This window comes from Misgurnus anguillicaudatus, chromosome 6, assembly GCF_027580225.2.
Source record: "Misgurnus anguillicaudatus chromosome 6, ASM2758022v2, whole genome shotgun sequence".
Taxonomy (NCBI): Eukaryota; Metazoa; Chordata; class Actinopteri; order Cypriniformes; family Cobitidae; genus Misgurnus; species Misgurnus anguillicaudatus.
Genome location: NC_073342.2, coordinates 7,441,261 through 7,564,092, shown reverse-complemented (window position 1 = coordinate 7,564,092; position 122,832 = coordinate 7,441,261). Strand labels below are relative to the sequence as shown.

Below are 122,832 nucleotides of genomic sequence, written 5' to 3'. Positions count from 1 at the left end.
AGACTGTGTTTTTTCTCAAAGGTTGCTTATATTTACAGACAACACACTACACCTAAGTGTATCTTAACAATAGCAAACAGGAATACCAACGTTTGCAAACAAGTGTAGTTAAGCACTTTGATTTTTGACATGATTCACAGAAAGCAACAGTGAATCATCAAAACGTTGCTAGTTTTTTAGTTTCCGAAAGTTTACATTTTTACTTGCAAACAAACCAGGAACATTATTCATCTGAACACTTTCACCAAACCTATGTCTTTGTTGTTTTTATTTAGACAATCTTTTGTTTTCATAGTTTTGATCTGTTCATGTTAAATTTCTTCTGTATATCTTCTAAAGATAAATAAGGTCATTGTCCTTGGGTTTTCTCAGATTTCATAAACCTTTGAAACCTTCTTTGTCTTAATGCCATCAATGTATTTATTACTTATCCGTTATTTGCTATACTGTATGCCTGCCATCTTTTTTAGTTTACACAATTCATTTTTACAGAAAGTTTCAGAAACTCACATTTACATGGAATTATGATACATTTTACTTTTAATGATCTCCAGGAGTGAGTGGTGGTTTAACAGGGGTAAACTGTTATCATGCCACAATCCTGAAGGTTTATAAGCCAAACAAGAGTCCTTCAACACCTCACACCATACTGATTTCGTTTAACTGAAAAATGATGCACAGACAAGCCCAAATGGCAAAAACAGCAGCAAGAAAACTAACAATGTTCAACCAGCACAATCGTCACTTATAGTTTTGTCATATGATAATGATATGATGTTTTATCTGTCCGGTGGTTGCCGAAGTATTTTGGCACAACTGTTCACTCCAATCCCCAAACACCCATACATGACAAAAGTTTTTTTTTTTTTTTGTCTGAAGCGACATTAAGCATCTAATCTACAGCACCGCACTGTAAATGTTTAAAAAATTTATACAAAACCATCCTCACCACAATATACTGAAGATGCTGTAAAGTGTTTAAGCACATGGTACTGATGTCACATGATACATTTTCAAACAAATTCAAAATTACATTTCACTATGTTTGCATCACAATTTTTTAGCCAACTTAACAAACACTGTCTGGTTTAGTCTTATTTTTAAGCGCATTGATACCATTACACTTAGCATGCACTGCACTTAATGTTGAAAGATTACTCGGTACACGTTGTAATGTTTTTTCACTTGGTACTGATTTTACACATTTTACACTGTCATAAGAATTTATAAGCTACTTTTTGACATCTCCACTGTTTCACGATAACAGATTTAGTAAGTATATCTAAAATATACTTCACTATGTTGTGGAGTTGTTTTAGTGCCATTTTTAGAGGTAAGCTGCACATTAACTTGAGTACTGTACTTACTGCGAGTACCGGGTTTTGGTATCTGTACTTTACTTTATTATTTTCTAGAGAAAAAAATCCTTTAACAACGGTGTTGGTTAATGGTTGTAGGATTTTTGTACGTAGTTCTCTCAATACATTATGCCTCTGAAGCAACCTACTGAATACACTGACTAGTTTGTAGTATCTTTGGAATAACGAGCTTGATGAATGATACAGACCCTATAGAAATTAAACAAAAACAAGGTCATTAATAAAGGCATCTTTATTTAAAACTATAAAAGTTACAGGATTGAAAAAGTCTTAAACTCATTTACATTTGACTTCACAAAATGGTTACACTGTGACATAACGACCCAAAGAGTGCACATTGCACCTCTCCTTATCAGTTTACACTCACCAGCTATAGTTGCCTTCGTTAAATTCAAAACTCTGCTGTTAACCTAAGACAACCGCACCAAATACACTCACTATTCGATCATACGTGCCCCACCAGATGTCTGCGCCATAAGATCTCAGAGTCGTTTGCCGGCTTCAAAACCTGACTGAAGACACATCTCTCAATTACACGCGACCCTGGAATACTAAACACTTATTTCTCTTTCACCTCTTCTTTTCTGACCTATTCTTCCCTTTCAATAAATAAAAATAGTTTACAATATGTAAAGTTAAATGAGACTATAGTTTTCAGAACACTTTTGCTCTTTTGTTGATTTCATTGCTACTGTTGCTCCTGCTAAATAATGAAATATAAATGTAATGGTGGTTTACGACAATCAGCAATGCTCTATCCAACATGCAAGTATAGGACTAACTTGAGTTCATTTAAATACTTGTTTAATAGTAACAAACCTTTTTCAAAAAAAAAAAAAAAAAAAACATGACAAGATAAAGATTAAAACATGTATTAAAAGGCTTGACTTAATAAGCCGATCTATGTTTTGCGGGCTACTGTAACTATTGTGATTGTCGAACCTGACCTAAGCCACTTGTCAGGCAAAATAATAAAATCATTTCACCTAGAAAATTATAGAAACTTTAGCTAGCCTTTGAAACAATATCCAATTTAAGATTTTAGCAGAAATTAAAACTTAACATACCTAAATGCGTACACAGACCTAGCCAAGCTAATGGCTAGGTTTTAAAGGTTGTGATATAAACAAACATTTAGAATGAAACAAATGTTTAATCTTTTCAGAAAACTGCAGTAGACTTTATTAAGTATGACCATTGGAAAGCACTGTGCCAAATAATCACCTTTGCCTATTTCGGCACCACCGATTAGTGTTCGAACATCATCCGCTGACTTTCAAACCTCCTACAGAGTAACAACTTTCGACTCCCAAGTACCCTAATAGAAATATATTGACATGAAAAGTGAGATATTTGTCAAATGTAAATGAGTTTAAGACTTTTTCAATCCTGTAACTTTTATAGTTTTAAATAAAGATGCCTTTATTAATGACCTTGTTTTTGTTTAATTTCTATAGGGTCTGTATCATTCATCAAGCTCGTTATTCCAAAGATACTACAAACTAGTCAGTGTATTCAGTAGGTTGCTTCAGAGGCATAATGTATTGAGAGAACTACGTACAAAAATCCTACAACCATTAACCAACACCGTTGTTAAAGGATTTTTTTCTCTAGAAAATAATAAAGTAAAGTACAGATACCAAAACCCGGTACTCGCAGTAAGTACAGTACTCAAGTTAATGTGCAGCTTACCTCTAAAAATGGCACTAAAACAACTCCACAACATAGTGAAGTATATTTTAGATATACTTACTAAATCTGTTATCGTGAAACAGTGGAGATGTCAAAAAGTAGCTTATAAATTCTTATGACAGTGTAAAATGTGTAAAATCAGTACCAAGTGAAAAAACATTACAACGTGTACCGAGTAATCTTTCAACATTAAGTGCAGTGCATGCTAAGTGTAATGGTATCAATGCGCTTAAAAATAAGACTAAACCAGACAGTGTTTGTTAAGTTGGCTAAAAAATTGTGATGCAAACATAGTGAAATGTAATTTTGAATTTGTTTGAAAATGTATCATGTGACATCAGTACCATGTGCTTAAACACTTTACAGCATCTTCAGTATATTGTGGTGAGGATGGTTTTGTATAAATTTTTTAAACATTTACAGTGCGGTGCTGTAGATTAGATGCTTAATGTCGCTTCAGACAAAAAAAAAAAAAAAAACTTTTGTCATGTATGGGTGTTTAAAGATTGGAATAAACAGTTGTGCCAAAATACTTCGACAACCACCGGACAGATAAAACATCATATCATTATCATATGACAAAACTATAAGTGACGATTGTACTAGTTAAACATTATTAGTTTTCTTACTACTGTTTTTACCATTTGAACTTGTCTGTACATCATTTTTCAGTTAAACGAAATCAGTATGGTGTGAGGTGTTGAAGGACTCTTGTTTGGCTTATAAACCTTCAGGATTGTGGCATGATAACAGTTTACCCCTGTTAAACCACCACTCACTCCTGGAGATCATTAAAAGTAAAATGTATCATAATTCCATGTAAATGTGAGTTTCTGAAACTTTCTGTAAAAATGAATTGTGTAAACTAAAAAAGATGGCAGGCATACAGTATAGCAAATAACGGATAAGTAATAAATACATTGATGGCATTAAGACAAAGAAGGTTTCAAAGGTTTATGAAATCTGAGAAAACCCAAGGACAATGACCTTATTTATCTTTAGAAGATATACAGAAGAAATTTAACATGAACAGATCAAAACTATGAAAACAAAAGATTGTCTAAATAAAAACAACAAAGACATAGGTTTGGTGAAAGTGTTCAGATGAATAATGTTCCTGGTTTGTTTGCAAGTAAAAATGTAAACTTTCGGAAACTAAAAAACTAGCAACGTTTTGATGATTCACTGTTGCTTTCTGTGAATCATGTCAAAAATCAAAGTGCTTAACTACACTTGTTTGCAAACGTTGGTATTCCTGTTTGCTATTGTTAAGATACACTTAGGTGTAGTGTGTTGTCTGTAAATATAAGCAACCTTTGAGAAAAAACACAGTCTAGAAATGTAAAGTCTAACTGAATGGTAGTGTTGCAACTACGTATGTTTTACGAATGGTAAATAAATGATGGTATATTGTAATGTGCTTAAAATGGTCCTGATAAGTATTGAAATTCTTGAGTAAAAACGTTGGCATGATTCAGTTATTGAAGGACACGTTTCATAGAGTTATACAGGTTATGCAAAGTAACTGACGTGTCTATGTAAAAATCACTAAGTTACAAATCACCAAATTTGTATCAGGTCATGCATACGGATTTAGCTTTTCATACTGATGCAAGTCACTTTTATTTTTACATAACATAATAAGTGTCACACTCTGCATGAACAAGACGTCCACAAGTCCAAACGACCGAATGTAGTGGTAACATTTCACACAAACGTTTATCACGAACTTTCTAAGAGCTGAAACCAGAACTTATCAAATAAGCAGGCTATAGATGGAAAGAAGGTGAAGAAAATTTAAAAGACCATGTTCAAATGTTTAAAGGTAGGTCGTGAAAAAAGTGAATGTTTTTTCAGGTGTACGAGGTGTCCCAGGAACTCGCATTGTTTTCAATCATCACCAAAGGTTATGATGTTGTCTAGATACAATAGAAAGTGTAGGCATGTGCCAAGACTCTTGTCGATCAGAAAGTCAGCAGCAATTTCAACAATTTCACGCACATTGATTTGGTCCTTCTTTGTCGCTACGGCAACACATACATCTATTACATATGCAGACATGAGGAGGATGTTAGCAATGTCAAACTCCTCCTCATCATCACATTCATACATAGCATCTAGGGCTTTTTTGATGAACACATTGATCGGTTCATCGGCGTTAACAGACACTTGAACCATCTTATCAAAAGATTTGTCCAGACTTTTCACGACATCCGTTTTTTTCTTGAGGTTGGTTACTCGCACGGCATCAGTTTCGCAGTAATTTTGCGGCAAGCACACATCAGCATTTGCAGATATTACAGCAATAAAAATATTAACAAGCTCACTCCTGCAGTGTTCTGAAAGCATTTCTTTAAAAACTGGAGGACCGCACACGTACGGCATCTTGCGTTTGTGATCACGCTCAAGTGACATTTGTTCTCTCCTTTCAAGAATCTGCAGCGTAGTAGACAACTTTACACGATGTATGTCCACAAGTCTCTCCTTGATTTTGTTAAGCTTCCGGTCGTGCTTGCACCGTCCTCAAAAATATCGTCTGCAACTCCTTGAATCCTGCACAGTTGAGCTATGCTGTGTTAAAAACTTTGCTTTAAACAATTTAATGGAGAATTCCTGAAAGTAGCCTTCAAATTTGCCGCTAAATGAACATGCCAGAGCGTCGTATCTGAGGTGTGAGAGCTCTAAGTTTCGGGCTCTGATTTGTAACCTAAAAATCCTGACCCGTCCCCTCTAAACACAGCAATTCACACGCCCCTCATCACATAGTCATCGGTGCGAGTTATGAAGCCATAGAATATTAAAGTGTTAGTGGGAAAGGTCTTTCCCCGTATTTTCTATATCATCCTCTCCGCTCTATGCACCCGTAGGAAAAGGAATTCTTGCTTCTTATGTGGAGCTCTGAAATTTTTCTTAACTTGTAAAACAGGTGAAATAAAATCAGTTTGATAATGTACACAGCTAATATGAGGGTTTTTAGTTTCAGCCCTTATAGTTATCTTTAAGCTGTTATTTTTTTATAAATGAATAAGATCTTACACTTTACATTAAATTGTGTCAACAACAACAAATAAAATGGTAAATAATATGTCTCACTATGTACTCTCTCTCCCAGTGCGATGGCTTAGATCGTAATGCATCTTGGAAACAGTAGCCAGTTAAAGGTGGTGTGTGTAGAATTTAGCGGTATCTAGTGGTGAGATTGTGAATTGCCACAGACAACTCACTCTTCAATTTTAAAACGCACATGGTAGCTGTCGCACGACAAACATGTCATCGTCTGAGACAACGTAGGGAAGAAACGTGCTCTTTAGACCAGTTTGTACGTTTAGGGCTACTGTAGAGATATGACGGTGACTTCCGTATAAGGGGACCCGCGGTGTATGGAGATGAAAATGGCTCGTTCTTAGGTAATAGAAACACTTCAGTTCATTATGTAAGGTCCTTATACACCACTGATAATATAGTTATGTATATTATTTAGCATTTTTGTCTTTTTTTCAAGTAGCACAATGCACCTTTAACATATACAGCGTTCGATTCGCCTTGTGAAAATGACTACATTTCCCATAATGCCCCTAGTGCACTAAAGGACACGGAAGTCACAATAATCAAACTGCCGGTGTAACATGATGGACTACGTGAGATCTTTGTTTTGCCTTGTGGAGCTGTATATAATAAAGCAAGGTATTTTTAATCTTAACTAACACATAGATTTCACTCGTTGTTCTACAACACTCGATTTACCAGATGGTTTGTTACTGTTTTCTGTGATGACATTTTTTGTTTTTATGGGGTAAGTGCTATTATATTCTCTGTCATTTAAAGGTAAACATAACGGTAAGCATGCCGGGTTTACAGTGAGCCAAGCAACATGTATAGGTAAGGGTTAAAAATCAACTAGATGTTGGAATCTTTAAAAAGTAAATTAATGCTCAGCCCCCCAAAAAGCTGACTGAAGTTCAGATGTTTTGAGTACAACACAATAAATCAACATTAGTTGGAAATGATAGCAAAGTGAATCTTTATACTGATTTATTATTCTTATATTATGGTGTAATAAAACCAACGTCGCTTTAAGAATATACCTAGTTGATTTTGTGCGGGTATTTCATATGTAAGGATCCTCAGTTAGCCTATGTCTTACTATTTTATTTGACTATTTTACAATAAAAAGTTTACTTGTGTTTTTATAAATTGAAGAAATCATGTACCTCGCTTTGTCACCACGGAAGAAGTACATGTTATTCTGGGTAAAGAGTAGTGTGAGTTTAATACACTTTATAAAAAAAAAAAAACACCGTTTACATAGCCGACAACTGATAACTGAGAACAACAGAGACAGAGAAATGAGTGCATCAAAGCATGTGATGAAGTTAGACTTTGTATGTTGTGTTCATTGAATGTATATAATTTGATTGTCTTGTATGGAGTAATTTGTCAAATATTATTAAATATTATATTAAATACAAAAGCACTAAAAGTTTAAGTGTTTTGGCTAAGGAGTGTGAGCATGTCTCAGGTACTTGTATTTTAGGTGCAATAATAAATACTAGACGAAAACTTGAGTTTTTGAGATTAAAATAAATGTAATTGATAAGTGCTTTATTCTTTAAGTTGATGAGTTCTTTCTGAAAGTCTGAAAACTATACTAAACCTAATATACTAATAACCTAAAGTTAAAAGTCTCAGTTTTTAGACAGGTAATGTTTTGTAATATGTGTCTTTTTGTCTTTACTTATGCTGTACTTATTAGTATGATGAAAGCAATGCAAGCTGCATTAATGCAGGCCCCTTGTATAAACACTGTCCTGCTATCGCAGGAGGACTGGACATGCTTTACGAGTTAAAAAACAAAATATCTCGGTCCTCACACGGGCACTGCCAAAACGATTTACGATTCGGAGTGGAAGCATCTCTCAGGAATGGAACTTCAAGGAAAGGACTACGATCTGTGTAAGTGGCAGAAGACCATATCTTTGTATTGAACAGTTTATTTGTAAAAACATAATTTCTGTTTTAAAAAATCAGGTCGTCTATACAAAATGCAGAATAGGACATTTAAAAATTACACATCAATTTTTACTCTCTAGAGAAAATCCTCCAAAATGTTCATCTTGACAGAATTCATTGTTCTTTATTCTTTTAGATTGTATTTCATCTGCCGCTGTGAGAACCCTTTTTTATTATGTTGATACTTTTGAACATGTTTTTTAATCTGTCGTATCCATACATAGTGCTAAGATTATTAGAGAAAGTTCATTTTAAACATCTTTTCTAATCTAACTTTATATAATTACACCTTATTCTCACCATGAATATAGCCTTATAAGCCAGGATGACGTTTAAAAGAAAAGAAAGAACACTTAATTTATTTGATCATTTCACATAAAAAATTGTGTTTAATGAAGCTAATCAATGAGAGGATTTCACAATATTTCAATGCCAGCATGGCAGATTATAACAATGTCACGCATTCTAAAATGGTGCATGTTAAAATTTCAATGCATGTTAAAAGTTAAAATTTTTCGGCGCCATGGCGAGATGATTCATGTCAATATGCCAATCACTCGCCGGAGTACTGAGCGAGCTGCACGGTGTATCCATGGTATCCATGTTTGTGATTTTCGTAACTGTGATTTTCCCGGCTTTTATTAGACATATCGGGGGCCCACCTTATATAAATTATGATGGGAGCATGGAATGTGTTTTAATGAAGACCACTTGTGTAAACACTGTTTTTATTGTTTTATCGTAGGAGGACATGATTTAACACGCCCCGGAGATAACCCCGGTCGTAAACATTATCGTAGGAGGACATGATTTAACGCACCCGGAGATAACCCCGGACATAAACATGTCAACGTGACGTGGGCGTACCGGTTAAAAGTTCAACGCGGCGTGGGCGGTCCGGTTAAAAGTTCAGCGCAGCGTGGGCGGTCGGTTCAAAAGTTCACGACGTGGGAGGTTCGGTTCAAAAGTTCACGACGTGGGAGGTCCGGTCAAAGGTTCACGACGTGGGAGGTCCGGTCAAAGGTCAGCCCCTCCCCGGAGGTCGGGGGTTCACGGCGTGGGTGGTCCGGTCAAAGGTTAGCCCCTCCCCTAAGGTCAAAAGGTCACCCCCTCCCCTGAGGTCAAAAGGTCAGCCCCTCCCCTGAGGTCAAAAGGTCAGCCCCTCCCCTAAGGTCAAAGGGCACCATCGATCATTTTTGTGTGACAACATGTCCCTCATATTTACTACTGATACGATTTATAACTATAAAAAATATACATATTAAATCTGTAATGTTGTTATTTAAATATACTATAAGTAAGGAATAATTGACGACAGGCCATTGGATTATAAGAAAATAATGCACACCAAGGTGGTAATGCGGCACAACGCGAATCAATTATTCCACTTATACCACGGTTACCACAAACATTGCTCTGGTGCCTTTTTTTAAGACATTTGAAAAGTTAGGTGTGCGGTTTACAGAAAAATAATCAACACCCATAGAACATTTCTCAGGCAATCAGAATGCAGCATTCGACAGACCCGTGGTATAATACAAAATAAATCAGCTGTAAGTTAAATAAATTATGACCATCATCATCTGCAGTATTTGTCAGGTGTATGAGTGCAGTCACTGTGAGTCTGACTGTCAGAGGTTTTTGTATCACTCTTGATCACTGTGTCAACACATAAGTGCTACTTGGATTGTGAAAACTCTGACAGTAATAATCTCCTGAATCTTCAGTCTGAATGTCACACGCCAGGGGCTGGCTGCTAGTGGTTAAGCCACGCCCCTTCTCAATTTCCACCTCGAGGAGGTCCCCAAAACCAACCCAATGACCAAACAACAACGAGGAACAGGTAAGTATAAAAAATAGTCTGTATTTATTTAAATATTTAAAATGTCCTGGGAATTGGGGAAAGGGAAAATTAAAACTAATGTCCGGCTCTGCCCTCCAGGGGGGCCACGAACACGGGAGTGCCCGGGGGGGGGGGTAACGTCGGGGAACGGGCTCCCGCCTCTGATTCCCTCTGCCCGTGGCGCGCTCCTCTTCCTTCCTGGAGGCAGAAATAAATCAAAGTCAGTGTTGGTGTAGACTTGTTTGTATCCGTGTACCTGTGGCTAGCTCGAGGCGGTTCGCCGCCTGTCTCACACAGCTCCTCGCTGGTCGACTCACTTTCCTTCCCTGTTCTCTCTTTCTCCACAGATGACTGCTGGGACACAAAGGCACAATGAATCGGTCTCCAATGGTTCTCTCACCTCTGCGCTGACTACAGCGTTCGGTAGGTAAGGCTCTCTTCACAGTTCGGTATCTCAGCGCACACGCTGGTTCTCTCTCTCTCTCCACAGATGACTGCTGGGACACAAAGGCACAATGAATCGGTCTCCAATGGTTCTCTCACCTCTGCGCTGACTACAACGTTCGGTAGGTAATGCTTTCTTCACAGCGCGGTATCTCAGTGCTCACGCTGGTTCTCTCTCTCTCTCCACAGATGACTGCTGGGACACAAAGGCACAATGAATCGGTCTCCAATGGTTCTCTCACCTCTGCGCTGACTACAGCGTTCGGTAGGTAATGTTCTCTTCACAGCTCGGTATCTCAGTGCTCACGCTGGTTCTCTCTCTCTCTCTCCACAGATGACTGCTAGCTACCACTTCGAGGTAGGTGTGGCTCTCTGCACAGCTCTCACGGCACACTCCTCTTCCCTGTTGAGTTGGCAGGTTTTAACAGGTTATGCTTAATGTAACAGGGTGGCGGACTTACGATGGCTGGCTACGCGATGCGTCAACTGGACAGTGGTCTTTCCTAGGTGGCGCCGGGGGCCGAAACCCTCTCGGCAAGCTCGTTGGTCCACAGAGGGGCGAGAACGTCACGCCGGCACACCGGGTCGAGCGCTGCCCTTTCCTCGAGACCCGTTGGTCGATCGAAAACTGGACCGGGGCGCCCTCTCGTTGAGACCTCGGGGCGGCGGATCTCCTTCGCCTCAAGCTCTGCGATGATGAACAGAAGACACAGGTAAGGTAGCAATAATACAGATAATACTCACGCACCGTCAATAGCACAGTTCTTCACCGCCACTCATAAACTCAAGTCCGCCGAGCGCCTAGCTGGGAAAATACTTCGAGATGCCACTTCGTGATTTTTAAGACTGAAACACACTCACAGCATAATCATGTACAGGTCTTACTCTAGGACCATAGTTCCTCTTTACCGTCTCTGAAGCGAGTGACTGGAGGCGGGGGCTACGTCGGACAAGACAACAGCAATCCCACTGCAAGACACAGCATTACACAGCACCACTTCAAGTGAAAATTTCTACATCCAAGACTCACCCACCACTCAGTGCACACAATAGATGCCCGTCTTCCTTTCCTTCGCTCTGGACGGAAATATGGAGATGTTAACTCGGCCTAGTGTTTGTATTTCGTCACTAGAGCTGTTTCACACAAAGGCCCTTCGGCTCACCCACCGCGCTGGCTCAGGGGTAGGGCCGTCCGCTCTCTTTTGGAAACACTCAGAGATATACAAGTCAAATACATACACAATACTTCTGTAAGAAGATTTCGTTACTCACAACTGTTGTATTTTCTTTGTCCTAGATTGACTTCACGCTGTAATAGTTCCAAATGCACAGACAGGGCGTTTTCCAGCCGCCAACACTACTCTTCCATAAACGTATACTCACAACGGTGCGTCTTTTCTCCCTTCGTTGCTTTCCTCCAAGGTCAGTATTCGTTTACTTCGTTTACTTCGTTTACCTTTAAGGTCTTCGGTATTTTCCTTCACGTAAATCTATAATCCAGAACGAGAGAGAGAGCAATACAGCAGTCCAAAATAGTGTACCAGGTGAGCCCAACTCAGCGCTACGGTCCACACCAACAACAGGAATAATCGACCTCAAACTGTGTTTCAAACTGATCTAAAATACTCTCCTGAGTGTTGTTCTCGCCCAATCACCCGGCGCTCCTCTTGATAACTCTCAGCTGCATGTAATTCGGCTGATTACAGCGTTCGCGGCGCTACCGGATGTCCGGTGTTTTCTTTTACCGGTCCGGGCGGAAACATCCGGGCGGAACCAAACTTGCCCAATTTTTGGTTCCGCCTAAAAGATCGTCACTCCTGTGACATCCTCCCCCGCCAATGCATTCTAGTCCCTGGAATGCCTCGGCGTTGTCCACTCACCGTACCGGGCAGGGGGGCGTCCTCGGCTCTCCCGTTGGGAGCGTCTCACGGGTGAATCGGGTTCGACTGGTTCGGGTACTACCTCTGGTTGCATCTGCGCCGCCGGGGGTTCAACCGGCTCCGGTACCAACTCAGGCGGTATCTGGGCCACTGGGGGTTCAGCTGGCTCGGGTGCTATTTCTGGCTGCCTCTGGGCGGCCGGGGGTAGCGCCGCCACTGGTCGACCTGGTACCACAGCCCATCCTTCCATCCAGGGGGCCACCGGTACTGGCTCTGTGGGCCCTTCTCTCACAGCCTCAGGGTAATTCGGACAAGGGCGGAGCATGTTCCGATGTACTACACGTTCGGGGCCAGGTTTTCCCTCCGGCCGGATGGTGTACACCGGCTGTCCCGGTCTCTGCTGCTTGCAGACCACATACGGGATAGCCTCCCAGCGGTCACTTAACTTTCCCTTTCCTTGCCGCCGGTTATCTCTCGCCAGGACCCTCTCACCTGGTAACAGGGGGGCATCTCGAGCAGTCCGGTCATACAGACGTTTGTTCCTTTCTCCTGCCGTCTGTATCTTTCTAGACACTTGCTCGTACGCAAAGTGTAGGCGCTGGTGATGGCGCCCCACCCACTCCGTCACACTCACTTCTTCCCGGTCTGCTGCTACTCCCAGGACCAGGTCAGTGGGCATCCGTACGTGCCTGCCGAACATCAGGTAAGTAGGGGCATACCCCGTCGTACTATGAACACTGTTGTTATATGCTTGCAAAAGGTTTGGTAGCGCACTCACCCAATCGCTCTGCTGTCGTTGATCTAAGGTCCCCAGTAGCCCCAGTAGGGTCTGATTGAACCTCTCACAGCTTCCATTCCCCTGGGGGTGGTACGACGTGGTGTGGGTTTTGGTACATCCATACAACTGGCATAACTCACGGATTACCTTGGATTCAAAGTTTGCTCCCTGGTCGGAGTGCAGAAACTCGGGACATCCAAATGTCTGGAACACATTTCGCCATAGAGCTGTGGCGGTGGTGTTGGCAGTCTGGTCGAGCGTCGGGACTGCCCAGGCGTATTTAGTAAATAGGTCAGTAATTACCAGAATGTTTTGATAACGGTCCTGAGGGCGGCCTAGCGTCAGGAAGTCCATTGCCATTATGTGGAGGGGGGCTTTCGCGTGGATGGGTACCATCGGTGCTCGGGCCTCTCGTCGAGATTTAAACAGCGTGCATCGGGGGCACGCTTGAATTAAGTCGTGCACAGACGCCTCCATTCCCGGCCAGTAGAAGAATCTACGCAGTAGGGATACGGTTCTCTCCTGTCCCTGGTGTCCCAACTGGTCATGATAGGCCGAGACCAATGCGTTTACCTGGTTGGCCGGCACCACGATCTGACACACTTCCTCGCCCACTTTCGGATCGCAGGTCTTCCTGCAGAGCACTCCCTCCTGTAGCTCCAGCTTCTCCCACTGTCCCAACAACTTCTTCTCCGTCTCTGTCTGGGCTAGCCTTTCCGCTGGCGCGGGCCGTCGGCCCCGTTCTACCCATGTCTTCACCTGACACACGTCCCGGTCCTGGGCCTGTCTCTCTATCCAACGGCGGGGGTCCCACCCCCAGTTCCCTGGTGCAGCTTCCTGCTGGCCTCCTGGCGCCTCCACGGCCCCTATCATGTAGCCCTCCTCACGGCTATCCTCCCTTCGATACCCCTGGTGTCTGGGGCTCTTTCCCTCTGGCAGTCTTGAGAGGACGTCCGCGTTCGTATGTTCTCGTCCAGGCCGATACTGCAGCTTGTAATCGAAGTTGGCCAGCTGAGCCACCCATCGCTGTTCCACGGCCCCCAGCTTCGCCGTCTGTAAATGTACTAGAGGGTTGTTATCTGTAATGACTGTTACCTTAGCTCCCCAAAGGTAGTCTTTGAACTTTTCGCTCAAGGCCCACTTCAGGGCCAGCAGTTCCAGCTTGAAAGAGCTGTAGTTCGCGTCGTTCCTCTCTGCCGGATGGAGACTCCGGCTCGCATAAGCGATCACCCGCTCTGTACCTTCTTGCCGTTGGGCCAATACTGCCCCCAGTCCCAGGTTGCTCGCGTCTGTATATAAGACAAAAGGTTCAGAAAAATCAGCATACGCCAAGATGGGGGCCTGTAACAACTCCTGCTTCAACCTCTGAAAAGCCATCTCACAATCATTGTCCCAATTGATCGGGGGCGACCCACGGCCCCGGTTTCGTCCCGTGCCAACCAGCAACTGGTTAAGGGGCTTGGCAATCTTCGAGAAGTCTTTAATGAATCTCCTATAATATCCCACGAACCCCAGAAAGGATCGTACTTGCCTCACAGTCTTAGGCGCGTCCCAATCTTTCACTGCCGAGACTTTCTCGGGGTCCACGGCCACCCCTGCTGCGCTAACCACATGGCCCAGGAACTTCACTTCTCGCCGCAGCAGGTGGCACTTGTCCGGCTGCAGCTTCAGCCCGTACCTTTCCATGGCTCGGAAGACTTCCTCTAGGTGCCGGAGGTGGGAATCGAAATCTGGGGAATACACAATCACATCATCCAAATATACCAATACTGACTCCATCAACTGACCTCCAAGGCAGCGTTGCATCAAGCGTTGAAAGGTGGCCGGAGCGTTGCAGAGCCCGAAAGGCATCCGGTCCCACTCAAACAGTCCAAACGGGGTCGTGAAGGCGGTCTTCTCCCGGTCCGCCTCGGCTACTTGCACCTGCCAGTATCCACTGGCCAGATCTAAGGTGGAATACCAGGCCGACTGCGTGAGGCTAGCAAGGGAGTCTTCAATTCGTGGTAAGGGGAAGGCGTCTTTCTTAGTTACCAGGTTCAGCTTGCGATAGTCCACACAGAACCTCCAGGCTCCCGTCTTCTTTTGTACGAGCACGATGGGGGCCGCCCAGGGACTACTACTCTCTCGGACAATGCCCCGGCCCAACATGCCCTGCAGGAGTGTACGTACTTCCGCATACAAGGTAGGTGGGATCGGTCGTTATCTCTCCCGGCTTGGCCCTGCGTCCCCAGTGGGGATGTGATGTTCCACCACCCTGGTGCACCCGTAGTCCTCATCGTGCCTCGCAAACACATGTTGCCACTTCCGAAGGAGTGCCTGCAGTTTCTGTGTCTGTACCTGTCCCAGGTCGTCTCCTTGCAGTGACTCACCCGCTAGGTGTCTTGGCACACCTCTCCCCTGGTTACTCGCCGGGGCATCCATTTGGGTCAGGGCCACCTCGATCACAGTGGGGCACACCTGACGGAAACTGACGTCCCTCTCTTCCCTCACCTGGTGGGGTGTGACCATCGTCAGCCGGGCCAGTCGTTGATGCCGGTGTAACTGTACTGCATAGGGGTGCTCGTTTCGTACCCTCACTGGAACTCTCCCCCGGCGGACCGCCGCTAGTCCCCGTGCTACCTCCACTTGCGGGCAATCTGTATGTGGTTCTACCAACACCCACTCCTCTGGGCTCGCTTCCCGAAGGGGCACTCTCGCCCATACGATAGCCTCACTCCTAGGGGGAATAGACAAGGCAAAACGACACATTACTCTTCCCACTTCCTCCCGATTTCTACGAACCTGGTTCATTTGGACCCGGCGGCAATCGGCCACTACACGCTCCCACTTGGGTCTCTCAGTAGGTGAGATCCTCGGACCAGGCCTAGCCTGGAATATCTCCTCCCAGCATTCGGAGAGGACATTCATGCCCAATAAGGCTCGGTGGGCGCCCAAACACTTATCTTCGACAATGATCACACCTTTTTGGGGGACGACTACCCCATGTACCTCAAGATCCGTCAGGCGATAGCCAATGTAGGGGATTTCTAGGCCATTAGCGCCCTTCAACGTCAGCCAGGGGGCCTCCGCTCCTTTTGTTCCTCCCTGTCCGAATATCTCCTTGGAGAGGCTTTCTGCGAACATCGTTACCTGTGAGCCCGTGTCTACCAGGCACTGAATCCATTTGCCACACACTTTTACTTCTGCCACCGGGCTATGCCCGACCATCTGTTGCCTAGAGCTGTCCCTTCTTCCCGGGTCTTCTCGAGGGGTCCCGGCCACACGACCCACTGTGGCCGGTCGTCCTAAAAACCCCCCTCTGATGCCCTGCGGGGCCCACACTGACGGCTATAATGCCCTGGCTCACCACACCGGTTGCAGATCGGCCGTCCCTGCTCATCCCACTCGAAACGGGGCCGAACATAGCGGTTTGGGCGTCCAGGTGGCTCCCGGCTGCGTCCAGGTGGCTCTCGGCTCCTCTCCGAGTATACTCGCTCTCGGGGTGCCGGCCTTGGTTCCTCCCGCGCCTTACCTTGGCGCAGCTCTCCCAACAGAGCACTAGATAATTCTGACATCTGTTCCCGGACATCCTTCAAGAGTTCTGCTTTCAGAGCCTGCTTCCAATCCGCGCGTTCTGGTTGTGTTGGCACGCTCTCATTTACAGCCGCGCATACTGGGGTCTCACTCACCTCTACCTCATCGCCCTCCAGAGCTAGCGCCTCCTTCCTTAGATCTTCAAATGTGAGGCCGGGGTCCCTCCGAAACTGGACCCTCAGGCTCTGTCTCACGGGGCCCTCTTTCATCCCCAGAAGGAACTGGTCGCGCAACAAAGTTTCTCCGTCGCCCAGCCCATGATCGCGGCGGGTCTGTAGCCGGGTGAACTGTTCACGAAGTCTTAGGGCAAACGCTCTAATGGGTTGTCGGGGGCCTTGTTTAATATTAAAAAATTGGGAACGGAGGACGGCTACAGGGGTGTGGTCACCATATTGCTCGGTGAGAAACTGGAATATAGTTTGGGCACTGGTTCGGACAGCTTCAAAGGCGGCCTGTACTTCTCGCCGCGCTTCTCCCTCTAGGGAGTTCAGCACGAACTGTAGCCGCTGGGCTACACTAAGGCCTTGTAGGTCGGCTAAATACTCTAACTGAGCCTTCCATTCCGTTAGCCGTACTCCCGACTCTGTCCCTCCATACTTTTGGACCCAAGGGCTGCCCATAAAAACAGGCACGGCACGGGGTTGGGCTGCGGGCCCCGCGTTGTCGGTCATTGGGCTAGTCTGGTTACTCAACTCGAGGTGGAACCCTGCCGACTACGCCAAAATCTGTCACAAGCCAGGGGCTGGCTGCTAGTGGTTAAGCCACGCCCCTTCTCAATTTCCACCTCGAGGAGGTCCCCAAAACCAACCCAATGACCAAACAACAACGAGGAACAGGTAAGTATAAAAAATAGTCTTTATTTATTTAAATATTTAAAATGTACTGGGAATTGGGGAAAGGGAAAATTAAAACTAATGTCCGGCTCTGCCCTCCAGGGGGGCCACGAGCAAGTGAGTGACGGGGGGTGGGGATAACGTCGGGGAACGGGCTCCCGCCTCTGATTCCCTCTGCCCGTGGCGCGCTCCTCTTCCTTCCTGGAGGCAGAAATAAATCAAAGTCAGTGTTGGTGTAGACTTGTTTGTATCCGTGTACCTGTGGCTAGCTCGAGGCGGTTCGCCGCCTGTCTCACACAGCTCCTCGCTGGTCGACTCACTTTCCTTCCCTGTTCTCTCTTTCTCCACAGATGACTGCTGGGACACAAAAGCACAATGAATCGGTCTCCAATGGTTCTCTCACCTCTGCGCTGACTACAGCGTTCGGTAGGTAAGGCTCTCTTCACAGTTCGGTATCTCAGTGCTCACGCTGGTTCTCTCTCTCTCTCCACAGATAACTGCTGGGACACAAAGGCACAATGAATCGGTCTCCAATGGTTCTCTCACCTCTGCGCTGACTACAACGTTCGGTAGGTAATGCTTTCTTCACAGCGCGGTATCTCAGTGCTCACGCTGGTTCTCTCTCTCTCTCCACAGATGACTGCTGGGACACAAAGGCACAATGAATCGGTCTCCAATGGTTCTCTCACCTCTGCGCTGACTACAGCGTTCGGTAGGTAATGTTCTCTTCACAGCTCGGTATCTCAGTGCTCACGCTGGTTCTCTCTCTCTCTCTCCACAGATGACTGCTAGCTACCACTTCGAGGTAGGTGTGGCTCTCTGCACAGCTCTCACGGCACACTCCTCTTCCCTGTTGAGTTGGCAGGTTTTAACAGGTTATGCTTAATGTAACAGGGTGGCGGACTTACGATGGCTGGCTACGCGATGCGTCAACTGGACAGTGGTCTTTCCTAGGTGGCGCCGGGGGCCGAAACCCTCTCGGCGAGCTCGTTGGTCCACAGAGGGGCGAGAATGTCACGCCGGCACACCGGGTCGAGCGCTGCCCTTTCCTCGAGACCCGTTGGTCGATCGAAAACTGGACCGGGGCGCCCTCTCGTTGAGACCTCGGGGCGGCGGATCTCCTTCGCCTCAAGCTCTGCGATGATGAACAGAAGACACAGGTAAGGTAGCAATAATACAGATAATACTCACGCACCGTCAATAGCACAGTTCTTCACCGCCACTCATAAACTCAAGTCCGCCGAGCGCCTAGCTGGGAAAATACTTCGAGATGCCACTTCGTGATTTTTAAGACTGAAACACACTCACAGCATAATCATGTACAGGTCTTACTCTAGGACCATAGTTCCTCTTTACCGTCTCTGAAGCGAGTGACTGGAGGCGGGGGCTACGTCGGACAAGACAACAGCAATCCCACTGCAAGACACAGCATTACACAGCACCACTTCAAGTGAAAATTTCTACATCCAAGACTCACCCACCACTCAGTGCACACAATAGACGCCCGTCTTCCTTTCCTTCGCTCTGGACGGAAATATGGAGATGTTAACTCGGCCTAGTGTTTGTATTTCGTCACTAGAGCTGTTTCACAGAAAGGCCCTTCGGCTCACCCACCGCGCTGGCTCAGGGGTAGGGCCGTCCGCTCTCTTTTGGAAACACTCAGAGATATACAAGTCAAATACATACACAATACTTCTGTAAGAAGATTTCGTTACTCACAACTGTTGTATTTTCTTTGTCCTAGATTGACTTCACGCTGTAATAGTTCCAAATGCACAGACAGGGCGTTTTCCAGCCGCCAACACTACTCTTCCATAAACGTATACTCACAACGGTGCGTCTTTTCTCCCTTCGTTGCTTTCCTCCAAGGTCAGTATTCGTTTACTTCGTTTACTTCGTTTACCTTTAAGGTCTTCGGTATTTTCCTTCACGTAAATCTATAATCCAGAACGAGAGAGAGAGCAATACAGCAGTCCAAAATAGTGTACCAGGTGAGCCCAACTCAGCGCTACGGTCCACACCAACAACAGGAATAATCGACCTCAAACTGTGTTTCAAACTGATCTAAAATACTCTCCTGAGTGTTGTTCTCGCCCAATCACCCGGCGCTCCTCTTGATAACTCTCAGCTGCATGTAATTCGGCTGATTACAGCGTTCGCGGCGCTACCGGATGTCCGGTGTTTTCTTTTACCGGTCCGGGCGGAAACATCCGGGCGGAACCAAACTTGCCCAATTTTTGGTTCCGCCTAAAAGATCGTCACTCCTGTGACATGAACTCCACTGATGGTCAAAGTGAAATCTGTGTTTGATCCGCTGCCACTGAATCTTGGATGGAGTTCCTGACTGATGACTTGTTGCTCTATATATGAGGAGTTTAGGAGCTTCTCCAGGTTTCTGTAAGTACCAGGCTAAAAAATCACCATTATGTACTGCACTGCTGACTTTACAGTTTATTTGAACTTGTTGTCCTGGTTGAACTGTTATTGATGGACTCTGAGTAAGAGTGTACTGTCCTCTACACACTGAAAGAAACAATAAGAATAAAAAATATAAGACAACACTGAAACAAATCAATATTTCACTCTTCAATGAATTATGATAAAAATGTTACAACACAAACCTTGAGTAAAGACTGTGAGTGTCCAGATGAAGATGATGATGAAAGTCATTGTTGTTCTTTTGGTTTGTGTGATGATGAAGATTCTGTTCTGTTCTGATCTCAGTCATGAAGTGTTAAACTCACAGCACTATAAACACTCACACATCACTGAAGCATGACAACACAATGCAAAGAAGACGACAGGAAACTTCTGCTCATATACACTATCATTATTCAATGGACTTGCACACAATAAATATTCTGGTGAAATAAACATCAGAGATGCTTGTCACAAGCTACTACTACCGGAACCACACACTGGTGATGTAGATCTTCTTCCAAGCTGGTATTCCTTGGAGCATCCACATTGAATGGAACCCTTCTGCATCGTCAGCAGGGATCTCAGGGTCCCGGGTGTTGCGCCCCTTAACCTGAACACCTCACCTGAGTGGGGCAGCAAAGACTGACTAGCCTTCACCTGCAGAAGGGATCCAACTGTGGGCTATAATAAAGAAATAATAAAGTTTTGAATAAAAGTAAAACATTAATGTGCAAAATTAATTTGTGTAAAGTGCATGTGTAGGCAGGTTTAAGAGTTACAAAGTGTCCACAAAAACCGGAGAAAATACAATGATCAAGCAACAAATATGGAAAGATTTTGAAATAGTTTTTGTTTATTATTTCAATAAAAAACATTCAGAGACATTCTTCGCAATAGTTGTTTGTGTTGTGATGTTAGTGTTGTATATTCTGCTGTAGTTTGTGTTCAGTCAAGTGTGTAGAGGTTTTTGTACAGTCGCTCTATTAGTTTGTATCACTGTGGTTCACATTCGGCAGCGGCACCAGACTGGATGTTGGCAGTAAGTAAATAATCCAATAGTAATTTTAATACAGTAAATAACTGTTTCTAAATATATACATCAGGTATTAAACAATGAATGTAATTCACTTTATTTAAGTTTATTCCATGATCTGTGGGATTCTGATTGGCTGGAAATTATAAAATAAAATCGTTTAGTAACTGAAAATATTTTTAGCCATTCGGTCAAATACTGCACTGTAAAGAGAAATACTAGTTTTAACTTGACTTTAACTTGACAAATGAACCTGGAAGAAGCGGGATAATCAATGGCCTGCAATGTATTAAAGGATTTATTGCACCCCTCTTCACGTCGGGCGGTTGTGTCGTTAAAATCCTTTAATGCACAACAGGCTGTTGATTATCCCTTACGTATTACTATACAACAGTTCTTTCTGGTTCTCGAATCTGATTGGCTAAGACCTATGCGATATTGTGCTGATATCGGCACTGTAACCGCTTCACCTTTCGTATCATTCTGCCACCTAGTGAATGGAGGTCCTAAGCAGGATAATCTCTGAATGGAAAAACACAGACGCCCTGTTTTGAATCACTCTCCGTTTGTCTCATTAGTTTACTAGCTCATAAATCAGTCTGTGAATCCCCAATCGGAAGTTATTCCGTCAAAGATCAGCGCTCTTGGATGTTACGTTACAGTTAATGGGAGAAATGTCTTGTCACATCGTGTGGACGATTAACACTTGGAAAGAGGAATATAAACACTCGGTTTTTTTTCTGGAGCTATATTTCTTATCAGAACGCGAAAACACCGTGGAACTGCAGGTAAGCACCGCAGCTTTTAAATGTGGACATTGATCATTTACTTTATCGTGACCTGACTATTAAAACATGTTATGAGATATCGCCACTGGTATATTTATAAGCAGCATGCAAAAACATCTCTCTGACACTTATAAAAAAACGTTTTATATAGTACTGACAAGAACAAAGTTTACTAATAATAATCGAGTGCTCGTACCACGTTAAGAATAAATGAGAAAGCAATAGTAACGTTATACAAGTAGTTTTATTAACTTTTACCTCGCGCCAAAACAATCAACCCTATATCACAAAATTGCGTGACTATTTCACGCATGTGTTACGGATGACACAAGTCAGAAATCCCAGAGCAGAGGGTATTTTAATGATGTACAATATCAGTGGGTATGTGTAGAAAATAAACAAACAACAATGTCTTCATGTATAAGTGTGTGTGTGTATGTGTAAATGCAAAAGTCACAAAGTGGGAAACACTGAAGGACATCCACTTGAGATACTCTTGATGAAATCCTCGCAGGGCACAGAGAAGGAATCCTGGTGGGAGAGAGAGAGAGAGGCGGTCAGATCTTCAGCAGAGTCCGTGCTGGACAGCGCACTGCAGCGGTCCGAGGAAAGCGCAGAATTACGCGCCCGAAAGCGCACTGCGGCTGGACAGCGCAAGGTGTATAGCAGCGCTCGGAGAAACCACAGACTAAAAGTCCTTAGCTGGATGATAGTAGATATTCCAATCGGGAACAACTGATGACAGGACAGGGAAATCTAAGAGGCAAGGCAGCAGAGAGCTCGGTGAGTAATACAATACGGGAAACAGATAACAAACTCGACAAGACTGGAACTAGACTAGCTAGCGGGCAGGCACATACAAAGACGAACTTGCAAAGAACACAGGAAACGAGGGGAATTTAAATCAAACCGGATTGGACAATAATGAGAATCAGGTGCGGGTCGCAGGTGAGAGAAGTCAGAGGTAATGAGAACACCAGGTGGAAGACGCGCACGTGTGGAGCTGTCAAAACAAAAACACAACACATAGTGAAACAAAGACAAAGCAGCCAATAAGACCGAAATCATAACAGGACTCCCCCCCCACGACCGCCACCGGGCGGTCCATGAGGAGGCTCACCCCGTCGCCGGCGGAGATCCTCTATCAGCCCAGGGTCCAGGATGTCCCGGGCCGGTACCCAACACCTCTCCTCCGGACCATATCCTTCCCAGTCTACAAGATATTGAAATCCCCTACCCCGGCGACGCACATCCAGTAAAGACTTAACTGAATACACAGGGGCACCATCTATAAGCTGAGGGGTGGGAGGGGTGGGGGCAGAGGGAACAGGATTAAGGTGGGAAAAATACACAGGCTTCAGTTTAGACACATGAAAAACTGGGTGAACCCGACCGAGTGCTGGGGGCAATCTGAGCCTGACCGTCACGGGATTAATGACCTTAACAATGCTGTATGGCCCAAGGAATCGTGGAGCCAGCTTGCGAGAAGGCTCACGGAGAGGTAAATCCTTGGACGAAAGCCATACTTTCTGCCCACAGATAAAGCGGGGCGCGGTTCTACGGTGACGATCGGCCGCGGCTTTGGTTCGTCTGGAAACCTGACGCAACGTAAATCTAGCCTTTCTCCAGGTGCGTTTGCAACGACGGACAAAGGCTAGTGCAGACGGAACCACCGCATCAGGTTCTTGTGACGGGAATAAAGGGGGCTGAAACCCCATGGACGCTTCAAATGGGGACATGTTAAGGGAAGAAACAGGGAGAGAATTGTGGGCGTATTCAACCCAAGGTAACTGTTGGCACCAGGAGCTCGGATATTGCGATGTCAGACAGCGGAGAGCTCTACCTAAATCTTGGTTAGCCCGTTCACATTGCCCGTTGGTCTGAGGATGATACCCTGAAGACAAGCTAGCTGTGGAGCCTATTTGTCTACAAAATTCCTGCCAGAAACGCGAAATAAACTGAGGACCCCTATCTGAAACAACGTCTGTGGGCAGACCATGTAAGCGAAAGACGTGTTCGATCATTACCTGGGCAGTTTCCTTGGCAGTGGGCAATTTGGGCAAAGGGACAAAATGAACCGCCTTGGAGAAGCGATCCACAATGGTCAAAACAACAGTGTTTCCCTTAGAACTAGGCAAATTGGTTACAAAATCGATGGCGATATGTGACCAAGGACGAGAGGGGATAGGTAACGGTTTAAGCAGACCAATAGGGGCTTGATGAGAGGCCTTATTGCGGGCACAAACCTGACAGGCTAACACAAACTGTCTGACATCAGGACCCATAGAGGGCCACCAGAAACGCTGACGTACGGTAGCCAACGTTCTCCGAACTCCCGGATGGCAAACAAACTTGGACTCGTGACCCCACCGGATGACCTCGGAGCGAAGCGCATTCGGCACCCACAATCGACCCGCTGGGCACCCCTCTGGCACTTCCCCCTCCCGGCCGGCCCGTCTCACCCGTTGTTCTATTCCCCAGCGCAGGGTACCCACCACCCGCCCCTCAGGGAGGATGGTTTCGTCCCTATCAGAACCGGGACTTTCGAACAAACGAGAGAGAGCGTCGGGTTTGGTATTCTTTGAACCGGGCCGGTACGAGAGGGTGAAGTTAAATCTGTCAAAGAAGAGTGCCCAACGAGCCTGACGAGGAGATAACCTCCTGGCTGAACGGATGTATTCGAGATTCTTATGATCCGTCCAGACCAGGAAGGGCTCCGAGGTCCCCTCCAACCAGTGACGCCACTCACCCAAAGCCAGTCTGACCGCCAGCAGCTCCCGATTACCTATGTCATAATTTCGCTCTGCTGGGTTTAACCGATGGGAGAAAAAGGCACAGGGATGCACCTTGCCATCCTTAGCAGACCGCTGAGACAAAACGGCGCCTACCCCGACATCCGAAGCATCCACCTCCACAATAAATTGAGCAGCCGGATCTGGAATAGAGAGAACAGGAGCAGAGATAAACCGGGACTTTAAATTATCAAAGGCCTCCTGAGCACTAGAATTCCAGACAAACCTCTCCTTAGTGGAAGTGAGAGCAGTAAGAGGCTGAGCAACCTGACCATAATTTCTGATAAATCGCCGGTAAAAATTGGCGAAGCCCAGAAATCTTAATAAATCCTTACGGGATTCGGGGACTGGCCATTCGGCAACCGCTTTGATCTTGGCTGGGTCGGGACGGATCTCACCTGGGGCAACAACAAAACCCAAGAACGAAACTGACTTACGATGGAATTCGCACTTCTCCGCCTTAACAAACAACTTATTCTCTAACAACCGGCGTAAGACTCGGCGGACATGCTGAGTGTGTTCCTGCATAGAGGGGGAAAAGATGAGAATATCATCTATGTACACAAAGACAAACTTGTTAATCATGTCTCTCAGCACATCATTCACCAGAGTTTGGAAGACTGAGGGAGCGTTACAAAGCCCGAAAGGCAGAACGCAGTACTCAAAGTGTCCAGTAGGGGTATTAAATGCTGTCTTCCACTCATCTCCCTCTCTTATACGCACCAGATGATAGGCATTGCGTAGATCTAGTTTAGTAAAGACCTGCGCTCCCTGCAAAAGCTCAAACGCAGTAGACATTAAAGGAAGGGGGTACCTATTCTTAACAGTAATGTCATTTAATCCCCTATAATCAATACAAGGACGCAGGGAGCCGTCCTTCTTTTCAACAAAGAAAAACCCCGCCCCTGCGGGCGAGGTGGAGGGACGGATGAGACCGGCACGCAGAGCATCATTAATATACTGGTCCATAGCCTCTCTCTCAGGACTCGACAAAGAATAAAGTCTACCTTTAGGCGGAGAAGTGCCGGGGAGGAGATCAATAGCGCAATCATATGGCCGGTGAGGAGGAAGGGAGGTGGCCCGGGCTTTACTAAACACCTGAGCGATATCCGCATACTCCGCCGGGACCCCGGTCAAATCGACTGCCGGAACCTGAGGAAGAGAAAGAACAGAACCAGAAACAGCAGAACCAAGACATGACACATGACAAGACTGAGACCAAGACAAGATAACACTATGCTGCCAATCAACGTGAGGGTTGTGTTGCACTAACCATCCATGCCCTAAAACAATAGGAGATAGAGATGCATGAAGGATATGCAACACAATCTCCTCACGATGATTACCAGACACAGAGAGACTCACAGGAGAAGTGCAGTGTGTAATCCGCGCCATCTGCTGCCCCTTAAGGGACCAGACATCCAAAGGGGATTGGAGAGGGACAACCGGGATACCCCAGGCGCGAACCAGCGCTTCATCAATGAAGTTGCCCTCCGCGCCAGAATCGAGAAGGGCAGTGGACGGGTGATCACGCCCAGCGAAGGACACAATGACGGGGAGTTGGGTACTGGAAACAGGGGAGAGTTTTGAAGAAGTGCCCACCAGGACTCCCGTACTCACTGATGGGCAGCGGCTTTTAACGGGCAGACCCTTGCAAAGTGCCCGGGCTTCCCGCAATACAAGCACAGGGCCTTCTGTATACGCCTCTCTCTCTCTCTCTGTGACAGGCGCAAACGCCCCAGCTGCATGGGTTCAGGCTCGACTGCTGGCAGTGGTGAAGGGGAAGTGATGGTTTCCTCCGTAAACACTCGCTGACGAATGGAGCGTCGCTGATCACGAAGCAATCTCCTGGCCTCGATCCGGAGAGCGAGATCTATGATGGCATCAAGTGAAGGAGGAAGGTCTTGAAGAGCGATCTCGTCCTGAAGATCATCGGATAACCCCTCAACAAACTGGGCTCGGAGGGCCGCCTCATTCCAGTGACAGGCAGCCGCTAAGGTCTTGAACTCTATGGCATACTCTGTAACAGTGAGTCTGCCCTGAACGAAATGTGCCAAACGAGCTGCTGCGGCGTCCCCACGCACCGACCGGTCGAAAAGTTTCTCCATCTCCTCCCTAAACTCGTTAAAAGACCGACAGCAAGGATCATTGGCATCCCACACGGCCGTAGCCCACTCGCGCGCTTTGCCAACCAGAAGGGTAATCACATACGCAACCCGGGTGCGTTCCGAGGCATAGCGGCGGGGCTGGAGGGCAAAAACTAGAGAGCATTGTGAGAGGAAAGCCCGGCAGGAGGCGGGATCGCCATTATATGGAGGTGGAGGGGTAACGTGAGGTTCCGTCTGCAACGGCTGACTGGGCTGGGTGGCATCATGACTGACCTGATCAAGCCGAGCGGAAAGGTCATTCAAACGGGCAGACAAACCCTCAACCTCTTGAGAAGTGGTGGTGAGGCGAGTCGAGTGTTGTCCTAGCCATGAACCCTGCTGGGCGAGCGCCGCCCGGAGGGCATCAACCTCCGCGGGATCCATTGTGGCAAGTTCGTCCTGTTACGGATGACACAAGTCAGAAATCCCAGAGCAGAGGGTATTTTAATGATGTACAATATCAGTGGGTATGTGTAGAAAATAAACAAACAACAATGTCTTCATGTATAAGTGTGTGTGTGTATGTGTAAATGCAAAAGTCACAAAGTGGGAAACACTGAAGGACATCCACTTGAGATACTCTTGATGAAATCCTCGCAGGGCACAGAGAAGGAATCCTGGTGGGAGAGAGAGAGAGAGGCGGTCAGATCTTCAGCAGAGTCCGTGCTGGACAGCGCACTGCAGCGGTCCGAGGAAAGCGCAGAATTACGCGCCCGAAAGCGCACTGCGGCTGGACAGCGCAAGGAGTATAGCAGCGCTCGGAGAAACCACAGACTAAAAGTCCTTAGCTGGATGATAGTAGATATTCCAATCGGGAACAACTGATGACAGGACAGGGAAATCTAAGAGGCAAGGCAGCAGAGAGCTCGGTGAGTAATACAATACGGGAAACAGATAACAAACTCGACAAGACTGGAACTAGACTAGCTAGCGGGCAGGCACATACAAAGACGAACTTGCAAAGAACAAAGGAAACGAGGGGAATTTAAATCAAACCGGATTGGACAATAATGAGAATCAGGTGCGGGTCGCAGGTGAGAGAAGTCAGAGGTAATGAGAACACCAGGTGGAAGACGCGCACGTGTGGAGCTGTCAAAACAAAAACACAACACATAGTGAAACAAAGACAAAGCAGCCAATAAGACCGAAATCATAACAGCATGGACCAGTGTGACAATGTCACGCTTTGCCGCGTTTGAGCGTGAGCATGTCACGCTTTTCTGTTTGTGTCGCTGTCACGTATTGGTTACTCAACTTTTTTGTCCTATTTTCAAACCATTGTCGCTTCGGTTTAGGGTTAGATTTGGTGCTTGTGTTATATGTCACTTTAAGTATTTGTCACTTTAAGTATTGGTTTATAAAATAAAAAGATACAAGACTTATTCTTTTATATTTTCTAAACTTTAACCAATTGTCACCTGACGTTGGGGTTAGAGTTTGTTTAGGTAAGGGTGTCATTTTATGTAAATCTAACCCTAAACCGAAGCAACAATGGTAAGAAATTAGGACAAAAAAGTTGAGTAACCAATACGTGACAGCGACACAAACAGAAAGCGTGACATGCAAACGCGGCAAAGCGTGACATTGTCACGCTGGTCCATGCGTGAAATAGTCACGCAATTTCGTGATACTGGGTTGAAACAATAACAACACAAAATACACTAAATATGAATTAAAAAACAAGTAATAGTTTGATCATGACACCAAATACTGCTGATTTGATCTCATTTTGACGATCATAAACAAACAAGGCCAACATGAGAGCCAGGGTATCTCAGAGATGTAGCCCAGAGAGGGCGGGGGTCAGCGGGGCGAGTGAACACTGATGTCCGCTCATGCTTTGGTTCTCATTCGTACCGAATCTCACTAAGCAAACGTTCAAACAGGCGCTATCTTTACTAATCGACTGCAGATTTAAATATAATACATATACATTCTCGACTGAACTAATCTTAAAACTACACTTTGTGACCAAGAAACGGTAATATAAAGTAACGGCTTTTCCGTCCATTGAGTTGTTATGAGCTTCAAAGCAGCCGAAAGTTTTACCTGTCATTCTGGCTGCCCTCAAATCCGTGGCGGAAGAAGTAGTTCTCAAACAAAGAGGCTTTTAAAATAACTCCGTTGTTGTTTTCTAGTTTTCGTTTTTTCAAACGTGTGCCGTCGAACTGTTGTATAAAAGCTATATCACACTCCTATTCGAGCGATATTGCTTAAATAATATATTGTGATCACCTTATAATTTTGACTGTAGTGTTTTGGTATAATGTAATGTGTGACTAATATTCATTTGTTCATAAAGTTTGTCGAATTTTCCAAACTGTTTCCAAAAATTGTTGCAAAATTTGTTAATATTTATATGGACCTCGACAACTAATCTTATTCTGTTTAGACTCAATATTTTGTTAATAAAGTACAGCTTCAATTTATTATTCAATTTATTATGAGATTTTAACTAAAGGAAACAACAAATGGAAAAATTGAGATACAAAAACATTATTATTTATTAATAGTTTATTACTTTTTAAACTACACTTGTTTATAAATGTGTTCATGTGTATTTAATCAAATAAAAAAAAATGTTGGTTGTTTTATCTGTAATATGAATGAATTTATATTCACCTATAACTAAAATTTAAGTTAAAAAGTGTTTACAGAAGCACATGTCAAACTTATATTCTGTACAACATGTTTACATTATTTAGATGTTATATATTTATATTAATTACATATTACATATTATAATTAAACTGTAAATATGTTATAACTGCTGTTATTTGTACAATTTTACTTTATTTTACTGTGTCACTGTTACAGTGTAATTATACATTTAAGTACTGACTAATAATGATTAACAACATTTACTTAGTACAGGATTGGGGTTTGGTTTAGGGTTAGTTGAATGTAATTATGCATAATTTACTGTAAGAATTACATGTGTAAGGCACTGTAAAATATAGTGTTATCATTATTGTTTTTACAATAACCAATCATTTTCAACCTGACAAACAGTATTTCAATATAATAAAATACTTAACACCATAATGTGAATATGAACTTTCACCTTAAAAGAGAAAAATGATATTAGCCGTATAATTCAGCCATATATGATTAAATAACCTTAAAATTATTCAGGAGAACCAAATAGTTATTATTTATTATCAAGATATTTTATGTTTAACACAGATTCTTGTGTGAGTTATTGACTATTGATGTGATTGTCAGCCAACAGTCCCCCTAAAGTGAGCGTCCTGCCGCCGTCCAGTGAAGAGATTTCCACAAAGCAAACAGCAACATTGATGTGTGTGGCCAACAAGGGCTTCCCCTCAGACTGGAGTCTGAACTGGAAGGTGGACGGGATCAGCAGCAGGTCTCAGTACAGCAGTGTTGCTCTCCTGGAGAAGGACGGTCTGTACAGCTGGAGCAGCAGTCTGACTCTCTCTGAGCAGGAGTGGAGCTCAGTGATCTCAGTCAGCTGTGAGCTCACACAGAAAGACCAGCGTGATAAAGTCACTGGAGAATTGAGGAGAGATCAGTGTTCACAGTAGATCCACTCACTCTCTCCTCTGTCTCACATCAAGACTAACAGACTAACTGTGTTTCTCTCTCTCATCTCACATCTCTTTTCACAAACAACACAAGTCTATGTCTGCTTTATTCATTCACTCATGATTGTGTGACAATTCAGCAAATAAAATCATATTCTATCTTTATGTCTTTGACTCATTTTGTCTGTTTTGAATATGAAAGCTCACATTTTATAAATAAACCTGACTCAATGAAGCATGAAAACACCTGCAGATGAAGTAAATTTACATAACTGTCAGTCAAATGAAATGAAGAACCTTGAACATGAAGTGATTGGTGTGTTTAGTTTGATAGTTATTCTCATGTGACTCCTTCAGTATTTGTGTTACAGATGTTGACTAAATGATACTTACTGATGTTTCTCTATATGAGCGATTATCATCAGTTAAAATTTTATGAATTAAGCTGTAGTACAATAATAATAAAAACTAGATGAGGTTAAAGTTTGTGAACAAACTTTATGTTGGCTTGAGAAAGCCTAGTCTGAGAGTAATAGCTGGAGCTGCAGTTGGGGCAGTTAAGTTAGTTGGGGCAGATGGGGTAGTTGGGGCAGACTTGGGCAGTTGGGGCAGAATGGGGCATTTGGGGCAGATGGGGCATTTCGGGTTGTTGGGGCATTTGGGGCAGAATTGGATAATGGGGGCAGATGGGGCATTTAGGGCAGTTGGGGCATTTAGAGCAGTTGGGGCATTTAGGGCAGTTGGGGCAGAATGGGGCAGATGAGGCAGTTGGGGCATTTGAGGCATTTAGGGCAGTTGGGGCATTTAGGACAGAATGGGGCAGTTGGGGCATTTAGGGCAGATGGGGCATTTAGGGCAGATGGGGCATTTAGGGCAGATGGGGCATTTAGGGCAGTTGGGGCATTTAGGGCAGTTGGGGCATTTAGGGCAGTTGGGGCAGAATGGGGCAGATGAGGCAGTTGGGGCATTTGAGGCATTTAGGGCAGTTGGGGCATTTAGGGCAGAATGGGGCAGTTGGGGCATTTAGGGCAGATGGGGCATTTAGGGCAGATGGGGCATTTAGGGCAGATGGGGCATTTAGGGCAGTTGGGGCATTTAGGGCAGATGGGGCAGTTGGGGCATTTGGGGCAGAATTGAGTAGTTGGGGCAGACGGGGCATTTGGGGCAGATGGGGTATTTAGGGCAGTTGGGGCATTTAGAGCAGTTGGGGCATTTAAGGCAGTTGGGGCATTTAGGGTAGTTGGGGCATTTGGGGCAGAATTGGGTAGTTGGGGCAGATGGGGCATTTGGGGTAGATCGGGCATTTAGGGCAGAATGGGGCAGATCAGGCATTTGGGGCAAAATGGGGCGGTTGGGGCAGATGAGGCATTTGGGGCAGAATGGGGCATTTAGGGCAGTTGGGACATTTATGTGTGTGTTTGTGTGAGTATGATTGGGTGTGTAATACTGTGTTTGTGTGTGTAATTTTGTGGTTGTGTGTCTGTGTGTAGTTGTGTGTCTGTGTGTGTGTGTGTGTGTGTGTGTGTGTGTGTGTGTGTGTGTGTGTGTGTGTGTGTGTGTGTTTGAGTCTGTGTTTTTGTGACAGTATGTTATATATAATTTTGTGTTTGTGTGTGTAATTGTGTGTCTGTGTAGTTGTGTGTATGTGTGTAGTTGTGTGTGGTTGTGTCTGTGTGCATGTCTGTGTTTTTGTGGCAGTATGTTATATATAACTTTGTGTTTGTGTGTGTAATTGTGTGTCTGTGTGTAGTTGTGTGTCTGTGTGTGGTTGTGTGTCTGTGTGTGATTGTGTGTGTGTGTGTGTGTGTGTGTGTGTGTGCATGTTTGTGTTTTTGTGACAGTGTGTTATATATAATTTTGTGTTTGTGTGTGTAATTGTGTGTCTGTGTGAAGTTGTGTGTGGTTGTGTGTCTGTGTGGTTGTGTGTCTGTGTGTGTGTGTGTGTGTGTCTGTGTGTGTCTGTGTCTGTGTGTGTGTGTGTGTGTGTGTGTGTGTGTGTGTAGTTGTGTTTGTCTGTCCTATTGAGTGAGTTTTGTGAGACAGAGATAGACTGAGAGAGGTTGAGAGATGATGTAATGTATTTGTATGAATGAGAGTTGACAGTTAGAATTTGAAAATAAACACTCAGCCTAAACATTCTATGAATGTAAGTCTATGGGACTTTTTTGGGATGTTTGATCGGACGGTTTAGGAGAACCGTAAGTCCGATCCCTTAGAAAAGATATAGCACACCTCCTCAGATCAGACTGAAGGTCTGTGCAAAGTTTGGTGGCTGTAGCTTGAAAGCTCTAGGAGGAGTTAGAGTTAGAAATTTTTAGGTCAGAAGAAAAAGAATAATAATAATAAGTTTAAGTGCAACAACAGTATGTTGGCTTTCTCAAGCCAACATAATAAGTTTAAGTGCAACAACAGTATGTTGGCTTTCTCAAGCCAACATAACTAGATGAGGTTAAAGTTTGTGAACAAACTTTATGTTGGCTTGAGAAAGCCTAGTCTGAGAGTAATAGCTGGAGCTGCAGTTGGGGCAGTTAAGTTAGTTAGGGCAGATGGGTTAGTTGGGGCAGAATTGGGCAGTTGGGGCAGAATGGGGCATTTGTGGCAGATGGGGGATTTAGGGTAGTTGGGGCATTTGGGGTAGAATTGGATAATTGGGGCAGACGGGGCACTTGGGGCAGATGGGGCATTTAGAGCAGTTGGGGCATTTAGAGCAGTTGGGGCAGAATGGGGCAGATGAGGCAGTTGAGGCAGATGAGGCAGTTGAGGCATTTAGGGCAATTTGGGCAGAATGGGGCATTTAGGGCAGATGGGGCATTTATGGCAGAATGGGGCAGATGAGGCAGTTGGGGCATTTGAGGCATTTAGGGCAGTTTGGGCAGAATAGGGCAGATGGGGCATTTAGGGCAGATGGGGCATTTAGGGCAGTTGGGGCATTTAGGGCAGTTGGGGCATTTGGGGCAGAATGGGGCAGATGAGGCAGTTGGGGCATTTAGGGCAGTTGGGGCATTTAGGGCAGTTGGGGCATTTAGGGCAGAATGGGGCAGATGGGGCATTTAGGGCAGATGGGGCATTTAGGGCAGTTGGGGCAGAATGGGGCAGTTGGGCAGAATTGGGTAGTTGGGGCAGACGGGGCATTTGGGGCAGATGGGGCATTTAGGGCAGTTGGGGCATAATTGGGTGTTTGGGGCAGATGGGGCATTTAGGGTAGTTGGGGCATTTGGGGCAGAATTGGGTAGTTGGGGCAGACGGGGCATTTGGGGCAGATGGGGCATTTAGGGCAGATGAGGCATTTGGAGCAGAATTGGCCAGTTGGGGCAAATGGGGCAAAATGGGGCGGTTAGGTTATTTGAGGCATTTGGGGCAGAATGGGGCAGATGGGGCATTTAGGGCAGTTGGGACATTTATGTGTGTGTTTGTGTGAGTATGATTGGGTGTGTAATATTGTGTTTGTGTGTGTAATTTTGTGGTTGTGTGTCTGTGTGTGTGTGTGGTTGTTTGTAGTTGTGTGTCTGTGTGTGGTTGTGTGTGTGTGTGTGTGTGTGCGTGAGTGCGTGCGTGCGTGCGTGTGTGAGTCTGTGTTTTTGTGGACGTATGTTATATATAATTTTGTGTTTGTGTGTGTAATTGTGTGTCTGTGTGTATTTGTGTGTGGTTTTGTGTCTGTGTGTGATTGTGTGTGTGTGTGTGTGTGTGTGTGTGTGTGCATGTCTGTGTTTTTGTGACAGTATGTTATATATAATTTTGTGTTTGTGTGTGTAATTGTGTGTCTGTGTGTAGTTGTGTGTCTGTGTGTGGTTGTGTGTCTGTGTGTGATTGTGTGTGTGTGTGTATGTATGTGTGCATGTCTGTTTTTGTGACAGTATGTTATATATATAATTTTGTGTTTGTGTGTGTAATTGTGTGTCTGTGTGTAGTTGTGTGTCTGTGTGTAGTTGTGTGTGATTGTGTGTCTGTGTGGTTGTGTGTGTGTGTGTGTAGTTTTGTTTGTCTGTGCTATTGAGTGAGTTTTGTGAGACAGAGATAGACTCAGAGAGGTTGAGAGATGATGTAATGTATTTGTATGAGTGAGAGTTGACAGTTAGAATTTGAAAATAAACACTCAGCCTAAACATTCTATGAATGTAAGTCTATGGGACTTTTTTGGGATGTTTGATCGGACGGTTTAGGAGAACCGTAAGTCCGATCCCTTAGAAAAGATATAGCACACCTCCTCAGATCAGACTGAAGGTCTGTGCAAAGTTTGGTGGCTGTAGCTTAAAAGCTCTAGGAGGAGTTAGAGTTAGAAATTTTGGTCTCAGAAGAAAAAGAATAATAATAATAATAATAATAAGTTTAAGTGCAACAACAGTATGTTGGCTTTCTCAAGCCAACATAATCATCAATGTTGAGGTTGTTATAACACAGCAGAAATTAAAGATAGACAATAAATTAATGATACGATTTACAACTATCAAAGAATAAAATAAATAATTAATTAATTAATTAAATGTATCATTATCTATAAAGTTGTCATTTAAATAAACTATAGTAGGAAATAAATGAGCTGTAAGTTAAATAAACTATCAGCATAATCATCTGCAGTATCTGTCAGGTGTATGACTGAGAGGTTTTTGTATCACTCTTTATCACTGTGTCAACACATCACCACTACTGTGATAACTCTGACAGTAATAATCTCCTGAATCTTCAGTCTGAACTCCACTGATGGTCAAAGTGAAATCTTTTCCAGTGTTTGCTGTTCCACTGCCACTGAATCTTGATGGAGTTCCTGACTGACGGTTATTTATGAGATATATGAGGAGTTTAGGAGTTTCTCCAGGTCTCTGTAAGTACCAGTGTAAGTAGTTGCTATATATTCCTACATCTATATGACACTCTATTGTAGCTGTTTGTCCTTGTTGAACACTTTTTTCTTTAGGTTGAGTCAGAGTTACTCCTCTTGATTCTATAAAAGACAAAATACAAGCAATTAGTTTATAAAACATTACTATCACATAGTACTAAAAATGAACATAAAAACAACTACACCAGAAATAATAACAACTCTGTTCATTCTTTCATTTCTCACCCAGAATAAAAACTGTGAGTGTCCAGATGAAGATGATGATGAAAGTCATTGTTGTTCTTTTGGTTTGTGTGATGATGAAGATTCTGTTCTGTTCTGATCTCAGTCATGAAGTGTTAAACTCACAGCACTATAAACACTCACACATCACTGAAGCATGACAACACAATGCAAAGAAGTGGGCAGGATTTCAAGAAACTTGTGCCAATTATAAACATATTGTATTAAACCAAGTAAAAACTCATTAAACAGATGGCAGCAGGATGCACTATAGCAGGGGTATCAAATCTATTTAGGGTGAATGTCAGATCTGGAGCAAAACTTTTTTCCTCTTTCATATGTAAAGCGCTTTCAGTGCTGCAGAAAAGCGCTATATAAATGTAACAAATTATTATAATTATTATCCATCCTAAGCTGGTAGACTTGTTATGTGTATTTATAACTACACTTGTTCATAGAGACAATTAATGATGAACTCTTTAGCCACGGCCGAATATACCAGACTTCCACCGACTTCATAGAGAAATCTTCCTTTATCTCTTGAAATATCCACCTGTCAAGTCAAATGTTCCTTTCTTTTTGTTGTTCATAATTGAAATACGGAAATACAAAATTGTATGGAATTAGATTTGTGCCAAATAAACGAAAACAACAATTTTGCAAAAACGAACAAAAATATATATTGATAAGTGAGAAAAACACTCTGAATATAAAAACATCAACTAACTAGCAAAATAATAATAATAATAATAATAACATCATCTTCAAATATACTGCATTCTTTGTTTGAGGCTCATGGAGTGTCAACACCATCCTCCTCGGCTGGACAATCGAGGCAGAATGAGGTAAGTTTGTAATAACTAACAAAATAAATAGTAAAATTGCAATGTAAGTTTTATTCATGTGCAGATTGCAACAGTTGTGTTGAACTGTATATGAATGTATTGCTTTTCTCAAAAGCAGAGCAACAATCATTATGTTAGAGATCATGTTCAATAGTCTACTTCGGCATATATTTTATGCTTACAATGGATACGTAAAACGCAACAATAATCTTTCTTTAATTGTGGTTAAGAAAACAATTCTATATTTATAATTGTCCATACAAAAACAAATGTAAGATTTTCGTCTAACTCCACTTTTCTTTTTATATTACTTATCAGGACCAAATAGTGTCATTTCTCCAGGTAGGCACTGAAACAGTTCATGTTGTTCTCTGTGTATTAAATACTAATTTAAAGGGGCGTTTGTCTTTTTTTGTTGGTGTTTTTATTAGATTTAAATGTAACAAGTTTAGCATTGAATTAATGTTAGCTAACTATGCATTATACCAGAGGTGGGGACAAGTCACACATGGTCAAGTCCAAGCAAGTCTCAAGTCTTAAACCATCAAGTCCGAGTCAAGTCTCAAGTCACAGTTCAGATAAAACAAGCAAGTCAAGTCAAGGGTTCACCCTAAGCAAGTCAAGTCCTGATAAGTTTCAAGTTAAGTCAAGTCACAGTACTAAAATAAATAGGGGTAAATTTTTTCGATAGGTCTAAAATTAGCATTAGGTAAATAAATCAAATCAAATGAATAATAACTTTCTTTAAAAGTCTTTATTTATTATCTTTATTTATTTCTTTATTATTTTTATAGAGCTACAAAATTGATTTTGTTTGATTAACATAGTTCACCCAAAAATGATAGTTCTGTCATCATTTACTCACCCTTATGTTGTTAGAAACCCTCATAAATTTCATTGTTCTGATGAACACAAAGGAAGATATTTTGAGAAATGTTTGTAACCAAACCATTCGTGGACCCCGTTTACTTCCAAAGTATTATTTTTTCCTACAATGGAAGTGAATGGGGTCCACAAACATTTTCTCAATATATCTTCCTTTGTGTTCCTCACAACAATTAAATTTTTACAGGTTTGTAATAACATGAGGGTGAGTAAATGATGACAGAGTTTGGGTGAACTATTCCTTTAATGACACAGACTTAAGTAGGTTAATTGAGGTTTCTGTCTTTTTTAAACAGACTGGTTTCTGCCTCTAATCAATACATACATTTAAGAAATAAAGAAATGTTTTTATTAGAAAAAGAATACTGTGTGGAGATCATTTTATTTGTATGTGCCCTGTCAAGAACAGAAAGATTTTATGTTAGCTTGTTTTTGAAACGCGTCTCTCTTGTGTTTGCACTATTGAGGGCACTTAAACATGCGCACTCTCACAAACAGAGGTCGAATTGCAAACGGCGCAGCATAACAGTCGCTCTGCGTAAAAACTTGCCAAATGTATTTTAATGGACTACAGTGTGAGACACAGTAGCGCAACTCTCTCTATAGTCTACACATCAAGAGTTCTGATCTACAGATGTGGCCTTTAAAAATGCGCGTTTCTGAGAGCAGAATGCCGCGAGCACTTCCGAAATTCTGCGAGATCCCGCAGAAGGGGGGTTCGGTGGGGGATGCAGGAAATACAAAAACCTGTAGATGGCAGTCGTGTTTCATGTAGGCCATACTGACGACAATTTGTGTGCTTGACTTCATGCTGAGTGTATACTGTATGATATTGAAGTAACATGACACGGATTTTCTGTGTTTAGGCAATAGACTTTGATGTCATACAAATGCACCCTTTTTTGGCAAACATTTCGTTGGCGAAGTTTTCTTTTGCCAGTTACATAAACAGTCACATACTCTTCATCCGACTCAAACGCGCATCATTTGTCTTATTATTTTCCGTGTACTTAAAGTAGAAGAGACGTGATGTATGATAACTGAGTCTTATAACAAAATAACTGGCGAAGACCTTTGAAGAGACCGAGCGCATTTACGCAATATCATTAACTATCTAATTTTACATTTAGTTCATTTTTTGCATCTGAACGTTTTAATAGCTTTGTGTTGCGCTTTTCTGCATTACTGAACAGTAGGAATATAAGTAGAAATATAAGAAAATATAAGTTAAGCACGTTGTGTGTATTAATTATAAGCTTTTGGGAAATTGCACCAAAACTAAACGTGCACAAAAACATAAACAAGTAATTTAAATAAGCGAAAAATCTTTTTTATGAGCTCAAAATTTTGAATATAATGTGCTATTGCAAAAAAATTGCCCAACTCTAAAAAAGAATATTCATCTTTAAAGTTGAAGAAACAAAAAAGTAATGTACTGATAAGCATTCGTCAAATATATATATATAGGGCACGGATAATGGCTTTAAAACGAATAACGAATTAATCCGAATAACAGAAAAAATATTAGGCCAGACATAATCACGTGTTTACTGGAACAGCTAAATTATAAAGCCCTTAAAGCACATATAATATGTGTGTGAAGTGAATGAGTGTAATCTATAAAATTACATGAATGACATTTTCTGCGCGTCCCTTATTTGGAAACGCGAGATGTTTTGGAATTAGTTTTAAAACGCTGCTAATATCAAACTTCTTTTAATCGAACTGTAAAAAATTACCCTTTTAGTTTTTCATATTTTATTTAATTACACAAGACCAGAAAACCTTGATAAAATGCTGCACTCTGATAATAAAATATTCGTTAATAACTCCGTGTCTCCGTGACTTCGGTCACAGATGATCTTTTAACTAGTTCAAGTTAAAGCCAGCTTCATTGTCAATCTAGGTGAATATAAAATAAACAAGTAAATAGATAAAAATATGAAAATGTAACATTTTAAAAGCAAAATTTATACAGAAGATTATTATGACATGACTTGCAATTAACATAAAAATAAAGTTAGTAAATAACAACTGAAACATTTGAATTACATCTTTATAATTACCTTATTGTTTAAAATCATTTTGCTTGTTTTGAACCAAGTCAAATCTGACTTTTAAATAATAGAGCATACTGTTATTTAAAATATTAAACGAATATCTGATTATTTCTTTATTTAGATAAAGATTAATGAGAGAGTTTTTTTAAACAATTCGTTCTGTTCGCGCAAACGCTGTAGGCTATGGACATATTTAATAATGAGCTTAGCAAGTTTTTTGTAATGCTTAATAGGCTTTCGTAAATTCTTGCCAAAACAGATGTTTTTTAACTATTCTGTCAGTCAGGTACTTGCGTGTCTGTGCGTTGCGTTTCGGATCTGTCAGTCAGCGCGAATCTTGTTGATCTTAATAACTTTTTAACATAAATCAGTCCCGAACATGATCTCTCTTAATAACTATTTAAACATCAAGCAAGTCCTGCATTTTATTTTCAAATTCCTGCATGTTTTTAAACCGAAACCAAGATGTCAGACATGACACGCATCTTAGTATTAATCATTTCACTCTCAGAAAACGTATTAGATGTTTAATTAATAGAGTATTTGAAAACATCATTTAGACAGAATGGGTAACATACGTATGTAACACACATATGTGAAAGACACAATAAACGCTTAAAGCACTCTCAAGTTCAACGCACATAGGCACAAGCTGTACTAGGCTTTGAAAATGAGAAGTTTGTTTTCCATGCCTATTATTAATGAGAATCAAGTTATTTGTCTTTTTGATAAAAAAAAATGTGTATTATTTTTAATAAATATTTACAGTTATTTAAGTTATAATTATAATAAAAGCAAAAATGCATTTAAAATTGTAAAACATATTTAATGCTAACTTTACTTACAAATTCAGAAAATATGTTTTACAGTGTATAAATAAAATGACATGAAGGAAGTTAATTCCAAAATGTAATTAATTGCACATTGTTTAGCTGCTAGTTTTAGCAGCTACCAGTGACACAGACTAGAGTCAAGAAATTAAAAACCACCCACCCCCAGGTCTGCCAATTCTTTGACAACCCCCAATGCTAATCGATCACCTCTCAGGGAACCGGTTTTTCAAGTTTTCACCAGCGTGTGGCGTTTCAATTCCCACCCTTGCAGTTCCTTTGTTTAAATGCAAATCTAGGCCTACTACATACCCTGTAAGTTATTTTAAATGAATGTTTATAACTTTTAAAATTAAGTGGATATCGGGTAACATAATTTGACATATGTTGATATAACCTGGGCTCTCAAGTCCCACGCATTCGCCATCATGAGACACGCGCATTTCTGTGAGTTCACGGTCACACGCCAAACCGTGTAAGCTATTTTTTCACGCTGAGAAGTAAAATAGAACTTTTCCTGCTATACAATTAATAAAGGAGGTGCTGGTATACACAGAGCATTTCTGTCGAGTTTAGCAGTACGGTTTTTAGGTGTGGTCAACTTTACGCAGCCGACAAGCAGATAACATCAGAGTACCGCGAGAAATAAGGCGGATGAGGTTGGTTTCAATCGCTCTCGCGGTACTCTGATGTCATCCACTCATGTTTGAGTCTGTATCAGATGGAAATACAGATTTTGAGGAACAACTTATTGTTTGGAGAATGGACGTTTCTTAATGGTAAGTTTGTTTTTTCAGTATGGACCAAAACGCCAAATGCATAAAATAAAAATTTAGTAATACTGTAATGTCTTGGCATGATATGTTTTCAAAAATGTTTAAAAATAAACAAATCAGTTGTGCGAAACTACACAGAAATATATTTTTTAATGAAACATATTCAGTGGTTTCAGTGCCTCATGGTGGGGTTGAACCGCTGGTCCAGTTTGCCCCATCTGGTTCACTTTGCCCCACAGCCACCATTTTGGGAAAACTGCCTAGCTTAATAATTAAGGCTAATCTTTAGCTAAATCATTCACATGGTTTTATACATTAGCCTATCACCAATATTTATGGTATAAATATTTAGACATGGATAAATCTACTTTGACATAACAACCATTATACCTGGTATGTATAAATTTTACTTTGATGGGATAAAAACTATTTTTTTTTGTTTTTTTGTAAAAAAAAATACTTTAATCATAACTCTTTAATTTGTCCTTCTCTTTAACATAGCCAAATAGAAATTATGGTTGCTTATACCTGTATTGGTCACACGGCTACAAATCTGTATGGTTGCCTAGATAAAGGGGGTGGGTCAACTTACCCACTGGCTTATTTTGCCCCACTCTCCCCTACTTGGTATTGAGAAACGGCCATTGTTTACAGAAGCCGGAGCGCGAGCTACAAACTATGGTGAAAGAGCAACACACGATGTAAATAACTAAACCAGTGTTCGCAGTACAGACACTTTATATTTTAGCGTACTGGGTTCCTTCACTTTCTTTTGCGTGCCACCACTTCTCATGTTGCTGGTACTCTGCTGTAAAGAGTTAACAGGCGTTTCTATGTGGGGCTGCGCAGACAGTTCGGCACCGAAGACATCAAAGTACCGCGAGAGCAAGTCGAAATGTTACAAATGGTCCGACTTTACCTTTGCTCTCGCGGTACTCGGATGTCAAACGCCGACCAGTCAGCGCCGCACCATTTAAAGTCGAATACACAAAGCTTCAAGGCCTGGTCCCGGTTTCCCAAAAGCACTTATGAATGAACGATTACTCCAGAGCACTCGTAGATCTACGATGATTTTCAAGTGCAACTTAAGTTACGAAGCTTTTGGGAAACAGCTCGTAATTCTAAGATGATTCGTACGATCGTTTTTACTATCTACTAAGCCTTACGATGCTTTTGGGAAACCCGGCCATGGTCATGACTTGCACATTGTGTGTTGCTTTAGTTTAATATAAAGTGCTCATTTGGTTTGGTGTATTTTGAGTGTGGCAGTCATTCTATTAGCCCCAATCAATCACAAATCATCGCTTCTCCTATTTCTTAGTAGGTGAACTGAATCTAATCTGCTGTCATCTGCAGTTATATTTACAGAGACCAGTATTCATTAGATTTTAAGAACTTTTTTTTGCCACTTTTAAAACTGTAAAACTAAATAAAAAATATCATATGATATGCCGAATGAGCATATACAGTAAACATATGTTTTCTTGTTCGCTCCACGGGTTTAAACGCCGTTTTTTTCTAAAGAATAATGTTAAAACTTTATTGGTGGTGGTTGAGAATAATTTATATTGCAGAATAATTTATAAAGCATTTTAGCGCAATATAAATGTATCATATTGTTATTCTTTATATAAGAGAATACTCATATATTTTTACAACACGTTTAACTTTAAAACATACATATAAAGATGCTTAGTACAATAGCTTTGCTTCTGACAACAAGTTTCTGTAATAAATCAGTAAATCAATCACAAAATGTTTTGACAGTGCCAAATAAAATGCTTGTCAATTCAAACAAAGCTGAAAGGTGTATAAAACCGCTTGAATTAACAATATCTGAACTGTGCTCTTTTGCATACCTCTACTTTTCTCATGTCTTTCTTTATACCACCTTTATCTCTTTAAAAAATTGCTACTTTTAGAAATAATTTGTTTGCATTTTTTTGTATACTGCACACTTTATTTGCATCAACTATACCCATAATAACATTTTCTACGTTTTTCTTTCAAAAAAGATAAACATATTTATTATTGTCTTAACTTAAAACTTTGTTTTTTTAATTTATAAATTAGATTATATATAAATAAGTTTTGAAAACTGTTGAATGCGAATGTCTGAGATAAGATATCTGGAAGGAGACGCGGCGTGTTTGTCTATATAGCCACATGTTATTAAATGTATTATTTTACTCACACATTTCACAAAGTACAAATTGTAGGTGTAAATATTCATAAACTCAACACTTCGGAGGTGTTTTCCGTCCGTAAAAGGCGCAGTTTCTCTGTTCGCTATTTTATTAGATGTAGCATACGCTTATAATATAATATACATTTTAAATTAAAATGTCTGTTCTATTTCTAATAATTTATTTTGGTTTGACCAAATAAAAAATACATAAGTGACATTAGATTTTATTAAGTTAATTAATACACTTTTTATATAAATAAGTTTTGAAAAGTGTTGAATAGTTCTCACCAAAAAGCGTACAAATGACACGCAGTGTGATTATCCTGCAATAGATACGCCAAATTCCGATTTTGCGTGCATATGATACGCCAGTCCTTCCCATTCACTTATATGGCGAATCGTTTCGTGACGTTTTATTTATTGTTTTCTCATTTGTTTTCTGTTTTTTTTTTACCATTTTCGCTTGGGTTTAGGGTTAGAACATCTTTTTATTATATAAAAATGACATCCTAACCCAAACCCCAACTCTAACCCCAACTCCAAGCGACCATGGCTTAAATATAGATAAAAACATAGAGAAACCTGTATGTTAAATAACCTGCTTAAACAAATGTGAAATCTAACCCTAAACCCAAGCGAAAATTGTTTAAAAAAGATGGTTTTAAGATATCTGGAAGGAGACGCGGCGTGTTTGTTTATAAAGCCACATGTTATTAAATTGATTATTTTACACACACATTTCACAAAGTACATGTTGTAAGTGTAAATATTCATAAACTCAACACTCCGGGGGTGTTTTTTGTATGTAAAAGGCGCAGTTTCTCTGTTCGCTAATTTATCAGATGCAGTATCCTACATATAAAGTCAATTTGAAATAAAAATGTGACATTAAGAGATTTTATAAAGTTATTTTAATCCATTATTTTAATGATATTTACAAAGCTGGATATTTTTACAGATATGAATTACGGCTGAAAGGATTTAAAAAAATCACAACACTGCCTATATGCGCAAAAAAGGTATTATTAAAGGTATAAATATAAATATGTAAAACTAAATAAAGATATCATATGCCAACTGTACAGTATGTAAGCATAGGCCTATGTTTTCTTGTTCGCTCTGCGTGGGTTTAAACACTGTTTTTCTAAAGAATCATTTTTAAACTTTATTGGTGGTGGCTGAGAAGAATTCCTCTTTCCATATGTAAAGCATTTTAGCGCAATATACATGTGTCATATTATTGTTCTTAATATATAAGAATACTAATATATTTTTACAACACTTTTAACTGTAAAAAATGTATTTTTTATACCTAATTAATCTCTTTAAAATATTGATACTTTTAGAAAAATTGACATAATAATTATAAATATTATGAACAAAAAATGAAACGGTGTCAAAATTCGACAACACAAATAATTAAGATATTCATTGTAAATAGAGTTACGTGTATTAGGCTCACACTAAATTCTCCGTTGCACTTAGTATAAATGCATTGTACGATACAGTCATCGTTGTATGCGCTGTTATGCTGGCAAGAAGGGGTTGACGTCACTTTGCTGTTTTAATAGCAATGTTAAATATACGGCAATGCCCTTATTAACTTCTGGAAACAACCGCAATGACAAGTTTTTTATGCGCCACCTGGTGGATTTTCTGTGAAGCGAAAAACATTAAGGGAAAAGGCAAAGTAGCCCCCCCCCGAAAACACTTGCAGAATTCTGCGAGACTCCGCGAGACGATTTGGCGAATGCCGCGGGAGAAAACGCGCATTTTTAAAGGCCACATCTGTAGGGATGATCACGAGCTGGACCAGACACATTCAACCGCACATGCTTCTGCGCTTAGTTACAGAAAGCTACTCACTTTAGCGCCTTTTTGTGGTTAAAATCACTTGAATGTTAACATTTGCAAGCCCTTAAAACACGTGCAAATGATCAACTTTTCCTGTTTAAATTTGCGTATCAATCCGCGAATCAAATACATGTGAGCCGAACCGTGGGTCGTGACTCGTGACCACAGATCAACTACAAGCGCATTTTCCACAGTCCACACAAACACTTGAAAATGTTCCCCAATACATATTTACGTGTCAGTAATGATAATGGTCACATTTAAAGCATAATATGCAACCAAGGCCAAATTATGACAAACAGGAAAGATTAACGTTAATTTAATGCATAATCGTTATAGAGTAAAACTGACTATAAAGAGATGACTTTCTTACCTTATGGTTCTTGACGTTGTGGTTGTCCTATAGGATATTCTTGCGTAGCATATTTTGCATCTGGCAAATTTTTTTTTATTGGCACAGTCCAGTTCAGTCTTTATAGCCAAACGAGACTATTTGTGGAGCTCGACTAAGGCTATGTCCACACGAAGCCGGTGCATTCCCTATCCGATCATTTTTTTTCCTTGCTCTAAAAAAATAATCCGTAAACACGAAACCACTGAAACCGACTGAAAGCGGTGTAGTATATATGCCGGACCAGTATGGGGCGCTGTACTTCTGCCACAGATATACACTATACACGGAGAAGAAGACTTTGAGCATGCGCATAACCAACGTATGGTGTTGTCCATTATCGCTTGTTGGTCACCACAATTGCATAGAACGAATAGATTTTGCTGTAATAAAGCTAGTAGGCTTTAGTAGCTTCTGTAGCACGAACACAATCACGTAGTCCGCCGTTATTGTTGTTGCTGTTACGTGTGACGCTTCCGACACGTGATGTGATGACGTTTTCGCTTCACAAAATATACGGATTGGCTGTACAGACGAAACCGCAAGGGTGTCGGTTTCAGATTTATCCACTTTAGGACCCGGTTTCAAAAAATAGCGGATTCAGCCTCCCAAAACGCCGGATCCGTGTGGATGAAACGCCAATACGATAACAAATTTATGCGTATACAGTGATACGCGTCTCCGTGTGGACAGCCCCTAACGTTACTGTCTGCCATATTTGGCGCGGTTTGAATTGTGCAGCGTTAAAGGCACAGACGTTGATTAGTGGTGCTGGTGTCACAATAATATTTTTGATTTTAATGAATTTTATTGCTGTTTGTTTATTATTTATAAGTTCAAGTCATTGTCGAGTCTTCCCCTTCAAGTCAAGTCAAGTCTCAAGTAACTTGTTCTCAAGTCAAAGTAAAGTCAAGGCATTTTCATACTTTAATCAAGCAAGTCGCAAGTCCTGAAAATTTTGACTAGAGTCAGACTCGAGTTAAGTCATGTTAAGTCATGTGACCCACCTCTGCATTATACCTACAAGAACAAGAGGATTTAATGACCAACAGCTGATGGTTTCAATTTCAGAGACCCTCAACTGATTTCCTGAAGATTCTTTCAAACTTGGAGACATATTAATAAGGTTTATTAACTCCTGTAGACAATTTTTTCATATTCCTAGGATATCAACATGATTTGACGCAGTAATTGTCAATGTTCTTGTTGAGCATATTATGGCTGTCATCCGTATGTTGCTCAAAACCAATTAGTTGTTAATATTCAGAACACAAATGAAGTGCGTCTTGTTAGTTTTATTTGACACAAATCTACTTCCATAGTTTGTATGGGTCATAAAGTAAAATACCATAATTCATATATCAAAAGGTAGGACTTTTTAATTTCACTCAACAGTGTGTACCATGGCAAGATCAGTATGTGTAATGGAGAAACTGAAAACACTTCACTGTTAATGTCACGACGGGGAACAGAAGTAAGGACACAAGTGCAGAGTTCACAAAACATAAGGACATGTAATAATAAAACATGAAATAAAACACGGGAATCAAACAACGGGCAGGTAATGAACACAGGAACATCCAACGTGAACAGACATGGAAGAAATGACAATGAACCGGCAATCAGTATTGCACAAACACAAGTATAAATACACTAATGACAAACAGGTGGAATGAATCAGGTGATTAATCAATGAATGTCCAGGTGACAACGATCAGAACAGAAACAAAACATGACACGGATTTAACCGTGACATAACCCCTCCCTCTATGAGTGGCTACCAGACACTCACATAAAAACAAACAAAGTCTGGTAGCGAGAGTCCAAGAGAGGGGTGGAGGGCTTGGGGACCCTGGCGAAGCCGGCAGCCGCTGGGACGAAACCAACAGGACGGTGGGCCGGACAGCGCCAGGAGAACCGGAGCGATCGCTCCGAGAACCGAGGCAGACGAATTACCCCCCTTCTGGGAATCGTCGACGATGAGGTGCCCCCCGGAAATCATCTCCCGTCCCCTCGTGGAAATGGAGACCCTCACTCGGTAGCCACCCCGGGGAAATGATCGGGCGTGGTCCGTTCCGGATCCCCCTACGAGCGGGACGGTGGTCCTTCGAGGGACCGTCGACGACGACTCAACCGTTGGGGGACCGCCTGGGCCGATCCTCCTCCCGCAGGCCCGCAGGAGCGAGCGATCGCTCACGGTGGTCCCCAAGAGACATCAGGGCTGATGGGGAATGAACCCCGATGTCACTACTCCCCCTCGACGAAACTCCTGGGGGAGCCGCCCTCCGTGAACTTGCTGCGTCCTTGAATGGCCGGTTCATTCTGTCACGACTGGGAAACAGGAAGTAGGACGCATGTGCAGAGTTCACAAAACATAAGGACATGTAATAATAAAACATGAAATAAAACACGGGAATCAAACAACGGGCAGGTAATGAACACAGGAACATCCAACGTGAACAGACATGGAAGAAATGACAATGAACCGGCAATCAGTATTGCACAGACACAGGTATAAATACACAGACTAATGACAAACAGGTGGAATGAATCAGGTGATTAATCAATGAATGTCCAGGTGACAACGATCAGAAAAAAAACAAAACATGACACTGATTTAACCGTGACAGTCAATGTTTAATTTTGTTGCTAGCAACTATAAAACATTGTACAAACACTTTAAAATGTCAAACATTTTGAACAAGTGAATCTGAATAAAACTGTATAAAATTAACTGTATAACATTAAAATGATTTAAACAAACAAAAACAATGTTGTGGCAAATAAAATGAAACAAATCAAAAGTGAAGCATTCTGTGTTTCTTTACAGAAAAACTTCCTGCTATATATACGTATATACTTGCTGTATATTTTTTGTTTTTCAGTATCTGTATTGCTTACTCTAGTAGTAGAACTATATAATAACACACATATGTAAAGTGCTCACAGCACTTTTAAACAGCCCTGTAGCTAAAGTAATGGCAAATATTTTTTTAAAGCAACACTATGTCGTTTTTTTACCTTTAACTCTTTCACCGCCAGCGTTTTTAAAAAAGTTGCCAGCCAGCGCCAGCGTTTTTCATGATTTTCACCAAAGTTTAATGCCTTCCAGAAAATGTTCTTCTTTAAAACATACAATATAACAAATGAAAGAACAGACCCTCTGCTTTCAAAAAAAAAAAAAAAAAAAAAACGTTTCATCCTACCTTTAGTGGTTCTTTTGTAATCAGCTTTTGAATATGGGTAGGTTTCTGCAAAAACACCACATTTTGAGCAAAAAGCAGAGATAATTCCATTTTTGTGACGGACTTTTCATAGAGATCCCATTCAGAACGATCTTTAAAACAGACACGGACATGCAGCAGCTTGCCATAGGGCAATACTTCCGGGTTTAAAAAGTTGCGGAAGGGCACCACCTGGTGGATAATAGCGGTATTGCGGAAAGACGGAAAATCTCGTCATTGGCGGGGAAGCGTTTTCTCTTAATTGACGAGATATCAATGGCGGTGAAAGATTTAAATAATGTCTCTAAAATTATTTCAGTGATAGAACAACTTTGAATTGGACAAATTGTACTGTTGCTGCAACCTGAGCAGCCTCCTAGCTGCTACAAGCACACTCTGAAAGTGGCGGTGGAGGGTAGGAAACACAGCCCCGCCCCTCCCCCTACCTGCAGAAGAGTGTCTGATACCAGGCACTGTTGCGCTTTTCAACCACATGGGGGAGCTGTAAGTCATTTTTACATGGAAACTACATAGTGTTGCTTTAAGTTAATTAAAGCACTTGATTGCACCTTGTGTCACCTACCTGATGCATTAATGTCAATGATTTGCTCCTGAGAGAAAAAAAATTCTGCAAGCTCGTACGTTAACAAAAATCACACCGTCTACGCTTGCCTTAAGGCCAAAGTATGGTTGACTTTTTACACGTACACAAGGGTATGCGTACAGTGCACGTGATGGAATTTTCATCATCAGAAGAGTGTGAGCCTACTGTACACGCACTGCTGGTTAGGTCGCGTATGTCCCTACAGGAGAATGAAGTATGTACCTCAGGTGATGCACTGCATTTTTTTACAATGCACATGGGTCAAACGTCTGTGTAGATGGACAAGTCAAATAAACTATACTTTGCAAGGCTGTGCATTCGACTGTGTGTATACGTTCTCGTACATGTAAAATAACTTTAGACTGACACACAGCACACACTTGTTTTTTGAAATGTTTAACCTAATGATATTCTCCTGATATTCACGTGGTGATATTGATTAATGACTAATTATATGTTATTAATTTGTGCAATGTGAAATAAACTTTTCCATATTTGACTCAACCCATTGTGCAATGTATTCTGCATTTATATTATTACTTTATATTATAATCTAGCTTATTGTATTTCTAAGTACAAAAATATTTATTGTACACTTGCTATTCCAGCACTGTATGGGTGCACTGGTCTGTTCACTGTTTTATGCATGCATATTTATATCAGTGGTGAGGCATCATAAGGGTCAGGGTGGCACTGGCCCACTCCGATTGACAGCTCGGCCACCCAGCCAGAAGACACACAAAATATTTTTGTGGAAAAGCAGAAGAAATCATACATAAATTGTAATAATATTTTTAATAATAATTGCTAATAGGCATCTCTCAGAAATATTTAACTATTTATATAGAAAGTTTATCATTTGCATGTGTTTCGGTTTAAACCCTTTGACCACAATAAAGCTGCATACACATACTCAAATGGACACACACTTATAAGCGCTCACACGCGCGTTTACGAAAAGCATGTGAACACAGATTATCTCTGTGCTTGACAGGAAACATACACACAAAATTATCTTATAATATCACAGCCTTGGCAAGTATTCTTATAAAAAACAGTCAGTTTATGTCTTAAAGAATAGGAACAAACCTTTTAGGCTCTGCACTTGCTACACAGACCATTTTTCCCATCGTTAAATTATCAAAAGTGAATTTGGACACGCCCCTATAGCACATTGTGAAAAATGCACATAGATCATTAAAATAGAGCCCTCAGTCTCCTTAGCTCCTCAGCTTGGGTCAACAAGCTCTTGGACTAAATCTAAAACATCTTAAACTGTGTTCTGAAGATGAACGGAGGTCTTACGAGTTTTGACGAACTAAACAACTAAACAAGACAGCAAGGTGTTCATGTGAATGATTCAGTTTTGAAAACACATCCTTGATGCAGAAGAAGAGTTAAGGCAATTTGTCAACACTTTATATGAGTTTTTTAATTGGTCAGCAAAAAACCCTAAATATTTTATCTTAAATAGAGTCAGTAAAATACTATTGGGGCTTAAAACTAGACAAAAATTGACACCATGTTCACTCCAAGATGGCAGCATGTCTCTTGTCTCTACTCGTTCAAAACTTTTGTTTGTCTATGTGACGGTCATTTATATCATTAATGTCATTGTCTTTTGATGGTGCTGTCGCTGAAACATTGCACTTGCATCGCGTAATTTAGGTTACTGTTTTGATCTGGCGGGCGATTGTTGCAGGTGGTTTATAGACATTGTCGTGTTGGGTATCCTACACTGGCTGTTTTTCGTATTCATCGCTTATTTATAATAACGGTCTATAAAGGAAACAGCCAATTACTCATCTAGCTTGGACCAAACTGAAGTGTAACTTACTTCTTGCCGATTTGGATGACCTGGACTGCTCTGTCTATCCGGAACTTGGATCCCATTCAACGGACCCAAATCGCCGACTCGCCGTTTTGAGTCTTATGAGTCCAAACTTCTCATGAGCAAGGGAAGTGCTTTTTTCTTGCCTTTGTGATTGGAGTTCGAAATTGTGTCTTTGATGTTTTAAAACCCGGCTGGCTCTGATTTCGATCACTTCTTTCACAGCACTGCTTCACTGGGTTGTTTTCCTGTTTACATGTGACGCGACGTAACGTCATCGGGTTCAGGAGGTCGGAAAATCTGGACTGGATTACCAAGGCATCTGTTCGAAATGGATCGTGCAATGGCGCTGCCTTTTTTTGTAATGTGTTTACTATCCCTAAGCGGATTGTGTGGAAGCCTTCACAGGACCAATTACTCCCGTGCAGGTATTTTAAATTCAGTCAAACCACATTGGGGGACGTGCGCATTTGTTTGTGCGTTGCACACTAAAGCAATGCCCCTGCCTCTGTTCTTCTCTCCTGATGCTGCAAACCTGGTCCATCTGATCAGTGTCATGGCCTTACAAGACAATTTTACTATTACTGAAAGCTGCCTTCGTAGCTTTGTACTATCAATAAGTTCTAAGAATGAATCCTCTTATAACTCATTTAAAGGGCGTTTTGCAGGTAAAATTTTTCAACTAATTTGTGCAATTTGCTTGTTGATAATAAACATTTAGACTGTTATCCATTGTATTTTATGTTGTTGGGTATCACAAAACCCGAAAAAGTATGAAAAAGTACAGTGGTTTGCAATGATTCTCCTTTCCCTCACAACGCACTGTATGACGTCACGCTGGGGAGAGAATTTACCAAAGCCGCCTTGAGAGCATTGAGAATGACTATAGAAAGACGAGTAAAGTACAGTTCTGATAGCGCAGATTATAGATAAATACATACATACATACATACATACATACATACATAGATAGATAGATAGATAAGATAGACAGATAGATAGATAGATAGATAGATAGATAGATAGATAGATAGATAGATAGATACATAGATAGATAGATAGATAGATAGATAGATAGATAGATAAGATAGATAGACAGATAGATAGACAGACAGACAGATGGATAGGCTAGTATAGAGAGATAGGCAGACAGCCAGATAGCATAAGGTTAGCATATCTTCGTGTAGAAAGTAAACAAACAATTAACATACTCGTGCATGCTGGCTTGAGGGGGTCCATGATCCTGCCTGAAATGGGTGTAACTTTATGCGATCTTCAGCACAAACGGTTTTGGCAGCATGTCTCTAATCCTGGAAGGTGAGTGAAGCACGTCACGTCTGTTCGCGGGGACCAGCGACCCAAACGCGTCACGTCTGTTCGCGGGGACCAGCGACCCAAACGCACTCACTTTCTTACAGCCAGTAGCGGAATGGCAATCGAGAGAGTCGGGACTTTCCCGGGCCGATCTGATAATAGTTATACATTTCGAGTTATATTAGCAACACCGTCTGGCGGCGTGATGTGCGCCGGTTCCCGCTATGGCGTCATATCCCGCAGCCCGCTGGTCAAACTGTGCAGGCAGCCTCTCTGCTCAATAAAGTATATAAAAGTGGCAGGTCCAAACATGTACAGGATTTATAAAAATACGGTGATCAATGAGCGGTTCCTCCTCAAATGGCTTAGCCTGTCGTGATGTAAAAAGCCGCCGAACGCCTGTTTATTACAGTATGTATGCGGTCGGATCCGAGTGTTCTGCAGCTGCTGACTGCTGCTGCGTATAAAATGATCGTGTGATTCGTTATAATCGCATAAACAATATAACAAAGCATCCTTTTATTTCACAAAACAATATATTTGAGATATTATTTGATAGACTAGTAAGTGTGGATTAAGGATGTTTAAAAATCTATAGCCTGGTGGTCAGGACATGAATGGATCAAATCAGCAGATTTGCGAAGTTTTATTTATCTCCACATATATCATAAATAATAATTAGCAAGGTAACTTTGCAGTATAACACATTATATATTTCCTACGATGTATATATGATTTCTAAATTATATACGTAAGTATTAAACAGCAATAAATGTCTCATCTATCTCTATGGCTCTGGCTGAGTCTGTCTCCACTTCTCCCCAACGTGACGTCATCGCAGAATTGCGTTAAAAACCGTTAATACCAAAAACGTAAAAAAAGTGGTCTTTAAGACCATTTTTGAGACATTTTAAAAATTATACACATATCTTGAGTGATTTATGTACCCATTAATCGACAGTGGTGGTTAACCTGCAACATACACTTTAAATCACGTAAGTTGAGGTGTTTAATTGTTTTGCTGCTGTTGATTTCAGGAAATGTGCAACCCAATCCAGGCCCAGACTCTGTTGTAAGTTTTAATACTCCTGCTGATTTTAAATCTAGGGCTGGTCTTGGTTTTATTCACTTGAATGTTCGTAGTTTGATAGCTAAAATGGATATGATTCGTATTTGGGCACATTCAACTGATGCTGATGTAATTGTTCTATCAGAAACTTGGTTAAGCAAAACTGTTCTAAATAAGGATATTGTTATTGATGGTTACAATGTATATAGGACTGATCGCCCCAGAAGGGGTGGGGGTGTTGCAGTATATGTCAAAAATAAGTTTTGTGTAAATGTGCTTCTCTCTCATTCAGTAATTAAGCAATTTGAATTTTTAGCACTTGATCTTGAGGTCTCTAAGACTCTTCACTTTACGGTATTTTGTTGCTATAGGACATCTTCAGCTGACAGGGATGCACTGCCTTCGTTAATGCAGCTTATAGCAGGTCTGAATTCGAATGAAATTGTAATTATTGGAGATCTAAATTGGAACTGGTTACATCCAGTATCTGATGATCTTAAAGCTCACTGTGATTCGCTAAATCTCTTTCAGCTTGTTGATAGTCCCACTAGACCTAATTTGAAACATCCAGATAAATCATCTTTAATTGATCTTATCCTAACCAATGTTCCTTATAAATATTCAGCAACTTCCATTTTTGCAAACGACATTAGTGATCACTGTGTTGTTGCCACGGTCAGAAACACAAAAATTCCCAAAACCAAGCCACGCATCATTATTAAGCGTGACATGAAATATTTCACGGAACAAGGGTTTATGTATGACCTGTTTTATTTTGATTGGGACAAAATGTATCTTTTTGCTGATGTTGAAAATGCATGGAAATTCTTTTATGACGGTTTTAAGGAAATTGTTGACAAGCATGCTCCCTTTAGAAAGTACAGAGTAAAAGGACGAAATAATGCATGGTTCACAGCAGATCTAGCCAACTCCCTGCATGAGCGTAATAAGGCATGGGCAAAAGCCAGGAAAACGGGTCTGGACTCTGATTGGCTGCTCTTCAGGAGACTGCGCAATTTGTGCACATTGGCTATTAGGAAGTCCAAAGCAGTTCACTTCCTAACTGAAACATCAAATAATTTAAACAACCCTTTAAAATTTTGGAAGACGATAAAGTCACTGGCTGAAAATAAATCTGGCATCGAGCTGCCACCATGTATTCTTAAAGATTCACGTAAATTATCTGATAAGGCTGAAATGCTTGACTGTTTTAATGAGCATTTTATTGCATCTGGTTTTTTATTCGATTCCCTCAATATTTCGCATCAGAATCCCCCTAAAGTTCATACTGTTGGTCATGTTGGGGTCAGTAATTCTTTCAGTTTTAAGCCATTTCTAGTTTCGGATGTACATAAAACCCTTACATCTTTAGATATTAGAAAATCGGCTGGTCCCGATAATTTGGAGCCTTATTTTCTACAGTTGGCATCTGATTTTATTGCACCACCTTTGACATATCTTTTTAATCTTTCTCTGGCTACAAATGAAATTCCACTTATATGGAAATCCGTATTTGTTCTTCCTCTGTTAAAAGGGGGAGACCCGACTAATTTAAATAATTACAGACCCATCTCAAAGTTGTCTGTCCTTGCAAAGGTTATGGAAACTCTAGTGAATGAACAATTGAAAGAGTTTCTAAATGCCAACAATATTCTGTCTAATTTTCAGTCAGGTTTTCGGAAAAAACACAGCACAACTACCGCAGCCCTAAAAGTAGTAAATGATTTTATTGATTTTTTAGATAAGAGACAACATTGTGCAGCTCTTTTCGTTGATCTATCGAAGGCTTTTGATACTGTGGATCATGCAATATTGAAAGAAAGACTTCTCAATTGTGGGTTATCAGAACAAACAGTTTGCTGGTTTAATAATTATTTATCAGGTAGATCTCAGTGCGTAAAGGCAGATGGCTTCATTTCCAGCCCTCTTAGTATATCCAAGGGTGTGCCCCAGGGATCAGTGCTGGGACCACTTTTATTTATATTATATATCAACAGTCTTGATCAAAATGTTTCAAATGCGAATTTCCATTTCTATGCCGATGATACTGTGATTTACTGCTTTGCACCAACTCCTAATCAAGCTCTTTGTCAGTTACAACTTGCTTTTGATACTGTACAACGTACCTTGTTCGATTTAAAACTAGTCCTGAATGACGACAAAACAAAACTTATGTTGTTTTCCAGTGCAAAATCAAAGTTACGTAACCTTCAACCCATCACTACTTCTCAGGGCTTCGAAATTGAGTTAGTATCTCAATATAAGTATTTAGGTATCATAATTGATGACTCACTCTCATTCAAACCTCACATTCAGCAGCTGGTAAAAAAATTAAAATTGAAACTGGGTTTTTATTTTAGAAACAAGTCGTGTTTTTCTTTTGAGGCCAAAAGGAGACTTGTTGCTGCCACCTTCTTGTCAGTGCTAGACTATGGCGATATTATATACATGCATGCGTCCATAACAAGTTTGAAATTGTTGGATACTGTTTATCATGGAGCTCTTAGGTTCATCACGAATTTTAAAGCACTTACTCATCACTGTTCTTTGTATGAGAGGGTTGGTTGGTCTGCATTGTCTACACGTAGACTTACTCATTGGTTCATTTTTATCTATAAAGCTATTCTCGGTCTGCTTCCTCCATACCTTCAATCTTACATTAAAAAGAAAGGTACAGGATATTGTCTTCGTTCTGAGGACTTACTAGTTTTATCTGTCCCTCAAGTTCGGACTGAAATGGGAAAAGGGGCTTTTAAGTATGCGGCCCCCTGTGCTTGGAATCAGCTGCAAACAGTTTTGAATCTTAAGGAGCCAGTTTCTTTAGGTGTTTTTAAACTACTTTTAAATGACTTGGAGGCTACTCAAAATCGATGTAAATGCTTCGATTGATTATTGGAATGATCCTTGCTGTTGTTTATCGCATTAGATAATGTATATATGAAACTTTGGATATTTTATAACCTTGTAATTTACTATTTATTGTACTATGTTTTATGTTACATGTTTCATGTTGTTATGTCTGTAACCTTGTTAATTTGTGCTGCTGCCTGTCTTGGCCAGAACGCTCTTGGAAAAGAGATTTTTAATCTCAATGAGTTTTCTTTCTGGTTAAATAAAGGTAATATATATATATATATATATAAAAATACTAAATAAAATCTTAGAATAGAATGACTCTTAAACTGGATGTATAGTCAAAAGCAGTGGTTCTCAACTCCAGTCATCGGGACCCGCTGCTCTGCATATTGTGCATGTCTCCCTTATTTAACACACCTGATTCAGATCATCAGCTCTTTAGGATAGATTCCATGAACTGAACTGAGTGTGTCAGATATGAGAGACATCCAAAATGTGCAGAGTGGGTCCCGAGGACTGGAGTTGAGAACCACTGATCAAAAGCACAGCCTTGCAAAGTGTATTTTTTTTATCTCGCAGATGTACACAGGCATTCTACGCATATGCATTGCGACAAAATGCCCTGCATCTCCGCATGACATACACGTACAATGTACCCAGGGTTTAAAAAAAATCAGGCATTGCGAGTACCCCTGCAAGTAAGCCTACGATGGGCCTGTATGGGCATAGCCCAAGGGCCCCGCACAGGTTTGCTCACTGGCGAAACGTTGGCCCCTTAGCGCTGGCCCTGCATGGGCAGGCCTTACTTAGCCCCCAGGAAGCCCTCATACAGAAAAATCCCCAGAGTTAAATGAACACTGCTGGATGTATATTATGTCCCAATCTTACAGTGTGTTAAAAAGTAACAATGAAGCAGAATTAAAAGCTCTGTTATCCTCTGAAGCCTAAAATTGCATTTTTACATCTTACTTGTAGAGTCATTTTCTTACTTAAGGTTGAGATTTTGTTTCATTTAAAGTCACCATTATTGTGATCAGTGTTTGATTTAGACTCTTCTATGACTCTTGACTCTTACATTGTTCAGTCTTTTGACTGCTATAACTTTGTGTCTTTAAGACATGTTTGTTATGGCAGCATGAGATCCTTTGGTGGTGGTCAGTTCAGTAAATAAAGTCTAAACATCATCATTTGAAAACTTATGTATTAATTTATTGTTTGCACACTTATCAGAAGGATCTTTCTCTGACAATGTGATTCTATAGTATGAGATCCAGCTCTCTCATAGCAGTTTGTCTTTCTGAAGAATTTTGAAACACTGACACTTAAAATTAACCGCTCTACAATGTAGACACACAAATATCAAGAATCAGAGTATGAATCACAACAATGGTGACAATAAAATGAAAAGGTTAAATGCTGCAATGCATGCTGGGTATCAACAAACTACAAATCTCATCCAGGACTCCCAGAATGCACCGCGGCATGAATAAATAATGACATTTTTTACCATTTTCTTTGTCACCATTGTTGAGATTCATACTCTGATTCTTGATGTCTGTGCATCTATGTTGTGCAGTGGTTAATGTTTATGTGCAAACTATCAACTGTAGTATTTCATTATTAACAGCAAAGGATGCTTCTGATGAGGGGGGAAACTATATTAATAAATCTGTTCTGGGGGCTAAATGAGGGCTGCCCGTGCAGGGCCAGCGTTTACGAGCCAACGTTTTGCCAATGAGCAAACCTGCGCGGGGCCCTTAGACTAGCCCTAAGTGGGCCCATAAAGGGCCATCGTAGGCTTACTTGCAGGGACAGTACACACACTCTTTTAATGACGAAAACTGCATTACATGCATTGCACACAGACCCTTGCATATGTGTAAAAACTGGACTATACCTTTACACTTAGCAGAAGCAAAGGATTTCTTAAACATAAATAAACGAGTAATTTCTACTTCTAATCTAATGATTTCAGAACTTCAATCTCCCCAGAAGAGTTAAAAAGGTGTTTAGTGCCAAGAGAGATAACAGTATTGACTTTTGCGTGAAGTATTTTTTGTTATTTTTACATTTTGTGTACATATTTCCCATATTTTCTCTTTGTATCTTATTAAAGTGAGTGAAAAATAAATTATAATTGTCATTAAATGTTTATTCCCCTCCATAAACTTTACTCAGTCATAAAGACAGATGGCCTCTAATAGGGGACCACAGTTTGTCTCCCACTCCTGTCAAGAGTTGTGTTAACAGATCAAGGCCTCAATAGCCTGACGTTGCCATACTCAATTCTAGTCAGAATTTGAGTCTGATACCGCTCCATTGAGCTATAATTATGAGGCGTGTCTCAACCGAAAAATGCCTCTGCACTCAATTGGATAGACCTACGACCAATCAGAGCAACCGAGTGTGTAACGTATGTTGAAATTACTAACATTGTGATTATACCGAGTTAGCGAATGTACATCAACACCTATTATGTTTACAACATTTCGTTTATATCACAACATGAAGTATTTACTAAGTCATAGAGTAAGACTATCTCTTACCATTTGTACGTTAGGTGAACTTCATCCACGACGATACCCATTACGTTTGCTTGAAAATATTGGAGCCTAGCATGTCCCTTGACTTATTCAGCAACCACGATTCCGGGCTTCCGAAAAGAAGCTGGCAACGACCGCTAATTATATCCATCTCGTCGTGCACGCTGAGTTGCATCGCCGTGATAACGTTAGCCATTTCAGTTGCGACCAACTTTTGCCGAATAGGACATCAACAAATGCCCTGCTCGCGTTTCTCTGTTACTCTTTTAAAATCAATGCTCTGTCGATATCTTTTAGTACAGACTCAATGTCAGAATCCACACATCTGAACTCTACAGCGGCAGCCATTCAACACACGCGCTCTTTGGTGACGTGGTTCATTACGTTACTGTTGATTATCTGTCCATCATCGTATAAAGCCCGCCCTGACAATTTGATTGGTTCGAACAGCATTTGTCCTAAAATAGTAGCTCCTCAACGCAGAAACCCCAGACCCATCTTCCCGTTTACAAAATCTTGTGGGCGGGGCTAAGATGGGCTGGCACCCAGGCTAAGGCCTCAAGGTTTCACCCCCAAACTTATGGGCAGGATCTAAAGCACATTTGCTGCCTTAAATCTCCAGATGGAGTAGTTGTAGTGGATTGAGTACGGCTGTAACTCTGTGCCAGTCTCATCCACATGACAGTTCCTGTTTCATTGTTCTTTTGGTTTTCAAATCCAATGTTGCATTCGCTCTGTTTCCTGCACAGCTGGATTAAGCGTTCTTCTTCTCAGTGAAATGAATGCGGTTGTGTGATGTTGGATTCAGTGAAGGTGTGGTTTATGTCAGCGTTGCCGTACAAATGACCTGACAGTAATGGGTCTTGATTTTGCCTCATACCTGGAGGCTCTTGGTGGTGCCCGGCCCAGTTTAAGGCCTTGGCTCGCACTGGCCCAATAATGGAAATGTGATTAATGATAGTTTACAATTATGCATTCAGCTGATGCTTTAATACAAATTGACTTGTGTTCAAGATATTCATATTATCAGTATTTGTGTTCCTTGGAAATTGAACTCATGACCTTCTGGGCTGCTCACAATGCTTTACCAGTTGAGCTACAGGAACACGTAGTTGTACCGCACATGCAGCACTTTAAGTCATTTAAGACTCAATACTGAAAGAAAGCTCAAGTGTCATATCACTATTACATCTGTCAATGTGCTGTGTTTGGTGAAACAGTCAATAAATCTTCTGAAAACGTCTTCAGTCATCATAGAGAAAATGACATCAGTAGTATTTGTGCAGGATTGTCTTGTATCATGACCTTCAATAGTTTTAATAGTTGATGAAAAGGTTCATGTAGCAGTAAATGTAAAATCCGTCTCATGTGATGTGGAGATGATCTCTGGAGACAGAGCTGATCTATTCTGAGTCTCTTCATCCTGATAATGTAAATGTGATTTTCACTTCACACTCCCAGTCTCACTGTTTGATCAGTTAAATCATCTGAACTGAAACAAACCGGTTTCACTTCTGCTAAATGAAGGCATTAGTCAGTTATGAAGTTATTTACATATAATTGTATAATTCTAATAAAACATTTAACATTTTTCTAATACATTGTGCTAGCCAATTCATAACAAAGTATAAAGGTTTTCTGGAATAAACAGATTTTGTGAAAAATGTTCCTCTCTTTTATTCTCATTTGTAGTTGAGGAGTCTGAATATGGTTTGATGAAAAAGCAGTATGAACAGATGGATGTTAAAATAATCTGTGTTTATCTTATCATAAATACATACCTGTATAAACCTTAGCATGATTTCTGTTGATCATAAGATGATGTTGTGTTATTTGTGTGATCAGTGTTGTGTGTTATTGTGTTGTATGATCATCTGCAGTATCTGTCAGGTGTACGAGTGCAGTCACTGTGAGTCTGACTGAAAGAGGTTTTTGTATCACTCTTTATCACTGTGTCAACACATAAGTGCTACTTGGATAGTGAAAACTCTGACAGTAATAATCTCCTGAATCTTCAGTCTGAACTCCACTGATGGTCAAAGTGAAATCTGTTCTTGATCCGCTGCCACTGAATCTTGATGGAGTTCCTGACTGACGACTTGTTGCAAGATATATGAGGAGTTTAGGAGCTTCTCCAGGTTTCTGTAAGTACCAGCTGAGTCGAGGCCCATGGCTGTCTGAGTGGACATTACTGCTGACTTTACAGTTTATTTGAACTTGTTGTCCTTGTTGAACTGTTATTGATGGACTCTGAGTAAGAGTGTACTGTCCTCGACACACTGAAAGAAACAACAAGAATGAAATATAAGACAACACTGAAACAAATCAATATATCACTTTTCAATGAATTAATGATGATGATAAAAATGTTACAACACAAACCTTGAGTAAAGACTGTGAGTGTCCAAATGAAGATGATGATGAAAGTCATTGTTGTTCTTTTGGTTTGTGTGATGATGAAGATTCTGTTCTGTTCTGATCTCAGTCATAAAGTGTTAAACTCACAGCACTATAAACACTCACACATCACTGAAGCATGACAACACAATGCAAAGAAGTGGGCAGGATTTTAAGCAACTTGTGCTATTAAACTAATATACAGCCAATAATAAATATAATGTAGTAAACAGAGTAAAATTCATTGAGCAGATCACATTTTTAAAACAATTTGTGTAAAGCTGCAGTTTTTGTTTATTATGATCATATGAAGAACAGAAGAATAATTTTAAGTAGATAAAGATTGACTGGAACATGAGGATATAGAGAGTAACATTTCAAATCTGTGAACAATGATCATGACAAAGTTTTGAGATTTATTTTAATTGTGTGTATTACTGTGTGATTTACTTTTAGTAATAGATTTTTTGTCCATTATGCATTTTTCATCTATATGAAACTAATTTGTCTCTCCATTGACAGAATGATGATCTCTCTTCACTGCCAAAAGTGTCTGCAATGAGCACGTGAGCTTCAGAACTGGAGAATGGAGGATATGAAGAAGGTTGTCGAGTCTTTCATTTTTGATCAGGTAGATGGCCAGGTGCAACTGCATCGTATCATTTTCTGTATCCGTCCAAAATTGTCTGGTGGACTTATTATGTGTATTTATTGTATAACTGCATGCATCTCATAGTGATAATTAAAGATGAGCTCTTTAGCCACAGCCGAACATACCAGACATCCGCTGACTTCACAGAGAAATCTTCCTTTATCTCTTGAAATATCCACCTGTCAAGTTCATAAAGCTCCACTTTGTAGTTTCTACTCCCATCTAGCAGTGAAAGTCTATATGACAACCAACTGAATATTACTTTCTAGCCCCCCCATTTGGAGCACGTTTTAACTCGTACGGTGGCTGTGCTATGCCAAGGTTAACATGGCTTCCAGTACAAAGCAAAAGCAATGAAAAATAATGAACAATTTGCAATGTCCTTTGCCGGTGATCCGTCATAGCACACAGATTTATGTTAAACGTGGAAAAAGTCAGATTTTCATGATATGTACGCTTTAAATAACATACAAAATGCAACAATGAATGTAGCTTACACACTCATCGATGCAAGGAAAAATATCCCAGGGGCTGTTACACTTGGTATTAAGATGTGTTTTCGTCGATCGGATCACAAGTGGACGAGAGAGACACATCATGTTTACACTTGTTATTAAAATGCTTCTCTTTTGTCCACTTTCGACCGCTTCTCTCCAGATTACTGAGGGGAACTTTCACATGCTTGTTAAATGAAACTACGAAAGACGTGCAGATCAGCCGTGTTAGTTTTATCAATGAAACGCTAAAAATAGCGCTGTACACTGTGTGGTCAGAAAAGATGTAAAACATTTATCTCCGTACCTCAGATTACATAAATGGGCGGAGAGATGGGGTGTGACTGTTCAAACACATTAAACCAAATGCTCGTTTACACTAACAAGTGTTATGCATAACCATGCTTAGCATTACATTCGCAAGTCATAAACATATTACATCAATTTACAATTAACTAAGAATAATTGTCAGCGTGAGTGTAGTCTGAAAGTGGGAAAGGCGGAGCTTGAATTTCAGGAATGTCCCTCATCGGCTAATGTATTTCAAAGATGGAGGCACAACATCGATTCAGCCAGTCGAGCGACTCGCCCGTATGTATTTTAAATAGCAGATTCTACACTTACGAGAATAATTTGATTAGTTGGTGGTAGTAATTACACATGAATGAGCACATACTTTTGAAAGAACACATGGCTTTTTGCTAAGAATTAACTCAAAAAACTACACAGTGGAGCTTTAATTAAATGTGCCAAAATGGATGAATTTAAGATTAAATCTTCTTTTCTTTAGGGTCAGAAAATACAAAATTGCACCCTGCTTCAATGGACAACTTTTCTTCTTTTTGCCATTTTCTGGCTGACTATCCACCAGGGGTGGAAAGAGAACTGAAAAATCATACTTAAGTTCAAGTTACTTCCCAAAAAATGTAGTGTGAGTACTGTGTAGTGTGAACAGTTTGTGAACCCTCAAAACAGTTTTCTCTGTCCTAAAATCCAAACATCGGCCGTTTCTCAAACCATTAAAATGATAATTAAAGATGAGCTCTTTAGCCACAGCCGAATGCTGCATCCTCTGGAGGTCGCATATGCAGGCTGCATACGTCACCAAGCCTGGTTTATTTCAGTTAACTGGGCATTGCATTCAGAGGTCATACGCATATTACAACAATTTACTAATAATTAAGTATTATAGTAAACTTTACAGTTGATAATTTTCTGAAATAAGTTTTTATGACGTATGCAGCCCTCAGTTTGAGAAACGAGAAATCCTGGCCGTCATGAGCAACAGAGCAGCTGTGGGAATGCTGTGAGTAGGTATGATGACAAAATTTTCAAAAACCCAAAGCTTAAAATTTGACTAGACGAATCAGACATTTCCCTTTACAAAGATATATGGATTGTAAAAATCCGTTGAGGATTGAGAAAGTTATGATAATTTTAATATTAGAAATGAAAAGGAAAATTTATATATAGATGTCAATGGAAGCTATTTATTCACATGTTTTTTCTTGTAACTTTCTAATTTCATCAGATATTTGCAATGAAATTGTAACAGACGGTACAATTTTAATAGTTCTTTCAAAAGAAATCATGAAAATTTACTGTTTTTATCGGAATGGACATCAGACCGAAAACAATTAAAAATAACTAATTAATAAGCGTTCTTTCATATTCATAAAAAAATCCCACAATACAAGCAAAGACAACTTTATGAATTCATATTTATACACCATTAAAATGCAAATATACATTCATACTTATTTTTTCATAGCAATTCATGATCGGTATGACAAATATACTGGAGTTGATAACAGGCTATTTTACAACCAAGTCATCCAAGATGACATCTGCTGCTATCGCATAGATGGACACATCAGTGTCATGTACATCAAATTCATACCCCTCTCCACTCATGGCCAACAGTCTATTTTTTTAGCATGGAAAGTTTGAGTTTTCCCATTAACAAATTACCCTGCCGGCACTCAAATCCCACGCATGACATATAAATGCCCCACCCCTCTACCACACAACAACTCCTTGATCAAGCTCTTTTTTTTTCTTTTGGGAGTTCTAGAAATGCTTCCTCGATCTTGTCTACACTTAATTCTTCAAAGTTTTTCTCTAACACTTTCCATTCTTGTTCACTTCTCTTCCTTTCTTTTGTGGCTTGACGTTCATTCAATTCCTCCTGTAGCTCTCCTTGCTTCTTCCTCCTCTTTCTTCTTTGTATGACCCCCAGCTTCACTGCTTTCCTGATGACTAGCTCTTGTTTTTCCTTCTCTAAACTGTCCAAATAGTCCACAGTGTTGTTTTGCCGTTCTCACATTTTACAGGACAAGTAGCAGATGGTGGCATTTGAAGTTTCTTCTTCAGCGCACTAAACATCCCTATCAGCTCCCATGCATCCATGTTATGTGATCTTGCCGAGGCTGTCTCTTGTTTTACTTTCTCCGTCACTGTCCATGTATCAACAAAGTATTGTTGATACTGTTTATCAAGTACTTAAATTATTGCTCTCAGACAGTTTTACATCATTTGAGTGAACATGACTTTGTCTTTTGGTGGTTGATGCAATTTCTCAAGGATTTTGTCTGAAGCATTCAACTGATTTCCAAAGAGCTCTGTTGTGCAAGTTAGGAATTCAGCAGGTGAGCATAGTTGATCTTTCAGGTTCTGCACAGTGTCTTTGATCATTTCAATACATTTAATGTAATCAGTTTGGTCATCTGCACCAGTGTAGAATTTGGTCATCCAGGGTCCAGTCAGAAATTTACCAAGCAAACCCAGAACTTGCATTTCAACTTGTCCAGCTGTAGAGTTGAAGTCTTCAAGTATGCTAGCATGCAGGCCTCTACATGATGTTCCTCCACAGAGATATGACTTTAGTGTGGCATGATGACTTGACAATATTCCACATATATGCAAAAGAATGTGCAGTCTATTACCTCTGTAGCATGCGATGAGCCCGAGAGGGAGATTGTCATGATCCAGAAACACCTTAACGCCACAAGGGTCACCCTTGCCATCCATGTACCTTATCTTATTTATTTGAACCACAATGTTGGCCAAAATGCAGTCTTCTCCTTAATTTTCCCAGTAATTCCCATTGATTTCTCAATCTCCTTCAGAGCACTCTTTGTCTTTGAAGTGATTGTTTCCAGAGGATGAAGGTTGCAATTCAGCTCATTCAGGGCCTTGTTCCAAGATGCACAGACTAAACGAATGGCTGCATGATTGGCAGCACAGCGGTCAGTGAGCGTGTTTGATATCTTGTTTTATGTGTTTTTTTATTTGTTTTTCTGTTTTGTTATAATAAAGTTGTCATTGTTTTTCCAATCTGTCTGCGCTTGGGTTCGTTCCCCTAGACAGTTACAGTCCCAGTCTGTCTGTCTGCCTGCATGTTTCTTTGTTTATTATCTATTTGGACTTCTTTTCCCATCATCCTCTTCACTCCGTCACCTGTACTGTGTTTGTGTTTGTCCTCACCTCCCATCAATCATCATTATCTTGTCTATATATACTCTGTCTGTTTATCCACATTGTTGTCCGTTGTCAAATGTTACGTGTTTGTTTGGATTTACTGTTTATTGGTTTATAATTAAAGTTTATTTGTTGATTATATTCATCCGTCGTATGTTTCCTTCATCCTCCACCGCATCAAGTTACAATAAGATCAAATTGAAAATAAGTCATATAAACTTGCACCTGGCATGAACACACTGCTTCAATTGACAACGTTTCCAACTTTTTACAATTTTCAAATACTCAAAGACTCTCAAAGACTGTTTTCATAAATATGGGCGTTGCGGTGGATTTTTGCTTGACAATGTAAATGTGATTTTCACTTCACACTCCCAGTGTTACTGTTTGATTGTTAAATCATCTGAACTGAAACAAACCAGTTTCACTTCTCTTAAATGAAGGCATTAGTCAGTTATGAAGTTATTTGCATACCATTTTATAATTCTCATAAACATTGAATCGTTTCCTAATGGATTGTGCTAGACAATTCATAAAGGATGAAGTTTTGTTCTCGTCATTGGTATGAACACTGAACTCATTGAAGAAATGTTGTCATTGCAGACATCACCTGTTGCTGCATCTGGTCATAATTATTCAAAGATCAGCAGATCTGCTGTCGTACTGCTTTCTACTGAATTACAAGTGAGGAAAAATAATTTCCTCTCTTATATTCTCATTTGATGTCAAGCAGTCTGTGTATGTTGTGCTCTTAACAGCTTCATTATTTATTGGGGGCTTTGAAGCAAATAAAGCAGAAATGAGTTTGATATTAAACCTAAAATCTGATCATATGGTAAAATAATTTTAAACTCCTGCACTCCCAGTGGCATCAAAAGCAGTTTGGATGAATGGTTATTAAAATTGTCTGCATTTATCATCATTAGTACTGACGAATTTTGTGTGTCTCCTCTGATCAGTGTTGTGTGTTATTGTGTTGTATGATCATCTGAAGCTGTCTTTGATCAGTGAGCACAGGAATGCAGATGATACAGGACGGAAATGGGGGTTGTGACCGAGTAATAAATTCCTACATTTTTAATCTTACACATGAAGTATAATCGCATTATTTCCAAAAATCCACTTATAATCACATTATGAGGGTTCAAGCAAATGTGGTCAATGATACTGACTGTTGTTTCTCTATATGAGTGATTATCATCAGTTAAAATTAAACTGTAGTACAATAATAATAAAATTAATCCATGTTGAAGCTGTTTTAACACAGCAGAAATTGATAGATATACAATAAATGAATGAAACGATTTATAACTATAAAATGATTGTTATTTTATACTTATTAATGTATAATTATCTATAATGTTGTTATTTAAATACTATAGTACAAATAAATAATCTATAAGTATAATAAACTATCATCATCATCATCTGCAGTATCTGTCAGGTGTATGAGTGCAGTCACTGTGAAGTCTGACTGAAAGAGGTTTTTGTATCACTCTTTATCACTGTGTGTACACATCACTACTGTGATAACTCTGACAGTAATAATCTCCTGAATCTTCAGTCTGAACTCCACTGATGGTCAAAGTGAAATCTGTGTTTGATCCGCTGCCACTGAATCTTGATGGAGTTCCTGTGTAGAGACTTGTTGCCCAATATATGAGGAGTTTAGGAGCTTCTCCAGGTTTCTGTAAGTACCAGTGTAAGTAACTACCACCATACACTGCACTGCTGACTTTACAGTTTATTTGAACTTGTTGTCCTGGTTGAACTGTTATTGATGGACTCTGAGTAAGAGTGTACTGTCCTCTACACACTGAAAGAAACAACAAGAATGAAATATAAGACAACACTGAAACAAATCAATATTTCACTCTTCAATGAATTAATGATGATGATAAAAATGTTACAACACAAACCTTGAGTAAAGACTGTGAGTGTCCAGATGAAGATGATGATGAAAGTCATTGTTGTTCTTTTGGTTTGTGTGATGATGAAGATTCTGTTCTGTTCTGATCTCAGTCATGAAGTGTTAAACTCACAGCACTATAAACACTCACACATCACTGAAGCATGACAACACAATGCAAAGACGACAGGAAACTTCTGCTCATGCAGACTATCATTAATCAATGGACTTGCACACAATAAATATTCTGAATAAAAACTAAAATGTTAAGCAAAAATAATAAAGTTTTGAATAAAAGTAAAACATTAATGTGGAAAATTAATTTGTGTAAAGTGCATGTGTATGCATGTTTAAGAGTTACCAAAGTGTCCACAAAAACTGGAGAAAACACAATGATCAAGCAACAAACATGAAAAGATTTTGAAATAGTTTTTTGTTTATTATTTAAATAAAAAACATTCAGAGATCTTCACAATATTTGTTTGTGTTGTGTGATGTTAGTGTTGTATATTCTGCTGTAGTTTGTGTTCAGTCAAGTGTGTAGAGGTTTTTGTACAGTCGCTCTATTAGTTTGTATCACTGTGGTGGACTTTTGGCAGCGGCACCAGACTGGATGTTGGCAGTAAGTAAATAATCCAATAATAATTTTAATACAGTAAATAACTGTTTCTAAATATATACATCAAGTATGAAACAATGAATTTAATTCACTTAATTTAAGTTTATTCCATGATCTGTGGGATTCTGATTGGCTGTAAATTATATTTTTAGCCATTCTGTCAAATACTGCACTGTAAAGAGCAATACTAGTTTTAACTTACCTTTAACTTGACAAATGACCCTGGAAGAAGCGGGATAATCAATGGCCTGCAATGTATTAAAGGATTTATTGCACTCCTCTTCACGTCGGGCGTTTGTGTAGTAAAAATTCATTAATGCACAACAGGCCGTTGATTATCCCTTACGTATTAATAATATATTGTGATCAGCTTAGAATTTTGACTTTAGTGTTTTGGTATAATGTAATGTGTGACTAATATTCATTTGTTCATAAAGTTTGTCGAATTTTCCAAACTGTTTCCAAAAATTGTTGCAAAATTTGTTAATATTTATATGGACCCCGACAATTAATCTTATTCTGTTTAGACTCAACATTTTGTTAATAAAGTACAGCTTCATTTTATTATTCAATTTATTATGAGATTTTAACTAAAGGAAACAACAAATGGAAAAATTGAGATACAAAAACATTAATATTTATTAATAGTTTATGGTGAACTGTAAGGTAAACTTTTTAAACTGCACTCGTTTATAAATGTGTTCATGTGTATTTAATCAAATAAAAAAAAATGTTGGTTGTTTTATCTGTAATATGAATGAATTTATATTTACCTACAACTAAAATTTAAGTTAAAAAGTGTTTACAGAAGCACATGTCAAACTTATATTCTGTACAACATGTTTACATTATTTAGATTTTATATTATTTACATATTACATATTATAATGAAACTATAAATATGTTATAACTGCTGTTATTTGTACAATTTTACTTTATTTTACTGTGTCACTGTTACAGTGTAATTATACATTTAAGTACTGAGTAATAATGATTAACAACATTTACTTAGTACAGGATTGGGGTTTGGTTTAGGGCTAGTTGAATGTAATCATGCATAATTTACTGTAAGAAATACATGTGTAAGGCACTGTAAAATAAAGTGTTATCATTATTGTTTTTACAAAAACCAATAATTTTCAACCTGACAAACAGTATTTCAATGAAATAAAATACTTAACGCCATAATGTGAATATGAACTTTCACCTTAAAAGAGAAAAATTATATTAGCCATATAATTCAGCCATATGATCAAATAAACTTAAAATTATTTAGGAGAACCAAATAGTTATTATTTATTATCAAGATATTTTATTTTTAACACAGATTCTTGTGTGAGTTAATGATTATTGATGTGATTGTCAGCCAACAGTCCCCCTAAAGTGAGCGTCCTGCCGCCGTCCAGTGAAGAGATTTCCACAAAGCAAACAGCAACACTGATGTGTGTGGCCAACAAGGGCTTCCCCTCAGACTGGAGTCTGAACTGGAAGGTGGACGGGATCAGCAGCAGGTCTCAGTACAGCAGTGTTGCTCTCCTGGAGAAGGACGGTCTGTACAGCTGGAGCAGCAGTCTGACTCTCTCTGAGCAGGAGTGGAGCTCAGTGATCTCAGTCAGCTGTGAGCTCACACAGAAAGACCAGCGTGATAAAGTCACTGGAGAATTGAGGAGAGATCAGTGTTCACAGTAGATCCACTCACTCTCTCCTCTGTCTCACATCAAGACTAACTGTGTTTCTCTCTCTCATCTCACATCTCTTTTCACAAACAACACAAGTCTATGTCTGCTTTATTCATTCACTCATGATTGTGTGACAATTCATCAAATAAAATCAGATTCTATCTTTATGGCTTTGACTCATTTTGTCTGTTTTGAATATGAAAGCTCACATTTTATAAATAAACCTGACTCAATGAAGCATTAAAACACCTGCAGATGAAGTAATTTTACATAACTGTCAGTCAAATGAAATGAAGAACCTTGAACATGAAGTGTTTGGTGTGTTTAGTTTGATTCTCATGTGACTCCTTCAGTATCTGTGTTACAGATGTTGACTGAATGATACTGACTGATGTTTCTCTATATGAGTGATTATATTTTTTTAAATATTGTGAATTAAACTGTGGTACAACAATAATAAAAATCATTAATGTTGAAATTAACAGACAGACAATAAATTAATGATAAGATTTACAACTTTCAAAAAATAAAATAAATAAATAAATAATCAACCAATTACATGTATAATTATCTAAAATGTTATTTAAATAAACTATAGTACAAAATAAATAAGCTCTAAGTGAAATAAACTATCAGCATCATCATCTGCAGTATCTGTCATGTGTATGAGTGCAGTTTAGCTGTCAGAGGTTTTTGTATCACTCTTTATCACTGTGTCAACACTGGACCACTGTGTAAACTCTGACAGTAATAATCTCCCTGAATCTTCAGTCTGAACTCCACTGATGGTCAAAGTGAAATCTGTGTTTGATCCACTGCCACTGAATCTTGATGGAGTTCCTGACTGAAGAGTATTTATGTAATATATGAGGAGTTTATGAGTTTCTCCAGGTCTCTGTAAGTACCAGTGTAAGTAGCTGCCATATATTCCTACATCTATATGACACTCTATTGTAGCTGTTTGTCCTTGTTGAACACTTTTTTCTTTAGGTTGAGTCAGAGTTACTCCTCTCGATTCTATAAAAGACAAAATAAAAACAATTAGTTTATAAAATTACTGTCATACAGTACAAAACACAACTACACCAGAAATAATAACAACTCCAGTTCATTCTTTCATTTCTCACCCAGAATAAAAACTGAAAGAGTCCTGGGGGCGTATTACAGAAACTTTCTATCTTAGGTCTTAACTTAAGATATGATGTGTTAAGTTAAGATTTTTCACAAATTCATATTACAGAAGCAAATCTTAAATTGATTTAGGATTCTCATCTTATCTCACCCAATCTTATCTCTTCTCTAGTTAGGAAATCCCAAATCGCTTAATCATGTTCGGCTATCAACTGTCAGGTCTGTTACCAAGCAACCAGCAATGCGTGAGCTGCTGCTACTGTAAACTAGGGCTGTCAAATTTTAATTCGAATTTCGAATATTCGTCGAATGTAAAAAAAATATGCATATTCGAATGTAAAACTTTGCATTCGAATTTTACCTGTGTCAGGAAGCTCACGCAACGTGATGATGACGTAACTGACGCGGATTGTGTCAGTCAACTATGCGGAGCAAGCCAGCGTTATTCATTTGAAAATAGCAAGAAAAGACAGTGGGGATTACGAGTCGGACAGAATACGTATTAAAAGGGCTGTGTGATGCTGCTTTGGTTTTTGGAGCATCAACTGGAATTCAACCGCAAAGTGAAACTAGCTGAGATGACAGAATTAGTGTCGTCTGCTTCTAAATGCAGTTTTAAAGTTTAAAATAACTGATCAACACGAAAGTGCCATAATACAGCTGCTTGTTTAGCAACATTAAAACCATATGTGCATCTACAGAGTCCACACCGCATATGAGAAAGTGTCAATGTAACGCCGCGGTGGCTTTATTTTTATGACTGACTGGAAACTTGACTTTCACCTGGACATTGGATATGCAAGTTTTTCATCAACATTATCTGCGTGAAATATAAACATGATGATCATCTGCCAACTCGACTGTTTCTTCAGCACGTCTTCTATATTAATTACGGAGAGTCTGCTTTATTAACGGCTTCGCTCTGCGCGTAAGTTAAACATTTCTGTTCTGTACTTTATTACTCGCATATATTTCTACATATTTTCAACCAAGGAACACACAAAATATAATATAAGTTGTTGTGAATAGCGTTTAAGCTTGACAAAATTTAAATCTTTCCCACTTATTTTGGCTTAAATAAAGATTCATTCGTTTTCATACTTTATTAGAAACACGTACATTTATCTACTTATATATTATAGAAAATGCCCAATATTAATATGCATTGTCTATGTATGGCATTCGTTTTGTACATTTACAGGTGCACAAATATACTGGTTAATTTTGATTTAATTAAGACAACGCGTTGTGTTCTGTATTGACTGAGGCTCTGTAATAAAAAAAAAATTTATTAATGTATGGTAAATAAAATAATTTGTAAATGTATACATGGATAGTTTCTTGACAATGTTTGTGTTAATAGCCTACACACGCTGGCTGTTGAGGCATTTTGCACTTCCAGATATCTATGTGCACTTTTGTTCCTTTGCATATGAATTTAAGAAATTATCTTTAATTTATTAGTGTTTATAACATTCGTTTTAACCAAAAATATGCTGTGCATGATTTGTTTATATTATTGGGGCTTTGTGCTGCGCCCTCTTGTGGGCTTTTAGGAGTATTTTCCTCAAGATAAAGTAGGTCTTTATAATTCGAATATAATTCGAATTTTATTATTTTTCAAGGACGAATTTCGAATGTACTTATTCAGCCATTTTGACAGCCCTACTGTAAACAAAAGAATTGTCCTTTTAATTTCAATGGGCTAGAAAAATATATTTGATTAAATTCATAGTAATCATAGTCTGTGTTTTTTGTATTAGTGTTTTAGCACATCATCTATCAGTTACCATTCAGTTTAAACATTTAGCAAATGTGACTTACAAAAATTAAAAAAATTATTCTTCCTAAGTGCTAGGATACTATTGTACATTTCAACATTTGATAGAGACATGACAAGAAATAGACGCTGAGTCAAATGTGTACTGTATTCACTATAATCCCATCAAGTGTTCACGGATAAGATAACTGTTTTTTAATAATGAGGGATGATAGTCGGGGAGCCAAAGTCTCAAAAATGGGTTGAACCTGACCTGGTCTGCCATACTTCTTCACAGAATTCTTCACAGAATTCATGATAAATAATGTATTTTATAAAATGTCATAAAACTGGGGCCCCCCTGGCACCATCTCATGGCCCCCCTGGGGGCCCCGGAACCCAGTTTGAGAACCACTGGTCTAGGGATCTTTTTAATTTCAACATAACCCTGTTCTCCCAATGGAAATGTGTCACACAATAAAACTAATACAGCAAAATGACTTTAATTATTTTATTGCCTCAGATGACAACTATTACAACTTTAAAGAGATACTTCACCTATTTGCATTAAGCTTTGTAGCTTTAGAAACCCAGTCATGTTTTTGAATGGTCTAGCATCATTTTCAGTTTCCCCTGAGACGGGAGAAATACAGATTTCAGTGTTGCACTTCCTTCTTTCAATGATGTAAAAATCGTCATTTTGCGTCATTGAAAGAAGGAATTGCTATATCTTTGTTGAGGGTTCAAGACTACAAACACTCATTTTTCCAGGGAGGGCTATGTATGGGACCCACTCACGCTACAGACCTATTACAGATCAGTGGGTGGGACTTAATACACTAAAATAAATGATACAGCTGCCATCTTTTTGGAATCTAAGCTAACAGATGCTGAGGAGCCAGGCTTGATGTTTTTCAACAATGGTGGAAGGTTATCAATATGATATGGAAGAGCGTGATTTCGAAAACGTGATGCTCGAATCAGATGTTCATGGTTATCTTTATGAGCCACAATACAGTGAAGAGCAGCTGAGGCAGATGGAGGAACAGGAGGTAGAAGACCGAGGTAGAAGACCTGCCTGTAGAAGGTAGAAGACGAGGTAGAAGACCTGCCTGTAGCAGGGGAGGAGCCTGGACTGACTCGAGCTGGGAGGGACTGGTTGTGCCTGTGCTCTTGCTGTGCACCTACGGACACAGAAATGGAGTCCGTCTGCTGCAGAGAATTTAAAAAATGCCAGTTTCTTCTGGATGAAATTTCTACATCAGATGAGGACGTTTGTTCAGACCGCATATGGACAGCAGCATTCTGGATACATATTTTAGAATACCAAAGGTCAACTGGAAGTGACAGCCAAAGCCTGCAGGGACAAACAGACGTCTGACTATAAAGTAAATGTTTCTATTTTATTTGGGAGTGGCTTGCAAAGCTGTGCATTGTGGGAGTTGTTGTCTTCCATACAAATGCGCTCTAAAGTCACTTTCTGTCTTTTTTCGGTCAAACAGGCACCACATTTGAAATGTATGTTACATTTCAACTACAAATATGACCCACTTTCAATAAAGATGTTTCCATGGGTGAAATGTCCCTTTGACAGAAAAAAAATAACATAACTTAATTAACTAGATTCAGGTCCATGTGAGGTGGGATAATCAGAAGGGTGGCACACTGCAGATACTGCAGACCTTCACCCTCACCACCTGAGGAGACAGCAAACAAGAACGTCAGGGTGGATTATACAGCAGCGTGATAAAAGATGCCACCCTCTCTCTCTCTAACATACACAAACAGCTGGGTAGGTTGGCTGAACCATGTGTGCCCGCTTATACACAGCCAACTGATGCAGGGATTGGCGAAGGTGTAATAGGAGGGCATCTTCAGTTAGTGGAAGGCAATGCATGTTTCCTTTGATGCTCACAAAAGAGATGGGCTCGCAGTGCATCTAGAGTACTATCAAAGTCACTCCTGTCATAGAGTGACACCTTGTATCGCCGTGCTGTTGTTATAACCTTTTCCTGAACATACAGGCTTTCCTCAGGATCACCATACCTGCACAGTGCCAGAAGGTCTGTCAGGTGTTTAATAGCAGTTGTGTAGGCCCGCCTTTAGCTCAGATAGCTCCCTGTGTCACATCTGGTAAGTATGTAGGTGCTGAGGGATGTAAGATCTGAAGCAGCACCATTATAGTTCCCTGTCAGAGCTTCTGTGATGGCATGAAAAGGTAGGAAGCCCATCCATGTGAGTGATGTAGTACATGCACATCATGATCTCATCTGTGTCAGTTGCATCCACTACAGCCCGTTTGTGGTGCAGAATTTGTACAGAGTATGCAATGTGAGCAAACATCCTGGTAGCTGCCTCCTCATGTTTCTCACATAAAAGTTCTGGAAGCTCAACCTGACAATCCAATGACAAGAGGACAGTGTGACCAGGATCACACTAGATTCCACAAAGAATAAGTGTGCATACTGCAGGAAGTGACTTGTTCTGAGCTGCCCATGCTTCCCCCATGTAGTTCAACAGGTTAGCTTTATTCAGTGAATTGTGAATGAAGCCTTTCCATACAGGTATAGGGAGAGTATCATGTGGCTTGTACTCCTTCATTTTGCTGGAGCAGGTCTTGATCCTCTTTTCTCGTTCCTCACCTTTCAGACTTTCAGCAGGATAGACATCATATCGATCACTAACAAAGTGGATGCAGTCACACTTGTCTGGGAGGATTCCAAGGAGCTTCCTCGGGTACTTTCCTTGCAGTTCATGGAAGGTGCTGCTCCCAAGGTGTTAGTAACCTTGAATGAATGCCATTGCATCTTCTACCATTACAACAGGCTTGTCAGATGGCGTTAGATTGTCCACTTCCCCCCATGAGCTGCCAAGGGCTGTCTTGATTGCAGCCAGGTAGTCTGCCTTGTTTCATTTCCTTCCTGCAGGATGCACACTTATTCTTGGTGGAATCTTTTGTGATCTGGTCGCACTGTCATTGGATTGTCAGGTTGAGCTTCCAGAACTTGAGGAGGCAGATACCAGGATGTTTGCTCACATTGCATACTCCGTACAAATTCTGCACCACGAACGAGCTGTAGTTGTTGCAACTGACACAGTTGTGATCATGATGTGCATGCACTACATCACACACATGGATGGGCTGCAGAAGCTATGGGTGAAAACGATGGATATCTTCCTACCTGTTCATGCCACCACAGAAGCTCTGACAGGGAAGTATAATGCTGCTGCTTCAGAGGTTACATCCCTTCTCCTCAGCACCTACATACTTACCGGATGTGACACAGTGAGCTATCCGTACAGAAGAGGAAAAAGGTGGGCCTACACAACATTGACTGACAGACAGACATTCTGCCGCTGTGCAGGTACAGTGATCTGAGGAAACCTGGGATGTTCAGGAAAAGGTAATAACAGCAGCATGGCGATACATGGTGTCACTATGACAGGAGTGACTTTGGTGGTACTCTAGATGCACTTCAAGCCCATCTCTTTGTGAGCAGCAAAGGAGACATGCGTTGCCTTCGACCAACTGAAGATGCCTTTTAATTACACCTTTGCAGATCCCTGCATCAGTTGGCACACATAGTTCAGCCAACCTAAGCAGCTGCCACTGATTTTGGGAGACAACTTGTCAATGGCAAATTGGTGGCAACCATGATGCCGAAAGAGGCAAAACCTTCTGAACTCAAACACAGCAAATACTGCCACTGCAAGAAAAGCATGCATGCCCGAGGATGCTTCTGTGCAAGAGCCAATGTGAAGTGTGGCATTGCATGTCTCTACACTGGGGATGTTTAAGGATTGAACTTGCGCTTGAAGACAGGGACATGTAAGTAGGCTGTGCGCATGTGTGTGTGTTAGAGAGTGAGGGGGTTGTATCTTTTATCACGCTGCTGTATAACCCTCAAATTCTTGTTTGCTGTCTCCTCAGGTGGTGAGAATGAAGGTCTGTCCTCAGAGCAGTATCTGCAGTGTGCCACCCTTCTGATTATCCCACCTCACATGGACCTGCATCTAGTTAATAAGTTATGTTATTTTTTTTTCGGTTAAAGGGACATTTCACCCATGGAAACATGAATCCTTATTGAAAGTGGGTCATATTTGTAGTCAAAATGTAACATACATTTCAAATGTGGTGCCTATTTGACCGAAAAAAGACAGAAAGTGACTTTAGGGCAGGCGCGGAGCTATGGCCTGGGCCCGCCCAGATTGACTGCTGGCCCGCCCAATCAGAAATGTAAAAAAATAGTACTCTGTATAGTTAGACATGAATACTACTTCATATGGTGTATTTTATCTATTGCATGTTATGTTAAAAACAGTAAAATTATAAGTAAGCCTGATAACTATTTAAAGGAGCATTTCACCCGTAGAAACATTAATCTTTATTGAAATTGTGTCATATTTGTAGTAGAAATTTAACACACACATCAAATGTGGTGCCTACTTGACCGAGAATAGACAGAAATTGACTTTAGGGTGTCATTTGTGTGGAGTGCCGCAGCTCCCACGGTGCGCCGCGATGCGCGGCTCCGCGGGCCGCTCCCACTAATCCGGAACACCGCCTACAAGACTTATTCATTTCACAGAAAACTTTTATCGAGTTAGTTGGCGAATTACTCCTCGTTTGTTTTTCTGTCAAAATGGTGAATTCTTGCATGGTACAGGGATGTTCAGTCAAAGCAAGGAAAGGGCAACAAGTAAGTTTTCATTATCTACCGAAAGATACGGAGCGATGCAAACAGTGGCTCAGGGTGATAAATCATCCGTACTACTCGGAACACACACCCGCGGAATATTTGAAAAAACTAAAGGTTTGCAGTCTTCATTTCAAAAAAGAAGACTTCCAATTGAATGTCTTGGGAATGAAGAGAGTCGCTCTTTTGGACTCCGCCATTCCGTCGGTGTTTACCTTTCCAGAAGACGATGAACAACCGGGGCCATCTGGACTTAGCAGCGCGAAACGCATTCGCTTGGAGGTAAGAGACTTCCTCGACTATATTTCTGTAAACATATACAGTCTTCTGAAGTAAAGCATTACATACAATATGAGATGTATATACGTTGGCTATTTACAAAGTAAATTTGACGTTTTCCGCGTGTTTTTCTTGCTTGTGGTTCTAATGTGTCGTCATCACTAAACTGTAACTTGCTTGGCAAATTAGCATCGCAACATTATAAAGACGCTTCAGATATGTTCTATATACGTTTGCTGGTATCAATGTAAATCCGCCTTGTTTCACGTTTGATAGTTTGATGTTGTTGAAATGTTCGTTTGATAGTTTGATATTGTTGAAAAGTTCGTTTGATAGTTTGATGTTGTTGAATTGTTCGTTTGATGTTGTTGAATTGTTCGTTTGATATTGTTAAAATGTTCGTTTGATATTGTTAAAATGTTCGTTTGATATTGTTAAAATGTTCGTTTGATATTGTTAAAATGTTCGTTTGATATTGTCAAAATGTTCGTTTGATATTGTCAAAATGTTCGTTTGATATTGTTGAAATGTTCGTTTGATATTGTTGAAATGTTCGTTTGATATTGTTAAAATGTTCGTTTGATATTGTTGAAATGTTTTTAACGTTATTGAACGTATGGCATTTCAGACTGAAACTGCGTCTGATGCTGCTTTGCTATCGTCGTCGTCGGAAGATGATGAACAACCTATTACAACATCAACACCAGTCAAGCAACCTACCCCTGTCCAAGCAGCACAGTTTGTAAGTTTTGTACACCATATTTGCTCTAATGGAATTCTCAAACCAATGTATGATTAAAATTAAAGAAATTTAACACTGAAAATAAACCTCTTTTTGATTGTACAGTTGCCAAGTACACCTGGTGCCCTTGACACAAGTGCCAGCAGCATTGAAGTTGGTTTCATCGACGAAAGCTATCAGCTTGAGTCGACCATTACCCCCACATCATCATCTTCGTCATCAGAAGATGAAGGTGGAAAAGACTGGCATGAGAAGAAGGTTATTGTCAATGAATCTAGCCTAATGTCACTATTTAAATTCTGCCAGATGTGTGGGAAACCAATTTCTTCAAAGGACATCTTTGATAATGGGGCACAGAGAAAAGTAAAATGGACTTGTCTTGGGGGTCATTCGGGGACTTGGACATCTTCACCTGATGTTAGAGGAATGCCACAGGTGAATCTCCTTTCTGCAGCAGCTGTTTTGTTCAAGGGTGGAACATACACGGAACTGTCAGACTGGTGCACAACCATGAGCATCCAAATGATTTCACAAACGACATTTTACACCATTCAGAACGCATACTTGCATCCCGCTATTGAGAACTTGTATGAGGAGAGAAGAAATGAAGTTTTGGCAAGAATTTATTTGGAACAGGAGGATGGGAAGCGCCCACACTTGGCGGGCGATGGCCGATGTGACTCGCCAGGTTTCAATGCAAAATATTGTCACTACACATTTATGCTACACGATACAAAGGAGATAATCCACACAGAGCTGGTGCAGGTAAAATGCATATAAATGTATACAGAATCACAATAATTCAAAATCACTGCTGCTATGTTGAAAACTTTGATAACATCAAACTTGAACTTTAGTGTACAGAGGCCACCAGCTCTGGAGCCATGGAGCCATTAGGTTTTAGAAGGGGAATGACAGAGCTTCTAGACTTGGGCCTTGACGTGGAGGTGATGACAACGGACCGCTCGTCATCAATAAGGAAGATAATGAGGGAACAATATCATAATATCCAGCACAAATTCGACATCTGGCACACAGCCAAAGGTATGTATTTTTTGCCACTCTTGTAAACACACACGCTACTCTCTACATTTTTCATTTCATTTTTCATCTCATTGTGTTACTCCCCACCCCACTCACAAATCTGTGCAGCCTTGTAGAACTTATTGTAGAGGTAAATCCCAGTGACAAGCCACACACTGTGCAATAGAGCACCATGTGGGTAAAATAAGTAATAGCTAAATAAACCTAAAATAAACAGTGGATATAAATGTCTCTGACAGGGTTAATAGGGACAATACAAAAATAAATGGACGATGTTGTTTTTTTTATCAAAATTATTCTGCATTTACGGCCACAGGTTTCCGGAATAAAATACTGACGAAAGGGAAAAAAAAGGACACTGCAATCCTTCTCGCATGGACCAGGTCAGTGTTGGTTTGTAGTCTTGGAAAATTTACATTACTTTACAAGGTTGGAAATTACTAATTTCAATATCATTCACAGGTCTATCGTAAACCACATGTGGTATACCTGTGCCACAAGTAAGGGGAACATAGAGGTAGGGAATCAAAAGCTGCAATACCACAATGTCTGTCTGATTTGTGTATTTTATAGCATTAGTATTATTGAAAACCTTTTCTTTCACAAAGGCACTGCAAAACCGTTGGAAATCAATTATACACCATGTTTGCAATGAACACGAGTGGAGAGATGATGACGGAACACTGCATCAGTGTGATCATCCTCCTCTTACTGCCCTGGACCAGAGGGTGCGAATGTGGATTGGCAAGGACTCGGTGGCATTGCAGGCCCTGTCGTCACTGGTCCTAGACAAAAAACTGTTGAAAGACCTCAACCAGATGGCACTCTTCAAACATACTGGTGAGAATATATGCACTTTTACTATTGCATCCTAAATGAACATGTTTCAATTAATCCTATCCATCCTCTTTTCCTCTATGTAATTGTACACAGGGCCACTGCAGAACTTTCATATTACCATGTTGAAATACCTCCCCAAGCGGCAGGCCTTCTCATACCATGGGATGAGGGAGAGGTGCCACCTTGCCATCTTGGACCATAATGAAAACATTGTGAAAAGGAGGCAAGCCACCACAGTGACAGGTTTGTTACCATGTGCTCTTTTGATAGTTTAACCAAAATAAGAATAACAGCTAACTGAATTGGCATACTTTGCTGAAAGGTGTAATGTATTCATTGTGGAGAAATGTCTAGTGCAATCAAATCTACATTTATAATTTATTATATTATATTCCTTGTCATTTACAGGAGAAGAACGATTCAAGCAGGTGTACTGCAAGAAATCCAAGCAGTGGATACTAAAAAAAGTCTACACACCACATACCACAGACTTTGTCACAGATTTAATAGAGAAGGTCCTGGAAAATAGACGGAATCCAAACATCCCATTCAAAATGGCGACCTCGTCACTTGCCCTGCCACAACCTGCGTTGCCACCCAACATAGCCCCAATACCGAAACCTTCAAAGGAGACTGCCAAAGAATCATTCCAAAGCCGCTTCTGATACATCACATCGCACCCAACTCCATCTCTCACTGCTCTGCCTCACCAGCTGTGCCTTTTTATATTCTGCCACCACTGTGTGTGTCTGTGTGTGTATATATTTACATTTTATTTTTATCTTGTTTAGTTTCTATAACTACATTAATGCCTTTGCTATTAAACTTTCTGAATATTTTAATTATTTAATTTGTGAATAAACCAAAACTTCTTCAATCATGCACTCCTTTCTGTGTACACCAAAATTCTACATTATTAACTCAGAAGGAGGTAAATGGTTTTGCCAATGACTTATAGTGCAATTTAAATTCGCTAAATCAGAATAAAATAATATGACCTGACCATTATTTTCCTATCTGTTGTCATGTCAGGCAACAGTAGCTAAGTAGCTCCAGTTACAACATGTTTGTCGTCCAATAACTTTCTCTAATATAAACTTGGAAATGAAGACACTTGGAACTTTACTTCCAAATTATCCGATGTAAAAAATAAGTTACATACACTAAAGTGTGGTGGGAAAAAATTATTAGCATTAAACTTGTTTTTATTTCAAGTTGTAAATAGTGTAATTTAGATATACCACATCTACTAAACCTTTATTATTTGCAGTTTTAAAATGTTTTTTTTTATATTTACACAAAATATTTCTGTAGGAAACACCCTAAAATGTAAACTTCAACTTTTATAACCTACACACAATGATAATTACCAGATCACAAGTGTTTGCCCTGGTCATGCCAGTCATTGTAACAGGAGCATTATTTTGATAACTGATAAATGGCTACCATCATTTTGATAGGTGATAAAAGGTAACGTTACGTCATTTATAACTTATCAAAATAATGGTTTGCCATTTATCACTTATCTAAATAATGGTTAGCCATACAGCACTGGCTGAACGATATTATAAATAATGTGAATGAATGAATCAATGAATGAATAGATGAATGAATATACTTTATTCGAATAATTGCTACAGTGCAAGAATATATAAAAAATATAACAGTGATGAAAAGATTTACACAGTTATCATATTTTACAACATATTAACAATGGAAGTTACAGTTCCTCCTGAGCGTCCTCAACTTCTTGGTGCCCGCTGTAATGGCCATCTGGAGCAGGGTATTTAGTACGGATTGCCTGCACAACACAGGCGGGTAAAACGACACGATTGCCTCGACCTAATCTCTCGCCTTGCAGGACCCATTCAAGAAAGTGTCGGTAGGCTGTTAGGCGATATTGTCTACAAAACATTGACCATACAGTTAGCGATGCATGGTATTTGTGTTTAGCGTGCCACAGTAACGTTAGTTTGCAATGCAACATCAAGCTGTGTAGTAAATAAGCCAAGCTCAGCCGGCTGACGTTACGTATTAAACTGTAATAACTTCGTGCTAATGCTTGAACAAATTGTGTACATACATGTCACGTTGGTATGGGAAAGAAAATAGAAACACTTACTTTATACTCAGACGTCCGTTTGTCCCTGCAGGCTTTGGCTGTCGCTTCCAGTTGACCTTCGGTATTCTGAAATATGTATCCAAAACGCCGCTGTCCATATGCGGTGCGAAGCTTGGGTGGTTCACCACACAAACGTCCTCATCTGATGTAGCGATTTCGTCCAAAAGAAACTGGCATCTGTCAAATTCTCTGCAGCAGACGGACTCAATTTCTGTGTCCGTAGGCGCACACCGAGAGCACAGGCACCACCAGTTCCTCCCAGCTCGAGTCAGTCCGAGCTCCTCGCCCGCGACAGGCAGGGCTACTGCCGCCGCGACCGCAGCCGCCTCCTGTTCCTCCATCTGCCTCAGCTGCTCTTCGCTATATTGTGGCTCAAAAAGATAGCCACGAACATCCGATTCGAGCACCACGGTTTCGAAATCACCCTCTTCCATATCATTCTGATTACCTTCCGCCATTTTTGTGAAATATCAAGCCTGGCTCCACAACGTCGGTTAGCTTAGCTTAGCATAAAGATGGCGGCTTATCGTTTTTTTTCCGTATGCGTTCGTATGTTTTCGTAAGTCCCACCCACTGATATGTAATAGGTCTGTAGCGTGAGTGGGTCCCACCCATAGCCCCCACCTTGGAAAAATGAGGAATGAGTGTCTGTAGTCTTTCACACTGAACAGAGATACAGGATTTCCTTCTTTCAATGACGCAAAATGACGATTTTTACATCATTGAAAGAAGGAAGTGCCTGACTGAAATCTGTATTTCTCCCCTCTCAGGGGAAACTGAGGGAATAATGCACAACCATTCAAAAACATGACTGGGGTTCTAACTATACAAAGCTTAATGCAAATTGGTGAAGTTGCCCTTTAAAAACTATTATAAAGAAGTTGAATGTTGCGTTACATTATGGTTCTAATGAGAAAAATATTCCCGCTAACTTTTTTTGCAAGCAAGTGAAAAACGTATTTTGAATAACAACACGTTATAAATATGTGCTGCGTGCTTTCCTCTCAATAACATAAACACACAACAAATATTACAGCGGGGTAAAAAATAGAAAGAAAAGATCTGATCACAGTGATGTTGTTTGATATACCCTACCAGCTCTCTAACTCAGCACTATAAGTCACGCCACATTTATTGCTACACTTTATACAATATAGCCTATTGCTTTTAAGCAACAAATAGCCTATCATAACAACCTATAAGCCTACTGTGTAATTGAGACATTAATTTAAGAAATGCATTAAAAGCAGAAAGACGTAGGCTGCGGAAATATAGTGGGTTCACTTCAATCCACACCACAGACGTTCTTGGTTTGCTTCTTATTTATTAAATCGAGGCAATTGTTTGATTAAACATTGATTAATATTAAGATACAATTTATACAAAACAAAATTTACTTTAAAGAAAGTCTTTCTACAAAACAAACCTATGCAGGGCTCGCAAAATCGCTACCCCGAAGTCCCGGGGCTATGGCGAATTCCTGTCAGGGTACGAAAATTTATCTGCGCCCTATCAGGCAGAGGAAAAAATATTGTAATGTGTTCGCATTCTCTCAGATTTATTTAGGTAATTATATTTTATGTAATTCGGTGTCATCTTGTTAGTCATTACTATCCCCACTAACAAGTAAAACTGTCAGGAAATGAAGTGAAAGCATAATTAAACCCATTATTCCTTTCGTGTTCACGTCTGATATTCGCGCTCCACTCTTCACGCGTAGGCTACCCGCTTGCTCTTATGCTCATCAAAAGTATATTAAGGGCCAGATTTACTAAGCGCTTGCGCCAGCGTAAACCATCATTTTGGCGGTAAATAGCGATGTCGGAATTTACTAAAGACGCGCAGTGGATCATTAGCGCTGAAAAGGTGTGGTCTAGTTCTTTTTGCGACTGACCTGATTGCATATGCATTTCTAGGAGTTTCCCTTTCAGACGCAAACATTTTGGGAGGAGACTATTTAAATGATTCACGCAACGCAATTTACTAATGTTTGCGCATGTGTTATGTATGGCATTTGCGCGACTATTTAACGCCGAAAAAAAGCATGTCTTAAATCATTTTGCGCTCGAAATGGCTGCAATTGTTGTTGCTAGGAGGAGACATCGCAGAAATCAGAGACTGCATGGTAGAAGGGAGAGGATTTTTTCCACACGTATCAATTTATTTGGAATGCCAGAACAACAAATTATCCAAAAATTTCGTTTGCCAAGCCATGTTATTCTAAATTTGCTGGAAGAAATACAAGACGATCTGGAGCCCTCAACTAGAAGGAGTCACGCAATCCCAGGTGTTTCAAAACTGCTTGCAACAATTCATTTTTTGTCCTCCTGTTCTTTTCAGTCTACTGTGGCTACGTTAGCTGGAATTTCACAATCCGCATTTTCACCTGCGTTGTCCGTGGTGCTGAAGTCACTGATGAAAATAGTACATCAGCATATAATATTCCCAAATCGGCCGGAAGCTTTTGGTACAGTAAAACAGGGTTTTCAGACCATGTCGGGTTTCCCAAATGTGCTTGGATCAATCGATGGAACACATGTTCAGCTCATCCCTCCATCTGAAACAGAGCATGTGTTCCGCAACAGGAAGCACACACACTCTCTCTCTGCTTATTTGCAACCATGCGCTAATTTGCGCTGCTCTTAGTAGATTGGTTGGTCATTATGGAAATCAGCTGTTGCGCCTGTGTTATTTAATTAGCGCTTTTTTAGTAAATAACCCGCAGATATCACCACTCCCATCAGCGCATTTTTGGAATTGCGCTCATGCGCTAATTTGCCCTGTTTAGTAAATCTGGCCCTAAATGTTTATTTATTTGTCATTTCGTTTAACCTCAGAGTCTAACATTATTCAAGCAATTTCCTTTTTCTTTCTTTATTTAGTAAGTTAACTTAAATATGTGAGAACGAAAATATATTTTTAGTGATTTGCATGAGGAGAATATGATGTTAGAAGCTTAATTTTAAGCATTTAGTAGCCTAATTTATTTGAACACTTTAATAGGCTACTTAAAAAAGTATTAGGTTTTTTATGTTCATTTATATTTCTTGTCACTGTGTGCAGGTTCTTTTTTTGTAGGCTATGACAGCCCAATAATTTTTTTTTACCAAAAAGGCTTAATTAATGTCATGTTGCTTTACAATTTAAAGTATATCAATAATGTCAAAAATGTGACGTGCAGTTCGGGTGTGTGTGTATGCTGTTTAAATTAGTGTTCTCACCAATACGCTTGTGATTCCTGAAGTTTTAACGGATTTTATAGACTTGTTATAGTTTCTTATTCAAAAGTGACACCCATAGATTCAGGCCCACCCAGACTTAATCCATGCCCACCTATATGTCACGTTCTGCATCCGCCACTGCTTTAGGGTGCATTTGTATGGAAGACAACAACTCCCACAATGCACAGCTCTGCAAGCCACTCCCAAATAAAATAGAAACACTTACTTTATAGTCAGATGTCCGTTTGTCCCTGCAGGCTTTGGCTGTCACTTCCAGTTGACCTTTGGTATTCTAAAATATGTATCCAGAATGCTGCTGTCCATATGCGGTGCGAAGCTTGGGTGGTTCACCACACAAATGTCCATATCCTCATCTGATGTAGAAATTTCATCCAGAAGAAACTGGCATCTTTGAAATTCTCTGCAGCAGACGGACTCCATTTCTGTGTCCGTAGGTGCACAGCAAGAGCACAGGCACAACCAGTCCATCCCAGCTTGAGTCAGTCCAGGCTCCTCGCCTGCGACAGGCAGGTCTTCTACCTCGTCTTCTACCTTCTACAAGCAGGTTTTCTACCTCGACCTTCTACCTCCTGTTCCTCCATCTGCCTCAGCTGCTCTTCCCTGTATTGTGGCTCATAAAGAGCCTCGAAATCACCCTCTTCCATATCATATTGATAACCTTCCACCGTTGTTGGAAAACATCAAGCCTGGCTCCACAGCATCTTTTAGCTTAGATTCCAAAAAGATGGCAGCTGTATCATTTATTATCGTAAGTCCCACCCACTAATCTGTAATAGGTCTGTAGCGTCTGTAGCAAATGGCTCGGAGTCAGATTGAGGCCATTTGGCGTCTGGATCGTAAAAAGCCCTAAAATTGTGACTTTAGATAACCCTGTGTCCTGATAACACAATCACCCAGGTATCTACCACCTATCAGGGGTGTAAAATGGGCAACAATTAAAACAAATGCAGTCTTCAAAGGAGGTTCAAAGGAATTCCACCAGAGAAACGACGAATCGCCAGAGAAACAGCAGGGGGCACAGACTATATGTCTGTGATGAAACCACATTTGAAGATCACAATGAGCTGTTTAAATGTATATATATGTTATGTCCCTTTACTGCATGATCATGTATGTGTGATGTAACTTTGTGTCAACACTTTAGTTAGATTTTGTTCACTGTAGCATGGTTCATATCTTAGGTATGAAATTATTATTCAACGTGATCTTAAACCCATGTCTTGTCTAGTATCAAATTAACCTACTCTTTATTTCCTAATCATTTTTATGTATCATATTACCATAAGCCGCATCAATGTCATTTAATATCGATTTGAAGAGTTATGGAAACAAACTTTTATCATTATGCAAGTACGCAAATGTGATGTCTGAAAGATCAAAGGCTTGTTTCCGCACGCGATCGAACACTTCGCACATTGGTCATTCACCTAAAATGGGCTGGGCGCGTGAAAGGTCAAAACGGCCTATCGCCCAAGCCATCATTGCTCAATTGCTCAGTTCGCTCAATCTCTCAATCGCTGATTCGCTCAGTATCTCAGTCAGTGGCTTAGTTCACTCATGAGCGCTCAATCGCCCGGTTACTCAGGTAACCTGCCAGCGCAGTTTGGAAACTCGCTGAGACTCACCCAGAGTCCCTCAGATTCATCATCTTTTCTCTGAGCCCTGTCCTGTCTCTTCGGGACAGTCTTTCCTGGCTTTGCGCTAGAGTTCGGAAAACCCCGTAGACCAATCCACCCTACGAAACAACTTAACGGATTTCCATCTTAAACGAACACACCTGGATTCTCTCTCTCTCTCCTTGCTCGCACCGCGAGCATAAGAAACTTCGCACCGCATCACAAAGAGCCAAACGCAAGTATAAACTCGTTTTACTCGCTGATGTTCAAGCTTTACCCCTTATGAAAATTAAGGCGATCCTTAGAGATTTTCCGATGGTTTGTGCAGATGTTAAGCCATAGTGCTATTGCCAATCTTTTACTCTCTCTAGCTTTTTCAGTCTTTTCTTTCTCATCTATGTTTTATGTTATTGTATGTGTGTATGTTTAGTTAGTCGTTATGTGTACTTCATTTTATCGTTAATAAACCGGTTTGCATTTTCACAATTGAATTGTTTCTGTGTTCAATGCTCATGAAATTAAAGTCACTATTTCTGCCTTTTGATCCAGCTACAAGCTGCGAGTAGCACTGTATATCAGTGAGAAGGTTAATTTTAAAGGCCATGAAATTAACATTTCTTAGACGTTAATATACGATTATGGATATATGTCTTCGGTGGACGAACATATTAATTAATTGTTATTATTAATTCTGCCACGCCAGGTAAAACCTGATAAATTTGTATAGTTAATTACAGTTAATTATACATAATATTCCCTTTTGAGCTAAAATCTAAGATTCCCTTGGGAATCCCCGTAGTGTTTCGGTCGGAGGTTCATAGTGTTTCAAATAACGTTATTCCCCTCCTCCCGCATAAATTCGCTACACGTCCTACCAATAGCCCCCCTGGAAAAATAACGACAGAGGGTAGTCTTACACCCTCGACAAAGATATAGCAATTCCTTCTTTCAATGACACAAAATGACGATTTTTACATCATTGAAAGAAGGAAGTGCAACACTGAAATCTGTATTTCTCCCGTCTCAGGGGAAACTGAAAATGATGCAAGACCATTCAAAAACATGACTGGGTTTCTAAAGCTACAAAGCTTAATGCAAATGGGTGAAATATCTCTTTAAAGTTGTAATAGTTGTCATCTGAGGCAATAAAATAATTAAAGTCATTTTGCTGTATTATATTTATTGTGTGACACATTTCCATTGGGGAACAGGGTTATGTTGAAATTAAAAAGATCCCTAGACCATGATGTTTAATAATAGCCGTGTTTGCACTATCGGGCTTCAAGCGGGCGTGCCAGGGCCTGCCGAGGCCTGGGGCGTTTGCATTGTCACTTCCGGGGCATGATCGTGCTTCACTGGTGCTTCGTTGGTGCTTAAGGCCCGGCTTTTCTGGCCCGCCGAATTCCTTGGGCCAGAGCGGGCTTCTCTGGGCTAGGGGAGTGGTAAAGGTCAAAGGCGGAGTTTATCTGAGTCTCTGGCAAGATGCGCATCCATCTGTCTGCAGATTTCAAACTTTAAAAATAATCGAGATCACCAGTAATTTACTGTTTCACGGAAGATGCCTGCTATGTTTGTACTTAGGACTGAAGAAAATGATCTGCATATGTAAAAAACAAACACGCGTTACAACGCCGAACTCGCCATGCTAAGGATCCGGCGCACACTGCTACCGGTTTGGGAGAAGTTTATAAAGTTTCGGGCACAGAACAAGGTGTTTAAAGTGCAACAGTGCTGAGAAATTAAAGATGTGTGTTGAATCATCATTTCATCGTCCATCACTCCATGTATTAAAGCGATCGAGTCATGATGGTATCTGCAGTCGGTGAGTTAACATGCTACATAACGTTTGCATAAAAAACACTTAAAATACAAATACAAATGCTACATTACGTTTGCATACAAAACACTTAAAATACAAATAACGATTGCAGAAGTGTCTTACATGGGTGTTTTTTGTGTTATAGTGTCATCTCTGTTGAATTTTTTAGTCAGCCCTTAGAAAAAGTAACCATGGTTTTATTATAGTCATAGCCACGCTTTCTGGTATTTTGGAGATTAATTAAACTCTTATATGAATGTAGCAAACTTTATATGTCGGTATACTGTATGTGTATTTACAAACCCTTTATACAAAACGTCACATGTGCTGCTTTCTTTTGTGTCCGTTTTACAGAAAAATGCCAACGCAAAGCTTTCAGTTTGTCATCCAGGAGTTTTTATTTTGTATATGAGAGATGATACAGCAACAGATGAAAGAGCAGGAGATGAAACGAAGATGATGATGATGAGACGACAGGAGCCATGGATGTTGAAATCCATCCGGAGAAGATGTCTTTAAATACACCTGTCTGTGCACTGATATAAACTTCATTTGTAAATAAAGTACCGCTATTATTACTACGACTGCTTGTCAGTTTATTGAAAATGATTGCTTAATAAGGATCACATCTGAAACACAGAAATGGTAAGATGCAACAAAATGGTAAATATAACCATCATTAACTTAACCACTGTAACATAGCTTTTTAAATACATGTGTATATTCAGAGTTGATTCTTAACGAGTACATTTTCTAATGATTTCTCAAACGTTTTGATTTTTGAGATGCAAGTAAAGTGATTTTCAGTCCTATTCAGCTATTTCGAGGCAGTTCTTTATAGACAAAAGTATTTATTGATTGACACATTATTGAAATAGCTATTAGACAGTTACCTTGTGTTTCATGTGATGCTCAACTATTAACGTTTTCATGATTAAAGATATCACACCTCTTATAATGTGTAAGTATGTTTACATCGCCATAGAACTATAATTACAAACTTAACGTTACATATTTAGACACACGTGCATATTTTGCAAGATTATTTTACATAAATGTAAAACTAGGACTCGTTTATATTCTTTAAAATATTGTGTATATAGTATAATGGCACATTAGGTAGATGAATGCTTTATTTGTAATTATCCTACTTCATAAAGCTTATTGATCTGATATTGTCCCGTAATGAGATCGCTCGTGTGCAGCCAACATAAACTTCAAGAGTAACACCGCGGATGGAGCAAACATCTATCTTCTCATCTTGGCTTTCACCGTGCAAACAGCCGCCTCAGTTATGTTCTTTGTTTGTTGAATGATGATGCGATCTCACTCCCGTCTCATGTCAGATTGAAGTGACTTCCTCAAAGTAAAACAGGCGGAGTTGTGTGACGTTACATCCAGGTAGGCGTATTAAGGGCGAGGTATTCTGAAGCGCTGCGGCGCTATTGGCTTGACAATGCAAACGCGTCGTGATTTTGGCTACACAGCTGGAGGTCTGAGGCTATTGGCTCCGTGAGGCCCGTTTGAAGCCCTGGCTCGCACAGGCCCGATAGTGCAAAAGCGGCTAATGTGGACATTAACAATCATGTTATCCAGTATGTCTTTCGGAATTTTGAAAGTAGCCAAAAACTCTATTAAGGTTCTGAGCCTGTTGATGGCCAACTAGTAGTGAAATCATCACAGATCCATTGATTTTGGTTGGATTTTTATAATTTTTTCTGTGTAATGAGTATACTGTTTGGTGAAAAGCATGGTATATTGACTAATGTCATAACTTCGGGGAATAGTTGATTGCCAATGAAGTAAAGATTAAAATATTGGAAAAAAATATTTTTTTTGCATTAAATTGATGCAAAATTATGCAGAAATGTGTTTTAAGAGTTATTTTTTCAGTAGATGTTGTCAACACATGTGTTCTGTGTATCAGGAATGCATTTATTGACAGTTTACCCAACCCACTGAGGATTTGAGGAAAAAAAAAAATTTTCACAATATTCTGATAAAAATACAGGGTATGTACACTAAAATGGCCACAAATTATTTTCGCGATATTTCCGGCAGAGCAGACCCTCCAATTATTGGTTCTTGAGGTCAAAGTTAACATAAAAAAACACAAATAAAAAGTATGGCAGACCAGGTCAGGTTCAACCCATTTTATTGAGCTTTTGAGACTTTGGCTCCCCGACTATGACAGAAATTGAAAGATCGCTCCACTAGTGAGAAACATTGTGATTATGTGAATGTGTGAAAGTAAAAAACATTCAAAGAGTAATCCAAAAACAAACATTGATGTTTTTCATCCTCCACTTTGTTAAAAATGTAATGTCATTCTCCCGCAGCTCTATCATAATGTGATTGTTTCAGCTGGCTCTCATTAAAGTTTTAAGTTAGGACACCTGTGAGGTTACCCTAAAGTTAAGACCGTTTTTAGGATGTTTTGTCAAGTTAGGATGCTTCTGTAATACCACTTTCCTACCTGCAGTTAAGATAAGATAATGCATTTAGGAACATCATCCCAGCAAACACAGAACGTTCCCCTAACGTTAGTTTTTGGTTATATTTTGGTTATTTTTTTGGGAACCAAAAAATAACGTTCTGGGAACGTTATTTTTAGGTTTTATTTTTTGCAACCATAAAATAACGTTTCCATAACATTGTAGGGTGGTTATTTTTAAATAACCTAAAAATAACTTATACAGAACGTTATTTTTTGGTTCTTTTTTTGGAACCATAAAATAACGTTCCCATAACGTTGCAGGGTGGTTATTTTTAAAATAACCTAAAAATAACTTATACAGAACGTTATTTTTTGGTTCTTTTTTTGGTTCTTTTTTTGGAACCATAAAATAACGTTCCCATAACGTTGCAGGGTGGTTATTTTTAAAATAACCCAAAAATAACTTATACAGAACGTTATTTTTTGGTTATTTTTTTGGAACCATAAAATAACGTTCCCATAACGTTGCAGGGTGGTTACTTTTAAAATAACCCAAAAATAACTTATACAGAATGTTAATTTTTGGTTATTTTTTTGGAACCATAAAATAACGTTCCCATAACGTTGCAGGGTGGTTATTTTTAAAATGCTTCAGTGATGTGTGAGTGTTTATAGTGCTGTGAGTTTAACACTTCATGACTGAGATCAGAACAAAAAAGAATCTTCATCATCACACAAACCAAAAGAACAACAATGACTTTCATCTTCATCTGGGGGCATATTACGGAAAAGTCCTACCTTTTAAATCTTATCTTAACTGTTTGGTAACCATGGTAATTTCAGTTAGGACCTCATTTAAGACAAAAGCTATTACAGAATCGCAGCTAACAATTTTTGGTCCCCAAAACGTTCCCCTAACGTTAGTTTTTGGTTCTCAAAACGTTCCCCTAACGTTAGTTTTTGGTTCCCATAACGTTATTTTCCATTATTGTAAAAACTGAGAGAGAGATGCTGATTGTGATACTTAATAATGGAGAGGCGGCTGCTGTAAGGTCTGTTAAACTAAAGTGAATTACATGTTTATATATTTTCAATAAATATCTGTTTTAACTCTTCTTTATTGTGTTGAAGTCACTATTATATATTTGATAAAATATAATGTTATCTAAATACATAATATGTGATGTGTTGAGGTATTTTTATATGAAATAACCTGTGTTATATAATGGTATAATATTTTAATAGACATTTTTCCAGTAATAGCATAATTTAATTATTATAGATTTTGTATTAAATAAATTATTTTATTCCTCCTTATACGGAAATGTGTTTTACTTATTTTAGATAGATATGATAGATAAAAACCAACCAAAACACAGCATGGGATGTACTAATAGACGTGCCGTACTTTTGTAAGCCTTCACTTCTTCACAGAGGCTGGAGTCTTGCGCGCTCTGTCAGTGCGTGAACGGAGCCGCGGCAACGCGCCCTCGCACCCTGGTGAGATCATTTTTCACTCCATGTCAGCTGTGCATTGGTTAGCCAGGAAAGTTTTCTTTACAGAAATAGAACGTTATTTTTAGGTTATTTTAACGTTTTCCTAACGTTAGGAGAACGTTAGAATAACGTTATTCTAACGTTCTCCTAACGTTCTCCTAACGTTATTCTAACGTTCTCCTAACGTTATTCTAAACGTTAAAATAACCTAAAATAACGTTCTATTTCTGTAAAGAAAACTTTCCTGGCTAACCAAAAACAAACCTTGGAAAATAACGTTATGGGAACTAAAAACTAACGTTAGGGGAACGTTTTGAGAACCAAAAACTAACGTTAGGGGAACGTTTTGGGAACCAAAAACTGTTAGCTGGGATTCTGGGTAACACTTTATTTTACGACCCGCAAAGTACCGCGTAATTAAACCGAATTTACAGTGTACCCATTTGTAACAACAGGGTAAGTCTACAGTACGTACTTGTAGGTATAAGGGAATAATATTTTAAGTTTGGGGTAAGAAGGGGGTAGGAATATGAAGTATTATAAATTATTTATGCTCTGGGTGTTTTATGACTGCAGGGTGCCTGTTGTAGTATTGCGTGGTATGTTTGACTTAGTCAAGTCTATGGGGAAATTATGTTTTATTATTTTATTTTATTGTGAATTTTCATATTGACTACTGAATGTTGTATACAGTCGATGTCTACGAGCCACATCGGCAAATAAACACAACAGCACATCACTTTAGTAGCCTATATACTTGCTTTTAATAACAAAAGTCCAGCTGATTTAATGTGTTATATTTTTTTTAAGGTAAGTACAATAAAAATAGCAACTTATTCCCTATTTACCAGGAAACTCTCACATTTGCGGACATATCTGAAGTGGTGCTTTGCAATTTATTTACTTTTTTCAAATGACACAACAATGATCTCTCAAGCAGCACGCTATTTGTTTATTTTTAATAGGTGTTATCATTGGTAGGATAAAACTTTGCACATGTGTAAACACAAGTATTTTGGCCAAATATAATGGCAAACCAGAATGAAACAACGGCAGATATCAGCTCCCGCTAAAGCAAAAGACGACTACATGCGTAGGCTACTGCGCAGGGCTGCGTTTCCCGATAACGTTCTCCCTTAGCGCGCTACGAAGACTCTTAAGTTAAACCTTAACTACAGGTTTACCTTTTCTAGGCGCGTTTCCCGAACTGTACCTTAGCGGGTTTCTTAAGGTATTCTTTCTTACGTACGACGTTACCAGGTGCTGTCCATGGCGATGGTGCTGAATAGGTTGATATCGATTGCTCGACAATCAATTGTTCACTTTATGTAATAGGTACTTCGCTGCGTTATGAGAGAGCGGTGTTATTTATTAAAGAAACATTTCAGAAATAGAAAAAGTTACATTTATTAGGAATATATGGTAAAAATATTTCAAATTTAATATAAACCTTGTATATTTTATTTTATATCAAACCCATGCAAAACTCGCAACTTCATGTCCAAAAGTATAATGCATAAACTGCTCCAATGCATCCATTATTCCTTCACTTTAAAGGATAATTTATATTAGGGGTTAATAAATGCGTTGCACAGGGGAATAAGGTGGGTCGTGCAAGTCACCTGGCTTGGCATTACACTAAAAATATATAAAAACAAATTGTTGTTCATTAGTTCACGCGTTTATGTGCTTGGACACTGCGCAAGCAGCGCGTTTAAAATGCGGATAACGCTTAATGGACGCGTTTCTGGAGCCGCGCCTGTCTGTTTACCTTAAATATAACATAAAATATATATTATATGATATATAATTGTTGTATATGATTGTTTTAGGTTTTAGCTTTGATTAGTTTTAATGTGGAAAATGTGTTGACCTTATACAAGCAATAATCAAGTGGAGCATTTTCTTTTGAGTGTTTATAAAGAATTTGGCATGCAGCTGCCTCAAAGTTAGAAAACATTAAAAAACTTCGATGCAAAGTCGACTTAACATCAATAATAATATTTAGGAAAATCAACAATAATGATTTCGTGATGAATGTGCTCCCGTGTGGCATGCAATTTTTTTAACTTGATTTGTTTTATTTGCAGCTAAAATAGCCGGTAAACTAAAGATTTAACGGATTTGAAATGCACAAATGAAATAGTAAGATTTGCTGTATAGCTGCCTGCCATAGTTTCACCAACTCCTCCACCCAAAATCTTTTTTTAATAGTTTCTTTAGCCTGTAATAATAGTTCACAGCTGATGTTCCTTTGGAAAAAAATATTAAAAATCTAACAACCATCAGTGTAATAATGTCTAATTATGTGAAAGTTTTATTCTTTAAATAAATAAAAAATGCCTAATTTAACACGGAGTGTACTTCAACTTTTTTTAAACAGATATTTAGTTATATAGACTGCAATCTACACAAGCTTATCACAGTCATGGCCCCTAGCGGAGTCAAGTGGGATACAGTAAAGCTAAGAGTGCTCCAGACCAACCTTCCGAACGAAAGACTTACAGGAGTGATACGTAACTAAGAACGTTTCGGGAAACACGTATTAGCGATAAGGTACAGCTTATGGTACAACTTAAGAACGATGTAGAGCTAAGAAGGCTTCGGGGAACGCAGCCCAGGTGTAGAGCGCGCGGCCGTCTGCAGGAGGTTTGCTGGGACGCGATCCTGAGGTGAAATTTATTTAAGAGGGTTTAAAAACTTTCTACACTGTGGAGTACGGCTGCGAGTGACGTGAACAGGATCCGCATGCTGGATAAGGTGACTGGTTTTGTTAATACATGATTCACGCATTTCAAACAATGTTTTTTCAAGAATGTTGCCAGCTAACGCAGCAGGTTAGCTAGCACATACGTTAGCCTAAAGTTATTAACTTGCTCAGAAAACTCTGTTTCTGTCAAGGCACAGTGAAGAAATATTTACTTAAGGCTTTCATTTATGTTTTTATATGTAATGCAGAAGAGCATTTGTGAGACAAAATCAACTCATCATCCGAGTGGACAAGAACACCAACAGAGGAAGCCAGCCGCAAAAACAACGAAAAATTGTCATGACTTTTTATTTGAAATTAAAGTTATGTGATAATAAACATTAAGTGTTGGCTTAATTATAGTGTTTTAAAGATGTTTTGAAATAAGTTGTTTTTTTAAAAAAAAAATATTCTGTATGTTTATGGTATTTACCCTATAACATTTATAACAAGAGGTGAACAAAGCACCACTTTAATTTACAGCCCGCAAATATGTGAGTTACCTGGTACATACACAGAACAATCGGGGAATAAGCCCCACTTTAGTTTAGAGCCCGCAAATATGAGAGTTACCTGGTACATACACAGAACAATCGGGGAATAAGCCCCACTTTAGTTTAGAGCCCGCAAATATAAGAGTTACCTGGTAACTCATGTATACATATACAGATCAAAGAGGTACAAGTTGCTATTATTTTTATTGTGTGTTATATTTTATTTGCCGACGTGGCTCGTAGACATCAACTGTAGGCTATACAATACACTTCATCAGGTAAGTAGCATATATGAAAAAAAACATTACACATAGACCATATACCCATAGACCAAGTCTTACATACCACGTAATATTACAATAGGTACCCTGTAGGTATGAAATACTTAGAGAATAATTTTCCATATATTCTTACCCCCTTATTACCCCAAACTTAAAATATTATTTCCTTATAACTACAAGTACGGACTGTAGAGGTACTCTGTTGTTACAAATAGGTACGCTGTAAATTCGGTTTAATTACGCGGTACTTTGCGGGTCGTAAAATAAAGTGTTACCGGATTCTGTAATAGCTTTTGTCTTAAATGAGGTCCTAACTGAAATTACCATGGTTACCAAACAGTTAAGATAAGATTTAAAAGGTAGGACTTTTCCGTAATATGCCCCCAGATGAAGATGAAGATGAAAGTCATTGTGTTCTTTTGGTTTGTGTGATGATGAAGATTCTTTTCTTTTCTGATCTCAGTCATGAAGTGTTAAACTCACAGCACTATAAACACTCACACATCACTGAAGCATGACAACACAATGCAAAGAAGTGGGCAGGATTTTAAGCAACTTGTGCTAGTAAACTATTATACAGCCAATAATAAATATAATGTAGTAAACAGAGTAAAATTCATTGAACAGATCACATTTTTAAAACAACCTGTGTAAAGCTGCATTTTTTACTGTTTATTATGATCATATGAAGAACAGAAGAATGATTTTAAGTAGATAAAGATTGACTGAAACGTGATGATATAGAGAGTAACATTTAAAATCTGTGCACAATGATCATGACAAAGTTTTGAGATTTATTTTAATTGTGTGTATTACTGTGATTTACTTTCAGTAATAGATTTTTTGTCCATTATGCATTTTTCATCTATATGAAACTCATTTGTCTCTCCATTGACAGAATGATGATCTCCACTGCCAAAAGTGTCTGCAATGAGCACGTGAGCTTCAGAACTGGACAATGGAGGATATGTAGAAGGTTGTTGAGTCTTCAATTTTTGATCAGGTAGATGGCCAGGTGCAACTGCATCATATCATTTTCTGTATCTGTCCTAAGCTGTCTGGTGGACTTATTATGTGTATTTATTGTATAACTGCATGCATCTCATAGTGATAATTAAAGATGAGCTCTTTAGCCACAACCGAACATACCAGACATCTGCTGACTTCACAGAGAAATCTTCCTTTATCTCATGAAATATTCACCTGTCAAGTTCAATAATGTTCATAAAGCTCCACTGTGTAGTTTCTACTCCCATCTAGCGTTGAAATTCTATATGACAAACACCTGACTATTACTTTCTAGCCCCCCCATTTGGAGCACGTTTTAACTCATACGGTGGCCGTGCTATGCCAAGGTTAACCCTTTAGGCGCCAGAGGTTTTTTCCTAAAACATTTAATTTTGACATGTTACTTTCAAAAGGCTATATCTTAAACGTGATAAGAGATAGAGACTTTCTGTAAATTAGAGAAATATTAAGGATGAAACACTTTATGGAGGGAAATAAAAATTAATTAAATTTAATCATTAAATTAGCATATTATGACGTCATATGTGGCAGCCATCTTGAATTTTCATGAAAAGTCACATGTTTGAATGATAAAATGCAGCACTTCTTTCCCCCCAAAATGTCCCTCACCTTCTGTATGCTATATTGCACAATACTGAATGCTCAGGTAAATAGTAGGTAGTAAACAAACTGATCTGCGCGCCGATAGACTAACGTTATGCATAATGGCTCCTCTGCCCCGTGTAATGTAACTCCGCCTCTGCTCCTGCTACGGCTCTTTGATTCGGCTCTTTCGGCTCAAGCACTGGCTCTACATTTTAGTGATGGCAGTCCGGCTCTTTTCATAGATTCGGCTCTTCTGGCTCGGCTCCCTTAGAAGAGCCGGCTCCCCTGCATGCGTCTGAAGATTCGGCTCTGCTCGTTCGCTACAAAGAATCAGCTCTTAGAGCCGCTCGTTCGCGAACGACCCATCACTAATGGCCAGATCTTCCTCGCATGCGCCCCGAGTGGAGAGGATTTGCACAGCTTGGACTATTGCCTTTACTGTCGCCGTGATTGTGTGCACGGGACGGAGCACTGGAAGTCGTCCGCTCGCCCGACAGACTCCCAGGGCCCGTCGGGAAGACGCAGCTCGCTCTACATTGCTTGCATGGTAAAAAGACTGGACGCGCATATTACCTCCAGCCTCATTCCCCACACCTGTAACACGCCCGCTAACCCGATGAATTCTCCGACCCGTGTAACATTCCCACCACTGACATTGGGCAAAGGATTCATCATGTGCTTGGTGTATAACTTAGCTACACTTTCACTTTGTCCAGCCGCACGATTGCAAAGCAGGGGCGCGTCTGAATCGTGGTCACTAAATGAATCACCAGCATCTTCTGAAGGCAGATATTCCCCTTCATAATCATTGTCAGCGAATATAAGACCCAATACTTCATTGCAGGTAAGCTTTTTTGATGCCATTATATGATCATGTATTGAAAAAACTTGCTGAGGTTATCGCTCTGATAAAATGACTCACTTGCACACTAGCTTTGCTGTTGCGCACTTCAATGCGCTCTTGCTCTAATAGTTTGTATAGAAGCATGATGTTTTTCTGAGTCGGGTATAAAGTATGACATGTCTGCCATCTAGTGGAGGGGGGGGATGAACGAAATTTGACACCCTATGTGACAAAATCGGCAGTTACATTCAGTGACGCATCTTGTCGACAAAAGTCGACCGTGGCGCCTAGAGGGTTAACATGGCTTTCAGGGCAAAGCAAAAGCTATGAAAAATAATGAACAATTTGCAATGTCCTTTGCCTGTGATCCGTCATCGCACACAGATTTATGTTAAACGTGGAAAAAGTCAGATTTTCATGATATGTCCGCTTTTCATGATATGTCCGCTTTAAATAACATAAAAAAGCAACAATAAATGTAGCTACACACTCATCGACGCAAGGAAAAATATCCAAGGGGCTGTTACACTTGGTATTAAGATGTGTTTTCGTCGATCGGATCACAAGTGGATGAGAGAGACACATCACGTTTACACTTGGTATTTAAATCCGTCTCTTTTGTCCACTTTCGACCGCTTCTCTCCAGATTACTGAGGGGAACTTTCACATGCTTGTTAAATGAAACTACGAAAGATCAACCGTTTTAGTTTTATCAATGAAAGGCTAAAAATAGCGCTGTACACAGTGTGTTCGTGCTAGAGGTCAGAAAAGATGTAAAACATTTATCTCAGTACCTCAGATTACATAAATGGGCGGAGAGACGGCGTGTGGCTGTTCAAACACATTAAACCAAATGCTCGTTTACACTAACAAGTGTTATGCATAACCATGCTTAGCATTACATTCGCAAGTCATAAACATATTACATCACTTTATAATTAACTAAGAATAATTGTCAGCGTGAGTGTAGTCTGAAAGTGGGAAAGGCGGAGCTTGAATTTCAGGAATGTCCCTCATCGGCTAATGTATTTCAAAGATGGAGGCACAACATCGATTCAGCCAGTCGAGCGACTCGCCCGTATGTATTTTAAATAGCAGATTCTACACTTATGATAATACTTTGATTAGTTTGTGGTAGTAATTACACATGAATGAGCACATACTTTTGAAAGAACACATGGCTTTTTGCTAAGAATTAACTTAAAAAACTACACAGTGGAGCTTTAATTGAATGAGCCAAAACGGATGAATTTAAGATTAAATCTTCTTTTCTTTAGGGTCAGAAAATACAAAATTGCACCCTGCTTCAATGGACAACTTTTCTTCTTTTTGCCTTTTTCTGGCAGACTGGCCACCAGGGCTGGAAAGAGTAAATCATACTTAAGTTCAAATACTGTTAGTTCCCAAAAAATGTAGTGTGAGTAATGTGTAGTGTGAACAGTTTGTGAATCCTCAAAATCCAAACATCGTCCGTTTCTCAAACAGAAGGGTGCATCCTCTGGAGGTCGCATATGCAGGCTGTATACGTCACCAAGCCTGGTTTATTTCAGTTACTTTGCATTGCATTCAGAGGTCATACGCATATTACAACAATTTACTAATAATTAAGTATAATAGTAAACTTTATAGTTGATAATTTTCTGAAATAAGACAGTCTTAATGACGTATGCAGCCTGCAAATGCGAGGATGCAGCCCTCAGTTTGAGAAACGAGAAATCCTGGCCGTCATGAGCAACAGAACAGCTGTGGGAATGCTGCGAGTAGGTATGATGATAAAATTTTCAAAACCCAAAGCTTAAAATTTGACTAGACAAAGCAGACATTTCCCTTTACAAAGATACATGGATTGTAAAAATCTGTTGAGGATTGAGAAAGTTATGATAATTTTAATATTAGAAATGAAAAGGAAAATTTATATAGATGTCAATGGAAGCTATTTATTCACATGTTTTTTCTTGTAACTTTCTCATTTCATCAGATATTTACAATGAAATTTTAACAGACGGTACAATTTTAATAGTTCTTTCAAATTAAACATGAAAATTTACTGTTTTTATCGGAATGGACATCGGACCGAAAACAATTAAAAATAACTAATTAATAAGCGTTCTTTCATATTCATAAATAAATTCCCACAATACAAGCAAAGACAACTTTATGAATTCATATTTATACACCATTAAAATGCAAATATACATTCATACTTATTTTTTCATAACAATTAATGATTGGTTAATTGTTGATAACAGGCTATTGTACAACCAAGTCATCCAAGATGACATCTGCTGCTATCGCATAGATGGACACATCAGTGTCATGTACATCAAATTCATACCCTTCTCCACTAATGGCCAACAGTTTATTTTTTTTAGCATGGAAAGTTTGAGTTTTCCCATTAACAAATTACCCTGCCGGCACCCAAATCCCATGCATGACATATAAATGCCCCACCCCTCTACCACACAACAACTCCTTGATCAAGCTCATTTTTTTATTTATTTTGGGAGTTCTAGAAATGCTTCCTCGATCTTGTCTACATTTAATTCTTCAAAGTTTTTCTCTAACACTTTCCATTCTTGTTCACTTCTCTTCCTTTCTTTTGTGGCTTGACGTTCATGCAATTCCTCCAGTAGCTCTCCTTGCTTCTTCCTCCTTTTTCTTCTTTGTATGACCCCCAGCCTCACTGCTTTCCTGATGACTAGCTCTTGTTTTTCCTTGTCTAAACTGTCCAAATAGTCCACAGTGTTGTTTTGCCGTTATCACATTTTACAGGACAAGTACAGGACAGTGACTTGAACTGCTCTACCACTGAGCAGTGTAATGCATTTCTCAATCATTTTTCAACAAAAATTGAGAATATTTATAATGTGATTGCTTGTGAAGATGCTCCTGAGCCTGTTGAGGTGCATCCTCTCAATCTCTCTGGGATTGCTTTTTCAAGTTTTAGTACTGTTGATTCTGATCTTATTTCTAAACTTGTTTTGTCCATGAACTCTACTACTTGCATAGTGGATCCACTCCCTACGACTGTTTTAAAAAATTGTCTGCCTGTCATTTTACCTCACATTACTACTATTGTAAATGCTTCACTTAACCCCCAGGGGTCCAAAAACGCGGGGACGCGTTTTGACGTGATTCTCCTTATCATAGCAGAATCAACTTAAAATACTCCATCATTAATAATCAAACACTCACGTGTTTGACATCATTTGAAACTCTGAAGGGTCCTCTTTAATTAGTTCACATTCACAATAACAAGAGATCTTTGTGTTTTTGTCAAATAAAGAAAATAAACAGGGTGCGCATTCAGACATTTCTGTCTCCGCCAGCTGTCTCTTAAAACACGTTACAAAAATCAGTTGAAACTCCGCGAATACTCGGCACACAAACATAATACACATATCCAAATAAAGCCTGAAATGTCTACTTTTAAACAAGCTAATTATAATCAAAAACAAATATTTCCTGTTTATATAATCTGCATTGAAGTTAAGAGAGTACAGTTTTTCCTGGCTGAGCTCATTATCTCTAATGCGGCCACGCCCTCAGGCTGTTGACATGGTAATGAAGAGACAGCAGTTCCAACAATAATAAACAAAGCGTAAAGTTTTATCAGATTTAAAGACTTTACCGCATGTTTGGATTATAAACTTTATACACACACGTGAGGAATATCTTCATTTATGTCTGGACATTGAGGAAGAGAAGCGTTTATCTTTAACGTTACCTAAGAAGAGGAACGATGGAAGATGCATTGGAGAAGGATATAACTTATTCCTGAAGAAACTGTAAGTCATTTGTCTTCATTTATATTTGCTATCATGTAATATGTTATGGCTTGTGCAGTTCAGCCTACATAAGCAACCTTAGCAGACTGCACGCTTCGGATTTAAAAACGTTCGGATTGTTTACAAACGAGGGCGCGTGATTTCACGTAATGGCGGATTGTATTGATACATGCTGTAAGTTACAGTGTTAGACACAGTTATTCACTTTCGTATCCTTCATGGCAACTTTGAGTAATGCTGCACTGCTGTATCTTTTAAGTGTGTGCTGTAATATGATTCCATGTTTACATGCTTATTTATAAACGAGTACGCGTGTGATCACGTAATGGCGGATTTCATTGTTACATGCTGTGTACAGTGTTAAGACACAGTTATTCACTTTCATATCCTTTATGGCAACTTTGAGTAAAGCTGCACTGCTGTATCTTTTAAGTGTGTGCTGTAATATGATTCCATGTTTACATGCTTGTTTACAAACGAGTAAGTTACGCGCGTGAACACGTAATGGCGGATTTCATTGTTACATGCTGTGTACAGTGTTAGACGCAGTTATTCACTTTCGTATCCTTCATGGCAACTTTGAGTAATACTGCACTGGGGATCTGCTGTAATATGATATTGTTTACATGCAACGCATTCCATACATTGCGCTTTACACGCGACACCGTTTTATTATGAGCTCTGCGTTGTTTACACGGAGACGCGAGCTCGCGCACATCCATTTGCGATGTGTTTTTAAAGTTCATACTCGCTTACAGAAACAAGTTTAAAACAGAAGCTAGACAATAAGGGGATGGGCATCTGAAAACAGTCATCTGAAAACAGCTTTTTATATAACTAATCATTGCAGATGTTTATTTGAGATACTAATTAAGTTTATGATAGTTTATCTGAATGTAGTGCAGTTATGTATGTAAGGGTATTTCTGTGGACAACTTATGCTAACAGCTGTTTATAACTCTCTTAGAGGTCTGCATCTCTCTCATCAGTACAAAACTATGCAGTGGAAAAGCATATTCACACTCTTTGGACATAAAGTTATGGTAACATGAGCCACATGAAGTTTACAGCTCTGTTGTTTATCAGTTTCTTATACAAGTTAAGTTTTTTAATAGGGTTCGTTTCCAAATAAATTGAAAATGTCCTACTGACCTTCATTTCTATTTTGATTATATTGTTAACTTCTTAATAAACCTCAAACAAACATGTCCATTTGTCCTCACATTCTTTACTGTAGTTCCCTCCTGCCTCATTATTATGCAGCTCATTATGCGAGCCTTTGTTTGCTAGCTGTCAATCAATCCTTCTCGCATACGGCCACTCTAAACAAAAAGTGTCTTACAATTTCTAAAATAATATATTGGTTTATGTGAATGAGTAGGCAGGATGATTTTCACATCATTTTAAAGAAAAAACTCTAGACTACTATATTATGTTTAGGAAAGTCTTGTTAAAACATGTTTAGTATGGGTTTTGTGGACTGAATTTTGCTTTTTTTAAAACCATGCATAAACCTTTTTCTCTCAAAAATACAAACATGTACATACATGTAGCTCATATAATATTTTAGCCCAGTTTGTGCTGAACACAGTGGTATGAGACACTTGTCATTATTATGTTTTAAAGCAACTGAAAAAAGACCAAATGTAAGAGCATGTCAGAACCTCTGACAGTGTCCCAAAATGGTTGGACCCCAGAGGGTTAATTCAGGGAATGTCTTTTCTGCTTTAAAAATGGCCGCAGTTACACCAGTTCTTAAAAAAACTGGGAGCGATTTAACTGATCTGTCAAATTATCGACCCATTTCTAATTTACCTTCTCTGGCAAAAGTGCTTGAGCGTGTGGTTGTTGGCCAACTCCATACTCACCTCCATACTAATAGCCTATTAGAAAGATTTCAATCTGGGTTTAGATAAATATTGCATACAATTTAAAATATCACTAATCACCTACAAAGCTTTAAATGGCCTAGCACCCTCATATCTTAGAGAATTACTATCAGAATACAATCCATCACGCACACTACGGTCGCAAAATTCTGGTCTCTTGATTATCCCTAGACTATCAAAAGTGTCTAAAAGTGGAAGGTCATTTTCCTACTTAGCCCCTAAGCTCTGGAATGATTTACCAACCGATGTCCGAGAATCAGACACAGTCGATAATTTTAAATCTAGACTTAAAACTTTTCTCTTCAACAAGGCATTCACATAATTGTTTTATTAATGGTACTCATCTCACAATAGATAGCTTGAACAACCTAATAAATAAATAAACTAAATATTCTTAAGAAAATGTTTAATCTCTCCTTACTCGTTTACATATGTGCAGCAAACCATGAGCCGGGCATAAACTTTTAAAAACAAAGGTCACGTATAAAATAGAAAAGGCTACATACAAGGAAAAGAAACGCTACTCTGTGCACATACAAACCACAATACAAGGCCAAAACTTCAAAACTACACCAATAAATCCCCGAATCGGGCCATTAATTGCCAAGCGCAGAGGAGTGATTGAAAGTTATGTATGGAATTATGTTATCACTTGCTCGGCCCTTCTCCTGAGGTTTCTGAGTCGAGTAGGGGAGTACTGTGAAGCCCAGACAGGCATCAGGGAGATGGCTGGCGCAGTCACGTCCCCGTCTCCCCTTTACTCCCTTGCTCGTCCGGATTTCAATAAAGCACGATGGGTATAGATTTGTGGTGTTAAGCCCACTAGTCGGGGGCGGGACTTCAGTCCTTAAAAGGGTGTCACTGCACCCATTTCCAAAACATTCGCCGTCCCGTGCATTTTTCTCATTCTCCCTAAACCAAACTGTGCAGAGTCTTTCACTAGGATGACGTTGTATCTTCAATACGTATATGTACATGTGTGTGTATGTATGTGTATGTGTGTATGTGTGTATGTGTATATATGTATATGTGTATATATATGTGTATGTGTGTGTATGTGTATGTATATATATGTGTATATATAGATATGTGTGGATATATATGGATATATGTTTGTGTATATGTACAGGTGTATACATATGAATGGCCCCTACGCTAATTGGGTTTTGTTTTTCTTTCTTTATGTCTCGTCCTCCTCTCCGAGGACAATGAGACAAACAGACCCAGTTCCGGTAAATGTGAAAGTCGGCACACCTCTGACCCACCGGCAGACCTTCAACGTGATGCCCAGCTGATGCATGACCAACGACCACCGGCAGAACCCGCTTAACCTCCGCCTAATCTCCTTAATCGTTTCAATATAAATATATCTCCCAAGGGTTTTTCCCTCCTATGACTTTTTTTTACTTCCCCGGCTGAGCCTGGGGTTTTTTTTCTCCTAGGGGGTTTTTCAACCCAGGGAGGCAGCCCTCTTGGGCTTAACTTAGCACCCTCTTCTTTACGTTACATTAGCAATACGCACGCTTATAATGTTGATTCATAGCCGCATCAAATTTAGCTGCTTGTGCTATCGTGTATTATGTTGTGCTATCTGTCGTTTTTCTGTGCTTTCCACTGCTTCTATTTAATGTAAAGCTGCTTTGAAACAATCACCAATTGTGAAAAGCGCTATATAAATAAAATTGAATTGAATTGAATTGAATAGATCTGGACACAGTACAGAGACTGCATTGGTCAGAGTTCTCAATGATCTCCTTGTTATAGCTGACTCTGGGGCTTGTGGTATTTTGGTCATGTTAGACCTTACTGCTGCATTTGATACCATTTGTCACAGTATATTATTGGACAGATTGCATAAGTGGACCGGTCTGTCTGGAACTGTGTTAACTTGGTTTAAATCTTACCTCTCAGAACGCTCCCAAATTGTCTATCTGGGTTCAAATAGATCTCAGACTGCTCCTCTGTGTCAGGGTGTCCCTCAGGGGTCAGTTTTGGGTCCTATTTTATTTAGTGTTTATATGTTGCCCCTTGGGCAGATTATTCGGAAGTATGGCCTGAGCTATCACTGCTACGCAGACGACACCCAGATTTATATAAGCTCTCTGTTAGGATCCTGTTGGGATATTATATATCTAGTCTAGTGGGGCAGGGTTCTGACAATACTATGTTTTGTGTGGGAGAACGTGGTTTTAGTGTTGTCATATTAGTGTCACGGTAGGAAAATCCATTGTTTTCCTCCGTGTCATGTTTGTGTATGTGTGTTGTTCACTTACCCCTGCCATGTGCTCGTTAGAGCAATCCCTTTCACCTGTATGTTTGTGACGGAGGAGAACTAGCCCTCCCTGCTGGGTAATCATAACTGGCAACCACACACACACACACACACACACACACACACACACACACACACACACACACACACACACATACACACATCGCATTCACTTACCTCTCATAATCCATCCCGTTTCCCCGGCTGTCGAAGCTGTGAGTGCACGCACACTCTGATGGCACATGGACATGTTTACATACCACTCTTCCCCTCTGTTAGCATCCATAACCCGGACCCTTCATACACACACATTGTCTTGGCACACCCGCTGTTTTGTTTGTTTGTTTGTTTTGGTCAGCTGCCTTCGGATTGACACGCTGTGCCGGCAAACACGAGTGATCGAGCGGCGCGCGCTTATGACGTCATCAAAGTGCGCCGCACCGGCGCAGTACATCCGAAGGTTGGCGAGTCCATTTATTTTTGTTAAAGGGGTATTGTTATTTTGTGTATGTTAAGGTTAAGTGTTTATTGCGTTTGATTTATGTATTAATATGTGTATTTATCTTTTAAAAGATAATGTTATTTATGTGTTTGGTTTAATAAGTGTATTTAAATTCTTAAAGGTGAAGGAGGGTTTTAATTAATTTATACTTACCTGAGAGTTAAGCTCCCGATTTAGGGGAGGAGTCTGGCCTATAAAGAGAGAGGCCAGACTCACAGAAGGTACTTGTTTACCAAGTCGACCAAAGTGAGTGGTAGTGGAGGAAGTTGTCTGATATATTGTTGATATTTGCTTGTGTATACGTTTTCATCATTATTTTGCCTTTTTGTTTGTTTATTTGGTACTTTGGTTTTTTTTTTTGTCTGCACTTGTAAATATAAATATATCACATTTGGTTATCTTCTCATACACTGTAAATAAACTTCACCTTGTACGAAAGTACTCTTACGGTTTGAGCCATCGTTATTGTGGTATTTTGAGACATACCCACGTCTCAAAGCGAACTGGTGGTGTTCGCTTTATCCTCCGTGTCATGTTTGTGTATGTGTGTTGTTCACTTACCCCTGCCATGTGCTCGTTAGAGCAATCCCTTTCACCTGTATGTTGATTGTCTCGCTCCAGCTGTTCATCATTACATCATATACTCACCTGACTTTCTGTTCCCTGCCAGATTCTTATGTTTGCTCAGTCCCCGTGTTGCTTGGTTGTTTCGTGTGCTTTGGATTATGTGTTTCAGTTGAATGTTTATTGTCGTCGTCGTCTTCGTGTGGATGTTCCGTGTCAGCCTGGATTTCACCACTGCTCACCACAACACTGGACTGGATTACTTCCGCATTGACTCTGAATACTCTCTCTTTGTTTACATTTAATAAACATTGTTTATATTTCACCTGCATTTGCTTCTGCTTCATACGTATCATTACAGAAGAATCTGGCCAACATGGAAGCAGCAGGAGGTCAACCGATTTCCGCGTTGGAGGAGTTTCTCCTGCGGTCTCTGGCTCGTATGGATCATCAGGATAAAACCATCGAAGATATGCGGAAGGCCGTCCAGGTAATGGTGGCGAAGGTTTCCGAGCTCTCTCAGCGATCTCCGGACATCACGCCTCCCACTGCGCCACCCATGCCGCCCGCACCATCTTCACCTCCAGGGGGTAGTTTCACCCCGGAACCTAGACTTCCTATCCTGGAAAAATACTCTGGTGAGCCCAACTATTGCCGTACTTTTCTCTCTCATTGTTCATTACACTTCGCCCAACAGCCCTGGTCATTCTTTCTCGAGGAGACGAAGGTGGCGTTCACACTCTCCTTACTGACAGGCAAGGCTGCCCTCTGGGGGACGGCGGTATGGGAAAACAAAGACAGCTGTTGTTCCTCGTTCGCCTCGCTTGCTGAAGAGATGAGGAGGGTTTTCGATCGCTCCGTCGCCGGGAGGGAGGCCGCCCGTCTACTCACGGATCTCCAGCAGGGGGAGCGGTCGGTCTCGGACTATGCCATCGAGTTCCGTACCCTGGCGGCGGAGTGCAGGTGGAACAAGGAAGCGCAGTGGGATCATTTCCTGCATGGGTTGGCGGATCGGATCCATCGAGAGATCATTACGGCGGAGTTACCGAAGTCGCTTAACGGGTTGGTGGATTTGGCGATCCGGGTTGACGCACGCCTTTCCACCGCTGCCAAGAGGAGGATTCAAGGTCCGTCCCTACGTCAAGCGGAGTCTACGGATCCGTCCAACGAAGTTTCCGCCGGTGGTCTCTCAGATCCGGAACCCATGCAGGTGGGTCGAGCTCGGTTACCCTGGGAGGAGAGGAAGCGGCGGAGATCCCTGGGACTTTGTATGTACTGTGGTGAGCCGGGTCACCAGTGTCAGAGGTGCCCGGTAAAAGATCAAGCCCGATAGTAAGACAGAGGCTACTTTCGGGCGGGATATCCGCACAGAAGACCTCTACAACATCCACTCTCCTTCCGGTGAGACTACGGTGGTCCACTATGTCACACTCAGGGCACACACTTCTGGATTCGGGGGCGGAGGGCAACTTCATCGACAGCTCACTAACACGTAAGCACAAGTTACCTTTCATTCCACTCACCCACCAGATTGCGCCCTTCGCCCTCAATGGACATCAGTTACCCACTATCAAGTACACCACAGCACCCATCACACTCATCACTTCTGGAAACCACACTGAGACTATTTCATTTTTTATTACTGACACTGCTCTCTCCCCCATAGTTCTTGGACACCCTTGGCTTCATTCCCATAACCCAAGAATTGACTGGAAACTAGGTTCGGTTACCAGCTGGAGCGAGGAGTGTCATAAGTCTTGTCTTGTCTCTGCTTGTGTTTCTGTGTCTGAGTCTGTGTTTCAGGGGAAAGCAGTGGATTTGTCTAACATGCCCGCGGAGTACCACAATCTGAAGGAGGTGTTCAGTAAGTCGCGGGCTGATTCTCTTCCTCCTCATCGTCCCTATGACTGTGCGATAGATTTATTGCCAGGTACGTTTCCGCCTAAGGGCAAGTTATACTCTCTGTCCGTTCCGGAGATGGAGGCCATGGAGAAATATATTTCTGATTCTCTGGCAACGGGGTTCATTCGTCCTTCCTCTTCTCCGGCGGGGGCGGGGTTCTTTTTTGTGGGGAAGAAGGATGGTTCCTTGCGACCTTGTTTTGACTACCGGGGGTTGAACAACATCATGGTAAAGAATACGTATCCTTTGCCGTTGATGTCTTCTGCCTTCGAGAGGTTGCAAGGAGCGTCCGTCTTCACTAAATTGGACTTACGTAATGCATATCATTTGGTTCGCATCAGGAAGGGGGATGAATGGAAGACTGCATTTAACACCCCTCGTGGCCATTTTGAGTATTGCGTGATGCCTTTCGGTCTCACGAACTCGCCGGCAGTCTTCCAAGCACTCGTTAATGACGTGTTGCGAGACATGGTAGATCAGTTCATATATGTTTACCTGGATGACATATTGATTTTTTCTTCGTCTCTCCAGGAACACTGGCTTGAAGGGTCGGGTGTACCTTTCATTGTATGGACGGACCATAAGAATCTCGAATACATTAGAACCGCCAAAAGACTTAACTCCAGGCAGGCTCGGTGGGCATTGTTTTTCGGTCGTTTCGATTTTACACTTTCTTACCGGCCGGGTTCCAAAAACATCAAACCCGATGCTTTATCCCGTCTTTTTGAGCGTTCCGATCGTACTGCTACTCCCGAGCCCATTTTACCAGAGAGAATCATTATCTCCGCGCTCAGATGGGAGGTCGAATCGAAGGTGTTAACAGCCTTAGAAGGGGTAACGCCCCCGGCTCGTTGCCCACCGAACCGTTTGTTTGTGCCGGAAGGGTTACGGTCAGACGTCCTCCAGTGGGGTCATGGTTCCAGTGTTGCTTGTCACCCAGGGGTTAGTAGAACTAGGTTTCTAGTCAAGCAACGATTTTGGTGGCCTGGTATGGCTCTTGACGTCCACGACTTCGTCTTGGCTTGTTCGGTTTGCGCTGTTGGTAAGACTTCCAATCGTCCTCCAGATGGGTTACTTTTACCGCTGTCTGTCCCTTCGAGACCCTGGTCCCACATATTGCTAGATTTCATTACCGCCCTCCCACCCTCTAAGGGTAATACGGTGATTTTAACCGTAGTGGACCGGTTCTCGAAGGCGACTCATTTCATTCCCTTGCCCAAATTACCATCAGCCAAGGAAACAGCGGTAGCTGTCATTGACCACGTCTTCCGAATACATGGCCTCCGGACAGACGTGGTCTCTGACAGGGGTCCCCAGTTTGTGTCCAAATTTTGGCGAAAATTCTGCAAATTGCTAGGGGCGACTGTTAGCCTTTCGTCCGGGTTTCATCCCCAGAGCAACGGTCAAACCGAGCGAGCCAATCAGGACGTCGAAAGGTTGTTGCGATGTCTGGTATCCAAGAATCCTTCGTCCTGGTGTCAGCAACTCTCAATTGTGGAGTACGCACACAATTCTCTGCCAGTGTCATCTACGGGCATGTCTCCATTTAAGTGTAGTTTAGGTTACCAACCACCTAATTTTGTCAGTACTAAGTCCGAGGTGTCGGTCCCCTCCGCACACGCACTAGTCCAGAGGTGTCACCGCACCTGGACCAGGGCTCGCAGAGCCTTACTCCAGGCGAGGTCGCGCACCAAGGCTAAGGCCGATCGCCACCGGTCGAAGCCTCCCCGATACGTCGTCGGTCAAAGAGTGTGGCTTTCAACCCAGAATATTCCGATGCGTTCCGTCTCGAATAAACTTGCTCCCAAATTTATTGGCCCGTTTTCTGTTACCAAAATCATTAATCCGGTAACAGTGCGTCTTAGCCTTCCTCCTGCGTACAGGAGGGTTCACCCCGTCTTTCATGTTTCCAAAATTAAACCGGTGATTTTTTCCCGTCTTAATCCGCCTGCCCCGGTTCCCCCTCCGCCTCGTATCGTTAATGGGGAGACCACATATTCGGTTAACCGTATTCTGGACTCCAGACGGAGGGGACGCGGATTTCAGTACTTGGTGGATTGGGAAGGTTACGGTCCGGAGGAGAGAAGGTGGGTTCCTGCTCGGGACATACTGGATCACCGCCTTATTGATGATTACAATCAACAGGTAAAGCAGGCTGGGAACGTCGAGGGGCGTTCCTAGGGGAGGGGGTACTGTCACGGTAGGAAAATCCATTGTTTTCCTCCGTGTCATGTTTGTGTATGTGTGTTGTTCACTTACCCCTGCCATGTGCTCGTTAGAGCAATCCCTTTCACCTGTGTGTTGATTGTCTCGCTCCAGCTGTTCATCATTACATCATCTCCATATATACTCACCTGACTTTCTGTTCCCTGCCAGATTCTTATGTTTGCTCAGTCCCCGTGTTGCTTGGTTGTTTCGTGTGCTTTGGATTACGTGTTTCAGTTGGATGTTTATTGTCGTCGTCGTCTTCGTGTGGATGTTCCGTGTCAGCCTGGATTTCACCACTGCTCACCACTCCACCAACGTCGCACTCAAAACATCAACTTCCACCGTAGTCATCGTCACCATTGCCCACCACAACACCAGACTGGATTACTTCCGCATTGACTCTGAATACTCTCTCTTTGTTTACATTTAATAAACATTGTTTATATTTCACCTGCATTTGCTTCCGCTTCATACGTATCATTACAATTAGACCACGTTTTTCCCGTGTCTTGTGATTTTTCCCCGCTCCCTTGTATTCTCGTCATTGTGTGTATTCATTTTTCCCTGCTCCCTTGCTTCCTCTAGTCTTTGTTTTTATGTCTTGTTTAGTCTAGTGTACTGTTTTCATGTGTATTTATTAGGGCTGTCAATAGATTAAAATATTTAATCGCAGTTAATCGCATGATTTCATGAGTTAACTCGCGATTAATCGCAAATTAATCGCACATTTTTATCTGTTCTAAATTTACCTAAATGTAACACTTTTTAAGATTTTAATGCTCTAATCAGCATGGATTTGGATAATATATATGCTATATGCAAATGTATGTCTACAACAGCCTGTTTACATTTTCAACAGAACCATCAGCCATAGTTTTATAAATGTTTTTGCCTTTAAAAGACCTTGTTCTTTCTCCATTTCTGTTTGCTGCTGCATCATTTGTGACCTGTGCTGGCAAATTGAGTTGGGATGAGCAAATTTTCAAAAATGTGTCATTTATATTTTAACATTCTCTATTAAAAAACTTCAAAACAATTGGACCAATTGTTGGAATCTGACAAAGCATGACAGAACTATACCTGTTAATGCAGAGCAAAAACAATATCAATATACATATATGTTTTTCTTTTCTTGTTTAATTTTGACATTGAGACAGACCACTTTAAGACTGTAGGATAATGCAAGGGTTTAATATAAATGACACAACAGATACTTTTCCTTAACAGTTAACCAAACATTCACTTCAGATATAACAGATTATAGGTCATACCTGCGTGAATTCTTGTCAAAACAGATATTTTTAAACCTGTAATTTTGTGTTAGATGTCTATTTATATCGAGCCCAGTCTCCTGAAGATGCGTATAAATAGCACGAAGCGTCACGCACTCGCGCGTTTGTGTGCATGCGCTTCAGACGTCTGCGTCAGACATCGCTTTTGAGCCTTGTCCAGGGACGTCACGATTGGAAGACAGGGGGGGCTCAGCCCACAGAGTATTTGTAACTTGTGTTTGCAAAATTTTTGCACTCACATCTGAGCTACAATTATGTCAACAACCAGTCAAGAAACCAAGATGTTAACAAGTAAAACATGACAGACATATCCTCCTCTTCCATTTCTACTCTGTTAAATAAAAGTTACTGTAATGTTAGCTTTTAGACACATCAAAGCTGCATGGGGGAATTTAGGCCAGACTTTGCTCCTGATTAGTTATTCTATAAGCAATGACTTAAATGCTATCTGTATGCGTTTGTAACTGTATGATAAAGTAATAGCATACTATATCTAATTTCTATATTAAGTTGTCCACACACAGAATGCTATGGTGGATAGGTTCAATCAGACTAGAGTTTTAAAGTCATAGTGATATTTGACAACACACAGGTTTAGCATTTCTCAATTAAAGATGATTTATTCTGCCAAATGAATACAATGTATAATATAAATCAACAACAAAAAGGCAGTATTTTACCAGGTAAGCTATTGATATGGATCCTTTTTAAAGTGGCTACTGTATAAATACAATAACCTGATGGCGGAAGGAATAAAAGATTTGGAGTAATGATTACTGTATAATATGTACTGTATGACTGCTTTCATTTTTGTTTCACATGTGTATCTGTGGAGAGTGTGGGCATTTACTCATCTTTAGCCTACTTTTAGGTAACATCTACGTATTTAATATTTAATTTATCACATTATATGATTAAAATAGTCTCAGGCCTAGTTAGAATATAGCTAGCATATTAAATATAATGAAAAAAATGTAGTGTATGCTATGCATAGTGCCTAGACCTGCCAACAAATGCTTATTGTTATAAGAAATTCAAGAAAAGAAAAGAAAAACTATCCTTAGACCTATATAGACCATTACTGACCTCAATCACACCGGGTCCGGCTCTCTCAGAATCTTTTAGAGATATTTTATTTAAGAGATATTTTATTTTAAAGATTATTAGGCCTATATTGTTGGCAAAGAATAAAGAGTTGTGATTAGATTGCTAAGTTAACAATTTCTTGTATTTTGCTTGTGCAAGACTAAAGTTTTTCATGACGTAGCAAACCAAAATATTCCCATTCCTTTACCTCAAGAAAAAGTAGCTAAAGGTAAGCAGCCAGCAGGTAATTAAAAACAACTTACAATTTCACTCCTCCGTATCACGACACTTACCAATCTTTATTTTACCATTAGCGTGCGTACTAGCGTGTGTATTAGTGATGGGCAGTCCGGCTCTTTCCATTGATTCGGCTCAAGCGCTGGCTCTACATTTTAGTGATGGCAGTCCGGCTCTTTTCATAGATTCGGCTCTTCTGGCTCGGCCCCCTTAGAAAAGCCGGCTCCCCTGCATGCGTCTGAAGATTCGGCTCTGCTCGTTCGCTACAAAGAATCAGCTCTTAGAGCCGCTCGTTCGCGAACGACCCATACAGGCAACCGGAAGCGATCGCCGTTTTCCGGTTTGGTCACTTGACGTTCGACATCTAGCGTATTCTGTCCGACTTGTCAGATGTTTTTTTGTAGCTGGATATATAACATTTGTTGAGTCTAAATATTAATGAGGATACGGTTTTTGATAAATCAAATTTAACTGTTGTTCTTATAATCATTTAGGGGGGCTTAGGAACATTTTGGGGTAGCTTCAGCCCCCCTAAAATAGGCCTAACGACGTCCCTGGCCTTGTCACTCTTAATAACTCTTTTAACATCAATCAGATCCCGAACTTTATCTCTCTTAATAATTATTTTAACATCAAGAAAGTCCTGCGGTCTATTTTCTATCATTTCTGAATGCTTTTTAAAACGAAACTAAAAAGTGAAAGAAGACGCATCTTTGCTTTATATGGATTTGGGACGGTACACCTCACAGAAAACGTGCAGATAAAGAAAAACTGCACGTGCAGAAAACGTGCATTTTAGATGTTTAATTACCATTTAGAGCATTGGATTCGCTAGACGAGAGCTTAATGTTCTTATTTTTATGAAAAGCTCCGACTCATCTAGACAGCGCCAGTCACTTGCTGCGTCTCACTTCATCCAGCTGTGAGTCAAACAGAAATTGCGTGTTGCCTTAATCGCGCGTTAATAAAATTAGTGCCGTTAAAATGAATTTGCGTTAACGCGTTATTAACGCGTTTATTTTGACAGCCCTAGTATTTATATTTATATATATGTTTATATATATAAATATATTTATGTGTTTTGTTTTGTTAATGTTTTGGTTGTCCTGTGTTTTTGTGTTTGTTTCACAGGTTCACATGTGCTTCCCTCACAGGTGTTCCTGCTCTGTGTGATTTCCTCATTGTGTCATCCTCACCTGTAGCTTGTTTTCCCCTCATCTGTTCAGTATATATTCCCTGTGTTTTCAGTGTCTCGTTGTAAGTTCGTCTTTGTATGTTCATGCTGCACTAGATTATTCTAGTTCAAGTCTAGTCGTGTCTTGTCATTTATATATCATAGCCTGTGCTCTCTGCTGCCTTTATATTATTGATCCCCTGTTCTACTGAATTATTTTCCCGAGAAGTTATTACCTGTCATCGCCTTCAGTCTGCTGGACTCTCTTGTTTATCCGCTCTCGCTCTCTCACGGCTGGAGTGGCAACAGTCAAGAGAGCGCGTCTCAAGATAAAGGGTTCACCAGAGCGCTGTCTACATCAGAGCGCTGTCCAGCGGCTCCACCTGCTGAAGCACCATCCACACTTATCTCTCTCTCTCTATGTGCATTCGCCAGGATTCCAAGTCAGGAGGCTTTCGGATGAATTAGTGGATGTCCTAACGGCTCGTGCTGTGTTTTCCACTACTGCTTTCCCGAACGGATTTCGGCAGTGGACTGCCGCCCTAGTGTTTTCTCCTCTTCGCACCATTCACACCAGAACACTGAGTGTTATCTATTCTACATACTGACTGTTATTAGTGTTTTCATCATTTTCCCTGAAGTCATTAAGTGTTTGTCTCTTATACATATATTCTGAATAAATACCTCTGCGCTGGGATTCCTGTGTCTGTCATCCCTAACACTCTCAGCCTGATTGTAATTCTTCCTCCTCTAAACTGTCTGACTGTTTGCTGGAAATTTAAGGGTGGATGAAACTCAATTTCCTAAGACTGAATTGCTCCAAAACTGAAGTATTATTAATTGGCACTCCTTTGAATGTTAGTAAATGTGAGGATTTTAAGATTACAGTAGACAATACTCAATTGTCCCCTTCTGGCCAGGTTCGCAACTTGGGCGTGATTTTTGATGCCCAGCTAACTTTTAATTCACATTTTAAAAATATAACAAAGGTTGCTTTTTTTCATCTGAGGAATATTGCGCGCATCAGACCGTTTCTCTCTAGACCTGACGCAGAGAGGCTCATTCATGCTTTCATCACGTCAAGGCTTGATTATTGTAATTGTCTTTTTGCTGGTTTACCAGCTAACTCCATTAAGAAGTTGCAATATATACAGAACTCTGCTGCACGTGTTTTGACCTACACATCATCACGCCATCACATTACACCTGTACTCCAACAACTTCACTGGCTTCCAGTTCAGTCGCGTATTGATTTTAAAATTTTGATTTTAACCTATAAAGCAGTACATGGGTCGGCTCCAGATTACATCTGTGAGTTGGTTACTCCATCCATTCCTGCTCACTCTCTCCGCTCTGCTGGCTCTCCCACTCTGTTGCAGCCTCGTTGTAAATAAAAAACCATGGGGGTAAGGGCCTTCTCCTATAAGGCACCAAAGCTATGGAATGCATTACCTGCATCTACAGTATCAGGGATGCTGCTTCTATGGACTGTTTTAAGAAACTTCTTAAGACACATCTTTTTAGTCATGCTTTTAATGTATGAACTTATGTATTTGTTTTATTCTTTTTACTGTAATGCTTTATTGTTTGATTATTTTGTATGTATGTTGTAGCGCTTTGAGTTTGAGAAAGGCACGTTATAAATAAAATGTATTATTATTATTAAAGGAACGGTATGTAGGATTGTGGCCAAAACTGGTATTGCAATCACACAACTGGTGGCCAATACACAAAATGACAACATAAACATCAGTTGAGGGCTGCAACTCCACTTTTTAAATGACAATATCCTGACCAGACCACTATTGTCAGTGATATAAGTATTTGAAATGATTTTCTAATGTCTAGTGACATATCAGGGCCATTTTATGATTAATTGATATACATTTCTTTCCTTTAAGTTCCTTTAAGACTCAATACTCAAGTGTCATAACACCGTTACTTCTGTCAGTGTCCTGTGTTTGCTAAAACAGTCAATAAATCTTCTGAAAATGTCTTCAGTCATCATAGAGAAAATGACAACAGTAATATTTGTACAGGACTGTCCTGTATCATTCAAAAGTTTTAATAGTTGATGAAAATGTTCATGTTGCAGTAAATGTAAAATCCATCTATTGTGATGTGAAGATGATCTCTGGAGACAGAGCTGATCTATTGTGAGTCTTTTCATCCTGATAATGTAAATGTGATTTTCACTTCACACTCCCAGTCTCACTGTTCGCAACCCAGTATCACGCTAAAGCGTGTAATACACACGCTGGTCCATTGGCGGATGCGTGTCAATGTCACGCTTTGCCTCCTCAAGGCGTGAAAATGACACGCATGAATGAAGGTTAAGTACCAATAGGGGGCGATCATTTCCTTAATGCCAATAACTCTTCACAGACCAATGAGAAGCGATACTTATACTAAATTCCCCCGTCTGGATCGGTCCGGGCGTCATCCTTTTCTTCAGGTGCGGTCATTTAAGAAATCCTAACGTTAGGCTACAGCAACGTTGTATTTACGTGTGTGTGTTCGCGCGCACGCGTGTGGGGGTAATCTATACTCAATCGATATCCTATATGCTGATGTTTTATCGACAGGATCGATCATCATATAAACATATCGATCCTAATGTGTTTTTAAACCAATAATTGTATTTATTTAGCACGAAATTAAGTGCTTAAAATAAGCTTATAAACAGAAGGGGAAGGGTATTTTTGCGATTAATGCGCGTGCACGCATGCGTGTGGGAGTAATCTATACCTAATCGATATCCTATATGCGGATGTTTTATCGACAGGATCGATCCTCATATAAACATATCGATCCTAATGTGTTTTTAAACCAGTAATTGTATGTTTAGCATGAAATTAAGTGCTTATAAGCTTATAAACAGGAGGGGGAGGGTTATTTTTGCGATTATTTTTTAAGGAAATAACTCTTTCTACTGCTAATCTACTAGACGGAACGAATCAATCAGAGAAAGCATTTGCTGTTGACATCATTAAATAATCGTTAAATAATTCTGATGCTGAAAATTCTGCTCTTATAACATGAATAAATTATATTTTACAGTATTCAAATCGAAAAAACAGATTCCTATTTTAAATTGCAATCATATTTCACAGTATTACTGTTTTTACTGTACTTTGGATTAAATAAATGCAGCCTTGATGAGCAGAAGAGACTTCTTTTAAAAACATAAACAATCTTACCGACCCCAAACTCTTGAACAGTACTGTACATGTAACATTTATTATTATTAGGCTAGTAGTTTATTAAAATTGATCTTTAAAAGTTAAAATGGATTTTGTTATGATCTGTAATTGCGGTTAATAAATTTGTCAGAAGAAAATGTGCAAAAGTTTTTACCTTTTGGCAGCGCTTAAATAAATTATGGTTTTTATCATGGTTACTAATTACAGGTGCAAATTATTTTAGAGGTCATAAAAATGTATTCAGATTTAGCATATTATTGATGCATTCACCTCATCATGATCACACTGCTTTCCCCTAAAGGAAAGTACATTTAAATCCCAGTGCATTCTTTTAAAAGTAACAGTATCAGCGTTATTGACCCTGTATTTACTTGGTATCGGATCAATACCAAATTTTGCAGTATCCAGTGTAATTTCTGTTCTGTGGTGCACAATCTCCACTATTACTAATATTTTATGCAGTCCTGCAACAAGTTGTCGTTCATAACATTGTCACAAGCTTGCAGTAACTAAAATTATTCTGTTGGCTAAACAATACATTTTGAACTATGAATTCAGTTCAGTTCATTTGTTTAGTTTACATGCAATAACAGCAGCATCACGGTTATCATCATTATTTTGTTACAGTTATATGTATAATGTGAGAAATCCAGGTAGCCTTGCTGCAAAATAATTTAATATGTTTTTGTTTTCCTTTGTCCAACAGCTCCTGTCCTTACCCACCATCCTTCTTAGGATATCTTTCTACGAAAACCAACGGCTCTTTTAAGAGCCACCTCTATACTCATCTCTCGCTCTCTCTCTCTCACGCACACACACACACAATCTTTGTCACTCACTCACTCACTCTCTCTCTCTCTCATACTCTCTTCCAGAATCCTGGTGTATTCAAGCAAGTCTTGTTTTTATCAAATTTAAGTCTGGTCCTGTTTTGTTTGTGTGAAAGAAGTACTTATCAAAATCGTTTTGTGATTCTGTCACTCTCTCCTGCTTACTCTATCAATGATAGAAATGCCAGGTCATGGGTCAACAAGTCGAAATTGTATGGTCTGCCATGCAATACTTAATGTGGCCTGCAAAACTTGCAACACATGCAAGAAAGAACAGCCACACAGACTAAGGCTAAAAAAAACTAAAACAATTTGATCAGAAGAGGGAGAGCTGGGTGCATATGCAGAAAAAAAATCGGACCACCTCTCATATTCAGGACGAAGCTGTGTTGTTGGTATTCATGTGCTTTTATTGTTTATGCAGGTTTATGTTTATGCAGCCAAATATTGCTATATATGTTTTAAAATAATATATGTTATTTTGTATATGTGTGTCCTTGTATTTTTAGCTTGAAAAATTGCAGGCCTTGGGATTGAGGGGAGTTTTGCTTTTGTCCAAGCCTGGAAAAAAGCAGAATGATTGGGTGTCTGAGGTTTTGGCCCCCCGCTGTCAGCTGAATGAGACATCACATACATGCCTTGAAAGAATAAAGGGCCTGTATGATATTGTTATTCAAGGTAAGAATATTCATTTTTTATGTCCTTTATTTGATGCTGTCACAAGTAAGTCTGTGGTCGCCTTTTCTTGACTAATAGGTTGATCAATGTTTTCTAAATAATTCTGTACTTTTACAATGTAGGCTGGACCCCACAAGGTGCCTCAGATCAACTTGATGAACCTTCATCAGCCCCAGTTGAACCCCCAACAGGACCACACCAAATGGTCACATCAGATCATCAGCAGAAAGCAGTGCTTAATCCCCCAACAGTTACAACGGGACCCCCAGCAGCCCTTATTGGACGACCAAAGTCCCCAATTGGACAGACAGTGTCCCTTTTAACACCCTCATTACCTGGGGAATCCCAGAACCTTGGGAAAACACCCCACTCCCCAGAAGGACCTTCAGCAGGTTCCCCAGTTTCTCTTGAAAAAGGTAAGCACAAAAGGAACTATATGAAGAGTATTGAAACTAAGTTGTAAGCCCCACAAAACCACATTTTTACTTTATGTGACGTGAAACTAAACTTACTTCACTGTGATGACATTATTCCAAACTGACTGTACAAGTTCTTCAGTGGTTTTAGCCTGCTACTGGCAGAACCTGGTTATCCTTAAAGGAATAATTCACCCATAATGCATAATTTATGTATCAAGTGCTCACCGTGTGCTGCCTTCAATCCCTAAAACAAACTTTGATTTGTTCATGGAAAGAAATTTTTACAAATAAAGTCCAGTCTTCATTATAAACTGTGCTTAAATATTTTTACATCTTTTAAATGTTTCCCTGTATTTAACAGATGAAGTTGTGCAAGGAGGGTGTCCTGCTCCCACTACAGTGCAGCCAAATGAAAGGAAAGGTGTGTTGATGTACTGCTTGTCCAACTTTCTATATAACTGACTGCCACAAAATAGAGTAGTATGAGCTGCATTTCCTAGCTTCAGTATTCTGGCAATTATTTGGCAACATAGCATACATAGTCAGAAAGTAACATATATGTTAATAATTGGATAGTTCACTTTAAAATAAAAATTCTGTCATAATTTACTCATCCTCATGTTGTTTTAAACCTGTATGAATTTCTTTTTTCTAATGAACACAAAAGAAGGTATTTTGATTAATGATGATAAACACACAGCAGTAGGTGAGCATAGACTTCCATAGCAGGAATAAAAAATATGATAGAATTCAATGGGTACCGTCAACTGTGTGCTTACCATTACCAAATATTTTCTTCTTCATTTATCACAATACTTCCAAAATATTTTTTCCTACTGTTCACAATGTGCTGTGTGTTTACCATCATTTCTCAAAATATCTTCTTTTGTGTTCATCAGAAAAAAGAAATGCATACAGGTTTAGAACAACATGACGATGAGTATAATGATTACAGAATTTTTATTTTAAGGGGAAATATCCCTTCGAAGGTCTCTGTCTCACCTTGGAAAAACATTTTGATATAAAGCCCAGTCTTCATTATAAACTGTGCCTAATTTTATTCCTCATGTGGATGACATGGATACAACATATTACTAATGTTTTTAAATATTTTTTACATCTTTTAAATGTTTCTCTGTATTTAACAGATGAAGTTCTGCAAGGAGGGTGTCCTGCTCCCACTACAGTGCGGCCAAATAAAAGGAAAGGTGTGTAGTGTGTGTTAATCCATACATTGGGATTGATATTGTGAATCTTCATGAAGGCTGTATTTGCATTTGTAACTGGTCGTGACCTATTAGGTTTGGGCGATGTCCAAATGCATATGTTAATTTGTTTATTCAACAGTAGGGCTAAAAAACTAATAGAAATTAAATAGAAATCGCAAAATGTTCTACTGCAATTTTCAAATCAAATGAGATGCAATATTTGTTAAAGGCAAGATTTGTTAAAATACCATTTTAAATATTGTGTTGTTACAGAGCAACCTGATCTCACGAATTTCCGTGGCATAGTCACGGAATTTTGTGCTCATTTTTCCGTGGCATTCTCACGGATCTCCGCATTTTTCCGTGGCCCTGCTACGGACTGTCTTTTTCGTGGCATTCTCACGGATTGGTTACTCAACTGTTTTGTCCTATTTTCTTACCATTTTCGCTTCGGTTTAGGGTTAGACTTACATGAAATGACATCCCTTCCCAAACCCAACTCTAACCCCAACGCCAGGCAACAATTGTTTAAAGTTTAGAAAATATAAAAGAATAAAGCAGAAAAAATAGTATAAACCAATAGTTAAAGTGACATACTAACGCAAACACCAAATCTAACCCTAAACCGAAGCGAAAATGGTTTGAAAATA

At 40.0% G+C, this 122,832-nt stretch overlaps 3 protein-coding genes and 5 gene segments (V, D, J or C); 4 read left to right on the top strand and 4 right to left on the bottom strand.

The window, feature by feature from the left end:
* The first annotated feature begins 17,513 nt into the window (after nucleotides 1–17,513).
* LOC129433549 (Ig kappa-b4 chain C region-like) lies at nucleotides 17,514–30,238 on the top strand. The segment is given in 3 exon segments: nucleotides 17,514–17,549; nucleotides 20,841–20,892; nucleotides 29,839–30,238. Coding segments are annotated over 3 exon segments (411 nt in total).
* Nucleotides 30,239–34,783: 4,545 nt separating this feature from the next.
* On the bottom strand, nucleotides 34,784–35,275 carry LOC129434438 (immunoglobulin kappa variable 1-27-like). The segment is given in 2 exon segments: nucleotides 34,784–35,103; nucleotides 35,227–35,275. Coding segments are annotated over 2 exon segments (369 nt in total).
* Nucleotides 35,276–60,106: 24,831 nt separating this feature from the next.
* LOC141364158 (Ig kappa chain V-III region PC 4050-like) lies at nucleotides 60,107–60,924 on the bottom strand. The segment is given in 2 exon segments: nucleotides 60,107–60,772; nucleotides 60,876–60,924. Coding segments are annotated over 2 exon segments (381 nt in total).
* A 6,094-nt stretch (nucleotides 60,925–67,018) lies between these two features.
* LOC129434439 (Ig kappa chain V-III region ABPC 22/PC 9245-like) lies at nucleotides 67,019–67,484 on the bottom strand. The segment is given in 2 exon segments: nucleotides 67,019–67,332; nucleotides 67,436–67,484. Coding segments are annotated over 2 exon segments (363 nt in total).
* Nucleotides 67,485–68,695: 1,211 nt separating this feature from the next.
* LOC141364426 (Ig kappa-b4 chain C region-like) lies at nucleotides 68,696–69,733 on the top strand. The segment is given in 2 exon segments: nucleotides 68,696–68,705; nucleotides 69,411–69,733. Coding segments are annotated over 2 exon segments (333 nt in total).
* A 7,430-nt stretch (nucleotides 69,734–77,163) lies between these two features.
* Nucleotides 77,164–81,092, top strand: LOC129438330 (uncharacterized). The gene is made up of 8 exons (XM_073868436.1): nucleotides 77,164–77,592; nucleotides 78,218–78,331; nucleotides 78,437–79,096; nucleotides 79,189–79,375; nucleotides 79,692–79,758; nucleotides 79,838–79,892; nucleotides 79,984–80,458; nucleotides 80,624–81,092. Exons 1-7 carry the CDS (start codon nucleotides 77,257–77,259, stop codon nucleotides 80,248–80,250), a joined length of 1,686 nt encoding a protein of 561 aa, XP_073724537.1. The 5' UTR covers nucleotides 77,164–77,256; the 3' UTR covers nucleotides 80,251–80,458; nucleotides 80,624–81,092.
* Nucleotides 81,093–81,860: 768 nt separating this feature from the next.
* On the bottom strand, nucleotides 81,861–83,197 carry LOC129415031 (uncharacterized). Its single transcript, XM_055169199.2, has 2 exons — nucleotides 82,338–83,197; nucleotides 81,861–82,119 (listed from the first exon to the last, which is right to left on the bottom strand). The coding sequence occupies exons 1-2, from the start codon at nucleotides 82,793–82,795 to the stop codon at nucleotides 81,936–81,938; spliced, it is 642 nt and encodes a 213-aa protein (XP_055025174.2). The 5' UTR covers nucleotides 82,796–83,197; the 3' UTR covers nucleotides 81,861–81,935.
* A 36,314-nt stretch (nucleotides 83,198–119,511) lies between these two features.
* LOC141364259 (uncharacterized) overlaps nucleotides 119,512–122,832 on the top strand; it is a 12,018-nt gene continuing 8,697 nt past the window's right edge. The window contains exons 1-5 of one of the 3 annotated variants that reach the window (XM_073868433.1): nucleotides 119,512–120,272; nucleotides 120,387–120,555; nucleotides 120,678–120,971; nucleotides 121,336–121,395; nucleotides 122,123–122,182. In XM_073868433.1, the coding sequence (XP_073724534.1) occupies nucleotides 120,219–120,272; nucleotides 120,387–120,555; nucleotides 120,678–120,971; nucleotides 121,336–121,395; nucleotides 122,123–122,182 (637 nt within the window). In that variant the 5' untranslated portion in view covers nucleotides 119,512–120,218. The remainder of the gene's footprint in view (nucleotides 120,273–120,386; nucleotides 120,556–120,677; nucleotides 120,972–121,335; nucleotides 121,396–122,122; nucleotides 122,183–122,832) is intronic. The other 2 variants (XM_073868434.1, XM_073868435.1) reach the window with 2 other exon arrangements.

Excerpts from the sequence above, each read along its gene's own strand:
- LOC129415031 (XM_055169199.2), bottom strand. The coding sequence starts at position 82,795 with ATGGCGGAAGGTAATCAGAATGATATGGAAGAGGGTGATTTCGAAACC. Across the intron at positions 82,120-82,337 it reads AACGGACGTCTGAGTATAAA|ACAATATCGCCTAACAGCCT; the intron begins GTAAGTGTTTCT and ends AATGTTTTGTAG.
- LOC129438330 (XM_073868436.1), top strand. The coding sequence starts at position 77,257 with ATGGTGAATTCTTGCATGGTACAGGGATGTTCAGTCAAAGCAAGGAAA. Across the intron at positions 77,593-78,217 it reads CGAAACGCATTCGCTTGGAG|ACTGAAACTGCGTCTGATGC; the intron begins GTAAGAGACTTC and ends ATGGCATTTCAG. Across the intron at positions 79,097-79,188 it reads TCCACACAGAGCTGGTGCAG|TGTACAGAGGCCACCAGCTC; the intron begins GTAAAATGCATA and ends CTTGAACTTTAG.